Below are 144179 nucleotides of genomic sequence, written 5' to 3' on the forward strand. Positions count from 1 at the left end.
GTCTAACCAGGGTCCTATAAAGCTGCAGCATTATCTCCTGACTCCTAAACTCAATCCCTCGATTAATGAAGGCTAGTACGCCGTACGCCTTCTTGACCGCATCCTCCACCTGCGAGGCTGATTTAAGAGTCCTATGGACCCGGACCCCAAGGTCCTTCTGATCCTCTACACTGCTAAGAATGGTACCCTTCATATTATACTGCTGCTTCATCCCATTGGATCTGCCAAAATGGATCACTACACACTTATCCGGGTTGAAGTCCATCTGCCACTTCTCCGCCCAGTCTTGCATTCTATCTATGTTTCGCTGCAACTTCTGACATCCCTCCAAACTATCCACAACACCACCTACCTTGGTGTTGTCAGCAAACTTACCAACCCATCCCTCCACTTCCTCATCCAGGTCATTTATGAAAATGACAAACAGCAAGGGTCCCAGAACAGATCCCTGGGGCACTCCACTGGTCACTGACCTCCATGCAGAGAAAGACCCCTCCACAGCCACTCTCTGCCTTCTGCAGGCAAGCCAGTTCTGGATCCACAAGGCAACAGCCCCTTGGATCCCATGCCCTCTCACTTTCTCAAGAAGTCTTGCATGGGGGACCTTATCGAACGCCTTGCTGAAGTCCATATAGACCACATCCACCGCTCTTCCTTCGTTAATGTGTTTGGTCACATTTTCAAAGAACTCAACCAGGCTCTGTTAAGATCTGTTTCTTTTGCCTTCAGCTTCTGAGTCTGATCGACTCAAAGTCTGCTTTGTCTGTCAGCAGCACGTGAAGGAGAATTGACTCAATCATATTCCCATTGCAGATGTGTCCGTAACACAGGAGCTGTCGACTGCACATTTCCAGAACAATGCTGGCTTACAACTGACTAGTAAGAAGTCTCACAACACCATATGTATATGTGTCTATATATGCCCTGTTTGTGAACACAACTCTCACTCACCTGATGAAGGGGCAGTGCTCCGAAAACTTGTGGCTTGTGCTACCAAATAAACCTGTTGAAATTTAACCTGGTGTTGCGAGACATCTTACTGTGCCTACCCCAGTCCAACTCCGGCATCTCCACATCATTACAACTGACTAGGCAGCAGGCAATAGTAGAATTAGTCATGAGTAATGAACCAGGGGTGGCACGGTGGCACAGTGGTTAGCACTGCTGCCTCACAGCGCCAGGGACCTAGGTTCGATTCCTCGCTTGGGTCACTATCTGAGTGGAGTTTGCACATTCTCCCCGTGTCCATGTGGGTTTCCTCCGGGTGCTCTGTTTTCCTCCCACAGTTTAAAGGTACGCTGGTTAAGTGCATTCGCCATGCTAAATTGCGCCTTAGTGTCCTGGGATGTGTAGATAAGCAGGGTAAATGTGTGGGGTTGTGGGGATAAGGCTTGGGGTGGGATTGTTGTTGGTGCAGACATGATGAGCTGAATGGCCTCCTTCTGCACTGTAGGGATTCTATCATTAATTAATAATCTGAAGGTAAACAAACATCATGCAATGTTCATGGCAGTTGCCAGAATTTTATCGCCTTGCCCGCCAGGAGAATCGGAGTGGGCGAAGGCCAGACAATGGGAAGGTCTGTTGATCTTGGGCGGGATTTTACGGTTTTGGGGCGAGTGAATCCGTAAAACCCAGTGTGTTTGGGAGGAAGATGGGACAGTAACAAACTAAATTATAGAATTTACGTCAGGCAAACTTCAAAGGCATAAACAGATAAATTGACCATGGCAAACTGGGCTCAGTTATAAATTGGTAAAACTATAAATGGGGAGAAATATTCAAAAATATTGTCCTGTGGGCTATTTTTTCAATGCTAGTAATACATTGTTGTAGACATCCATATCAATGAGCAATACAAAAACATCCTTAATTTAGGATAAGCATTTATTTAAAAGGAATGTTTGGGATGTGAAAATTTCCCAGTTTGTTTCCACAATATTTGTCAGTCAGCAGGCAAAGGATACACGGAAACATGTTACTTACCACTGGGGTGTTAGTTTTTAAGGTAAGTATTGTCAGAGTAAATTACTGGCTCTCTCAGATATTTCACGTTGCCTTATTTAACTAACTCTTTGTTTTCAGATAAAACCTGAGTTGGATATCCTCTGCGGAGCTCAGGCTACAGGCAGTTTGAATGAAGTGACTTGGGGGAGGGTATTAGTAGCACACATCTAGTGGCTGGCATTGATTTCTATGTCATTGCTTCATTGCAAGACTGATGGGAATTTTTTTTTATATAAATGCAATTCCTGTTGAGCTGTGCTGTGTTCACAGACAAACCTCAGTGGGGGCTCCAGTAAAAGGAAAATGATGGCTCCCTATCAGTCTGCAAAAACTTATTGACGCTCAACTGCTGAGCTCGGGTTACAGTCAGGCACAAGCTATTCCAAGAAAAGCAGAAAATCTGCCAAGTTTGTCCTGTGGATATATCTGCTCCTTGACTCCAAACTCTCCTTATTAATTTTGTGGTCGTTAAGGTGAGGATTATTAAGGCTGGAAATGGAACACTCTACTTTGGTTTCCAGTGTCACCATGGGCGGCTCGGCGGCACAGTGGATAGCCCCGTTGCCTCACAGCGCCAGGGACCCGGGTTCAATTCCGGCCTTGGATCACTGTCTGTGTGGAGTTTGCACGTTCTCCCCATGTCTGCGTGGGTTTCCTCCGGGTGCTCCAGTTTCCTCCCACTCTCCGAACATGTGCGGGTTAGGTTGATTGGCCATGTTAAATCGCCCCTTAGTGTCAGGGGGATTAGCAGCGTACATACGTGGGGTTACAGGAATAGGGACCTGGGTGGGATTGTTGTTGGTGCAGACTCGGTGGGCCAAATGGCCTCCTTCTGTACTGTTTGGATTCTATGATTCAGTACTTGCAGAGCAGCATTGAATGAAGAGCAAAACTCCCTCTACACCTTTCCACACCTTTCCATTTATTTTTAATCAACCTCAGAAGATCAAGAAGTTGTACCAATCCAACACCTGATTTTGCTCCATGGCTTTCCTGAATGGGACAGCCATTGTGTCTCATTTGAACCCAAGATGAGATTCTGGTCACATCTCCATGCCATCATTGGGATGGCCAATTTCCCTCTCTGTAACATTGCCCAACTCCACACCTGCCTCGACTAACCTGCGGCTGAGAACCTTGTACATACTTTTGTTACTTATGGGCCCCACTATTCTCAGTGCACTCCTGACTGGCCTCCCACATCTTACCGACTCGAAGCTTGAGGCTGTCCTAAACTGTGCTGCCCATGCCCAAACTCACCAAATCCCACTGGACCATCACCCTGACACTCACTGACCTACACTGGTTCCCAATTAAGCAAGGCCTCAATTTTAAAATTTTCATCCTTTCTTTACAAATGCCCCACAATGGGATCACCTCTCCCTTCCACTGTAACCTTCTCCAGCCCCACAACTATCCAACAAATCTGCTTTCATCTAAATGTGGTCTCTTGAGCATCCACAGTTTAAAAGTTCCACCACTGACAGCTCTGATGACAGCTGCCAAGGCCCTAATCTCTGACACATCTTCCCCACACCTGTCCATCTCTCTACCTTGCTTTTCTCCTTTAAAATGTCTTTGAAATCTATCTTTAAGAATGTTCTTCTTCTTAAGCGAGTGCAGTGGGGATGGTGGGACTGATGTATGAGGAGAGATTGACTAGGTTAGGAATTTTTTTGCTGGAATTCAGATGAATGAGGGGGGATCTCATAGTGACTTATAAATCTCTAACAGGACTAGACAGGGTAGATGCAGGGAGCATATCCCCGATGATGGGGGAGTCCAGAACCAGGAGTCACAGTCTGAGGATTCAGGCTAGACCATTTAGGGCTGAGGTGAGGAGATATTTCTTCACCCAAAGAATGGTGAGCCTGTGGAATTCATTACCACAGGAAGTAGTTGATGCCATAACATTGAATGTATTCAAGAGGCGGCTGGATATAGCACTTGGGGCGAATGGGATCAAATATTGTAGGGAAAAAAACAGGATTAGGATGATCAGTCATGATTGTAATGAATGGCAGGGCAGGCTCGAAGGGCCTCATCCTGCTCCTATCTTCTATGTTTCTATTTTTAACCGAAACTTTGTTCACCAACTTTTATAATCTTCTTCTGAGTCTTGTTTTTTTTTCTTTCATGAGGCCCCAGTGAAATGGCTTGGGATGGATATTAAGTTAAAAGCACTATATAAATACAGATCAGTGCAAAAGTACAAGCTATTATTCTTGGTCTATAGTTGACCAAATGAGATTGTGTACAGATACACTAACTTGGATTTAGCCATTTAGCTTGAGTGCATCAAGCATGATATTTGGGAGCTTTTGTTTACAGATGAAATCATGCTGAACAGAAGTGGAACCAAAGTCCTCACCGGGAGATTAACACGCGATGTGGACGGAGATTTTAAACTAATCTGGTTGGGGAATGGGAAACAGGGTGCAGTGGAACAGAGCAGAGACAGTGTGCATAGAAAGCTAGGAGGGATAAACAGAAAAACAGCATAAAGGCCTTCGTGTAGAAAGAGCAGGAATTAGATGGAGTGCAAAAGCAGAGCAAAGCAGAAGTAAACTAGTATGCGATGTATATGTGCTACTGTGAGGTATGTTACAAGGTTTAAAGTTTATTTATGAGTGTCACAAGTAAGCTTACATTAACAATGCAATGAAGTTACTGTGAAAATCCCCCAGTCGCCACACTCTGGCATCTGTTCGGGTACGCTGAGGGAGAATTTAGTATGGCCAATGCACCTAACCAACATGTCTTTCAGTCTGTGGGAGAAAACTGGAGCACCCGGAAGAAACCCACGGGGAAAATGTGCAGACTCCGCACAGACAGTGACCCAAGCTGGGAATTGAACCCAGGTCCCTGGCGCTGTGAGGCAGCAGTGCTAACCACTGTGCTGCAGGCATAATTTTGATTTGATTGGATTTGATTTATTATTGTCAAATGTATACAGTGAAAAGTATTGTTTCTTGCACGGTATGCAGACAAAGCATACCGTTCATAGAGAAGGAAACAAGAGAGTGCAGAATATAGTGTTACAGTCATAGCTAGGGTGTAGAGAAACATTAACTTAGTGCAAGGTCGGTACATTCGAATGTCTGAAGGCAGCAGGGAAGAAGCTGTTCTTGAGTCGGTTGGTACGTGACCTCAGACTTTTGTGTCTTTTTCCCAACGGATGAAGGTGGAAGAGAGAATGTCCGGGGTACGTGGGCTCCTTGATTGTGCTGGCTGCTTTGCCGAGGCAGCGGGAAGTGTAGACAAAGTCAATGGATGGGAGGCTGGTTTGCGTGATGGATTGGGCTACATTCATGACCTTTTGTGGTTTCTTGCGGTCTTGGCCAAGCTGTGATACAACCAGAAAGAATGCTTTCTAAGGTGCATCTGTAAAAGTTGATGAGAGTCGTAGCTGACATGCCAAAATTCCTTAGTCTTTCTGAGAAAGCGGAGGCATTGGTGGGCTTTCTTAACTGTAGTGTCAGCATGGGAGGACCAGGACAGTCCAAAATTTGAAGCTCAGAATTTGACAATGTTAGATGATGTTAGGAATATAATAGAGATTTGGCTTAAAAATGGCCATGAATGGGAAATAAACATCCTGGCTGCAGACGTTCAGGAAGGATAGGGAAGGGAGAGAAACAATTCAGAAGGAGGGTGGCAGTATTGATCAAGGATAATATCATAGTTCCACAGAAAGACAATATATTAGAGCGTTCAAAGACAGTGGGGTAAATTTTCTAGTCCCAGCTGACACAGGAATAATCGTGGGTGGTACAAATGATTTGATGGACAAGCAAAAGGCCCCTTGACGTCCGATGGATATTTTTGGTCCTGGGGAAGGTAGGACCAAAACATCCTGCCCTGTGTCTATTTGCTTAGAGTTAAGGAATGGAAATGGAACAGTTACATTACCGAGCCCCAAGCAGCGAGGCTTCATTATAGAGCCCCAAGCAGCAAGGAGGAGCTAGAAGAGCAAACCTGTAGCCACATTTCAGAGAAATTTAAAAAAGACGATCAGTAATAGTTAGGAGACGTCAATAATGAACTGGGAAAATAATAATGGAAAACTATACCGAATACAATGGGGCAGGGGGAAATGGTAAAAGTATATCAGAAGGTTGAAGAAAAATGAGAACAGATTGGCAAGTATCAGGAATCCAAAGGTCTTTTATAATCATAGAAATATAAGGATAGTTGAAGTAATGGTGGAGCCAATTAGGGACGAAGAAGGACACAGTGGATGGCATAGTGGCACGGTGGTTGGTGCTCCTGCCTCACACACCAGGGAACCGGATTCCATTCCGGCCTCGGATGACTGTGGAATTTCCACGTTTTCCCCGTGTCTGCGTGGGTTTCCTCCGGGTGCTCCAGTTTCCTCCCACAGTCCAAAGATGGGCGGGATGGGTGGATTGGCCATGCTAAATTACTCCTTAGTGTCAGGGAGATTGGCAGGGTAAATATATGGGGGCTATGGGGATAGGGCCTGGGTGCAGGCTCAATGGGCTGAATGGCCTCCTCCTGCATTTTAGGGATTCTATGAATCTATCGTCTTGGGGAGGTAAAGGGAATGGCTGATCTCTTGAATGAGTAATTGTGCCTTTACGAAAGGTGAAGATGATGTTAATATTATGGGAATGGAAAGGGAGTTGAGCTTTGGATAGAGTGAAAATAGATATAAAGTGTCATTTGGCATTACTCAAACTGAACAAGCTATTGGGTCCTGATGGACCTGAGTGTTGAGAGTAGTGAGGGTGCTCATCACAGAGGTTCTGTTCACACTTTTTCAGTAATCCATCTATGGTCAACAAGTCCTGAGAGGGATTTGAAACTTGATCTCCTGGCCCAGATGTAGGGACACTAGACCTCATTGTGCAAAAGTAACGCATCAGTGAAGAGCACATGGTGTGATCTGAGAAATACCTTCAACGAATCTTCAGCATTAAAGTCTAAGGCTTGAATTTTCACAGTGACAGAGAGCTCCGGGGGCAGGAATGGGGAAGGGTTAAGATTAGCTCATACGTGTTTCTTGGAGGCAGCTGCCCTTTTAAGACAGCAGCTGCCTCTTGTCATGTCTGATTTTCAATAGCCAAGAGTAGAAAACATGGCATGTGCATATTAAACCTGATCGGAGCAGGTCTAAACTTTGTGGCATCCTTTGGAGAGGTGGGGAACTCGTTTGAAGAGATAGCGTACCCCTTTAGATAGGAAACCTTTGGGGGAGGGCAGATACCCTTTGGAGAGGTAAGGTGTCCTTTGCGATTGTTAAATGTGGACATAATTGTGCATAAAAAGTGCAGAAACATATTGCAACTGTCAAGAGAGCCTGCCAAGAGGAACTGTTAAGCGGAACTGTCAAAACCATCCAAGGTATCAAAAACAATTGTCAAGCAGTCAGGGTATGTAAACTCCTTCCCTTTATAAATTATTGAAAACATTTTGTGGAGTGGTGAAGGAAATCAGTGTTTGTTATTTCTTCTGTCTTTTGATATAATGCTGAGGGATACGATTACTGGATTTGTGCTGCATGACTGAATTTACAACCTTTCATTATCTCTTTGGGGTGCCTTCCATTTCAGAATTTAATTAACAGCAATAAGTGGCTACAGACTCTTTGAAGAGGGAATAATGAATTGTAATGCTGATTTTTATAAAGGATTAATCACTTGAATGAAATGTTTCATTGTGTTGTTAAATGAATTTAAATGTCGTGAATGGGTTTTATATGAGGGAACCTCATTTTATTAAATCTCAGTCCAACTCCTGAGGGCTGCCCATGGTGCCTGTTGGGTGAGATGGCATGATAGTGTAAAGGCAGTGGGTAGTGAGTGGAAGGCATGTGTTGGCATGCATTGGCACTAAGTTAGCATGGGGTTATATAGGGTCATGAGTGTTGGATAGAGGGGAATAGTTTGACGTGCAGGGTGCAAGAGGCTATGGGGGTGGATGGAGGGACATATGTTGGCATGAAAGGTACAAGAAACCATTGGAGCTGGATAGACATGTGGTGGCATGGGTTTCCATGGATAAGGCATCGAGAGTATATAGGGTGTGAGGGGGTATCGGGGTGAAGGTTGGAGATTCCTTTTTTGTTTTAATGCTTTACTTAAATCATTGATTATGTGCTGTTGTGCTGAGTCAGGACTTCTGTCCAACCTGCCTCCACACCCGGCAGCCCCTGCTTTCGATACGGGGTCACCTTGCCAATTCCCAGGGTGTCCCACCATCCCCGAGCAATAATCCAAAATGCCAGGTCACTTTCTCCCAGGTCAGGTTTGTGGAGTGGGGAACTGTCCCAGTCATGCTCCAGAGCCGGGAGCAGAAAGCTGGGCCTAAATTGTGATTCTTTCAAAAATCTGGGAACCAACCACAAGACTGAACACAAAGATTTCCCCTGGCAGGTGGCCCTTTAAACAAAGGACATAGACTTAAAATAATTAGCTAAAGAACTCGAGGTGAAATGTGCAGAATTATTTCCCAAGTATGGCATTTAAAATCTGAACGTAATGTCAGAAAGGATGGTCAAAAGAGACAGCACAGGAAATGTCAGAGAACAACTGGACATGTATCTTTGATTTGATTCTGATTTGATTTGATTTATTATTGTCACCTGTATTAGTATACAGTGAAAAGTAGTGTTTCTTATATGCTATACAGACAAAGCATATCTTACATAGAGAAGGAAATGAGGGAGTGCAGAATTTAGTGTTACAGTCATAGCTAGGTTGTAGAGACAGAATCATAGAATCCCTACAGTGCAGAAGGAAACCATTCGACCCTTTGATTCTGCGCCGACAAAAATCCCACCAGGCCCTATCCCTGTAACCCCCAAGTGTTTACCCTGCCAATCGCCCTGACACTAATAGGTAATTTAGCTTGGCCAATCAACTTAACCAGCACATCTTTGAACTGTGGGAGGAAACTGGAGCAGAAACCCATGCAGACATGGGGAGAATGTGCAAACTCCACACGGACAGTGACCCGAAGCTGGAATTGAACCGGGGTCCCTGGCGCTGTGAGGCAGCAGTGCTAACCACTGTGCCACCGTTCCAATACTTAATGTGAGGTAGGTCCATTCAAAAGTCTGATGGCAGCAGGGAAGAAGCTGTTCTTGAGAGTGCCTGAAGAGGACTAATGTGCTGGATTATGAGGGAAGAGTTGCACAGGCGCAATAGGCACACAATCTGTTCCTGTGCAGTAATACAGCAGCTGGGAGAGTGGGAGAGGGGAGGGGTGCGGAGGGAAGGGGTGCGGAGGGGAGGGCTCACATCGTCACAACATCCTCAGGATTACTATTGGCCAGAAACTGAACTGGGCCAGTCATATAAATACTTTTGCTCAATAGCAGATCAGAGGCTGGGAATTCTGTGACGAGTAACTCACCTCCTGGCTCCCCAAAAGCATGTCCACCATCCACAAGGCACAAGTCACGACTGTGATGGAATACTCTCCGCTTGTCTGGGCATGTGCAGCTCCAAAAACACACAAAAAGCTCGACATTATCCAGGACAAAGCAGCCCCGCTTTGTCAACACCCCATCCACCACCAGAAACATTCACTCCCTCCATCGCCAAGGCACAGCGGCAACCATGTGCACATTCTAGAAGAGGAAGGGAAGCTAATTAATTGGCCATTTAACGTCTTCAAGTGTTGTTTGCCTGAAAAGCTTGCTGATCACTCTTGCTGCATGTTCAGTCATTCCTCAAATGCCACAACCCAGATTAACTGCTAAAAAGAAAACCTCCCAGTGCTTCTTGCAGTCCCAATGCGTTTCCCACTTAAGAGGTGCTTTAAGGAGTGCTAGTCACTCACAACATTGGGCCCTCTCTCGATGTGCTCAGTCAATTATCAGCATGGGGAGTCCTGGCTGAAATGCAGAAATCATTTAAAAGTGCAGACAGAACCAATTCAAGAAACTGACTACAGTGCAATGATCGGGTGTAGGTTAATTGCGTGCCACAATCCCCATGACCATTTTGGGGTAAGGTTGAGGGCAGGGGAATGAGCCAATTTCACCCCCCTGATCTTGAAGTGGAGTCCAACATCATGTAAGTTGGCTGGAAGTGTGAAACAGAGTATTACATTTAAACGGTGAATGTAATCTGTTCTTTAACACTCAATTTGACTTTGAAACAATTGATCCACATGTTGTGGCCTCTTGATCTTGGCTGCATTCCATGGTAGGTTTGATTAAAGGCTGGGAAATTTTTATTGCTCTGAATTTTTTGGCTGCCTTCAATCGTGTCTGATGTCTGACCCTTGTTAAAATTGAAAGCTTAGGAACAATTATATCTCTTACCTATTGGGTTAAAATGTATCCCTTGAACTCATCTCAGAGCAGTTTCCAACATTAAACGAAACTCCTCTTTAGGGAAGTGGAAGCATTGCTGCCTAAAGTGAATGAGAGGAGGATTATCCTATTTGGCAGTATCAGAGACTGTCCCAGAGAAACATCAGTGCGGCATTCCTGGCAGGAGGGGCGAACAGCTTACGTAAAAGAATGTTCCCAAAGTGTGTGACCACACAATGTCACTTCTGCCACTGCCTCAGACATTCCCACTTCAGAGCTTGAACATGTAATCTGAGTTAACACTTTTGTGCAGTACTGTAAGAGTGCTGCATTGCCGAAGGTGCTGTCTTTTGAAAGAGACGTTAAACTGCGCCACATAAAATAGGGCAACACGGTGGCACAGTGGTTAGAGCTGCTGCCTTACAGCACCAGGAACCCTGGTTCGATTCTGGCCTCAGGTGACTGTGTGGAGTTTGCATGTACTCCCCATGTCTGCATGGGTTTCCGCCGGGTGCTCCAGTTTTCTCCCACACTCCAAAGATGTGCTGGCTAGGTGGATCTGCCATGATAAATTGTCCCTTAGAGTTCAAAGATGTGCAGGTTAGGGGGAATTAGCAGGATAAACGTGTGGGTTTATGGGTATAAGGCGAGGGGTGGGCCTGTCAGAGAGTCAATGCAGACCCGTTGGGCCAAATGGCCTCCGTCTGCACTGTAGGGATTCTATGGTGAATAACTGTAACTGGAGTTCAGGGAGTAGTTGGAGAGAGTAAAGCAGTTAATGGGTTGAATTTTCCCGCAATTGTCAGTGTTGAGAAAAATGCTGAAAACTAATTCAGCCACCCATGGCTTGTTGACTTCTGAACAAGGGACTACCTCCAGGCTCCTGAAAAAGGAGGTAAGTGGCAACCTTGTGGGAAAATGGCCTTTGATTGGGACCTTAATTGGCTTGAGTGATTCTTTGCCTCCATGTAGAGAGCCACCCAGAGAAGGTTCACTAGGTTAATCCTGGGTACGGAAGGATTTTTCTCACGAGGACAGGTTGAGTAGGTTGGTCCTGTGCACATTAGAGTTCAGAAGAATGGGAAGTGACCTTATTAAGACATACAGGATTCTCAGGGGGCTTGACAGGGTAGATGCTGAGAGGTTGTTTCACCTTGTGGAAGAATCCAGGACAAGAAAGCATCATCTCAGAGGAAGGAATTGTCCATGTAAGACAGAGATGAGAAGGAATTTCTTCTCTCAGAGGGTAGTGTATCTGTGTAATCTGTAGAGGCTGGGTTGTTAAGTATGTTCAAGGCTGAGATAGACAGACTTTTAATCAGTAAGGGAATCGAGGGTTATGGGGATAAGGCAGGAAAGTGGAGTTGAGGATGATCATATCAGATCAGTAATGATTTCATTGAATGGTGGAGCAGACTCGATGGGCAAAACAGCCTGCTTCTGCTCCTATGTCTTATGGTTTAATGGCTGCCAATTTTCATGGCAGCTCCCTCTGGCCTGACGGGGTTGCTCAAGTACTTTACAGATCTTCAAGCTCTTAAGTTTGAGGAAGTTGCAATATAAAGTTGGGCCGAAGGGCCTGTTTCCATGCTGTAAACCTCTGTGACTCTATGATTCTACATGCCAATTCTTTCTTTCGAATCATCAGTACCAAATACAATGCCCCACAAAGTGTTAGCGCTTTACCTACTATATATTTTACTGTTTCCCAAATGCCATGCCCTCTCAGCAATAAAACTGAGACTATAAAAGGGAAGGTGTTAGAAGAAACAAGGACAATACTGGGGGGATCTCGTTTGTGTATGGAGCTTTATTTGTGGCTCAGTGTCACTGGACTTGTAATCCAGAATCCCAGGCTAATGTTCTGGGAACATGGATTCAAATCCCGCCATTGCAGCTGGTGGATTTTGAATTAAACTAGTGCATCTGGACTTAAAAAGCTATTCTCATTAATGGTGACCATGAAACCATTGTCGATTGCCACAAAAACCCATCATGGGCGTCACTAGCTGGCCAGCATTTATTGCCCATCCCTAGTTGCCCGAGGGCAGTTGAGAATCAACCACATTGTTGTGACTCTGGAGTCACATGTCGGCCAGATCGGTTGAGGACGGCAGATTTCCTCCACTGAGGGACATTAGTGACTCAGGTGGGTTTTTCCGCCAATCGGCAATGGTTTCATTGTCATCAGTAGATTCTTAATTCCAGATTTTTTTAATCATTGAATTCAAATTCCACCATCTGCCGTGCTGGGATTTGAACCCGTGTACTCAGAACATTCATTGAGTTCCTGGATTAATATTCTAGTGATATTACCACGAGGTCATCCTTTAGGGAAGTAATCTGCTGTCCTTACCTAGTGTGGCCTACACGTGACTCCAGATGCATAGCAGTATGGTAGATTTTTAACTGCCCTCTGAAATTAACTCCGAAGTCACTGAGTTCAAGGGCAATTAAGAATGGGCAACAAATGCTAACCTTGCCTGTGATTCTCACATGACTCGAAAGAATACTTTTTTTACAAGTCAGATAAATGAGCTGAGTGCATGATGCAATCTATCTGAAATGGGTGGGGAATTGTACTTGGAACAAAAACTGTTTTTGTGTATATATTTGAATATTGACACAGAGATCTTTCACATGTGTCTTGATTGGCCATGAGAAATTGCTGCTTTGTGTCAAAATTAAAGTTTATTTATTAGTCACAAGTAGACTTACATTAACACTGCAATGAAGTTACTGTGAAAATCCCCTAGTCGCCACACTCCGGTGCCTGTACGGGTACACTAAGGGAGAATTTAGCATAGCCAATCAACCAAACCATACATCTTTGTACTGTGGGAGGAAACCGGAGCACCCGGAGGAAACCCACGCAGACAGGGGGAGAATATGCAAACTCCGCACAGACAATGACCCGAGGCCGGAATTGAACCAGGGCCCCTTGAGCTGTGAGGCAGCAGTGCTAACCATTGTGCCACCATGCCGCCCCCTAACCACTGTGCCACCGTGCCGCCCCAGGGGCCTTGCTGTGTCAGCGATCTCGCAGGGATAAAAGGGGACAGGGCCTGGGTGGGATTGTAGTCGGTGCAGGCTCGAGGGGCCAAGTCGCCTCCTTCTGTACTGTAGGGATTCTATGATTCTATGAAGACATCGGAAGAGATTGACTGAAACCATTTCTATCTACGTTACTGAAAGCACGGCACCAACAGATAAAATTCTAATAAGGCAAGAAAAATAAATAACGTACTTACCCTTTTGTGAATACATTTATTTGTTGCACAACCACCGAAGCCTAAGTTGTCACCTGCTTACTCAGAATGGGGGATATTTCAAAGTACTATTGACAGCTCATTCAGACTTTACAATTAGCTTCCATTACTGGCAAGATTACTTTCCTGTAAGATTTCTTGACCCGCTTGAACTGAAATGCTGCACTTGTTGTCTGAGACCTTGACTTGTGCATAAGTAACACTTTGGTCCCTAACAGCCAACATGCCATTACAGAACATGTCTGATCAATGCACTCAGAGCGGTTAGAGTTCAGCAACATTGCAGAATTTCCCAAATATGATGAAACATATTCTGCAAGTGATCGGCATTTAAGGGACAAAAAGAAGTGACATATTTCGGTAATACCAGAGCATTATAGAATCTTACAGTGCAAAAGGAGGCCTTTAGCACCAACTACAAAGCATTCTTCCTGGATTGTATCACAGCTTGGGATGGCTCCTGCTCTGCCCAAGACCGCAAGGAACTACAAAAGTTTGTGAATGTAGCCCAATCCATCACGCAAACCAGCCTCCCATCCATTGACTCTGTCTACACTTCCCACTGCCTCGGCAAAGCAGCCAGCATAATTAAGGACCCCACGCACCCCGGACATTCTCTCTTCCACCTTCTTCCATAGGGAAAAAGATACAAAAGTCTGAGGTCACGTATCAACCAACTCAAGAACAGTTTCTTCCCTGCTGCCATCAGACTTTTGACTGGATTTACTTTGCATTAAGTTGATCTTTCTCTACACCCTAGCTATGACTGTAACACTAAATTCTGCACTCTCTCCTTTCCTTCTCTATGTACGGTATGCTTTGCCTGTATAGTGCGCAAGAAACAATACTTTTCACTGTATGTTAATACATGTGACAATAATAAATCAAATCAAATCAAAATCCCACCCAGGCCCTATCCCCACAACCCCATGCATTTGCCCTAGCTTGACCCCCTGACACTAAGGGGCAATTTAGCATGGCCAATCAACCTAACCCACATATCTTTGGACTGTGGGAGGAAACCTGAGCACCCGGAGGAAACCCGAGAATGTGCAAACTCCACACAGACAGTGACCCAAGCCAGGAATCGAACGTGGGTTCCTGGCGCTGTGAGGCAGCAGTGCTAACCACTGCTACCGTGCCAGCTTAGTATTCATACTGCAAAGAAATTCTGGCAAAATCTTTATCAATTCAGCAACATTTAATTTGGAACTTTCATTTCAAATATACGATTCAAGCATTCCATTACCTGTATCGATCCAGTAATTATGTATGTTTAATGGTAATTCACACAACAGTTTGCAAATACTGTCAGCACGTCAAAAGTCTTTTATCTCTTTTTGCAGTGCAAGCAAAATTTTATTTTAATTAGATATAAACAATGAGTGTAGTACGCCTCCCACGAATTCCTTCAGCTGCAGAAATACTTTCAGTCTGGGCAAATTAAGTCAGAACCAAGTTCCTCCTGCAGAAATAAATTGCAGGTTGTAACAATATTAATATCTTTATTCATCGCTTCCTCATTCTACCAGCTATCTGCATTTTAAAAAGGACTCTATTATAAATTTAAGTCTGTCAAAATCATGTCATACATTTCTGACTCTTATCTAATTGCACTCTGTGGAGAAATGTCTGTGAAATGGGAAGCAGAGAGAATGCCTGAGGATGTATTTGTTAAGTTTCCTAACTATCTGACTGCTACGTGTCTTTCTGCTATTGTCATATTTAACTGAAGAGCCTGATGGTTCGTTGGCAGGGTGTGGACAGTAGCCTAGTCCATACTGTCACCTTTCTAGTGTAAGTTGGGCCTAAGGGCCTGTTTCCATGGCCATGTTTCCAGGGGGAAAAAGGAAGCATTTGTCAAAGCTAGTAGGCTGGAAACACACAAAGCAAGTGTGGAATACAAGGAAAGTAGAAAGAAACTGAAGCAAGGAGTAAGGAGGGCTAAAAGGGGTCGCGAAAAAGCATTGGCCAGCAGGGCTAAGGAAAATCCCAAGGCTTTTTATACATACATAAAGAGCAAGAGGGTAGCCAGGGAGAGGGTTGGCCCACTCAAGGACAAGGGAGGGAATCTATGCCTGGAGCCTGAGGAAGTGGGCGAGGTATTAAATGAGTACTTTGCTTCAGTATTCACCAAAGAGAAGGACTTGGTGGCTGATGAGTCTGGGAAAAGGTGTGTAGATAGTTTGAGTCATGTTGAGATCAAAAAGGAGGAGGTATTGGGGTTCTTGAGAAACATCAAGGTAGACAAGTCCCCAGGGCCTGATGGGATATACCCCAGAATACTGAGAGAGGCAAGGGAGGAAATTGCTGGGGCCTTGAGAGAAATCTTTGTATCCTCACTCCAGGGGAGGCTACAGGGGAGGTCCCAGAGGATTGGAGAATAGTCAATGTTGTTCCTTTGTTTAAGAAGGATAGCAAGAATAATCCAGGTAATTACAGGCCGGTGAGCCTTACGTCAGTGGTAGGGAAATTATTGGAGAGGATTCTTTGAGACAGGATTTATTCCCACTTGGAAATAAGTGGATGTGTTAGCGGGAGGCAACATGGTTTTGTGAAGGGGAGGTCATCTCTCACTAACTTGATCGAGTTTTTCGAGGAAGTGACGAAGATGATTGATGAGGGTAGGGCAGTGGATGTTGTCTACATGCACTTCAATAAGGCCTTTGATAAGGTCCCTCATGGCAGACTGGTGCAGAAGGTGAAGTCGGGATCAGAGGTGAGCTGGCAAGGTGGATACAAAACTGGCTCGATGGCAGTCCAACGCCGGCATCTCCACATTGATCAAAGAAGACAGAGGGTAGCAGTGGAAGGGTGCATTTCTGAATGGATGTCGCAAGTGGCATTCCTCAGGGATCAGTGCTGGGACCTTTGCTGTTTGTAATATATATAAATGATTTGGAGGAAAATGTAACTGGTTTGATTAGTAAGTTTGCGGACGACACAAAGGTTGGTAGATTTGCGGATAGTGATGAGGCCCATCAGAGGATACAGCAGGACATAGATCAGTTGGAAACTTGGACGGAGAGATGGCAGATGGAATTTAATCCGGACAAATGTGGGGTAATGCATTTTGCAAGGTCTCATACAGATAGGAAATATACAGTAAATGGCAGAAATCTTAAGAGTATTGATAGGCAAAGGGATCTGGATGTACAAGTACACAGGTCACTGAAAGTGACAATGCAGGGGGAGAAAGTAGTCAAGAAGGCATACGGCACGCTTGCCTTCATCGGCTGGGGCATTGAGTTTAAAAATTGGCAAGTCATTTTGCAGCTTTATAGAACGTTAGTTCGGCCGCACTTGGAATATAGTGTTCGATTCTGGTCGCCACGCTACCAGAAGGATGTGGAGGCTTTGGAGAGGGTGCAGAAAAGATTTACCAGCATGTTGCCGGCATGGAGGGCATTAGTTATGAGGAGAGATTGGAGAAACTTGGTATGTTCTCACTGGAATGACGGAGGTTGAGGTGCGACCTAATAGAAATCAACAAGATTATGAGGGGCATGGATAGAATGGATAGTCAGAAGCTTTTTCCCAATGTGGAAGAATCAATTACTAGGGGGCATAGGTTTAAAGTGTGAGGGGCAAGGATGTACGAGGCAAGTTTTTTACACAGAGAGTGGTGGGTGCCTGGAACTCGCTGCCGTGGGAGGTAGTGGAAGCAGATACGATAGTGACTTTTAAGGGGCATCTGGACAAATACATGAATAGGATGGGAATGGAGGGATATGGTCCCTGGAAGGGTAGGGGGTTTTAGTTCAGTCGGGTAGCATGGTCGATGCAGGCTTGGAGGGCTGAAGGGCCTGTTCTTGTGCTGTAATTTTCTTTGTTCTTTGTAATTGTGGTGGACCTCAGTTGTGCCTTTGTCCTATATGGACCACCGTTGTGTGTGTTTGTCATACCTGGACACATCCCCTTCCAGTTTGGTTCCTCCCCTCAGCACCTAGTATAAAGGTGGCTGTCTCCTCCCCCTTGTTCAGTCCAGGTCGGTTAATTGTTGGGATCTGCTCCTGATTCTGTTGTGAATAAAAGCCTACACTTATATTGGCATATCGGTAGTCTTTCGCCTTATTGATAGCGCATCAGTAATCCTCGAGGTAAGTTGGAAAATCTCAGCAAGTCTGGCAGCATCTGCGGAGAGTGAATAGAACCAACGTTTCACATCTGGGCGACCCTTTGTCAGAGCTGATGAGGGGATTTTCAAAGTAACTTCATTGCAGTGTTAATTGTATGTCTATTTCTCTCTCCCCCTTTAAAATTCCCCTTCAAGTTGACCTCTTTGGGGATGTGAGGCTGTGTATTAAATTGTAGGCCTGGAATCCCACACATACTCAGAAGGATTACATTTCTCTTCCCCTCCAATAGCAGCCCAAATGTTCAATGTATTGTGTCCAAAACTCCAGTGCTCTACACAAAAAGGTCTATCCATTCAAATAGGGGAAGATCTGCAAACACATTTTTGTTTCTCAACTTGAACTGAACTTCAATGTGACTTTATACTCATGAGATTTGGGACCTTTTTTTTTAGCCTCATCACCAATGTGATAATTCCAGTTCATCAGTTAGGTAAATAACAACTGTAACATTTATTTACGTTTAACTATAAGACAGAAGTTTACAGCATCATGGCTGCCAGTCAGCTTCCAAGAACATTCTGGAACAGAAACCAGAGCTCACCAGGTAATCCTTCACCCTACTCCCTGATTGGTTCCCTGGATTATGTGACCATTACTCTGCAGATGGACCCTTAAAGGGGCAATCACCACAGTAAACTAAAAGAACAGGAGCAAAATGTTGAAGGAGATTGGTTCCAAATAACATGTTGTTCACTGTTAGAAAAGGGAAGGTTGAGGGATGACTGCTTTAAGGCTGTGAAAGAGTTAATAAGGTAGGTGTAGAAATGTTTCCCATTTGTGCAGAGACCAAAAATAAGTACTAATAATAAAGAGAATCACAAATAAATCCACAGGCTGTAAGATCTGGGATTCACTTTAATTTTCATTATAATACTCAATCAATGCTGATTGCAGACAGAGTCAATGGATGTGAGGCTGGTTTGCATGATGGACTGGGCTTCATTCAGAACCCTTTGTAGTTTCTTGTGGTCTTATTCAGTCCAGGAACAATACCAAGCTGTAATATATCCAGAAAAGACGGTTGAAATTTTATTTATTAGTGTCACAAGTAGGTTTACATTAACACTGCAATGAAGTTACTGTGAAAATCCCCTAGTCACCACATTCTGGTGCCTATTCAGATACACTAATGGAGAATTTAGCATAGCCAATACACCAAACCAGCACGTCTTTTGAACTGTGGGAGGAAACCGGAGCACCTGACGGAAACCCACGCAGACACAGGGAGAACATGCAGACTCTGCACAGACAGTGACCCAAACCAGGAATCGTATCCGGGTCCCTAGCGCTGTGAGACAGCAGTGCTAACCATTGTGCCATTGTGCCAACCACTGTGCTACCGTGCCACCAAGTGAGGTCTTATTAAAGTCCTAATTAAACCTGTTAGCGCTGAGAATTTGGTGTTAACTCAGGTTTATCGGGTTTGGTCTAACATAAGATGAATAATCCCAACTCGATTTTCAATTCAGGTCCAAACCAAAGCGGTTGGGAAAATGTTGGAAGAATGCCAACTGTATTTTCACAGATAACTGAAAAAAACGATGTTAGGGTTAGAGAATTATCAATTATTTACAGAGTATGAACCTTGGCTCACAGGTAATTTCTTTTCCTTGAGGCAGAAGATTGTGGCTTCAAGCCTTAATCAAGATGAAATGTTAAACCGAGTAACCAACTGCCCATTCAGGTGGACAAAAGAAATGCATGTCATTACTGAAGAGCAGAGAGGTTTTACCTCGTGTCCTGGCCAAGACTTATCCTTCAACCAATATTACGAGTGAAAAGATTTTCTGATCATTATCGAATTTCTATTTGCGGCACCTTGCTGTGCACAAATTGGCTGCTGATTTTCTGAACATATACAATAGTGACTAGACTCAATAAAAGTTAATTGGCGGTAAACTTGATGTCCCGAAGTTGTAAAAGGTTGCGATATAAAAATGCAAGTTCTTATTCCACCGTACTTTTGCTGGTCAATAATTTTACTTTCAGATAACTCAATAGCTTAATGGGTAAATGTACCTTTCAATGTGGGAGAGAAATGAATAGAATAATTCCAGGGTTCAATCCTTGGTCTGCGTTCCATCAGGCGATTTTTGCTCAGGTGGCAACTGCAACTTTAAAATGGAGTTCAGCTTCTTGGAGTTGAGGAGGTATGGTGATTGTAGTGTTTGTCCCTTTAAGGGCAACACAGCAGAAGGGGGTCATCTGGCTTAAGGGACCAATTGGGACCAAGAGTGGGTAATCATCCTGGGGGAGGGGGGTTGGTAGAGTCCTCACATAGGCAGTAGGAATCTAGAAGATAGAAAACATGTGGGGACTGGGGTAGTCTTAGGGGTGGGGGTGCTGCCAGCCTCTGTACAGTTTTTCTTATGAATAAGTACGTTTTGTCTTCCTGCTGAAGTCCATGAGCATGCCTCATTACATTGGCGATGAGGAAAGAATAGGTTATTGATGACACTGCCTGTGGCCCAACACCTGTGAGGGGAGAGCAGCCTATAGTCATCTGGGACTATGGCGACTTTACCTGATTAACCTGTTATAGACATAACTGACGTCTCTGTGGAAGCAAGTAACAATGAGTTGCCTGTGCCAGAAGAGGCATCCGTTATTGCAGTTCCCGTTCAAAGAACAAAGAACAAAGAACAGTACAGCACAGGAAACAGGCCCTTCGGCCCTCCAAGCCTGTGCTGCTCCTTGGTCCAACTAGACCAATCGTTTGTATCCCTCCATTCCCAGGCTGCTCATGTGACTATCCAGGTAAGTCTTAAACGATGTCAGCGTGCCTGCCTCCACCACCCGACTTGGCAGCGCATTCCAGGCCCCCACCACCCTCTGTGTAAAAAACGTCCCTCTGATGTCTGAGTTATACTTCGCCCCTCTCAGCTTGAGCCCGTGACCCCTCGTGATCGTCACCTCCGACCTGGGAAAAAGCTTCCCACTGTTCACCCTATCTATACCCTTCATAATCTTGTATACCTCTATTAGATCTCCCCTCATTCTCCGTCTTTCCAAGGAGAACAACCCCAGTCTACCCAATCTCTCCTCATAGCTAAGACCCTCCATACCAGGCAACATCCTGGTAAACCTTCTCTGCACTCTCTCCAATGCCTCCACGTCCTTCTGGTAGTGCGGCGACCAGAACTGGACGCAGTACTCCAAATGTGGCCTAACCAGCGGTTCATAATGATCCGTTGGCTCTATTCTGGATGACCCAGGATTATCTCGACTCAAAACGTTGGTCCTATTCTCTCTCCACAGATGCTGTCAGACCTGCTGAGATTTTCCAGCATTTTCTGACTATATTCTGCATCCTATCCGTTCCTTTTCTCCTATGTACTCTATGAACAGTGTGTTTTGTCTGTACGGTGCACAAGAAACACTACTCTTCACTGTATCTCAATACAGTGACAACGTGACAATAATAAATCATATCTATGGCAACCAGCTTCTTTGCTGTTTTGTGAAACCCCTTGCCATGTTTTTTTTTAATATTAAAGTTGCTACATAAATGCAAGTGATTGGTATTGATTACTGAGACTTTATTTATTTATGGCTGTGAATGTTGCTGGCAAGGCCAACATTTATTGCCCAGACTTAAGTGTCCTTGAGAAGGTGTTGGTGAGCTGCCTTCTTGAAGTGTTGTCGCACAGTCCAGGATGTGAAGGGCACACAGCTCTGCTAAGTAGGAAATTCAAACCAAACACGCTGACAGCTTTAGGTGAGGAATGGTCATTTGAGTGAAGTCAGGTTATTTTTTTTTCCCCCAGCAAGAGACAGGCCTTCGGAATAAATTAGGACAACATTGGATTTTCTAAAAGAACTAAATTAAACATAAACTCGGCCTAACAGTCACGGCCAGACCTCGCTGAAATGAATCAATAGAAAGCTAGGGCTGGCTTTTCACCCTGCCATTTTCCTCTCCTCTTTTTATCAACAATAAGCCACATAAAAAGGAATTTCAAACTTCCAATTTTCTGCTCTACTGATGTGTCGAAAAATCAACAAAAGCACAGAACTGTTTTAGAACCATACAATTGAAAGCAGAACAAAATAAGGTGCAATTATCTGCCTCTAAGATTTTGCACTTTACAAAAATGAACAGAGCACAGACCTGTGTCCTGTGTGTTGCCTTGAACTGAATATTTTTTAAAGCCCAATTGAAGAACTATTGTCACGACCAGAGCACTTTTTAAAAAGCAAATAGTTACAAAGAACTGCTATTAATGTTACCCATTAAAAGATCAGGGATCAGTCAACTGATGTGTTGTAATTAGCTTCTGATCCATGCTACATTTTTTTAAATATGTAGGCAATGCTGGTAAGTCTGCATTTATTTTCCATTGCTAGTTGACGAGAGAAGAGGGTGTTTGGTCTTCTCCTTTTGATGGTGGTGCTGCCACAATGGTGCGAGGTGAAGGATTGCAGAATCTAGGCAGAGGTATAATGATGGGATGGTGCTACATGTTCAAATCAAATGGCGTGTGACTTGGAGATAGGTGATGGTATCCTCACAGCGTGATTAAGCTTTTCCTTTCAGCGGTCGAGACTGCAAGGGAAGGAGGTGTCATGAAGTAACCTTGGCAAGTTGCGAGAATTAATCTTGCAGTTTATCGTATCAATGGGGTCATGATCGAGAGACCCTCCGCAGGGGCCACGGTAGCACAGTGGTTAGCACTGCTGCCTCACAGCGCCATGGACCCGGGTTCGATTCCTGGCTTGGGTCGCTGTCTGTGCAGAGTCTGCACACTCTCCCCGTATTTGTGTTTCCTCCGAGTGCTTCGGTTTCCTCCCACAGTCCGAAAGACATTCTGGTTAGGTGCATTGGCAATGCTAGGCATTGGAGTTCCTTGCCAAGCTGTTCCAGTGCAGTTACAGGGCTGGCATCTGCCTGGCAATGTGGAAAATTTTCCAAGTGTATCCTGTACACAAAAAGCAGGAAAAATCCAACTTGACCAATTTCCACATCATCAGCCCACTCTTGACCATCAGTAAAGTGATAGAAAGGGTCATCAACGGTGTGAGCAAGTGGCACTTGCTGAGAAATAATCTGCTCACTGACACTCTGTTTCTATCAAGCCCACTCAGCTCTTGATCTCATTACAGTCTTGGTTCAAACGTGGGCAAAGGGCTGAACTCCAGCGGTCAGTTGAGGGTGACTGCCCTTGACATCAAGATAGCATTTGACTGAGTGTGGCATCAAGCAAAGCTGGAGTCAATGAGAATCAGTAAGAAAACTCTCCAATTGTTGGAGTCATACCTGGCACAAGGGGAGTTCCAGGACATCACTGCAAGAATTCCTAAAGGCCCAACCATCTTCAGCTGCTTCATCAATACAGTCCTCCCATCATAATGTCCGAAGTGGGGATGTTCGCTGATGACTGCACAAAGTCCAGCACCATTCGCAACTCCTCAGATTCTGAAACGGCCCATGTCCAAATGCAGGAAGACCCAGATAATATCCAGGCTTGGGCTGAAAAGTAGTAAGGACATTTGGGCCAGGCAATAGTATCTCCAACAAAAGAGAATCTATCCATTGACATTCAATGGCATTACCATTGTTGAATCCCTCACTATTAAGGTCCTGGGAGATGTCATTGATCAGAAACTCAACTGGACTGGCCTTTAACTAAATGTCATAATTGATCAAATGTAGCCTTGATGTTGAGGGCCGCTAATCTAACTGCTCATCAATTGCTATACCCATGGTGACAATGCGGCTGGGTCAATTCTCAGATATTTTGGAATTCCTTCAACTTTCTTGAAGCCATTCTTTGGAGTAAGTATTCAGGCAGTCAAAGCACAATTGCTTTTGAAAATTAGTCACATTGCCAAAATAAATAGTGAGAGACCTTTTCTTAAAAAATTGAGTTTTGGTTGGAGAATGTTTGGTCAAAGAAGGAAGAGAAAGAGCTTGCAATTATCTGGTGCCTTTCCTGTCCACTGAACATTCCGAAGTGATTCGTAGCCACCTCACAGCAACTCCCAAATGCATGACCTTCACCATTTAGAAGGACAAGTTGATGCATGGGACATCACCACTTCCAAATCAATCACGCACATAACTTGGACATTTATTGACTGTTCTTCCTTATAATGGAGTCAAAATCCTGGAACTCCTTACCCAATAGTAGTGTGGGAGAACCATCATGAACTGTAAAGAATGCCACCTTCTCAAGGGCAATGCTGAAGGAACAATAAATGCTAACTTTGACAGCAGTGTGTGCATCCTAAAAATGATTATTTATTTAATCCTATGTCATGCAAGTTTGAAGAATTTTGTTCAGCACAATGGAAAAACTACATTTTTTTTCTTGATATCCACCTGAGGTGACAATCTTAGTTTAATAGCTAACCCTAATGGTTAAGTTAAATTAAGTTAAGTGAATCAGAAATAAAACTAGAATATATTTCTATTTGGTGGCACAGCAGCACAGTGGTTAGCACTGCTGATTCACAGCGCCAGGGTCCCGGGTTCGAATCCCAGCTTGGGTCACTGTCTGTGTGGAGTTTGCACGTTCTCCCTATGTCTGCGTGGGTTTCCTCCGGGTGCTCTGGTTTCCTCCCACTGTCCAAAGATGTGCGGGTTAGGTGGATTGGCCCTACTAAATTGCCCCTTGGTGTTAGGAAGACTAGCTAGGGTAAATGCATGGGGTTATGGGAATAGGGCCTGGGTGGGATTGTGGTCAGTGCAGACTTGATGGATCGAATGGCCTCCTTCTGCACTGTAGGGATTCTATGCTTCCATCTGATGCCAGCCAGCTCCAGTTTAATGGAGAGAGAGAGATATATGAAGATGAATGTTCCCTTTACCCTAAGCACCCAGAGATATTTGAGTCCCTGGAGCATTTTATTAACCATATAGAAATCATAGAAATTGACATTGCAAAGTCTGCTGTCTTTACCTAAAAAGGCCCACATGTGATCCAGACCCACAGCAATGTGGCTGATTCTTAATTGCCCTCTGAAATTAACTAGTAAGCTACAAGGTTCAGGGACAATTAAAAATAAGCAACAAGTGCCTTGCCTGCAACTCAACTCCCACATTCATGAAAGGAAAAAAGTGCCTTTATGGCTTCTTATCCAGCCCTCCAACCAAGTGGGTGGCACAGTGGCATAGTGATTAGCACTGCTGTCTCACAGCACCAGGGAGCCAGCTACAATTCCCGGCTTGGGTGACTGTCTGTACGGAGTCTGCACGTTCTCCCTGTGTCTGTGTGGGTTTCCTCTGGGTGCTCCAGTTTCCTCCCACAGTCCAAAAAGACATGCTGGTTAGGTGCATTAGCCATGCTAAATTCTCCCTCAGTTTACCCGAACAGGCGCCGGAGTGCGGCAAGTAGGGGATTTTCACAGTAACTTCATAGCAATGTTAATTTGAGCCGATCTGTGACACTAATACATTTTTAAAAAGTCTTCAGGAGTAAGTTGGCACACACTCCAAGATTTCTTTCTTCCTCTATACCTCTCACCGGGCAATTTAATTGGCAAACAAAATTGTAAGAACTTGCAGGTGACCATTACTTAGCAAGTGCTACAACTCATTCACCAAGATGGTGTCCTGTGCTAACTATGGGCGAAACTGCTTTTGTAGCTTGGGGCCCCAGCATGGCCACCTCAGAATCCCTTTTGCCCATTGAAGCATCCAGAGAAATTAATCATAGTCATAGAGTCATAGAGTATAATCTATATAGAATATAGTCATAGTCATAGTGTATAAGATGTTGAGAGGTATTAATCGAATGGATAGTCAGAGGCTTTTTCCCAGGGCTGAAATGGTTGCCACAAGAGGACACAGGTTTAAGGTGCTGGGGAGTAGGTACAGAGGAGATGTCAGGGGTAAGTTTTTCACTCAGAGGGTGGTGGGTGCGTGGAATGGGCTGCCAGCAACGATGGTGGAGGCGGATTCGATAGGGTCTTTTAAGAGACTTTTAGATAAGTAGATGGAACTTAGTAAGATAGAGGATTATAGGTAAGCCTAGTAATCGCTAAGGTAGGGACATGTTCGGCACAACTTTGTGGGCTGAAGGGCCTGTGTTGTGCTGTAGTTTTTCTATGTTTCTATAGAGGTTTACAGCATGAAAACAGGCTCTTCGGCCCAACTTGTCCATGCCGCCCCTTTTTTTAAACCCTTGAAGCTAGTCCCAATTTCCCGCATTTGGCCCATATCCCTCTATACCCATCTTACCCATGTAACTGTCTAAATGCTTTTTAAAAGCTAAAATTGTACTCGCCTCTACTACAACCTCTGGCAGTTTGTTCCAGACACTTACCACCCTCTGTGTGAAAAATTGTCCCTCTGTACCCTTTTGCATCTCACCGCTCTCACCTTAAACCGATGCCCTCTAATTTTAGACTCTCCTACCTTTGGAAAAAGATATTGACTATCTAGCTGATTTATGCCCCTCATTATTTTATAGACCTCTATAAGATCACCCCTCATCCTTCTACGCTCCAGAGAAAAAAGTCCTAGTCTATCCAGCCTGTCCTTATAACCCAGTAACATCCTAGTAAATCTCTTCTGCACTCTTTCTAGTTTAATAATATCCTTTCTATAATGGGGTGACCAGAACTGTACACAGTATTCCAAGTGTGGCCTTACCAATATCTTGTACAACTTCAACAAGACATCCCAACTCCTGCATTCAGTGTTCTGACTGATGAAACCAAGCATGCTGAATGCCTTCTTCACCACTCTGTCCACCTGTGACTCCATTTTCAAGGAGCTAGATCTCTTTGTTCTGTAATTCTTATGGTTTGTACATGTACATGGAATGAAGCCACCCAAATTCATTGAAATGGTATCTCTTTTGTCACATTCGTAGAAACAGAACAAATTAATTCATGGAGATGCGCCAATAGCAAAATCCAGGGTAAAGTTAATAGTTTGACTGAGAAAGTGGCTATATAACTTGTTCAAACATATACTGCACTGTATCTGGATGAATTAAGCATAACTAGAAAAAGCTATTAGGCTCTGATAAGCTCGAACCATTTTCATAGATCAATCTTTGCCTATCTATCAGAGTCCTCAATCCCTTAACCCTCTAGAGATCCAATTGCTTATGTAATAACCTCAAAAATGTCATTGGAATTTTTCCAATATGACTGATGAAAAATAAATGTAAGTATTTCTTTCTGCAGGTTTCACCTCCACAGAACAAACAATCGATTTGAATGATGCTCCCTTGTGACCAATTCACAACTTTATTTTTCTTCCATGAGAACTTTAATCTTAGTTTCTTACTCTTCCTTTATAATTATTAACTTGGATGATTGATCTTTTCACCATCTTGCACAATATGTTTGGATGAGTTTTATCAGCTGCCTTTCTGAGGCGTTTAAATGGAATAAAGTAGTTTATTTATTAGTCACAGTAAGGCTTACATTAACACTGCAATGAAGTTACTGTGAAATTCCCCTAATCGCCACACTCTGGCTCTTGTTTGGGTCAATGCATCTAACCAGCACGTCTTTCATAACGTGGGAGGAAACCGGAGCATCCGGAAAAAACCCACGTAGACATGGGGAGAAGGTGCAAACTCCATACAGACAGTGACCCAAGCTGGGAATCGAACCCGGGTCTCTGGCACTATGGAGCAATAACATGGGCACACACCAGGAACAAATGGTCTGCGATGGACTCTGTGGGCTGACGCTTGACGGAGAGGAACTCAAAGGTTTGGATGTGGGTGGGAGATTGAAACTGGCAAAATTGACATTACATCGGGAAGCTGGTTCCAACCCATCATTTCACTCAGTGACCTGGACTCCATTCCCACAATCTCATTGGGAAAGGCCAGTAGCCACTTCAGATGTGTTAATATCAACTTTGATATGGGGTTTCTACATTCATTTTGAGCTCATATGTTTCCAGGGCTCCCTGGAAGTCACAAGGCAGCAAGGCTTGAATAAAGGGGCAATTTGGGGGTGGAGTGGGGGTGGTGGTGAGTTGTTGGTGAAGCAATCTCAGGGAAATATGCTGTTTATTTTCTTATCATCATTGATGATCTTTGATGAAGTTATGCATGGTCTAGGTGGATAGATAAAGTTGGAAGCAACCTTTTAGTGAACATTACATCAAACTATCTCTCAGCATTATCGATTGTTAAGTGATCTTACCTGCATAACGATGCGGCAACAATAATCTCTCCCTCAATGTCAACAAAACTAAGAAGATTGTCATCGACTTCAGGAAGCATAAAGAAGAACATGACCCTGTTTACATCAATGGGAACCAAGTAGAACGGGTCGAGAGCTTCAAGTTTTTAGGTGTCCAGATCACCAACAACCTGTCCTGGCCGCCCCATGCCGACACTATAGTTAAGAAAGCCCATCAATGCCTCTACCTTCTCAGAAGACGAAGGAAATTTGGCATGTCAGCTACGACTCTCACCAACTTTTATGGATGCACCAAAGAAAACATTCTTTCTGGTTGTATCACAGCTTGGCATGTTTCCTGCTCTGCCCAAGACCGCAAGGAACTACAAAAGGTGGTAAATGTAGCCCAATCCATCACGCAAACCAGTCTCCCATCCATTGACCCTGTCTACACTTCCTGCTGCCTCAGCAAAGCAGCCAGCATAATTAAGGACCTCATGTACCCCGGACATTCTCTCTTCCACCTTCGTCTGCTGGGAAAAAGGTACAAAAGTCCGAGGTCACGTACCAACCGACTCAAAAACAGCTTCTTCCCTGCTGCTGTCAGATTTTTGAGTGGACATCCTTGCATTAAGTTGATCTTTCTCTACACCCTAGCTATGACTGTAGCACTACATTCTGCACGCTCTCGTTTCCTTCTCTCTGAACGGTATGCTTTGTTTGTATAGCATGCAAGAAACAATACTTTTCACTGTATGTTAATACATGTGACAATAATAAATCAAAGCAAAAAATCAAATCAAAATAGAAGCAGGAGTAGGCCATTCAGCCCTTTGAGCATGCTTTCCCATTCACTTTGATCATGGCTGATCATCAAATTCAATACCCTGATCCTTGCCTTCCTCCCATATCCCTTGATCCCTTTAGCCCCAAGAACCATATCTAATTTCTTCTTGAAATCAGACAAAGTTCTGACCTCAACTACATTCAGTGGTAGTGAATTCCACACATTCACCACACTCTGGGTGAAGAAATCTCTCCTCATCTCAGTCCTAAAAGGTTTACCCCTTATCCTCAAACTATGACTCCCTAGTTCTGGACTCCCCCACCATTGGGAACGTTCTATCTGAATCTATCCTGTTTAATCCTGTTTGAATTTTATAATGTTCTATTTCTAGCGAGCTTTTGCTCGTACTCTATTTTCTTCCTCATTAACCTTTTGGTAATTTCTTGCTTTTTAAAAATATTCCATCCAATCTTCTGACCTGCCACTCATCCTTGTGCAATTATGTGCTTTTTCTTTAAGTTTAATACTACGTTTAATATTTTTAGTTAACCAAGGATGATGGGTCCCCTCTGAGAATTTTTATATCTCTTTGGAATATTTCTGTTCAGCATATTCTGCGATGCCCCTTAAAATGCCTGCCATTGCATCTCTATTGACTGACCCGTTCACGAAGTTTCCAGTTCCATTTAGCTAGCTCTGCTTTTGTGAATAAGGGTTTTTGGGAGGGAGTTCCTATTTCATTGTGATGGTTAAAGCTGATGTATGGCAGTGTGTCATATTTAAAACCTTAATTGGTCCCAAGAAGTCTCCTTGTGTTTCCATAACTTTCTGCCATAATTAAATTCTGGATGTCCAGGATAATCATTTTGTTACCTGTGTGGCTCTCTCGATGGCACTATAAGTTGAGCAGGTTATCATTTTTATTGTGGAATTATCCTCCTACTCTGAAAACTTTACAGGAGCCAAGCAAACTGATTCAACAAAAACAAGACCAATCATTCAAATTTTCATTGCACTTTGGTAGCTAGCAAGAGATCAGATGAAGACTAAAAAATAAAGGTTATTTCGACTACAAGAAGCAAATAGAAGGAGGTTACCGCGGGGATACATGTATGTTCCTTTCTCTGGCTTTTCAACTTCGGAAGGTGGCCCTGTTAGCAGTAAAAGCATTCCATTCACTGCCATTTCAATTTATGTGATCAATGGTCCTCTAACTCAGAATAATCCAAAGGAACCTAATTACATGCAATATTTCTACCTCCTAATAGTGGCAGAAAATGCATATCAAATCACTGCACATTTTCACAGTTAATGTCACATGATTCAAACCTGTTCTAATGTGCAGTCTGTATTGAGATTCTGCATCCCCTGCTTATCCTTTCTCTTCTAATTTCTATTTGCTTTATTTTCTCTCTCAATGTTCACTTCCTCAGTATCAGTTAACCACAGGAGTGGCAACTTTCATTTGCTACTGAAACAGCTGCAAACAGCTTAACCCACCATAAATCACCGAATAAACAAATTTATTGGTTGGACTTGATGATTTGATTTGTTTTATTATTGTCACATGTATCAGTATACAGTGAAAAGTATTGTTTCTTGCGCGCTATACAGACAAAGCATACCGTTCATAGAGAAGGAAACGAGAGAGTGCAGAATGTAGTGTTACAGTCATAGCTAGGGTGTAGAGAAAGATCAACTTAATGCGAGGTAGGTCCATTCAAAAGTCTGATGGCAGCAGGGAAGAAGCTGTTCTTGAGTCGGTTGGTACATGTCCTCAGAATTTTGTATCTTTTTCCCGTTGGAAGGAGGTGGAAGAGAGAATGGCCAGGGTGCGTGGGGCCCTTACTTATGCTGGTTAATTGGATGGATATAGTTGATCACTTAAAACAGAGGAAAATATAAAATAAGTTAAAAATTCCAGCTTTCATTCTTCACCAAACATCTCCACAAAGGTAATTGGGATGAATTTTAATCGGTTGTGACTCCTTGATTGCTGTAACTAATTGAATGAAATCTGGTTAAGATTGTAGAATGTTCAGAAATCCCTCAGAGTTATGGTTTATGAGTTGGCACTTTGGAACAGCTACAGAATGGGAAAAGGCCTGTTTTTATTTTAATGGCCATGGAACAGCAGCCTGTCTGTGAATCACACCCCAAGAGATATTAACATTTAAACAATAGCCTGAGACTGAAACATAGAAACATAGAAGATAGGACAAGGCAGAGGCCATTCGGCACTTCGAGCCTGCTCCGCCATTCATTACGACCATGGCTGATCGTCCAACTCAATAGCCTAATCTTGCTTTCTCTCCTTAACCTTTGATCCCATTTATCCCAGGTGTTATATCCAGCTGCCTCTTGAATACATTCAATGTTTTGGCATCAACTACTAACTGTGGTAATGAATTCCACAGGCTCTTTGGGTGAAGAAATTTCTCCTCATCTCCATGTTAAATGGTCTACCCTGAATCCTCAGACTATGACCCCTGGTTCTAGACTCCCCCACCATTGGGAATATTCTCCCTGCATCCACCCTGTCTAGCCCTGTTAGAATTTTATATGGCTCTATGAGATTCCCCCCTCATTCGTCTGTGAAAACAGTCCTAACCTAGTCAATCTCTCCTCATACATCAGTCCCGCCATGCCTGGAATCAGCCTGGCAAACGTGAGTTCAAGCATGGCCTCTCCTGAAGCCCCCGCAGTGGAGCCAACTCCAGATTTGTCGGATAGTCTACAAACCTCATTAACGCCACCACCCCCAAAAAGGCCCAGCAACAGACAGTCCCATCAAACCATTTACATAGCTTACCCACAACATCAGGACAATGGCAAGCAAACACCTAATCAAGTCATCCCGAAAGCAGTTACCACATAATGCAAGACAAAACCAAATCAAGATTGGACAAGCAGATAAGCCATCCTAGCAACTACAATATGGGTGGAAGAACACAAGAATTTAGTTTTTGTTTTTTAAGAAAAGAAAGGGGTGCAGTTCAGTTCCAACAGTCCAGGAAGATTCAAGCTTAACTCCCCAGGTGCATCGAGATCCAGCCTGAGGAACAAGGAGCCGACGTCAGCATTGGAAACCTCACCACTGATGGAACACACCCCAACTGACCTGGAACACAGCTAAGGGCTTCATCGATGTCCGGGATACGGTACCTCCAACCAGCAAAGCCAAGGGGGAAATGAAGCCTCATTTTGAAAGCATCTATCCAGATCCCAGTGATGAGCATAGATCCTGACACCCCAAGCCCCAATCTAGTCAGTCAGGAGAGGGCACAGTAAGAAGTCTCACAACACCAGGCTAAAGTTCAACAGGTTTATTTGGAATCATGAGCTTTTGAAGTGCTGCTCCTTCATCAGATGAGTGGGTCGACTTGAGTGGGTTTGTGATCCGTAGTCCTTTCGGGATTTTGTCTGCTTTCTTGCTACCAACAAGGCTACCATCGATACCACACCCACCCCAGTCCAACACCAGCATCTCCACATCATGGCGACCATTGACACCGCAAGACTTCTTACTGTGCCCACCCCAGTCCAACGCCAACATCTCCACAGTCAGGAGAGGGAAGTGGGAGGCTGATGTTGGGGTTTCTCTTTTGCTTCTGGTACATTGTATTTGCATGTTCCCTTCTTTCTCCCTCACCCAGTTTGTATTATTGTACTGTAAGTTCAGTGACTTCATCTTGTTTAAAATAGACACTAATTTTGCCCTTGCATCACAAGCCTTGCCTGCTTTTTTACTCACACTCTGCTAATAGGTCCCGAGTACAGAACCAGGAGTAGGAGGGCCTCAAAATGCTCAGGGTGTACCACGGGCTAGGAATAAGCCGTGGGAACGCAGACTCTCGTAGCAGAACCCCCTACAAGATCAAGCATCAGATCACCAAGATGCATTGCACTGCCTCATCTTGTCAGCTTGGATTGTTTTTGACCCTTTTATGGGGACATTGAATTGGATTCAATTGTATTTTGAATTTGGACTTTGGAGCAAATAAGGAATGGATTTGGGTTTGCCGTGAAGTTACTGTGAAAATCCCCTAATCGCCACACTCTGGCACCTGTTCGGGTACACTGAGGGAGAGTATAGCATGGCCAATGCACCTAACCAGCACATCTTTCAAATTGTGGGAGGAAACCAGAGCACACTGAGGAAACCCATGCAGACATGGGGAGAATGTGCAGACTCCGCACAGACAGTGACCCAAGCCAGGAATCGAACCTGGTCCGTGGTGTATGAGGCCGCAGTGCTAACCACCATGCCACCGTACCGCCCTTGGTTACTTGTGATCACTTGTGAGATCTTTGGTGTCGAAGCAGGTGGGATGACCGAGTGAATCCCTTACCGCACACACACAGCAGGTGAACAGTCTCTCTCCAGTGTGGATACGTTGGTGTACAGTAAGGTTATACGGTTGTCTGAGCCCAGACCCACAGTGAGAGCACCAGAATGATGTCTCCTCACTGTGAACACGTTGATGGCGCATCAGTTCCCAGGAACTTTTAGAGCACTTCCTGCAGGCTGAGCGTTTAAAAAGGTCTCTCATCGGTGTGAACCTGTTGATGTGTCAGCAAGATGGATGACCAAGTGAATCCCTTCCCACAGAAAGAGCAGGTATTCCCAGTGTGGATGCTCTGTATGAGGGGAGGGGTGGTCGCATGATAAGCAATAGACTGAAAGATATTGAGGTAAATAAACATTGGGAGACATTTATAGAAATTATGACTATTTTTGAACAAAAATATGCTCCATGAGCAAACAGAAACTCACTGGGAATATCTCTACCTCTCGAGGGACCTTAAATATGGAGTTAGATTGAAAGAGATTTATAAGATTATGAAGAATCCTAAGCATAAAGATGAAGAATTGTTTAGAAATCAGCGAAGGGCAATCAAAAATGGAAAAAGAGACAAAATTGAATATGATAATAACTCAGTCAGACTGTAAAAGTAGATTGCAAAGGCTCTTGCAAGTACATTAAAAGCAAGAGAATATTCTCTTTTTGACATAATTGAGTGTTTTTCTGGAATCACTTCAGAGGGCAAGCAAATGTAAACCAGGTAAATGTGCTTCGAGCTTAGTTAGCTGCAAGTGTTTGGTTTTGACAACAATCAGACTGCTTCATGGTCACTTTTACAAATACTGTACCAACGTTAAAAAAATCCAGATTTTTAAAATTGAATTGAATTTCTCAAACTGCTTTCGGTGGAATTTGATCTCACATCACCTGGATTATTAGATCAGCGACACGGTGGCACAATAGTTAGCACCGCTGCCTCACAGTGCCAGAGAACTGGGTTCAATTCCGGACTTGGGTGACTGCGTGGAGTTTGCGCATTCTCCCTGTGCCTGCGTGGGTTTCCTCCAGGTGGTCCGGTTTCCTCCCACCCTCCAAAGATGTGCAGGTTGGGTGAATCGGCCATGCTAAATTGCCCATTAGTGACCAAAGATGTGCAGGATTGATGGATTATCCATGGGAAATGTGTGGAGTTACGGGGATAGGACAAGGGCAGAGGGCCTAAGGGTAGAGATTCAGTGCAAATTTGACAGTCCGCATGGCCTCTTCTGCATTGTAGAGATTCTATGATTATCAGACAAGGCTTCTGTATTGTCAGCCGAGTTACATAATGGCTACACTAATGCACTGGTAATGGGTGCACGTGTTACTGACATAGATGCACTTTTAACTGAGCTCCCAATAAAAGAGTCAGCAATTTGTGCATTTCCTGCAAATGAATCAGAGTTGATTGAAGAATTAATTTTATGCCACATAAAAGAGAGGGGAGTGAGAATCATTAGCCTTAGATTGCATGCATCCAGTTTTATATGTCATCCTTCATTCCAAAGAACATTCAGAGACTCTCTAATATTAGGACATACTTATTGAGCAAGCAGGCTTCTTAAATAAGTTTACCTAGAAGTTAATTATTGAGCTCTTTAGAATTTATGTGGGCCTATTTAATTGCCTGGGGAAGAGTTATGTGTTTTAGATAATGCCTGTTGTCTATTTTTCTCTGCAAAGGTGAAAGTTGCACATTACTCTCCTCTGGATAGTACAGCTTGAATCAAGAATTCATTTCCATTAGAGAACAGGAGGAAGAAAGTGAACCAATTCATAGGGTCAGCTAAAGTAATCATTCACATTGAGATGTAGGAGAGTAAATTAAGTTTACATCAAGCTATCTTAAGGTAATGAAGTTAAATTCAAGTCTGACTGTCACTGAAATCTGGAATGAGTATGAACGTGGGTGGCACAGTGGTTAGCACTGCTGCCTCACAGCACTAGGGACCTTGGTTCGATTCCCGGCTTGCGTCACTGTCTGTGTGCAGTTCGCACATTCTCCCTGTGTCTGCATGGGTTTCCTCCGGGTGCTCCGGTTTCCTCCCACAGTCCAAAGATGATGGCCGTAGATTGGCCATGATAAATTTTCCATTAGTGTCAGGGAGATTAGCAGGGTAAATATATGGGACTATGGGTAATAGGGCCTGGGTGGGTTCATTGTTGGTGCAGGTTCGATGAGCCAAATGGCCTCCTTCTGCACTGTAGGCATTCCAGGAGTTGCCCTGGGATCCTTCAGCATCAACCAGATGCTCAAAATGGTGGTTCTTTAATTCCTTCATCACCATGATTTCCACACGTTCAGGTGGTATAGAGGCAGAGTTATATTCGAAGCAGCATTGAAATTTGTCAGTCCCTTCCTGCCTGGAACAGGGGCAAAGAGGGCTCAGAGCAGTTATCAGGAGGTGAAGGCTATACGGCCAATGATCTCCTGTTGGTTACCAGGATGGCAAATGGGGAAGAGTTTGTCTAAGGGTCTCATGCAAGGGAAAGGGGAGTGCAGTTGTGTGTAGAGGGCTGGCACTTTCCTAGTGCAGCACAGATTCCACGTACAGCAACGTTTTAGAATGAAGTAAAAGGGCATCAGATCAGCATATTGAGAAAACCACAGCAATTTCCTCATTAAGGCCATTTATTGTGCATCCCTAATTGTACTTGAACTGAGTGGCTTGCTGGGCCATTGTGGAGGGCTGTGGGTCTGGAGTCACAGATAAGCCAGACCAGGTAAGGATGGCAAATTTCTTGCCCTAAAGGACATTGGTAAACCAGATGGGTTTTTATAAGCAATGATTTCATGATCATCATCATACTTTTAATTCCAGATTTTTATTAAATTGAAATTTCACTACCTGCCATGGTGGGATTTGAACCCAGTTCACCAGAGCCTTGCTCTGGGTCACTAGTCCAGTGACTATACCACTACACCAACACTTCCTTCTTGCGAGCTTCTGTAAATGTAAAACTTTTTCAAAAAGTGCTTGGCTTCAGTATTTGCAAGTGGATAAATGACAAGGCATGTTGACACCGATCTTTACAGTTATCCACCACAAAGTCAGGAAGCAGAAGTGAGATTAGTGATAATTGCCCGTGGTGAATCAATATTTTAAACAAACAGATAGATTGAAACCTTCTTCAGGGAAAAAAAAAGAACTCCAGGGCCACAATTACTGTTGAATATGGAGTGTATTTTTACGGATGTGGCAAAGATAAGGATTAACTTTCAAATGATTGTATTGTTTGAGTAAGAGATCAACAGTGGAGACAACTTTCCCATTTGCTAACGTATCCCAGAGCTTTAACAGTTATTTATTACTTTGAAAACTCAAAGATATAAGGCACGTGGCAATGTGGCACTGCTGCCTCATGACGCCAGGGTCCCAGGTTCGATTCCAGCCTTGGGTGACTGTTCGTGTGGAGTTTGCACATTCTCCTCCTGTCTGCATGGGCTTCCTCCGGGTGCTCTGGTTTTCTCCCACACTCCAAAAATGTACGGGTTAGGTAGATTGGCTGTGTTAAATTGCCCCTTAGAGTCCCAAGGTGTGTCGGCTAGGGGAATTAACCACAAGAAATGTGTGGGGTTAGGGGGAACGGGGAGAGGGCCAAGAGAGATGGTGCAGAATTGATGGGCTGAAAAGCCTCCTTCTGCTCTGTAGGGATTCTATACATCTATGAAAGATCAGCTTTCAGTTAAATTAAGAACCCCGGGTTAAAGTGAAAACTCAGATACTGAGAACAAAGAGTGGATGCAATAAATTAATACACAAGTTGTCAGATTAGCAGATTTAAAAACCTGAGGTAATCAGTGAGAAGTAGTAAACAATGAGAGAAATTTAAAAATTTGGCTTCGCAAGATAGGAACTGAAATGGGCCATTCAGCCCCTCAAGCCTGTTCCTCCATTCAATGTCATCATGGCTGAGCTATATCTCCACTCCATTTACCCATTAGTAAAGAATTTCAAATGCCAAGAAAGATTGGCGGATGTAAGGTACTCTACAAGTTTGAAGTCCTGTGAAATAATGACTTAGTGACTGAGTGGCATGGCAGCACAGTGGTTAGCACTGCTGCCTCACAGCACCAGGGACCCAGGTTTGATTCCGGCCTTGGGTCACTGTCTGTGTGGAGTTTCCTGTGTCTGCGTGGGTTTCCTCCAGGTGCTCCAGTTTCCTCCCACACTCTAAAGATGTGCGAGTTAGGTTGATTGGCCATGATAAATTGTCCCTTAGAGTCAGGGGGACTACAGGATAAATACGGGGGGTTACGGGGATAGGACCTGGTGGGATTGTTATTGGTGCAGGCTTAAATGGCCTCCTTTTGCATTGTAGATTCTATGAAGTATAGGGTTATAGTGAGGATGTAGTGATGACAAAGAACAAGTCTACTTTTTTTATCGATTCTTGGATAATGTGAGCATCACTGGTAAAACCAGAACTTATTGCCCATCCCTAAGAACTCTGAAAGAGTGGTGGTGAGCCACCTTCTTAAACAGCTCGAGTCCATATGGTGCAGGTACATTCATAGTGCTGTTAGCAAGGGAGTTCCAGGATATTGACCCAGAGGCAATGAAGCAATGGCAATATCATTCCAAATCAGGATGAGGTATGGTTTGGAGGATAACTTACAGGTGGTGGTGTTGTTATGTGTCTGCTGCCCTTCTTCTTCAAGCTGGTAGTGTTCAAAGGTTTGAAAGGTGTTGTTGAAGAAGCCTTGGTGAACTGCTGCATTGTACCTTGTGGTGGTACATATTGCAGTCACGGTGTGACAATGGCAGGGGGAATGAATGTGGATGGGGCACCAAGGAAATGGGCTATTTTGTCCTGGATGGTGTTGAGCTTATTGTGAGCTGTTGGAGCTGCACTCTTCCAGGAAACTATAGAATTTCCATCACTCATGATTTATGCCTTGTAAATAGTAGAAAGACTGAGAAGTCAGGAGGTAAGTTACTCGGCTCTGAATAGCTGATTCTGATCTGCTGTTGTAGTCACAATATTTAAATGCCTGGTCCAGTTAAGGTTCTTGTGAATGACAACATCCAGGATTTTGATGGTGGGGGATTTAGTGATGGCATACTGTTAAATGTCAAAGGGAGGTGATGAAATGCTCTTGATGAATATAGCAATTGGCCGGCACATGTGCAGTACAAGTGTCATCTATCAGTCCAGGCTTGAATGTTGTCCAGGTCTTTTCATTGTATTTTCACTTTTTGTTGTATTTATATTTGTGCATTGTACAATGACAATAAAGTTGAATTGAATTGAATTGAACTCGATACCAGACTCAGTCAAATGCTGCCTTGATGTCAATGGCAATCATCCTCACCTCACTTCTGGAGTTCCGCTCTTTTGTCTATGTTTGGAGAAAGATTGTAATGAGGTCAGGAGCTGGGTATCCCTGTCGGATCCCAAATCTTGTAACTGGAGTTTAGGAATAACCTTTCATAGCAATACTGCTCTTAAATACCAGCAGGATAGAATTTTGTTGCAAGAGTTTGCAGATGAGTTGCTCTGTATAAAATTAGTAGGTAAATCATTGGCAACCTAGACACTTAAGCGATATTATTAATGCAAGATATCATGTAGCTAACCTGAAATACAAAGGCACCATTATGAACGACCGAGGTTAAGAGGATGGAATCAATCGAACGCTGTTTTGTGGTCTATTTATCAGAGGTAAATGTTGTCATTTTGTTTTCATTTATTAATCTCAGGCTATCTGGCAAGTCTGAAATTAATTATCCATCCCAAGTTGCCCTTGAGAAACTTGTACTGGGTCTTCCTCGTGAAATGCTGCAGCACAGGTGATGCAGTGTGGACTATCGACAGTATAAATAACCACAACCTCTGTTAAAATAATGACCTGAGTTTAGTGTTTGATAAAAAATGGTGTTCCATTTCGGTGGTCAGCATTGTTGTGAAGGAATGCGTTTCCGGGTGTTAGCTGTGCCTTGCTTGGTAGCACACTGACCTCTGTGTCGCAAGTTTCGTAGGTTTGAATCTCAGTCCAGGACTGAGCACATAAATCAAAGCTGGCACTGCACTGCAGGAGTGCTGCATTGTCAGAGACATTGGCCGGGATTTTGCGTCCCTAGTTTCCTCAGCTGCAAACGGTGTCGGTGGCGTCGAATCTCACGAGACCCGAAAAGCGAGATTCGTGCCGGCGAGACTTTGCGATGCGATTATGCCCCACCCCTTCCAGTGACACAATCCCGCCACGCAATGAGGGAAACCCTATTTAAATATATCCCAACATCGTTAGCCGGCTTCCCTGCTGTAACACACCACCCCCGCCCCCACCACCACCCACCCTCAACATCCCAGCATTTGGGTTTTCCCTCCCACTAAAGTTGCCTCCACCATGAGCTCCCCGGTGGTGGGAGGGGCGGGCCATTCAAATTACCATCGGCTTTGGTGGGACCGGTAGAATCCATCAGCAGCGAACAGTGAGCTCCTTCCACTGCAGGAAAACACGCCATTGAGGGGGGAGGGGGAGTGTGGAGGGGGGAGTGGGGAGTGTGGAGGGGGGAGGGGGAGTGTGGGGGGTGGCAGAGTGGTGGGGTGGGGGGGGGGGGGGGGATACGGGGGTGGAGTGGGCTGTATAATTCCGGTCCGAGTTTGTAAATGGCTGAGGCCCAAATACTAGACCTTGTTGTACCCCATAAATTATAGGCTGCCAACTGAAAAATGATGTGGAGATGCTGGCGTTGGACTGGGGTAAACACAGTAAGAGTTTTAACAACACCAGGTTAAAGTCCAACAGGTTTATTTGGTAGCAAATACCATTAGCTTTCGGAGCGCTGCTCCTTCATCAGATGCAGTGGAAATCTGCTCTCAAACAGGGCACAGAGACACAAAACCAAGTTACAGAATACTGATTAGAATGCAAATCTCTACAGCCAACCAGTTCTTAAAGATACTGACAATGTGAGTGGAAGGAGCATTAAGCACAGGTTAAAGAGATGTGTATTGTCTCCAGACAGGACAGCCAGCTGATTTTGTGTCTCTGTGCCCTGTTTGAGAGCAGATTTCCACTCCATCTGACGAAGGAGCAGCACTCCGAAAGCTAATGGTATTTGCTACCAAATAAACCTGTTGGACTTTAACCTGGTGTTGTTAAAACTCTAACTCTGTTTTCCAATCCTTAGTCTGCACTCAGTGTATTACTCACCACCAATTCCAGATGAATATACCCACAGTCAAGCAGCAGGACTCAGCCATTCAGCCCATCAAGACTGCTCCACCATTTTATAAGATCATGGCTGATCTGATAGTAACCCGAAATCTGTTTCCCACCTATCCCCAATTACCTATCACCCCCCCCTCCCCCCAACCCCCCCCCCCCATTCCGCCCTCTGCTTACCAAACAACCTGTCCACATCTGCCTTAAAAATATTCAGAGATTTTGGGCCGGATTTTCCATACAACCCCACGTGTGTTTTGTAGCATCAGCCCACCATTGGCTGCTGGTGGTATCTTCTGGTCCTGCCTTTATCAACGGGGCTTCCCATTGAATGCATCCCTTGCCGATGGGAAACCCACAGCTGGTGGTGCATCGGCGGCAAGATCCCGCTGGCACGAATGGCTGAAACATTCCAGCCTCTGCTTTCACCACCTTTTCAGGAAGAAAGTTCCAAAGACTTACAACTCTCTGAGTGAAGAAATGTTGCCTCATCTCCGTTTTAAATGGGTGACTCCTTATTTTTAAACATTTCACAAAAATGTAGGATCTCATTCTATCAGATATTAATTCAGGTTGGAGATCTTTAAAAAGATATAAGTAATTTTCTTTATCTTTCTCCATCCATTTTTATCAACTTCTTCACTTCGCTTTCTGTATTTTACTTTATGTATACGATTTAACAATTAATTAAATATTAATAATTATTTGATAGTGCAGAACTTGAATATTGTTGAAAAAAGAGATGTACTACCAAAGCTTTTCATCTTGCACTCATCAGGACAGGTAAGAAAGATAAACCAACAACAAAGGAAACAACAATTTATACTGCATGCAAAGATAGTGTTGATTGGTTGAGGCATTGCCATGAAGAATGCAGCAAAGAACGCTTAGCAATTAGCTGCCAAGGTTTAGTTTTAAATCCAAACCGGGCAGGTTGATTCTGATTGGTCAAGGTACTGCCATGGGAAATGAATCTGGGAATGCCAGTGCTTCAAGCTTTTGTTTAGTTGGAAAAGGCATGATGCATGGACATATTCTTTCTGCCTGCAACAGACAGGACTCTGTGTGTGAATGAATGTGGCTCCTGGCATGCATAAGTGAGGTAAGAAGTCTCACAACACCAGGTTAAAGTCCAACAGGTTTATCTGGCAGCAAAAACCACTAGCTTTCAGAGTGCTGCTCCTTCATCAGGTAAGTGGGAGTTCTGTTCACAAACAGGGCACATAAAGACACAAACTCAATCTTTATATGCCCTGTTTGTGAACAGAACTCCCACTTACCTGACAAAGGAGCAGTGCTCCGAAAGCTAGTGGCTTTTGCTACCAAATAAGACTTCTTACTGTGTTTAGCCCAGTCCAACGCCGGCATCTCCACATCATGCATAAGTGAGCTACACTTCAAGGCCAACTGATAATCAGAAATTGGTTTCAGTGTAGTTCTTAGCACAATCAGGATCATTTCGCAAGTGTTGCCAAATCATGGAATCGCATCTAATGTTTGCTAAGAAAATAACAATTTATAATATTTTTCTTCTGGTAACATCACTGTCATTTTTCTCATGTACTTGAAAACAGACTGGTGGGGTGTGATTGTTGTAATTTGGATTAAGGGACAGAGTGATTTCAAGGGTCTAAAATAACAGTAAGAAGTTGATGAACCAAATGGAATTTACACAAGGCAATGAAATAAATAGTTTTAAAATGGGTTGTTTTAGCTCAAAGGAGGACACGTACATGACTGTAAGTAAGTGAGGCAAAGAGTTAATAAATTTATATTTTAAATCGAGGTTAAAGCAAAGAAAGGAGTTTGATCATTTCTGGAATAAAGGGCACCTCTGAGAGACTGGATGAAAACAATTGAGGATAGACAGATCACAGGATGAAATGTGATGTGTTAGCTGCTTAGATCTCCCAAAAATCAGCATGGTAGCTTATCAGATCTCCCAGGAAGCAATGTAGACAATGCTAGACCTAAAGGGCAAGTTTCTGTCAGCCTCAAATGACACCCCAAAGGCAAAAGGGGTAAAATTCATGGAATTCTATAGATTTAAAAATCTATAAGGATAGTTGCTTAACAGAAAAGGGAAGGTTAGCTCTGAGTGTAGTTTAAGTTAAGACTTTTTGAAATGGTTTTAAAGTACAATTAATTGTATGAAATCATTCTTGTGTTTAAGTGTATTAAAAAAAAGATTTATTTTAATGCAAAAGCATCACAATTAGTCAGAGGCATCATTTCCTGATTTCAGAACACCTCCTCATAATATACAAATTGCAAATGAAAACATTTTGGCAGCTGTGTCAAGATTCCCTTTGGGGATTATGCAGCATGGTACTTTCCATCAGCCATGCCCTAACATGCTGGGCACTATGGTCTGAATTTTTCAATCATGGGCTGGTTGGTTATGGTCAGTCAGTACTTTGCCTGGTGCGACTGGCCAAAAAGATGTGCTGTTTGATACAATCTGTCAGTCATTAGGACATATGGTCTACATACCTAACATTGTACCAACACTGAAATTCATGAATCACATTAACCAGGGGCCTGTTCTTTGCAGAAAGAAAGAGCATGTCCAAGCATTATGCCTTTTCCAACTGAACAAAAACTTGTGGGATGGCCGCTTCCTGGCTCATTTCCGATGGCAATGCATTCACCAATTAGAGTTGATCTGCTTAGTTTGCTTTTGAAACAAAAGTTTGGCAGTTAACAGTTAACTGTTCTCTGCTACCTTCTCATGTCAACACATCTACCAATCAGAGTCCACTTGCCAACCAATCAGCCCTCTCTTCTCACGCGTAATGAATTGCTTATCCCTTTCCTGTCAGTTTTTCTTAAATAGCTGGCCTGATGATTGCAAGGCAGAAAGCTTTGTCTCTTTTTTCAGCAATTCTAACCTCAACTTCCTGTTTAAGACACTGCTTAACAGAAAAGGAATTCTTCAGTCCTATTGGCTGGAGAGTCTTGCTCTTGCTTGTCCCAATCACACAGGTTCCAGATTGCCAGCAGACAACATCAGGCATGAGAATCCCAATGAGTGAGAGTTGCCTCTCAAATATACTGAAAAGACTGTGGGAAACCATGAGCATAATGAAGAGAGAGTACAATTTATTCGCAACTGACTGCAAAACCTGAGGTGAATGTATACCGAGGGACTTAGAGAGACCAGAGATATTTTTGGAATGGGGAGATTAGTGAACTGTCAATCTAGTGCTGGAGTGAATTTGAATCATTTTGTTTGGATGGAATTCATGCTACTGTTCCCATATTTGGAGGGAAAGTGCTTTTCATGGTTCAAAGGAAAGTTTTGCTGTAAATTTAATGAAAGAGGACTTGTCGTTCAGATCTTGGTCTACTTTTCACATTGTATTTTCCTCTGCTAACTCATGAGCTCCAACGGCACTGCTTGGAGTCAGTGGGCTGGTCAGTATTAAAATTGTGACCAGCCTGAACGAGTACGCCACTACAGTAACTGACTTCATCAGTAAGTGTGTAGAAGACTGTGTGCCAAAGAAGCAAATCCGTGTGTTCCCCAACTGGAAACCATGGATGAACAGAGATATACACTGCTTGCTGAAGTCCAGGTCTGAGGCGTTCAAGTCAGGCGAACCTATCTATACAAGAAAGCCAGATACGATCTAAGGAGATCCATCAAAGATGCCAAATGACAGTACCGGACCAAGCTATTTTCCCAGGCTAGCCACATCGACCCCCACCGACTATGGCAAGATCTGCAAGATATAGCAGGCTACCAGATGGAGGCTTGTAAAATCACCGGCTCCAACGCACCCCTCCCTGATGAGCTCAATGCTTTCTATGCCTGTTTTGAGCAAGAGGTCAGTGAGAGCATAACCTCCACCCTGGAAGCCCTGGATGAACCTGTATCTGGGGTCACCTTTCCAGATGTCTGAGCAGCTTTCTCGAAGGTCAACCCACGGAAAGTGACTGGCCCGGATGGGATACCCGGGCCAGCACTCAGATCCTGCGCAGATCAACTGGCGGGGGTAATCGCAGACACCTTCAACCTCTCTTTACAACAATCTGAGGTCCCTATCTGCTTCAAGAAGATGATCATCATCCCGGTACCTAAGAAAAACCAAGCAGCGTGCCTCAATGACTATCATCTGGTGGCTCTGACATCCATCATTATGAAGTGCTTCGAAAGGTTAGTCATGGCATGAATCAATTCCAGCCTCCCGGATTGCCTGGATCCACTACAGTTTGTCTATCACCGCAACAGGTCCACAGCAAACACCATCTCCCTGGCCCTGCATTCAACCCTGGAACACCTAGATAACAAGGACATCTATGTCAGACTCCTATTTATTGACTACAGCTCAGCCTTCAACACCATTATTCCCATGAAACTCATCTCCAAACTCAGTGGCCTGGGCCTCGGCTCCTCCCTCTGCAACTGGATCCTGAACTTCCTAACTCACAGTCGACAATCAGTAAGGATAGGCAACACTACCTCCTCCACGATCATCCTCAACACCGGTGCCCGACAAGGCTGTGTTCTCAGCCACCTCCTATACTCCTTATACACCTATGACTGTGTGGCCAAATTCCCCTCCAACTCGATTTTCAAGTTTGCTGACGACACCACCATAGTGGGTCGGATTTCAAACAATGACGAGACAGAATACAGGAATGAGATAGAGAATCTGGTGAACTGATGTGGCGACAAAAATCTCTCCCTCAATGTCAACAAAATGAAGGAGATTGTCATCGACTTCAGGAAACATAGAGGAGAACATGCCCCTGTCTACATCATGTGGAGATGCCGGCGTTGGACTGGGGTAAGCACAGTAAGAAGTCTCACAACACCAGGTTAAAGTCCAACAGGTTTATTTGGTCGCAAATACCATAAGCTTTTGGAGCACAGCTCCTTCGGCGAAGGAGCTGTGCTCCGAAAGCTTATGGTATTTGCTACCAAATAAACCTGTCTACATCAACAGGGACGAAGTGGAAAGGGTAGAGAGCTTCTAGTTTTTAGGTGTCCAGATCACCAACAACCTGTCCTGGTCCCCCCATGCTGACACTATAGTTAAGAAAGCCCACCAACGCCTCTACTTTCTCACAAGACTAAGGAAATTTGGCATGTCAGCTACGACTCGAACCAACTTTTACAGATGCACCATAGAAAGCATTCTTTCTGGCTATAATACAGCTTGGTATGGCTCCTGCTCTGCCCAAGACCGCAAGGAACTACAAAATGCCGTGAATGTAGCCCAATCCATCACGCAAACCAGCCTCCCATCCATTGACTCTGTCTACACTTCCCGCTGCCTCGGCAAAGCAGCCAGCATAATTAAGGATCCCACGCACCCCAGACATTCTCTTTTCCACCTTCTTCCATCGGGAAAAATATACAAAAGTCTGAGGTCATGTACCAACTGACTCAAGAACAGCTTCCTCCCTGCTGCCATCAGACTTTTGAATGGACCTACCTCGCATTAAGTTGATCTTTCTCTACACCCGAGCTATGACTGTAACACTACATTCTGCACTCTCTCATTTCCTTCTCTATGAACAGTATGCTCTGTCTTATAGTGCGCAAGAAACAATACTTTTCACTGTCTGCTAATACATGTGACAATAATAAATCAAATCAAATCAAATGGACTTGCCTATAAGAAGTGGTGCTTGATTCTCTTGTTGATCCATTACTGATTCTCCCCTACAGTGTCAGGTAGAAATTTATCCTATTTTGACATAATGATAAAAGAAGGGAGATGTGTGTCCACATCGTGGTTTCATGATTGATCCAATTGTATAATTATCCGATATTTTTCACCCTGTTTTATATTTCAGTGGCTTTTTTACAGATTGAAGGAGAAAATTTTCCAGAAAACCATATTTTGCATCATCAAACATATTTACTTATTGGACTAATTGGCACCACTCATAACGGGCCAACAATGCAGAGGGGCACCCCCGGATGGATATTCGATCGGGTCCCCCCCTGCACAGCTGAGAGACTCGCGAATTTCAAAGACTACGGAAGATCCCTAATCTGCCTAGCAACAGCGCGCAGCTGCATTTTAAACTGGCCAAGGACGATCAAGATCCCTACGAAACGAGACATAGAGTGGGTTATCAAAACCAAGCTATCACTGAAATATTACCAATTCGGCCAAGGCAGACATAAAAATCTGATAAACTAAGATATAAGAATAAAAGATTAGAATGAAATACTCCAGACATCCAACAGGACAGGATGACATTAACACTCAATCTCACAAACAGGAAACACAGACACGAAACAATAAGATCAATTCAGATAAGAGGACACATAGAGAAGATAATGGGAAACGCATTTAGACACCGGGGCAGGACCAAGTAATCCCATTAACACGAACACACACCATACAAATGCTAATCGATGAAACTTCCTAGGGACTTTTTAAACTGACAGACCACTTTATACATATTGTAAAAATGCATAATCAAATGTTCCCGCTCGAATTTGGATCCCTATAAAGATCCAGAGCTGATGTGAAAGGATTGAGATCAACGTGGCCAAGCCACTGTTTCTGAGCTGGCTACGGGGGTCTCCCTGGGATCCCAGTAATTGTACAATAAAGACAAGCTTTGAACCTTGATTTGCGACTCGACTTCTATTCTGCACTGGTAAAGGGATATTTCCCTACAACAAGATCAATGGCCTTTCAGGTAACCTCAGAGGGCAGTAGCAATGAACCATGTACTGTGGAACTGGGGTTATTGTTTTCTTTACTCATTCGTGGGACAAGGGCGTTACTGGTTGGCCCATCCTTAATTGCCCTTGTTCACAGGGCAGTTGAGAGTCAACCACATTGCTGTGGGTCTGGAGTCACATGTCGGCCAGGCCGGGGGAGGACGGCAGATTTCCTTCCCTGAAGGACATTAGTGAACTAGATAGGTTTTTCTGACAATTGAGAATCGTTCCACAGTCATCAGTAGATACTTAATTCAAAATTTTTAAAGTTGAATTCAAATCCCACTTTCTGCCACGGTGGGATTCGAACCCGGTTCCCCAGAACATCAGCAGAGTTTCTGGATTAATAGTCTAGCAATAATACCACTAGGCCATTGTCTCCCCATTATCTGGGCTTTTTAAGGTAGCAGCTTCCCTTCCAAGAACAATAGAATCCCAACAGTGTAGAATTAGGCCATTTGGCCTACCGCGTCTGCACTGACTCTCTGAAAGAGTATCTTACCCAAACCCACTGCCACAACCGTGCACTTACCATGACCAATCCTTCTAACTTTAACATCTTTGGACACTAAGGCTTAATTTAGCATGGCCAATCCACCTAACCTGCTTATCTTTGGACTTCATGGGCGGGATTTTCTTGCCCCAAAACCGGAACATCCCGCCTGAGGTCAATGGACCTTTGCATACCCCTGCCCATTTTGATTCCCGTGGCAGACAGGATGGGAAAATTCTCCTCATATTTTTACGACAGTTCAGGTTTTAATCATCATCTTCTGGTGTTCTCCCTAAAATGAACAGGTATCTTGAGCACAACTTTCCAAACTTGAGTTACTCGTCCAGCACAATAACCACTTGGCTAACAAAACCATGACTGGAAACCAATAACTTATCCAGGGATCATGCTAAATCTCATTCATTTAACTATTCAATCAGCTTATCTATGTGATGCGACAGGTAGACAACTGCTTAATTTACGTTTGCCGTGATTGGACTTCATTAAATTTCAGTTGCCGTTACAGTCACATTTGCTGCTAGAAAAATTACGCCTTTGGGCTAAACCTAGTCATTTAGTGGAATAGTTGCCCATTTACCACTGACCTTAATGGTTCTGTCAGACGAATAAAAAGATCAGGAGCAGAATATGCATGAACACCACTTATGAACATCACTTTTGCAATGATATTTTTTTGTTTGAAATTCAATTCTTTTCCCCATTAACCTGTCTATTTTATAACTCTGTCTTATGAATAATTTATACGAGTATCCAATTTATGGCAACATTTTCTGATCACTATCAGCCAAAGCTATTTAGTGGCTATGTACACTAAATGGCGTCACTTCTGCCTGTAAAGTATTTACAAGCTCGTTGCACTCACGGCTCCTTCGCAGTCGAGCTCGGACATTGCCAGCAGCAACAAATGGAGGTGGTTACCTCACCACCTGACCAACAATCTCCTCCCATTTTTCCCACCCCCAACCTCACCCTGTCAGCAACTGGGATGTTGGCCCGCAATCCTTTCGATGTAGGGACCACCAGCGGGATGTAAAGGATTGGTAAATTCACCTTATGAGCCTTGTCTGCTTGTGTCATTTCCAAACCAATGCTGTCAATGTCATATTAATCCCTGCATTTAGGCTCACTTTACTTCAGATTATAAAACAATTACTAAAGCTCACCGCAATGATACTCACAGACTTCATCAGGGAAACAAAAGACATTTATTAACAAGGAAAACCTGTATAGAGGCGAGGCAGCGACCCCCGTCCCCAACCCCCCCAGCTGCCCTGGAGCAGCCTACCAGTTGCCCTAGTCCCTCTATGTCTTCAACATGTCTTCAGACTGTTTTCTGCCCAAGAGAGGACTGCACACTCTGGTGTAATTATTCACTCTTGGTCCCACAAGCCAGGTGCCTCTCTTCTGCTGGGTTGCCCTTAAAGCACCACAATCACCACATCCCTCCTCCTTTAACTGCTTTATACAACCTACAATGACCAAGTTACTTGGTGCTAAACTCGAATGAAACATTATGCATTATTTAATTGTAAATTGAGTCTTTGAAGGGGTTTTTCTGTTTCTTGTAGAATGATGTAATTCTTTAGTCTGAGATGCGTCCACCAGATTGACATTAACAAGAACTGCAAATAATATGTACCACTTTGGGCACAGAGTTCATTGCTAAGTGCTTCCATGGAGATATCAGTTATGTCTATAACAGGTACTTCGGTGCTTACAGATTCAAAACATTTCTTGACGGCAACACTGACTACTGGAGTGTCTCTCTACTCCTCAAGTGATCCATACGTTTACAAATGCTCCTCCCCTCCATGTCCACTGGGTATGACAGGAACCAAGTCACATAGACAATGGGTTAAATTCTCTACCACACCCTCAGCTGGGACTCTTTAGTCCCGCTGCAGAGCACGGAGATTTAGCAGAGCACCAAATCTCTGTTCTTGCTGGCAGCTGTCGTAGTGCTTTTCACTGCTCTCCTGGGGTCTTTCAGTGTCCTCATGGGGTCTTTCAGTGACCTTCTCAGATCTTTCACTGCCCTCCTTTGGCCGTTTGAAGAGTCCCTTTATCCTCTGCTTTTGTGATGTGCCCATTTTTGTTGGTTTCGCTGGAGACCCAGTCCAAAGGATATTTCTAAAAAACTTTTTTACTCTTCTCATATACAGATGGAGATCTTCTCCTTATTTAAAACTTTGGAACAGCAGTGCCTGCAGTCCTTCAGTGCAGGAATGTTACCCCAACCATACAATCCTCCCTTCCCCCCAGCCTCCGCACCCGCCACTCTTCCCCTATTCAACAACCACATCCTCCCCCCCATCCCCCCAACACAAACAAGCTCCACTCAGATCAGGAGTCTGGCAATCTCAGCCTTTTCCTTTTCCCAGGCTTCTGCAACAAGTTCTCCAGCTCCTTGGGGCATTTGTCCATTTTCTCCAAACACTCTTTTCTTTCTCTCTTTTCTTTCTCTCGTAAAAGAAAAGCTCTGGAAGCCGCCTTTCTTCCTTAAGCTCTAATTCTCCTTAAAAACAAAGACTGGCATTCTCCGACCTTGTCCACAGCTGGGATTTTCATAGAATCCCGACAGTGCAGAAGGAGGCCATTTGGCCCATTGGGTCTGCATCAACAACAATCCCACCCAGGCCCTATTCCAGTAGCCGCACATTGCTAATTCCCTGATACGAGGGTCAATTTAGCATTGCCAATCAACTTAACTTGGACATCTTTGAAGTGTGGGAGGAAACTGGAGCACCTTGAGGAAACCCACGCAGACACAGGGAGAATGTGCAAACTCCACACAGACAGTGACCCGAGGCCGGAATTGAACCCGGATCCCTGGCACTGTGAGGCAGCAGTGCTAACCAATGTGCCATCGCGCTGTCCCATGGTCTCACCACTGTGAATGGAGATTTGGTTGAGCGCAAAATTCTCCATACTCTCTGGCAGTGGTAACAGGATGTACAACATTGGAGAATTCTGGCCAAAATCACAGCTCTTGCTTCTGAGGGTGATTTTGGCTTCATTTGTTTCCTATATATTTCTATATGTTGACTGCACAAACCAAACCAGGCTCGATCTGTATCTGCCCCTCAAGATCTGGCAATATCACAATAACCCACTGGGTCTATTCGTCCAAAGGTAGGCATTTAGCTGAGTATATTTTTTCCTCCCTTCAGATGATACAAACAGGATACTCACACGTTTTGGGCCATAGACAGTGTTCCCATAATCCATCCCATCCTCGTTGCCAATGTAATAATGTGCACTCAAAGACTTCATCAGGAACACAAAAGGTATATTTATTAACAAGAAAATAATGCACAGAGGCTGGCAGCCCCGCAGCTGCCCTGGAGCATCCACCGGCTGTCCTAGTCCCCTACATGTCTTCAGAATGTCTTCTGCCCAAGGGAGGACTCCAACCCCTGGGGCGATTACCCACTGTCAGTCCCAATTGACCCCTCAAGTCAGGTGACCCTCTTCTGTTGTGTTGCCCTTAAAGGGACAATCACCACAATCACTTTATATTTTACTGGATAAATGCACACTTTGCCATGACATTAATGAATATTGATCAGGAAGTTGTAGGATATGATCCCAAATCATTCCTCATTTAGCTGATCTCATCCAAGAACGCCAAATTCCCTTGAATACCACCACAGTTGGTTAACCATCTGGAATATGAGCATGAAATGTGAATAGGATTTAATTTAACTCTGTTGCCCTCTCGTCGACACAGAGTGGTGAATTCATTATTGCCCGGTTGGTAACCTTTGGGAGTAGATTTCCCACCCATTGCATAACTCTCGGCTATTCTCCTATTCCCGTTCCTGGGATTTTAATAAAAATAAAATTTGGCAGGATGGAGGGCTACCTGTTCTACTAAAATTACCACCCAGAGGATGATGGTGAAAATTTAGCTCTCACTATCCAATTGCACGGATGCAAAATGATCACTTGAGTGAGAACAATGAAACTGTGTACCAACGGTGCCTCACAATGCTGTGTTCTCAGCCCCCTTCTCTTCTCCTAAAAACTCATGACTGTGTGGCCAAATTCCCCTCTAACTCAATTTTCAACTTTGCTGATGACATTACCGTAGTGGGTCAGATCTCAAACAATGACGAGACAGAGTACAGGAATGAGATAAAGACTCTGGTGAATTGGTGTGACAACAATAATCTCTCCCTCAATGTCAACAAAATGAAAGAGATTGTCATCGACTTCAGGAAGCGTAAAGGGGAACCTGTCTCTGTCTACATCAATGGGGACGAAGTAGAAATTGTCGACAGCTTCCAGTTTTTAGGTGTCCAGATCATGGTCCCCCCATGCTGACACTATTGTCAAGAAAGTCCACCAATGCCTCTACTTTCTCAGAAGATGAAGGAAATTTGGCATGTCCGCCAAGACTCTCACCAACATTTACAGATGCACCATAGAAAGCATTCTTTCTGGTTGTATCACAGCTTGGTATGGCTCCTGCTCTGCCCAAGATTGCAAGAAACTACAAAGGCTTACGAATGAAGCCCAGTCCATCACGCAAACCAGCCTCCCATCTATTGACTCTGTCTATACTTCCCTCTGCCTCAGAAAATCGGACAGCATAATCAAGGACCCCTCGCACCCTGGACATTCTCTCTTCCATCTTCTTCCGTCAGGAAAAATACAAAAGTCTGAGGTCACGTACCAACTGACTCAAGAACAGCTTTTTCCCTGTATTAAGTTGACCTTTCTCTACACACTAGCTATGACTGTAACACTACATTCTGCACTCTCTCATTTCCTTCTCTATGAACAGTATGCTTTGTCTGTATACCGTGCAAGAAACAATACTTTTCAATTTATACTAAGACATGTGACAATAATAAATCAAACCAAATCAAATCAAACTTGAGTCAACACCTTCGAGAGGGGGCAAGTGAAGCAAACCAGGCCAAAGGGAATATAAAGCAGCTTTGCTATTACCTTCTGATACTTTACAACTCGTACTCAGGCCAATATCTTCCAAGAGATGTTCTTACTCACCACAGAAATATAGCATAAATGCTTTATGTTAGGCTGTACTTTATTTAACATTGCCACTGCAGTCCTGTTTTTAAACAGTATCTATGTGCCTTTTGATTTCCAAACCTCATATATAATTTTTTTGTGAACAGATAGGCAGAAAATACTGTAAAACCCCAGTGTGGAATTCTTAAATCACATGTAAATATAACATCTTTTAAATTAGACGCCGTGCAAAAAATAATTTTAAAAGGGCCAATGAACAACATAGAGGCCAGAACAACATTCTGTTTGGAATGAAACTTGTCCCTCAAAAAGTCGGATGCTTTTATGAAGGGGTTTGCTGTAGCTGGGAGGATTTCAGACAACATTGAAGCATTGTAATTTTAAAAATGTTTTGGATGTCACGCTGTCATTGTACATTTACTGAGCCCCTCACTCTCAACACTCTTGACCAACGCACCCACCTTGCCATCATCATCACCTCCCCACCCACGCTCTGCAGCACCAAAGAACAACAAAGACCTGTTATTAGCAGTCAGTATGGAAATCTTTAAAGACTTGAGTGACAGTGCCACAGCATGCCTGAATGTATCACTGGATCTCAGAGTCAGAAATGTTTGTGATGGAGTCATAGAACAGAAACTATTGCAGATTTCTAACAGCTGATTTCCAACTGCGTTCAACAAGAAATTTACTTATGTATTGCCTTCAATGTAGTAAAATGCTTCAAGCTGCTTTGTAGGAATGCTATCAAACTAAACTTGACGCTTATCAAGAGCAACACTTATCACAAAATGAAATATTAGAGAAGAGGACCAACGGCTTGGTCAAGACAGCTGTTTTAAGGAATGCCTTAAACATAGAAAACAGAAGCAGGAGGAGACCAATCGGCCCTTCGAGCTTGCTCCACCATGCATTTTGGTCATGGCTGATCATCGAATTCAATATCCTGATCCCGCCTTCTCCCCCTTATCTCTTGATCCCTTTAACCCCAAGAGCGATATCTAATTTCTTCTTGAAATCAGACAATATTTTGGCCTCAGCTACTTTCTGTGGTAGTGAATTCCACAGATATAAGACATAAGACATAAGAACTAGGAGCACGAGTAGGCCATCTGGCCCCTCGAGCCTGCTCCGCCATTCAATAAGATCATGGCTGATCTTTTTGTGGACTCAGCTCCACTTACCCACCCGCTCACCATAACCCTTAATTCCTTTACTGTTCAAAAATGTATCTATCCTTGCTTGAAAAACATTCAATGAGGTAGCTTCAATTGCTTCACTGGGCAGGGATTCACAACCTTTTGAAGAAGTTCCTCCTCAATTCAGTCCTAAATCTGCTTCCTCTTATTTTGAGGCTATGCCCCCTAGTTCTAGTTTCACCTACCAGTGGAAACAACTTTCCTGCTTCCATCTTATCTATTCCCTACATAATCTTATATGATTCACCACTCTCTAGAAATTTCTCCTCACCTCAGTCCTAAAATGTGTACCTTGTATCCTCAAACTATGACCCCAAGGTCTTGACTCCCTCACCATCAGGAACATTCTTGCTGAATCTACCTTGTTACAAGTTTCTATGAGATCCCTTCTCACTCTCCGAAACTCCAATGAATATAAAGGAGCACAAGGGGGTACAGAGGCATAGGAAGGGAATTTCAGAGCTTAAGGAGGTAGAGAGATGTAGAGATTGAGGGAAGGAATTCCAGAGCTTGGCAACTGAAAGCATGTTCATTAGCGGTGCAGCGATTAAAATTCCAAGACCTCTCTTGTCCACTATAATAATGAACCACAGCAGTCAAAGCACATTGGAATGATAGCAAATGGCAGAGGCTGATCAGGATGTTGGCAGCGACAGAGAAGTTCAGAGCATTTTAAGTTTGCCCTTGGGTTGAAGTCAGCTGATCCTTTGGCTTCGGCAAGACTTTTCTATGCAAGCTAATGCTGCTTTATCACAATCTGTTAGTCTTTGTAAGAAGTGCAGTCTCCCATTTGCCCTCACTGTCAGTTATTGACTTTAGGATTTGACAAAGGACAATTGTACACAGACATGAGCTTTTAGGCTCAACCACAAATGTTTCATTATCAAAACGAAACACTCCTGATGCCTTAATACAAGAGCATTAAACTAGTGTAATAATGCCACACAACACTTGAAACAATGACTTATTAATAAAAAAAGCCTCCATGAAAAAACACAGACAAAATCTTATGTTCCTGCTCAAACCTCAGCTTAAATCTCCTCAGGATTTAATTGTTACCCTTAAATTATCCTTAAAGCTCAGCCCCAATATTCCTTGGTTGGCCATTCTGGTGCGAGTTGAAGGTCCACAAATCAGGACAAACTTTCCCAATTCTCCTTGGTGACCGCAGCACAAAACTCAACCATCTTGTCTTTTTAATTACAAAATTTTATCAAAAATATCAAAGCATATTTTCTGGAGACATCCTGTTTGGAGGGTCAGTGCTCAGCACCTTTTAATCTCTTTCAACCTGGCTCCTGCCTTGGCCCAGACAAATCCATTCATTGCAATGTTGTTTCCACGACTGAAACAATGGATCACACATCACATCAGGTGTGATGTCTCTGGCTCCCAAGTTGATAAAGTTCATGGAGAAATCATAGAAACATAGAGTGCAGAAAGAGGCCATTCAGCCCATCGAGTCTGCACTGACCACAATCCCACCCAGAACCAATCCCCATAACCCCATGCATTCACCCCAGCCAGTCCCCCTGACACTAAGGGTCAATTCAGCATGGCCAATCCACCTAATCCGCACATCTTTGGACTGCGGGAGGAAACCGGAGCACCCGGAGGAAACCCATGCAGACACAGGAAGAATGTGCAAACTCCACACAGACAGCGACCCAAGCCGGGAATCGAACCTGTGTCCCTGGCTCTGTGTGGTAGCAGTGCTAACCACTGTGCCACCATGCCACCCGTGATAAAGTCCATTCTTCATTAGTTGTTGTTGATGCTTGGTTGTATAATGGTTGAATTGCCTGGGGCCATCATCTCTGATGGTCTCCCAGTTTCTTTCATTAGATTACCTGATGGCCACTGTTTCGTCTTGTAGATGGTATGGTCCCAATGTTTTGATTTCTGTATCGACATCTTTTGAAGATTAACCCCTTACAGTACAGTTGAGATTTGGTCTGTTTGTTTCCAGAGTTTATGTGCATGAAGCTTTTTCAGTTTCATATATGACAAAACTCAGTTGGAGGAGATTCCGATGCTACATCTTCTGGTTTTGTCTCTATTTAATGAGAAGGAGGGGATGTAGACCATCAGTGAATGAGCCATTGTACATTATCCTGAGTTTCAGGGAGAATTTCATCCAGCTTCAGTGAATCAAGTAAAATATATCCATGTTATTAAATTGGATGACCTTGTGACACTACCTTTTTGCTCCGCATTTCAAAACTTAATCAGAGATTAAGTTGTCACAAAGTATTATTTTCAGTTGTAAATAATCCTTTGTCAATTCTGTGCCATCAAGCAGTAACATTAAATTTAATTATGCACATTAGATTTTTTTTCTATGATATTCATCTCAACATGCAACAACAAAATATAACTTAATCTACAGTCCAGTTTCCTGCTTGTGAGACATTTGTGCAAATCATCTGCTATGTTTGTTTTAAAAATGTATTTTAAAATTAATTTGTTGCCTCTAATGCAATTTGGGACATCTTGTAGACAAACACAGCTGCACATTATTTATAGCCCTTTGCTGAAGAACATAGAGATATTATAATTATAAATTGGGAACAATTATTTATTAAAAATTAGTTTAAGTTTATTTATTATTGTCACAAGCTTACATTAGCGTCATAGAGTCAGAGAGGTTTACAGCATGGAAACAGGCCCTTTGGCCCAACTTGTCCATGCCGCTCAGCTTTTACCTCTAAGATAGTCCCAATTGCTCACATTTGGCCAATATCCCTCCATACCCATCTTACTCATGTAACTATTTAAATGCTTTTTAAAAGACAAAGTCCCCTAAGCACCCTATGCTCCAGGGAAGAAAAGTCCCAGTCTATCCAGCCCCTCCTTATAACTCAAACTTCACTGTAATAAAGTTATTGTGAAAATCCCCCAGTTGCAACACTCCAGCGTCTGTTCGGGTACAATGAGGGAAAATCAAGCATGGCCAATGCACTTAACCAGCACATCTCTCAGACTGTGGGAGGAAATCAGAGGACATCGACACAGACACGGGGAGGACATGCAAACTCCACACAGATGATCACCCGAGCCAGGAATCGAACCCGGGTCCATGGCGCTGTGAGGCAGCAGTGCTAACCATTGTGCCAACGTGCCGCTGACAATTATCACTGTCCTGGGTCTATTCTGCTATTTCTCTGTTAATCTGTTTCATTTACTTGCAACAATTTTTACCTGCCATCATCTGAGGGAACTATGTTGCTGATATATGCTGTGATCCCTGTGGAGATTGATAACTTTTAAAATGATATTCAAATCTCCAGTTCATTGCTGACACAAAATCTCAAATTTTACCATTTTTACTGTAAGAAAAGCTGCAATTTTTCAGCCTTGTCACTCTGTTCACTGGGATTTTCTGGTACTACTGATGTGAAAAGAGGTTTTTATGGTTTTGCAAAGGCTCACCAATCCCATCCTGGAACCACTGAAACCTCTGTTCACATTGGTGGAACTGGAAGATCCTGTGGTGTCATGAAGTGCTGGAAAATTCTGGCCGAACAGATTAAACATACCAGTGAATAAACGCTATTTGCGTTGGCAACGTATATTTTAAATTACAGAACAGAACTTTTAACACAACTAAAAAAAAACACCGTGTGGTTTACTTTACACTCTCCTTTAAGTAGATATTCAAATCTCCAAGAATCAGTCCAAAATGATTCATAGCTCCTGAGGGGTTAATGCTGATCTTTTTCTTTCCAAGCTTTTAATTCCAGAGCTCTATTTCAGCTTACGAATTAGCCAGTCAACTTCTCCTTGGTTCAAGTTAGGTAAATCTTCCAGCCTTGTTTCAATTCCCCACAGATTTTTCTTTTTAATCGGAGCATGAGCTCCATGTGTATTTCTCCTGGTGAGCCATAAGGACTTTTGGTTCCTAGCTACTCTTGCTCTTTTTGGACAGACAGATCAACCTGTGATATAGAGTGATATTTTAGGAAAACCTGAAACCTGATATCACAATGGCTTTCTCTTTATTCTTCCCATCTTGAAGCAATGTTGATTAGCTTTCTTTGAGACTCCAAGCCTCTTTCATCTTGGAAATAAATGAGTGGTTTGAAGCAAATTGTTTGCAACTTAACATTTTCAACACTTCTATCAAATTTTGGAGACTCACAGCCTATCCACTGTAAGCGTCCAAGCTTCTGTCATTGTTTCTAAGTGTAAAAAGTTTGCACCTTCTTCCTGATAAAGCAGTCTGAGCTCCCTTTAATTACTAACACCCAGGCTTGCTGTCAGGTAGTCTGTAGAACTGGTCACATGACCCCCAGTCACAAAAAATAACAATCTTATAAATCTCATAATTGTGACAACTCTCTATGTGAACAATACTATTACTGAGCTGCTGATGAAAAATGGTGAGCTGCTACATAGGCAGAGATCCAAAAGCCATGGAGGTTGCAGAGTTACGATAAACTCAGCAAATATAACCTGCAAGTGGAATACTTTAAGGTAAAAGCAAAATACTGCGGATGCTTCAATCTGAAACAAAAACAGAAAATGCTGGAAAATCTCAGGAGGTCTGACATCTGTGGGGAGAGAATAGAGCCAATGTTTCAAGTCTGGCTGATGAAGGGTCATCTAGACTCAAAATATTGGCTCTATTCTCTCCCCACAGATGCTTTTTATTTACATAAGAACATAAGAACTTGGAGCAGGAATAGGTCACCTGGTCCCTCGAGCCTGCTCCGCCATTCAATAAGATCATGGCTGATCTTTTTGTGGACTCAGCTCCACTTACCTGCCCGCTCACCATAAACCTTAATTCCTTTACTGTTCAAAACTTTATCTATCCTTGCCTTAAAAACATTCAGTGAGGTAGCCTCAACTGCTTCACTGGGCAAGGAATTCCACAGATTCACAACCCTTTGTATGAAGAAGTTCCTCCTCAACTCAGTCCTAAATCTTCTCCCCCTTATTTTGAGGCCATGCCCCCTAGTTCTAGTTTCACCTGCCAGTGAAAACAACTTCCCTGCTTCTATCTTATCTATTCCTTTCATAATCTTATATGTTTCGATAAAATCTCCCCTCATTCTTCTGAATTCCAAGGAGAAAATATTTATTTATTAGTGTCACAAGTAGACTTATATCAACAGTGCAATGAAGTTACTGTGAAAATCCCCCAGTCATCACACTCTGGCACCTGTTCAGGCACACTGAGGGAGAATTTAGCACGGCCAATGTACCTAACCAGCACGTCTTTGGGACTGTGGGAGGAAACCAGCACACCCGGAGGTAACCCACACAGACATGGGGAGAACGTGCAGACTCCGCACAGACAATCACCCAAGCTGGAAATTGAACCCGGGTCCCTGGTGCTGTGAGGCAGCAGTGAGCGCATTCCATGACCCCCGCAAGTCCCAAAAGATAACAATCTTATAAATCTCAGAATTATAACATCTGTCTAAGTGAATGGTACTACTACTGAGCTGCTGTTGCAAAATTGAGACCTGGTACATAGGCAGAGATCCAAAAGCTAAAGAGGCTGCAGAGTTATGATAAACTCAGCAAAAGTAACCTAGAAGTGGAATACTTTAAGTTTTTGTTTCTTAAGAAGAAAGGAGAAAATACCACCTCCCTGAACAAGATTTCCAAATCAGCAACAGACCTTGTTCCTTTATCACTGAATGTGTAAGCAGTAAGGACACAGGAGAGAAGGGTAAGAAATGATACTTGCATGGTCCTGACTGAACTCTCACTTTGTGTTTCACAGTCAAGTCAATTAGCTTAATCAATAACAGAACAAAGTCCCTGATAATCCATGACCTTATCTGAGAACAATTATCCGTTGCCTAAGATCCTATCCTGTGATTTTCTTTTCAGAGCCTGACGAGATCTGGTGTAATTGATTTCCACAGAGATGTTTTGGTATTCCAGGTTTGGGGCCAACATGTAAATATCGTTTACACTGAGCCTGATCCTTGCTTTTGCCTTGAATTTGTTTGCATTGTTCACAGGTGACAACCTCAAATATGAGCAGCACTAAGTGAGTTAGTGATCCACACTCAGAAATGTCCTCACACCTTCAGGCAATTCCATTACTGCAGTGAAGGATGGATTGTTTAGTTATGCAGTCTCCGGTATCATGATGTGGAACAGGTTTGAAGGACCTGCTTTGTCTTCTCCTGCCCATCGGCTTCTGCTGTTCATAACCGTTATTAACAATGTTGCAAATTGTGCATTACAGAACCATAGAAATTAACACAATAGGGTGGCACGGTGGCACAGTGGTTAGCACTGCTGCCTCACAGGGACCTGGATTCGATTCCCGTCTTGGATCACTGACTGTGAGGAGTCTGCACATTCTCCCCGTGTCTGTGTGGGATTCCTCCGGGTGCTCCGGTTTCCTCCCACAATCCGAAAGACGTGCTGGTTAGGTTCAGTGGCCATGCTAAATTCTCCCTCAGTGTACCCGAACAGGTGTCGGAGTGTGGCAACTAGGGGATTTTCACAGTAACTTCACTGCAGTATTAATGTAAGCCTACTTGTGACTAATAAATAAACTTTAAAACAATGGTCGTACACTTGCAGTTTTCATGGCAATTTCACCCTTGTTCACATCAGGCTGCTATCCCAATTAACTTTGAACCCAATCTAAACCCAATGCTAGTAATACTAATATAATGGCCAGATTTCACACACCTCCCTCGCCGTTCCCTCGTAGTGCAGCCGACGAGCAACAGATGGCTATTGACTTCGGCAGCACCAGATGACCCCACCAGCTGCCAATGGTGAGCTGTCTCTGCCGCCAATATGATTTAAGATGGCATTGGAGATTGGTGAGTTCTTGTGAGCCATCCCCAGCCTACCCTCCAATTCTATCTTTTACTCTTGTTCTCTACTTTAATCTGATCTTTCTCTGCACCTAGCTGTGACGGTAGTACTCTATTCTGCAACCTCTCCTTTCCTTCTCCCCTATGTGTTCTATGAATGGTGTGTTTTGTCTGTATAGCGCATAAGAAACAATACTTTTCACTGTATTCCAATACAAGTGGCAATAATAAATCAAATCAAATCAAAGGAAAGCCTCCACAGAGTTGGGTATGGAAAATCCCGGCCGTGTCCCTTTGCAGCTCTTTGCTCGAGCTTCATACTTTGATTGTTTTTTGAGTGTCTTGGAGTATCTTTCACCAGCCACTTTGTATTCCCATCAACCCACTTTGCGTAGTTCACATCTGACCAGTTACATTCTGAGGCCGCAATCTAGCAGCTGTGTTAGACGTGGGCACAGATCCCAAAATGGCCACTAACCCCTGTGAGCAGCCAGAAACGGGTTTTACTAATTCACTTATGGGGTGTGGGCACTGCTGGCTGGACCAGCATTTATTGCCCATCCCTAGTTGCCCTTGAGAAGGTGGTGGTGAGCTGCTTTCTTCAGCCACTGCAGTCTCTGAGGTGTAGGTGCACCCACAGTGCTGTTAGAACATAAGAACATAAGAAATTAGAGCAGGAGTACGCCATCTAGCCCCTTGAGCCTGCCCCACCATTCAATAAGATTATGGCTGATCTGAAGTGGATCAGTTCCACTTACCCGCCTGATCCCTATAACCTCTAATTCCCTTACCGATCAGGAATCCATCTATCCGTGATTTAAACATATTCAACGAGGTAGCCTCCACCACTTCAGTGGGCAGAGAATTCCAGAGATTCACCACCCTCTGAGAGAAGAAGTTCCTCCTCAACTCTGTCCTAAACTGACCCCCCTTTATTTTGAGGCTGTGCCCTCTAGTTCTAGCTTCCTTTCTAAGTGGAAAGAATCTCTCCACCTCTACCCTATCCAGCCCCTTCATTATCTTATAGGTCTCTATAAGATCCCCCCTCAGCCTTCTAAATTCCAACGAGTACAAACCCAATCTGCTCAGTCTCTCCTCATAATCAACGCCCCTCATCTCTGGTATCAACCTGGTGAACCTTCTCTGCACTCCCTCCAAGGCCAATATATCCTTCCGCAAATAAGGGGACCAATACTGCACACAGTATTCCAGCTGTGGCCTCACCAATGCCCTGTACAGATGCAGCAAGACATCTCTGCTTTTATATTCTATCCCCCTTGCGATATAGGCCAACATCCCATTTGCCTTCTTGATCACCTGTTGCACCTGCAGACTGTGTTTTTACGTCTCATGCACAAGGACACCCAGGTCCCTTTGCACAGTAGCATGTTGTAATTTTTTTCCATTTAGATAATAATCCAATTTGCTATTATTTCCTCCAAAGTGAATAACCTCGCTTTTGTCAACGTTATACTCCATCTGCCAGATCCTCGCCCACTCACTCAGCCTATCCAAATCTCTCTGCAGACCTTCTACGCCTTCCACACGATTCACTTTTCCACTTATCTTTGTGTCGTCTGCAAACTTTGTTACCCTACACTCAGTCCCCTCCTCAAGATCGTCTATATAAATGGTAAATAGTTGAGGCCCCAGTCCCGATACCTGCGGCACGCCACTAGTTACCATCCGCCAACCAGAAAAGCACCCATTTATTCCAACTTTCTGCTTCCTGTCGGATAGCCAATCCCCAATCCACGCTAACACCCAACCCCCAACTCTGTCTGACCCACGGAGGGAGTTCTCAGATTTTGACCCAGCGACCCTGAAGGAACGGTGATTATAGTTCCGAGTCAGGAAGTTGAGCGACTTGGAGAGTAACCTCCGGGTGGCGGAATTCGCAGATATCTGCTGCTTTTGTCCTTTTAGATGGTAGTGGTCATGTGTTTGGAAGGTGCTGCCAAAGGAACCTTGGTGAGTTCCTACAGTACATCTTGTAGATGGTACACATGGCTGCTACTATTTGTCGATGATGGAGGGATTGAGCGTTTGTGGAAGGGGTAGCAAAAAGCAGGTTGCTTTGCCCTGAATGGTGTTGATATCCTCGGGTGTTGTTGTCCCTGAATTCATCCAGGCAAGTGGAGAGTATTCCTTTACACTCCTGACTTCTGCTTTGTAGATGATGGACAGGCTTTGCGGGGGCCAACGGATGAGTTACTTGCTGCAGGATTCCTAGTCTTTGGTGGTCAGTTCTGAACAATATCTTGAGCCACTGAAAAGGGATCAAAGATTGAGGCTGGAGAAAGGAGACTGCAAAGAGACTCTGGTCAGGATTCCCACCAGTATACGCAAGATAGGGGTTGTGGTCTGGGGTTTTTTTTCCCTGCAATCTGACAGGTGTGGCAGGGATTCTTTGATCCGATGTGGGCAGTGTGTGCCCACTGTTGCCTCTTATCTGCCACACAATCTGTTTTAACCCTTATACGGTGGAGAAATAACCACGTGTAGACGTCTTATTAGTACAACCAATATTTATTTAAACCCACACAATCAATAATCACCCACCCAACCAATAATAAGTTATCTTACAGGAAAATACTAGAATTCAAGTCCAATATATGACCTTAACTTAACTTTGCGTGACTGGCGAGTACCCAGGCAGATATTGGCCTTTATCTGTGCGTTGGTCTCGGTCGTCCTCTGCATAGTCTGGTCCTTTGGTCTGGTCTGGCACTCTGGCTCTGGTCTTCCTTCCTTCTCGGGTGTGGTGGCTCTCCTCGTGCTGGTTGTCGCCGGTGATGTTCTCCGGTGTTGTAGCTCGTTCGTGGGGTCAGAGAGAGAGAGAGAGCGAGAGAGAGAGAGAGAGTGAAAGAAAGAGAGAGAGAGAGAGTGTAAGAAAGAGAGAGAGAGCTTCTTCTGTTGTGCAGCAGCTTTTATCCCTCCTTGGTTTTGTGTCCATTTTGGGCGGTCTCCTGATTCCTGCCAATCAATCGATCAGGGCTTGATCACCCTGATTGATAAGAGTCCAATCAGGTGCTGCCACACTGATCTCTGGGTGTGTACCCAGCGACCATGTCTGTAGGTGCTGGAGGCACATAGGTCACATACCTCCCTCCTAAATAAGGGGTCACGGTGCCCTTACGTCTGGTAAGCAACCCAGGGTGAACAGAAAGTCTCTTTCATCCTGGAGATGAAACATATCCTGTTTATTCACTCATCAGGGTTGCAGCCTGTTTGTCTTTGTCTTTAAACTGCAGCCTGACGTTTTAGTTCTTGCCCAATTGTCCCAGAGTGCTTTGCAAATCGCCATTTTAGATGGCCCGTTTGGCCACAGTCCCCCCCCTTTGATCCTGAACACGAAGCGTGATGGATCACAAACTTAGGACCAGTATCTGTCAGGAATTTCTCAGTCACTCAACAGTCAAGCAAGGTCCAGGCATTGGCATGCCTACAACATATTGACATTCCAGAAGCTACAGATAACAACACTCTACAAATACAAACAACCACATATTCTAAACACCATTATTACAGTAAGTTAATTACCCACAAATACAAACAATCACATATTCTAAACACCATTTTAGGTTCAGAGTTATGCACAGGACAATAATAAATCATTGAGACAGATGCAAAAGGGAAATAGCATTTAAATTTGGATTTTGGAGGGTCATGCACTAAAAGTGCTGAAGAGGTAGGTTTAACTCTCCAAAGTATTTGTTATTTAAAAATGATCCAAATTTGCATAATAAACACTTTTTGTCACAGTTACCATTTTAGATTTAAACTTCCAGTCACAGCTCAAAATTTATCTCCTTCTAGCATGCACATGCTATGTTCTTTTATGACCCAATTAACACAATGTAATCAAAGTACAAGTTAGAGGTAATTCAAATGATTTTCTACCAGTTTAACAAATTATAGAGGAAATTCCTCCATCATTCTGTCTACTTTATCAATTTTATTTATGAATAACATGATTTGCACAAATGGTTTATTTGTTCCTCTTTTAAGCATTTTAACTCCTGTAACCCCAAATAACTAAGTACTAGGAAAAATCCTGTCATCTGTTGTAAAGTCATTGACACTCTCCAGAGCCCTTAACTTTTCAGAAAAATGAACTCCCAACTTATTAGCATTTACATACATTGGACCGAACAAACTTTACATGTGAACATGAGGATTACCACAGATAACATTTACTCAGTATAGGAAAGTCACAAAACAAACAGATATTACTTTGTAAAATTATCTCACGTTCAAATGGTTACATCATAAACTGAGAATATGCTTCAATGCATCCCTCTTTGAAATACAAAACCGATACAGACTCTCTTTCCATTACCCTTTATTTGTCAAAATTAAACTTATTTACCTCTTTAGAATTTAGGCAACTTCCCATTTATAAATTGGTTATTTTTGTGCGCTCAATTTATTCTATCAATTAAATGTCAGAAACTGTAACGCTTAAGCGTAGCCAATCACTTTAATTTGAAAGGTAACAGTGAGAAAATCTGAATGAGCCAAACTCAATTATCACTCGGTTGTGATAACCAATCTTGGAGTCTTGAAGCTGCTTGACTTGTTATTCACGAGCCATCTATTTGAAACAAAACACAAAAAATACACTCGGCTTGGAGCCAAATGAATTAATTTGGTCTCAAAATCTGTCAAATTAAAACAAAAACAAAAATTAAAATTTACAACCTCCAATGTATATAATTGTTTAATTGCCAAATTAGGAACAGAAGATGGTGAAATCTCTGCCAGTCAAAGAAAGCACAAGAAATAAAACACATTCCAATGTGATGATGTCACGATTTTTTCAAGACAAAGGAAAGAGCACACGGTTTCCTCCAAGGTTTAAATCCTTTCTTAACAAAATTTGAACCCAGGATTATTCAAAATTCAAATTGGTTATTTCAAACTTCAATTTATGTACTTTGATTTTCAAATTTCAATTTACTTTCCAAAAAATTGTGTTCAAAGTAACTTCCCACATATATATATCATATGTGTATTTATATCCTATATCTAAGCATAACCATGGCCATTGATTATACTTAAAAGGTCAAAGAATTCCAAAAATTTATTTCAATTTAATCCAATCCAATTTCCAATTTTTATTTAAACTCTGTATCAAATCCACTGTTGTAAAATCACAATTAGGGGAAGAACATCAAAACATTAAAGCAAACAACAACAAAACATCCACACAACCACTTTATTAAACACACACAGACACACATGGAAGCTTCCAACATTCATTCCACAGCACATCCCCTCTTTCATTCAAACTTAACATTTTAAACTGGGATGAAAATAAAACATTTAAAGAAAATACAGAAAATTGATTAAGACAGTCGCCTTCATTTTTCTTTCTTCCAAACTGTAATTAAATTCAAAAACAGAATTAAATTCAAGAAATCTTAAACTTAAATTTGAACAGTTTTAACACTTCCTCAGTCCCTTTGAAGTTAAACCAAAGTGTAAAGCATTGCATTTATTGCCTGTAATAAATATTCCACAAGAACAAAGCAAAGGCTTTAACAACTCCTCTCTCACTCTAATGCAACAACAACCACACACATTCGACAAGCAACCAGACCATACAAACACACTGAAATACAAAAACTACTCAAATTATCAGCTCAACCTTAAATTTTCTCGAATCAATTTTCCATCTTGCCAATTAATTTATAATATTTCCCTGGTAAGTTGAGAGAACATAGTTCCTTTCACTCAAAATTCTGTAACACACACTGCACACTCCCTCCTTTTAAAAATAAACAAAGGACCACTTGGGGTTCTTTGTGATGTTAGTGAGGGTGTAAGCTCCTTACCCCCACATGATCTCTTTTTATGGGGTTCATGGGCATCCTTCTCAATCAATATCTCCTGGTAATTCTGTGCCCTCCTTGCAACTAAAAGTCACAGGATTCACCAGACCAGGGGCAAATTCTAAACTTACTGATGAATTAGGGGCCTCCGGAAAAGGAGGTGGGGGTCTCCAGTCAATGCCACGTGCAAAATGGGCACTCTTTTCCAGATACAATCCACAACCCAATCCATAAACACCATCTCCCTCAGACTCAAGTGTCCCAAATATAGACAACATCCCTATCTGCAATGGCAACTGAGATTTTAATTGATTAATCTCCTGCTGGAACTTGGAATAATCAGATCTTTGATTCTTTTCACTAACTTGATATACTTTAAACTGACTCATAGACAATATATTTACCTCATTGCTTATCTCCTTTCCACAAAACTACTTATTTTCTTCTCTTAACTTCTCAACTAACTCTCATAATTTCTAACTTATCTTTTAACTTCATTTTCTCTGACTTCTCACTCTGTAACTTTTCTAAACTAATAATCACAATAACTTTACTCAATTTCAACGAACATTTTCCTTTATTCCTGTTTCTTTCATTAAAACATCTCTAACTCACAGATCCCAGATCCAAAACTCACTGTAGTATTCTATCCATTTCTCTAGGCGTAGTCCCAGGAGAACAAGAAGTGACTGTAAGGGTACAGTGCCTGTTAATTTACCAATCAGTCCCTCTAAGTCAGTTGGTATCAAGGGTATGATGAACACTCCCTCTCTACTCCAGAGTTAGGTTTGAGCCTTGCCTCATGGTCGACAATAGAGTTCACCCTTCCCCTGGACTAACCTTACTTCAAAATCTCACTTCTAGATTAACTAAGGATCATCCCAATACTTCTGCCCTAGGGATCCCAGTCCCGTCTCAGTATTGGTGCAAGATTCTGCCCATAGGGCCCACCCTTTCTTCTTAATATATTCCCGATTCTTTTCTCCCATATGGGACACTTCTCTGTCTCTATACTGCTTCCTGCCATTCTATATTTACCGACAAGGGGTAGGGAGTTGATTGGACTGCGGGTACGGCTTTGGGCTATGTTCCGGTCCTAATCCCTCTGGGTTCTAATACAAACCTACAGAGTTTACCCTATCCTCCTTGTTAGTAACAATACATGCACAATACACAAATTCCTGAAAACAGTTATTTGTCCAATAAGGAGTTTACACCTGTCGGCTCTGAATTTAAAATAACCGTTCAATATAGATTCTGTGGGGTTTGATATCGGAGCAACAAAGTTACTTCTTATCGAGCCCACCCAGGGATGCCAATGTTGCTTCTTATCTGCCGCACAGTCTGTTTTAACCCTTATACAGTGGACAAATAACCATGAGTAGACGTCTTATTCATACAACCAATATTTATTTAAGACACACAATCAATAATCACCCACCCAACCAACAATAAGTTATCTTACAGGAAAATACTAGAATTCAAGTCCAATACAAGACCTTAACTTAACTTTGCGTGACTGGCAGGTACCCAAGCAGATATTGGCCTTTATCTGTGTGTTGGTCTCGGTCGTCCTCTGCATAGTCTGGTCCTTTGGTCTGGTCTGGCACTCTGGCTCTGGTCTTCCTTCCTTCTCGGGTGTGGTGGCTCTCCTCGTGCTGATTGTCGCTGGTGATGTTCACCGGTGTTGTAGCTCGTTCGTGGGGTCAGAGAGAGAGAGAGAGAAGAGAGCGAGAGAGAGAGAGAGAGCAAAGGACAGTCAGAGAGGGAGAGTGTAAGAAAGAGAGAGAGAGCTTCTTCTGTTGTGCAGCAGCTTTTATCCCTCCTTGGTTTTGTGTCGTTTTTGGGCGGTCTCCTGATTCCTGCCAATCAACCGATCAGGGCTTGATCACCCTGATCAATAAGAGTCCAATCAGGTGCTGCCACACCGATCTCTGGGTGTGTACCCAACGGCCAAGTCTGTAGGGGCTGGAGGCACATAGGTCACATACCTCCCTCCTAAATAAGGGGTCACGGTGCCCTTACGTCTCATAAACAACCCAGGGTGACCAGAAAGTCTCTTTCATCCTGGAGATGAAGCAGATCCTGTTTATTCACTCATCAGGGTTGCAGCCTGTTTGTCTTTGTCTTTAAACTGCAGCCTGTTGTTTTAGTTCTTGCCCAATTGTCCCAGAGTGCTTTGCAAATCGCCATTTTAGATAGCCCGTTTGGCCATGCCACATTGGATCAAGGGGGAGGCCAGATGTTTTACCTGTTTATGCAGGCTAAATTTGTGACATGGTGGCACAGTGGTTAGCACTGCTGCTTCACAGCGCCAGGGATCCAGGTTCAATTCCCAGCTTGGGTCACTGTCTGTGCGGAGTCTGCACGTTCTTCCTGTGTCTGCGTGGGTTTCCTCCGGGTGCTCCGGTTTCGTCCCACAGTCCAAACAATGTGCTGGTTAGGTGCATTGGCCAGGATAAATTCTCCCTCAGTGTACCCGAACAGGTGCCGGAGTGTGGCGACTAGGAAATTTTGACAGTAATTTCAATGTATCGTTAATGTAAGCCTACTTGTGACTTTATTAAATAAACTTTAAACATTAACTTAAACATGCCTTGTCATAAGATTATGGTTGTTTTATAAGAAGTTCCTGCTGATATTCTGGGAGCACTACAATCTGGGGCAGCACAGTGGCACAATGGTTAGCACTGCTGCTTCACAGCGCCAGGGACCCAGTTCAATTCCAGCCTCGGGTGACTGTGTGGAGTTTGCATTTTCTCCCCGTGTCTGCGTGGGTTTCCTCCGGGTGCTCCGATTTTCTCACACACTCCAAAGATATGTTGGTAAGGTTGATTGGTCATGCTAAATTGACCCTTAGTATCAGGGGTACTAGCAGGGTAAATAGATGGGGTTACGGGGATTGGGCCTCGGTGCAGACTTGATGGGCTGAGTGGCCACCTTCTGCATTGTAGGGATTCTATGGATTCTATGGTGCAGCATTGTCCACATCCCCTTCTCCAAACTTGGGCATTAGTCGGGAATACTTCACATCGGAGAATTCCTGCAGTGCAGAACAAGGCTGCTCGGCCCATCTAGTCTGCACCGGCTGGTCCTGAATTCTGTATTGTTGAATTACCAGCAGTTAGGTGAAGACTAGTTCTCCCGAACTGCTTCAATCTCCCTATCCTTTTCTACTTGTAATTCTTTCTTCAATTTCTCCAGCTGGAGTTCTCTTTCTCCCTCTTTCTCCCTTGCCTGAAACTTTCACTCTAGCTTCTGCCCTTCTGGGAAAATGTTGCTGAAGATAAGCTGCTCTGTTTCAGATTCTATCTTCAGCCTGTTCCATCTCTGGGGTGAGGCCAAGGTCCTGAGCCAGCGTCTTTAATACATTGGGCTTCTATGCTTTATGATGTCCATTAAATTCTACCTACTTAGTCGTAGATATTAGCTTTTCTATGGTTAGGGAGCTGTGATAGCCTGGTCCCTTTAAGGGGCATCAGTCACATGCCCTTCCCAAGACCTACTGGAATGGAGAGTGTGAACCTCTGCTATAGAATGTTAGGGCACGGGCAAGAGTGAGTGGAAACTGCAGTGTGACCCTGGGAGTCAGTAAGGCTAGAACTGTATCTATACTGAGCTTGTCTGTATATAGTTATAACTGATGTTCAAAAAATCACCATTGGGATTTAAAGCTTCCTTGTCATATTACCTCATGCTACAAAAGGATGCTAGTTTAATCTTAATTAATTCCTCCTATTGCATGAATTCACTTGTGTCAAAGTCAGCCATCCTTTTTTAAAAATTCATTCATGGGACATGGGCATCGCTGGTTGGCCAGCATTTGTTGCCCATCCCTCCTTGCCTGAGGACAGTTTGAGAGTCAACCGCCTTGCTGTGGATCTGGAGTCACATGTAGGCCAGACCAGGTAAGGAAAGCAGATTTCCTTCCCTGAAGGACATTCGTGAACTAGATGGATTTTTCTGACAATGGCTGCATGGTCATCGGTAGATCCTTAATTCCAGATTTTTAAAATTGAATTCATATTCCACCATCTGCCGTTGTGGGATTCGAACCCAGGTCCCCAGAACATTAGCTGAGTTTCTGGATTAATAGTCTAGTGATCATACCACGAGGCCATCGCTTCCTCAGATGCTTCTGATTGTTAGTATTCACAAAACATGTTGCTGTAATCCCTTTAGTTTTTGTTTCAATATTGTACTAGATCTAATAGCAAATCTTCCCTTGTTGGGCTTTTAACATTTTGGGGTCAAAATATACATATTATAGGAACTACTTTATCCCCTTTACCTACCTCTTCGGTCCAATTAATAACAGGCAGTTGAATTCCTCCATAATTATTATTCCAATATTTTTTTACTTAATTCCTGAATTTGTCTGCATCTTCCTCCACCTCCCTTCCATTATTAGGTGGTCTGTAGACTACACCTGTTAGTGTGATTGTATTCTACATTTTATCTTGTGCAATACCATAGGACATTGACAAGTACTTGCCAATTATTTTTACATGAAAGATTCCAGTGTTATATAATTAAAGCTTCAATTTCACAGCATGAGCCTTCAATTATATTTATTACTGATTAACTGACAGGTTTCATAATTGCCTTGTTTCAAATTCTATTCCTGCCATTCATAATGGCATCAGTAAGGTTAAATCATTGATTCTGAACCTACAGCTGAAAGAATAGTATCAATTGAAATATGAGGACATCATAAAACAAGTGTCAGAATAGCCATATTGCATTTTATTGTGTATGAAATTAATCTAGCTCTGCAACTTGGCAATGAAGGTGCTTGACTCCTTTGAATGCCGAGTATAAACACCTGTCATTCATTGTAAATTGTCATGAATCTGACTAGTAACAGCAGTAACAAAAATTTAACAGGGCAGGGTAGGATGCAATCTGTCCAGCAACAGGTAGAAATCTGCCGAACGACAGCACAAGCCAGCATTCAAAGGGCACAATGATATGTAATTTTCCCAGTAACGAGATTAGCATGCATCTAGATAGAACAAGGTGTAAATCACCCTATTAGTCAGAAACAGCTTACCTAGATGACTGAGAGGTGAGTGGACATATACAAATGCTATTTTCTAGAGTCTAGAAATTTGAGAGATGGTGACAGCCAAATACACAGAATGAAACAGCAAAGAGGAAAAATGGTATAATTGCCAGCATCCTCAAAAGCAGGGAGGCCAGTTCACAGCCCAGGGGTTAGGTCCACAGCTATGTCTTATAGACAAGATAGTGCAGAAATCTTCATGAAGGCAGTTTAAGTATATTCGCTGGACCAGGAAAAGAGGTTTCCCTGGCTTGATCCTCAGCTTTGTAATGTCTGGTAGCTATAAGTTAGATTTGACTTTCAGATTTAATTAATTTGGATTTTGTTTCAGAAGGGGAAGTCTTAAAGAGTTCGGGGATCATAGATATACTTTGCAGCAGGGGTAATTTCAATGTAAACTGTGCATGTTTAGTGATTCATATCGTTAATTCTCTTAGAGTATTGTAGTCCTGTTCGTGTGCCGTTGGCTTTTCTTTAATTTAATAAATAGCCTTTACTAATTGTTATACAATGACTGGACTGGTTATTCTCACCAGGATCTCACGTGACTCCTCATTTCATTCAAAGAAACAAAACTATACACTACCACAAACCGGTGTTCCAAGTTGCGATACCTTCACAGATAACATCAGCATGATTTATGACAAAATGAAGCCTATTGTACGCAAGAACATTGTAGCACTTGATCTTCAACATATTCCAGCTCACCAGAAACTCTCCTAATGAGCCCACAGTCTTCAATCCATTTGAATTAATTTCTGGACATGAGGTACGAGATATGAGGCATTTACCCACCGTAAGCCGCCCCATTAACCAATTTGCTGAAGAAAACTACTGTGATAGTGTGGTCAGAAGTATGCCATAGGGCTTTGAGACATTAGAGTCATAGAGGTCTATGGTACAGAGAAGGCCCTTCAGCCCATCATTTTTGTGCTGGTCAAAAACAACCATTTAACTATTCTAATCCATTTATCAGCACTCACTTTGTATGCCTTGGCATTGCAAGTGCACATCTAAATATTCCTTAAATGTTGTGAGGGTCTCTGCCTCCATCATCCTTTCAGGCAGTGAGTTCCAGACTCCTACCATCGTTGAGGTGAAAATCTTTTACTTCACACCTCCTCTTGCCCCTTACTTTAAATTCATGCCCCCTAATCATTGATCCCTCCACCTGTCTGCTCTATCTATGCCCCTCATAATTTTGTACATCTCAATCATGTCCCCACTCGATCTCCTCTGCTCCAAGGAAGGCAATCCCAGTTTATCGAATCTCTCTTCATAACTAAAATTCTCCAGCTCAGGCAATGTGCTGACAAATCTCCTCTACACCCTTTCCAGTGCTATCACATCCTCCCATAATGTACATTCCACAACTGCACACAATTCTCTCACTATGGCCTAACCAACATTTTATGCAGTTCCATCATAACCTCCCTGCTCTAAAACTCAATGCTTCGGCTAATAATGGCAAGTACATCATATGCCTTCGGAATCACTTTACCCACCTATCCTACTACCTTGAGGGACCAGTGTGCATGCACTTAAAGGTCCCGCTGATCCTTGGTGCTTCCCAGGGTCCTGCCATTCGTCATGTATTCCCTTGCCTTGCTTGTCCTGCACAAGTACATCACCTCACACTGATCCAGATTGAATTCCATTCGCCACTGATCAGCCCACCTGACCAGTCTGCCTATATCCTCCTGTAATCCTCACTATTCATGACCCCACCAATTTTTGTACCATCCACGGACTTACTGATCAACCCTCCTACATTCAAGTCTAAATCATTTATATAAACCTCAAACAGCAAGGGCTCCAACACTGGTCTCTGCAGGACCCCACTGGATGCAGTCTTCCAGTCAGAAAAACATCCTCAGCCATCACCCTTTGCTTCCTGCCACTCAGCCAATTCTGGATCCAATTTGCCAAATTTCCTTGGATTCCATGGACTCTTACGTTCGGTATCACTCTCCAATGTGGGACCTTATTAAAAGTCTTGCTGAAGTCCAAGTAGACTACGTCAAATGCAATGTCCTCATCTACGCACTTAGTCACCTCTTCAAAAAATTCAACCAAGTTGGCCAGACATGACCTGGCCTTAACAAAACCACGCTGACTGTGATTCATCCCTGCCTTTCCAAATTCTGTTTTTCAGAATTGCTTCCAATAGTTTCCCCACCACTGAGGTGACTGACCTATAGTTTCCTGGTTTATCTCTGCCTCCCTTCTTGAATAATGATACCACATTGGCTGTCCTCCAGTCCTCTGGCACCTCTCCTGTAAGGAGTCTCACAACACCAGGTTAAAGTCCAACTGGTTTATTTGGTAGCACAAGCTTTTGGAGCGCTGCTCCTTCATCAGGTGAGTGGGGAGCTATGTTCACAAACAGGGCACATATAGACACAAACTCAACTTACAAGATAATGGTTGGAATGCAAGTCTTTACAGGTAATCGAGTCTTAAAGGTACAGACAATGTGAGTGGAGAGAGGGCCAAGCACAGGTTAAAGAGATGTATATTGTCTCCAGCCAGGACAGTTGGTGAGATTTTGCAAGCCCAGGCAAGTCGTGGGGGTTACAGATAGTGTGACATGAACCCAAGATCACAGTTGAGGCCGTCCTCATGTGTGCGGAACTTGGCTATCAGCTTCTGCTCAGCGATTCTGTGTTGTCGTGTGTCGTGAAGGCCGCCTTGGAGAACGCTTACCCGAAGATCAATGGCTGAATGCCCATGACTGCTGAAGTGTTCCCCGACAGGAAGAGAACACTCCTGCCTGGTGATTGTCGAGCAGTGTTTATTCATCCGTTGTCGTAGCGTCTGCATGGTCTCCCCAAAGAACCATGCCTCGGGACATCCTTTCCTGCAGCATATCAGGTAGACGACATTGGCCAAAGTCGCAAGAGTATATACCATGTACCAGGTGGATGGTGTTCTCACGTGAGATGATGGCATCCATGTCGATGATCTGGCACATCTTGCAGAGGTTGCTGTGGCAGGGTTGCGTGGTATTGTGGTCACTGTTCTCCTGAAGGCTGGGTAGTTTGCTGCGGACAATGGTCCGTTTGAGGTTATGCGGTTGTTTGAAGGCAAGAAGTGGGGGTGTGGGGATGGCCTTGGCGAGATGTTCGTCTTCATCGATGACATGTTGAAAGCTCCGAAGAATGGAAAATTAATGCCAGCACCTCTGCTATTTCCTCCCTTGATTCACTCAACAGCCTGGGATACATTTTATCTGGCCCTGGAGATTAAAGCCATCATGACAAAGGAACCCATACTGCTGCTAGTTGCTGCTCCCGCTAAGAGATCTCATGGTGTGTCACACTTGGCTGTCTTACCCCATTCACGCACATACACTGTCGCTCATCTGTACCTACTTTGTGATGACTGAAATGAGGCACAAATGATCAGATCCTTAGAAGCTGCTAATGATTCCCATTTTCTAATGATTGCAGATGGTATTTGCACTTCCAATTTGGGAATTCCCAGACCTCCATTCCTGATCTGTGAATACAGGATGCCATCCGTTATATTGGAGGGAAGGTGTAGAAATTACTTCACGGCATTTCGGATGAGTTGATTATTAGTCGCAGATAGGCTTACATTAACATTGCAATGAAGTTACTGTGAAAATCCCCCAGTCGCCACATTCCGGCGCCTGTTCGGGTACACTGAAGGAGAATTTAACATGGCCAATCCACCTAACCTGCACATCTTTGGAATGTGGGAGGAAACCAGAACACCTGGAGGAAACCCAGACAGACACGGGGAGAATGTGCAAACTCCACACAGACAGTGACCCAACCGGGAATCGAACCCAGGTCCCTGGTGCTGTGAGGCAGCAGTGCTAACCACTGTGCCAACTATGCCTAGGTCAACACCTCTTTCTGCTGTCCTCCACTGTGATTCTCTGTAGCTTTTCAACTTGGATCAAATAGGTGAAATCGTGGCAATTTATTTTCCAAATGTCGCCCTTGAGCGTTCTTTTCACTTTTGCTACTTAAAATATGATCTTGTGGTCTGTATATGGAATCTTTATCATGCAGCTTAGCATCCATGTTTCAGAGCCTTCTATTTTCTTGCACAGAACTTAGTGTCCAGGTTTCTGAGGCAGACAGGAATGTAACATCTTATGTTTTTCCTTGTTGCAAGCTTGACTTTTCTCATTGTTAACACATCCTTCATCTTCACAAAATTACTTCTAGCTATCTCTATCCTTCTCCAGACTTGGACATCACATCATTTTTTTAAATCATTTGTCTTAAACAGACAAACTTGCACACTTGTTCGAGTGGCACTTCAATCCACTTCAATTTTCATTCTACTTTCTGCTAATGTATTCCTTCTCATTTCCATTGATTCTGTGTTTTCAATGTTTGTACTCAATTTATATTCTAAACCATTAGATTTTACTTGTTCTACAATATATTGTAGGGTCTCTTCGGATTCTGCAAGTGGTGTTGAGTTGTCAGCATGCCGTAAGATTGTCATGTCCTTGTCGCCAATTGTTATCCATTGGAGTGCATCTAATTCTCTAAATATTTGTCCTGTGTACAGATTTTTTTTACTCATTCAAGGGATGTGGGCTTTGCTAGCTGGGCCAGCATTTATCGCCCATTCCTAATTGCCCTTGAGAATGTGGTAGTGAGCTGTCTTCTTGAATCGCTTGAGTCCATGAGGAGTAGGGACACGCACATTGCTGTAAAGGAACAGCAATATATTTCAAAGTCAGGCTGGTGAGCAGTTTGGAAGGGAACTTCCAAGTGGTGGTGTTCCCATGTGCCTGCTGCCCTTGTCCTTCTGGATGGCAACGGTCATGGATTTGGAGGGTGCTTGTACAAGGGTTGCAAATCAAGTGGGCTGTTTTGTCTTGGATGGTGTTGAACCCGTTGAGTGTTGTTGGAGCTGCACTCATTCAGACAAATGGAGAGTATTCCATTACACTCCTGACTTGTGCTTTGTAAATAGTGAATAAGCCTTGCGAAGAGGAACTAGTTCATCACGGCAGGATTCCTAGTTCCTGACCTGTACATGTAGCCACTGTATTTATCGGCCTAGTCTAGTTCAATTATTGGTCAAGGGTAACCCCCCAGGATGCTAATAGTGGGGAAATTCAGCAATGGTAATTTCATTGAATGTCAAGGGGCAATGTGTTAATTCTCTCTTGTTGGAACTAGTTATTGCCTGATAGTTGTGCGGCCTGAATGCTACTTGACATTTGTCAACCCAAGTCATATCTTGCTGCATTTGAACATGGACTTCTTCAGTATTTGAGGAGTCACAGATAGTACGAAACGTTGTGCAATCATCAAGGAACATTCCCACTTCTGACCGTATGATGGAAGGAAGGCCATTGATGAAGCAGTTGATGATGGCTGGGTTCAGGACACCACCCTGAATAACTCCTGCAACGATGTCCTAGAACTGAGGCGATTGACCTCAAACAACAAACATCTTCCTTTGTGCAAGGTAAGACTCCAACCAGCAGAGAGTTTTTCCCCTGAGTCCCACTGATGTCCTTGATGCCCGATTCAGTCAAATGCTGCCTTGATGTAAAAATGGCACAGTGGTTAGCACTGCTGCCTCACCGCGCCAGGGACCCGGGTTCGTTTCTTCCCACATTCCAAAGATGTGCAGGTCAGGTGGATTGGCCATGCTAAATTCTCCCTCAGTGTACCCAAACAGGCGTCGGAGTGTGGTGACTCAGGAAATTTCACAGTAACTTAATTACAGTGTGAATGTAACCCTACTTTTGACTAATAAATAAACTTTAAAACCTGATGTCATGGGCAGTGATTCGCACGTCACTTCTGGAGTTTGGCTCTTTTGTCCACATTTGAAGCAAGACTGTAATGAGGTCAGGAGCTGAGTGACCCTGGTGGAGTCTGAATTGAGGATCTGTGAGCAGAGTATGGCTAAGCAATGACATTGGCAACAGTTCACAACCTTGTCATGCTCCTCTCTTCACTTTAAACATTTAATTCTCCATGCTCTAACCTGATGCTTGCTTTTTGGTCCCAATATAGGCTCTGGATAAATCTCACATCTTTACTGTCAATGTCACATTTGAGCAACACATCTGTTGACTTCTATGACAAACACAATTGAATGCTTTTTCAGAGTCTATGAAGCTTATATATGTTTTAATTTACTTCTAGGTATTTATCAAAGATTGTTTTTGGGTTATATATGCAAGATGTGCTGCAGCAATTCACCAAAGATCCTTAGACAGCACCTTCCAAACCCAAAGTGCAGCAGATAAATAGGATGACCACCACCTGCAACTTCCCCTCCAAGCCACTCACCATCCTGTCTTGGAAATATATCGCCGTTCCTTCGCAGTCGCTGGGTCAAAATCCTGGAATTCCCTTCCTAACGGCATTGTGGGTCAACCCATAGAACATGGACTGCAGCGATTCAAGAAGGCAGCTCACCACCATCTTCCCAAGGTCAACTAGGGATGGGCAATAAATGATGGCCAGCCAGCGACGCCCATGTACCATGAAGGAATTAAAAAATATATATATTTATTCGCTTGTTCCTACTCCAGGTTTCAATCCAGGCTACATTTTACTAATTTCTTTTTCCAATATGTTATTATTTATTCCTATTATGATTTTCAAGATCAGTTTAATAAGATGACTCATTAAGTTTATCATTCTAAATTGATTGCACTGCTTTACTTTAGGTTTTTTAGATAATTAACCAATAATGAATGTCGCAAGATACTTGGGGTGAAATTTTAAGGCCGCACTCACCCCAAGGCCAGAAAATCCACCCAAGGTCAATGGACCTTTGCATTGTCCATGTCCCACCTGCTACGATACTGGTGATGGCAGAATGGGAAAATTCCACCCTTGGTGTTCTTTGGTATATATTTGATCATAAATTTATGTTATCACTTCTAATTTTGTTTCCCCAACATTGTTTAGATGTTCTGTTGTTAATATATCTATGCCTGGAGTTTTTCCTGTATTCATCATTTTTGAAACATTCTTCACCTCTGATATTGTAATATTTGGCCCTTCATCCATAATGTGACAGCTCCCTCAATTTGAAACACCAGACCATTCACTTATGCATTCTGTTCATCTTTTTGCTACTGCATCCTTTTCAAACAACATTTTACCATCTTTGTCTTTTATGTACCCACTATGTGTTGAATGCATGGGAGGAGTGCAGAAGGAGTTTACAAGAATGTTCCAGGGATGAGAAACTTCAGTTATGTGGATCGATTAGAGGGGTCGGGACTTGGTGAGAAGAAAGCTGAGCGGAAATTTGATAGAGATGTTCAAAATCATGAGGGGGCTGGACAGAGTAGATAGGAAGAAACTGCTCCCTCTCGTAAAATGACCAAGAATGAGAGGCACAGGTTTTAAATGATTTGCAAAAGAAGCAAATGTGATGTGAGAAAAAACTTTTGGGCCTGGAATGTGCGACCTGGAAATGTGGTAGAGGCAGCTTCATTCAAGGCATTTGAGAGGCCATGAGGTGATTACTTGAATGTAAACAATGTGCAGGGGTACGGGGAAAAAGGATGGCACCAAGTAATAATGCTGATTTGGAGAGCCAGTGTAGACAGGATGGGCCAAATGGCCTCATTCTGCACTGTAACAATTCTGTGATTCAGTTATCCCCTTCCATCTGTAAGGAGTTCACCTTCTGGTGCTTAACTCTCATTTTTTAAAATTTCTGTCCAGCTCTAATACTGCCTAGGGTCGTAGACTCATAGAGGTTTACAGCATGGAAACAGGTCCATGTTGCTCAGTTTTTACCACTAAGCTAGTCCTAATTGCCCGCATTTGGTCCATATCCCGCAATACCTATGTAACTATCTAAATGCTTTTTAAAAGACAAAATTGCAACCGCCTCTACTACTACCTGTAGTAGGTAGGTAATAAAAGGGTGGCACGGTAGCACAGTGGTTAGCACTGCTGCTTCACAGCTCCAGCGATCTGGGTTCGATTCCCGGCTTGGGTCACTGTCTGTGTGGAGTTTGCACATTCTCCTCGTGTCTGCGTGGGTTTCCTCCGGGTGCTCCGGTTTCCTCTCACAGTCCAAAGATGTGCGGGTTAGGTTGATTGGCCATGCTAAAATTGCCCCTTAGTGCCCTGGGATGCATAGATTAGAGGGATTAGTGGGTAAAATGTGTAGGGATATGGGGGTAGGGCCTGGGTGGGATCGTGGTCGGTGCAGACTCGATGGGCTGAATGGCCTCTTTCTGTACTGTAGGATTTCTATGATTCTACCTCTGGCAGCTTGTTCCAGACACTCACCACCCTCTGTGTGAAAAAATTGCCCCTCTGGACCCTTTTGTATCTCATCCCTCTCACCTTAAACCTATGCCCTCTAATTTTAGACTCCCCTACCTTTGGGAAAAGATATGACTATCTAGCTGATCTTTGCCCCTCATTATTTTATAGACCTCTATAAGGTCACCCCTCAGCCTCCAACGCTTCATGGCACATCTCGTTATATCATTTTTCTTTAGTCTGCATTTATCTTGAGTTTCTTTTCAGGATTATCATGCTTGGATGTATTTCTTTTCTGTTCCCTTCCTGCCATCATTGTTAGTATCTCATCTGTCAACAACTCCTCATCCTGTTTTTCTTTTCCACTTTGATAATATTTCCTTTGCAAATATTCTCTCTGTCATGTTTCCATTTACTTTCTCTTTCGGGTGTTCACACCTCTCCTTGTTCTATACCCTCAGTCCTGAGACTTTAAGAGTGAATGCCTCCCTGATGTTCTCATCTTTCAACATGTTAGGGCCTAAATGATTGCCTTTCTTTCTGTTATTTGATATTTTCAGTTTTATCTTAATTTTAGCCACAAGACGACCATGATCTAAATTTATATCTGCGCTGCCTGGATACATATGACTGTTCATTATACAGTTTCTAATAAGTAATTCCGCCATCACATAATCTAGTCCAAAACTAAAGGGCAAAGGTTTAAGGTGAGAGGAGAAAGATTTAAAAGGGACCTGAGGGGCAACTTTTTCACACAGAGGATTGTGTGTATATGCAATGAGCTGCCAGAGGAGGTGGTAGAGTTGGGTACAATTACCACATTTAAAAGACCTTTGGACAGGTGCATAAATAGAAAAGGTTGAGAGGGATGTGGGCCAAACACAGGTAAGTGGGACTAGTTCAGTTTAGGAAACCTGGTCGACATGGACGAGGTGGGCCGAAGGGCCTGCTCCGTGCTGTATATTTTGATGACTCTATAATCTATTTGGTTGCTGTATACATCGCCCGCATTTCTCCAAGTGCAAAGTCTTCCTTTTGATTGCTGAAAGAAAGTGTTTTCTGCTATCAGACCATCTCCTTGACGAAACTGTTTCTGGCTGTCTCCTCTTCCATTTCTCAATCCAAGGCCACGTTGACTGGCATGTGGTGCTGAAGTTCCTTCACCGACTTTAAAAGTTGAGTCGCCCAATACAGACGCCAAATCAGTTGATGTGATATGGTCATAACATTTTAGGATGGCACCATATGTCTCTATTTCCTGCTCACAGTAAGCTTGTGTCAGGGCATAAACTTGTCCAGTAAGCAGATCAAAAGGCCTTCCTTCCATCTTAATCATGGTCATCCTTTCCGACGTTGGCCAATAACCTTGAACCCAACACTTGCATCTTTTGTTTCCTCACATTCCTACTCCATTCCAATGCTTCTCACCTCTCAGAGAAGTAAAGCACCTGATTCTTCTTTTGCAACTGATTAGATTTGAACCACAGTTTCTCAGTGCTTAGCACTGCTGCCTCACAGTGTCAGGGATCCGAGTTCGATTCCGAGCTTGGGTGACTATCTCTGCGGAGTCTGCACGTTCTCCCCATTCCTGCGTGGGTTTCCTACAGGTGCTCTGGTTTCCACCCACGGTCCAAAGGACGTGCTGGTTATGTGCATTGGCCATGCTAAATTCTCCCTCAGTGTACCTGAACAGGCGCCGGAGTGTGGCGACTAGAGGGTTTTCACAGTAACTTCATTGCGGTGTTAATGTGAGCCTACTTGTGACACTAATAAATTCAAATTAAAAAATCTTTAAACCCTCCTGCTGCCTGTACTCGTAAGCCAATGCAATATCTATCCATCACGTGGATACAATTATCAGTTTTCCTGCCTGAGATAAGGTCCTTATATCCGATGTTCCGATTCTCAAGAAGCTACCTAACTTTAAGTTCCTTTATTAGTCACAAGTAGGCTCACATTAACACTGCACTGAAGTTACTGTGAAAATCCACAGTCGCCACACTCCGGAGCCTGCTCCGGTACGCTGAGGGAGAATTTAGCATAGAAAATGCACCTAACCAGCACGTCTTTCAGACTGTGAGAGGAAACCGGAGCACCTGGAAGAAACCCACGCAGACATAGGGAGAATGTGCAGACTCTGCACAAACAGTGACCCAAGTTGGGAATCGAACCCCGGTCCCTGGCGCTGTGAGGCAAGAGTGCTAACCACTGTGCCACTGTGCCGTCCATTCTTCTATTGAGTTTAGGCCAACTTTGTTGGTTAGTTCATTGGGCAGCGGCTTCCCATTCCCTGCAGGAGAATCCGCAGCGGGAGGCTCAACCTTTTCTTTATCTCCTATTCCTCGACTGTGACTTCCCAGCACTAACTATGCAGATTATTCTGTGTGATAGCCCAGACTTTTCACAGGTGACAGGAAACTGTACAATCTCCACCCCCTCAAACTTCAGTAAACCTTTTAGAACGCAGAATTATTTCTTTAAAAAGTGAAATAAGCATCTGAAAAGAAACTCAACAGTCGAGAAAGAAATATGAGATATTTTGTAAGCCTCCAGCATTTTGAAACATATATTAACAATGGGCACCAAAGGAACCTAATAAACACGGACCATAACACTTTAAACTTCCTAGAAAAAGGTTCCTAGCTCATTCTGATGGAGTATAATCTTATAGCCTTCAATCTAAAGATTACAAATGTTACTGGAAAGAATAATAGGTGGAATTCTCGCAAAAAAATTTTATGTGCCGAACTTGTGTAAAAATTGGAGTAAATCCCATTGGAATCTCCCACACTCTGTGTACTGCAGAGTTCAATTGTGTAAACCACGCTGAAAATCTGTGGGTGGGGCTTATACCCCTGGCTGGCAGCATAGTGCTGAGCGGGCCACTGCACATGCGCCGATCTGTCACAGCTGAGATCGGCACATGCTCAATAGCTCCCGCATTGTCGGCCTCCCATTCGCTGGCCAGCTCGATCGCTGGCCAGCTTGGACTGCACAGAACCTTCAACCGATGCTGTACACTAGATACATCGATGACATTTTCTTCCTTTGGGTTCATGGTGAAGAATCACTGAAACAACTACATGATGGCATCAACAAGTTCCATCCCACCATCAGACTCATCACGGACTACTCTCCAGAATCGGTTGCATTCTTAGACACACGCATCTCCATAAATGGCAGTCACCTCAGTACTTCATTGTACCGCAAACCCACGGATAACCTCACGTTGCTCCACTTCTCCAGCTTCCACCCTATACACATTAACGAAGCCATCCCCTAGGGATCAGCCCTCAGTATTCACAGGATATGCTCAGATAAGGAGGAACGCAACAGGCACCTATAGATGCTGAAAGATGACTTCATTAGAATGGGATGTGGCACGCGACTCATCAATCGACAGTTCCAATGCGCCACAGCAAGAAACTGCACCGACCTCCTCAGAAGATAAACATGACCGACAGAGTACCCCTCGTTGTCCAGTACTTTCCCGGAGTGGAGAAACTACGGCATCTTCTTCAGAGCCTTCAACATGTCATCGATAAAGATGAACGTCTCACCAAGGCCACCCCCATACCCCCCACTACTTGCTTTCAAACACCCGCGCAACCTCAAACAGACCATTGTTGTCCGCAAACTACCCAGTCTTTAGGAGAACACAGTGACCATGACACACACAACCCTGCCACAGCAACCTCTGCAAGATGTGCCGGATCATCGACATGGATGCCACCATCACACATGAGTCCATCCACCAGGTACACGGTACATACTCATGCGACTTGGCCAACGTTGTCTACCTCATACGCTGCAGGAAAGGATGTCCCAAGGCATGGTACATCGGCGAGACCGTGCAGACTCTACAAAAATGGATGAACGGACACTGTGCGACAATCACCAGGCAGCAGTGTTCCCTTCCTGTCGTTGAACACTTCAGCAGTCAAGGGCATTCAGCCTCTGATCTTCGGGTAAGCGTTCTCCAAGGTGACTTTGAATCACACGACAATGTTGAAGCGCCGAGCAAAAACTGATAGCCAAGTTCCGCACACATGACGACCTCAACCGGGATCTTGGGTTCATGTCACGCTATGTGTAACCCCCACATTTGGTCTGGGTTTGTAAAATCCTACTAACTGTCCTGGCTTAAGACAATCACACCTCTTTAACCTGTGATTATCCCACTCTCCACTTGCATTGTCTGTACCTGTAAAGACTTGATTATCTGTTAAGACTCGCATTCCAATTATTATCTTGCAATTGAGTTTGTGTCTATATATGCCCTGTTTGTGAACCCAACTCTCCACTCACCTGGTGAAGGAGCAGCTCCAAAAGCTCGTGCTACCAAATAAACCTGTTGGACTTTAACCTGATGTTGTAAGACTTCTTACTGTGCCCACTCCAGTACAACGCCGGCATCTCCACCACCTGATTAAGAGACTGCTACCTGGAGTATTGAGATGTCACAGATATGTAAATAAACAATCATTTTTTGATCCGTGACGAGCTATGGTAGTATTTATAGAGCGATGAGAAAATGCTAAAGAAACCCCATCTCTGCCCCAAACTCATGATGAAACAGCAGACAGTACTCTAGAGTCGGACTTCCTTTATTTTTGGTACAGATGTCCCACCTTGAATGAACTAAAGCTGCTCCTCGTGTCATGGTATCAGATTTGGGTGGATGTGCTGATGCAGACCACTCAGCCTGGAGGTAAAGGAGTGCCCACGACAAAGACAGAAAATGCTGGATAATCTCAGCAGGTCTAACAGCATCAGTGGAGAGAAAATAAAGCCAACATTTCGAGTCTCGGTGACCCTCCGTCTGAGCAGTAGAGGAATGGTGTCAGGGAATCTGTCCCTCTCCCTCACATTTGTCCAGCTCTCTGGGTCACTTGTCCCATAGAATATTGTCGCAAACCATGCTGATGTTATCTGCAAGGGCATCTCAACTTGAAACATCGGTTTATGGTGGCGTATAGTTTTGTTTTGGAATGGTGTGCCGAGTCCGATGAGAATAATTAGCCCAGTTATTACTAAAGACTATTTATTAAACTAAAGACAAGAACATACACACAATTAGGACTAAACACTCTAAAACACTTAAGTATATGAACTACTGAACATACATGCAGTTTATATAGAAATTACCCCTTGTTCCAAAGTATCTGTGATCTTAAGACTTACCCGTTCCCAAACAACATCCAAATGAAATACGTTAACTCCAGCTCTTAGTTACCATGCAGTACAAGGTGGACAGTCGAGTTTTGGATATGTCTTTTCCTGGTTCAGTGAAGATAGTTAAACTGCCTTTGCGAAAGATCCTGCGCTATCTTGGCTCTAAGATTTCTTAGATGCTACAATGGCCTCTCAGACACTGAGCTATAAAACTGGCCTCTCCAGCTCTTAAATATTAGAATGCCTCCTTGGCTGTTAGATGTTAAACTGGCCTCTCAACTGTGAGGTATTAAACTAGGCCTCCTGCTTCTGCAGGTGCTGGCAATTATACCCTGGTTCCTCTGTGATTTTCCTCTTTGTGTATCTGGGCTGTCTGCATCTCTCACATTCCATGACTCTCAAAGTTAGCATTTGTATACCTCCTCTGATAAACAAAGAACAAAGAACAGTACAGCACAGGAAACAGGCCCTTCGGCCCTACAAGCCTGTGCCGCTCCTTGGTCCAACTAGACCAGTCGTTTGTATCCCTCCATTCCCAGGCTGCTCATGTGACTATCCAGGTAAGTCTTAACCGATGTCAGCGTGTCTGCCTCCACCACCCTACTTGGCAGCGCATTCCAAGCCCCCACCACCCTCTGTGTAAAAAACATCCCTCTAATATCTGAGTTATACTTCGCCCCTCTCACCTTGAGCCCGTGACCCCGCGTGATCGTCACTTCTGATCTGGGAAAAAGCTTCCCAATGTTCACCCTATCTATCCCCTTCATAAGCTTATACACCTCTATTAGATCTCCCCTCATTCTCCGTCTTTCCTGGGAGGACAACCCCAGTTTACCCAATCTCTCCTCATAGCTAAGACCCTCCATACCAGGCAATTATGATCTCTTAGCTGTCTAGGTAAGCTGTTTCCCAATGATGGCTGTTTACACCTAATTCTGTCTGCTAACCTCGTCACTGGGAAAGGCTGCATTTCATAATCTCCTTTGAATGCTGGCTATTGCTTTTACTAGTTAGATCCATGATAACATCTAGTATGCTACTGTTCCCAAGGAATAATCCAGATCTAGACATGTGGCACTTGTGGTAAATTCAATGACTTTGCTGAAGTATTTTGCAAATTGTTCAGCTACAGACTTCCAAAAAGGTACAATTTGAGGCATATACCAAAGTATGTACCAGGTATGTACCAGGTACAAGGTATAACAGGAGATGGTGGTGAAGTTGTAATTTCATCGGACCAGAGGCCCAATCTAACACTCTGATGATACAAGTTCAAATCTCACCACAGCAGCTGGTGGGATTTAAACTTAATCAGTAAAATTGGGAATTGAAAGTTTGTCTCAGTAATGGTGATTGTCATAAAAAAAATCTGGTTCACTAATACCCTGCAGTGAAAGAAATCAGGAGCGGAATTTTCCCGTCCTGCCCACTGTAGGAATCATAGCAGGACAGAAAATTTGGTGGACCATGCAAAGGTCCGTTGATCTCAGGCGGGATTTTCCAGCCTTGGGTCATAGAATCATAGAATCATAGAAACCCTACAGTACAGCAAGAGGCCATTCGGCCCATCGAGTCTGCACCGACCACAAACCCACCCAGGCCCTTCCCCCATATCCCTACATATTTTGCCGGCTAATCCCTCTAATCTACGCATCCCAGGACACTAAGGGGCAATTTTAGTATGGCCAATCAACCGAACCCGCACATCTTTGGACTGTGGTAGGAAACCGGAGCACCCGGAGGAAACCCACGCAGACACGAGGAGAATGTGCAAACTCCACACAGACAGTGACCCGAGCCGGGAATCGAACCCAGGTCCCTGGAGCTGTGAAGCAGCAGTGCTAACCACTGTGCTACCGTGCCGCCCTCCGCGGTCGGAAAATCCTGCCCCAGGCGTTCTTATCTGATCTGACTTGAGACCCATGACAATGTGGTTAACTCTGAAATTACCTAATTTAAAGGCAATTAGAGATGGGCAACGAATGCTGGACTTGCCAACGATGCCCTCATCTCATGAGTGAATAATTGAAGAAAATGTTGTTCAATTTCTTGCCCTCGTCTTTGTGATCGTTGGAAGTGGAAACAGTAACAGCTTTTGTAAATTAAGTGTTTCTGTTGATAATGCAGGCTACAGCTGAATTTTTACAGTTTAAAAAAAACATAAACATTACACACACACACTCCCGTTACTTCCCAAACAAAAAGATCCACCCAACCCTTAGCATATGACTTGCAAATGTCCTCCTGAACCCAAAACATACTGAGTGGATTGGAATGATACAGAGATCAGGAAAGGTATGATCGAGTGAACATTACATTATTCAATAATTTTTCATGGATTTCTGACTGTTGCATAATTTAACCAAAGTGGGCACTAAATTCTCTGACATTTTATTTGGTCGTTTTCAAGCTCACCTCAATCCTGCTTATAACATCCTTATCTTAAATATTACAGCTTGCACTTCAACATTTTTGTTCTTTCACAGTCTGTAATTGTTTTATGATACAAAAAAATCCTGATGGCTTTTATGTGTGCCTGCAATACATTTGATTAAAATAATAATTTTTCATTTTGATGATGCCACCTGGTTGTGACTGAAGTCATATGGCACAGAAGGAGGCCATGTGGCCCATCGATCTTATACTGGCTCACAGTAGAGGCATCCAGCCAGTCTTATCTCCCCGCTTTCTCCCCCGCAGCACCGCAAGCTTATTTCCCTCGAGCGCCTGTAGAGTTTTATTTTGAAATTATTGACTGTCTCCACTCCCACCGTTTATGTTGTATGTTCCAGGTCACCCCCATTCACTGGGTCCAAATGTTCTTCCTCACGTCTCCCCTGCAGCCCACTTTAAGAAACACATCTGCTTCTTTGGAAGCGTGTCTTATTTTGGAAAGCATTGCATGCGAATCCACACTCCTGAATCGGGGTTGTTGCAGAATGCTTTAACCTCTGAGAAAATTGGGACCTCCCAACGCAGGCTTAAAGAAATCTCATTCCAAAAAGATTGGAGAAGTTATCAAAATCAACAAGGCTTTGAACAGTGAAAGTTAAGAGTAGAGCTTAAACACTTACCCCTCATATCCAGGCCCTACATTGGTGCTTAATAGCCCTGACAATATACAAAGGTTGGATTTAAAAAAAACTAATGGGTCACTACTCTCATTTGGGGAGAAGAAAGACAATTTCTGGACTATGGCCATTGCCAAGGTCAAATTCAAGAGATACATTTGTATGTTTTACAGTAAACTCAACCAGCATTCAGTCTTTATGCCTCCACAAACACATTTAAAGAACATTTCAAAGACTACATCATCTATTTTCTTTAAAATAGAAAGTGTGTTTAGCCATATTATTGAGACTCTAGATTCAATTTTATGGATAATATACAGAAGTGATTGGAAGTCAATAATTGTACGATGGTTGTATGATGCATTGAGCTATGTTTTGCTGGAAGTTGGGAGTTTTGCAGTATCTGCGCAAATGCTGGATTGATTCAGAGTCCATAGTAGACTATAAGAGGTAATGTTATTTCCCCAAGATATTTTGACCACCATTAAGAGGATCCTGAAGTTAGAAAGCTAGCAAAGATCATTTTAATGAAATCATGACAATCCTGAAGCTGATTGATGCAAAGACCAACGTGGCTTCGGGCACAATCATATTTGTTGGTGGGGTGAAACTCTGAAATTTAAAAAAAGAATTTGGAGAAGTTATCAAAGTCAATGTCTAATACTAGGGGCATGCACTTAAGGTGAGAGGGGAAAGTTCAAAGGAGATGTGAGGGGCTAGCTTTTTTACACAGATGTCTGGAACAAGCTGCCAGGGGTGGTGGTGGAGGCAGATACGATAGGGACATTAAAGGGGCTTTTAGATAAGTGCATGAATATGCAAGGAGTAGAGGAATATGGACCAAGGGCCGACAGAAGGGATCAGTTTAATTTGGCGTCATGTTCGACACAACATTGTTGGGCCGAAGGGCCTATTCTTGTACTGTCCTATGTTCATCAAGGCTTTGAAAAGTGGAAGCTAAGTGAAGTTTATTAGTCACAAGTAGGCTTACATTAACACTGCAATGAAGTTACTGTGAAATTCTCCTAGTTGCCACATTCTGGCGCCTGTTCGGGTCAATGTACTTAACCAGCACGTCTTTTGGGACTGTGGGAGGCAACCAGACCACCCGGAGGAAACCCACGCAGACACAGGGAGAACACGCAAACTCCACACAGACAGTGATCCAAGCTGGCAATCAAACCCGGGTCCCTGGCGCTGTGAGGCAGCAGTGCTAACCACTGTGCCACCGTGGCGCCGAGCAGAGTTTTCACACTTACCCTTCATATAGAGGCCTTACATTGGTACTTGATAGCCCTGACAATATGCAAAAGTTGGATTTTAAAAAAATGAATGGGTCATTATTCCCATTTGGGGAGAAGAAAGACAATTGCTGATCAAAATAGTATCTCATAACTTTGCAGACTCTAGTCTTTGCTTGCAGTCACTGTTAATGTATTCAGCAATAAGTCCCTGTGACAGCAATACAGTTGAAGAGACAGACAGCAAGAAGGAAAGAGACTAGACTATACAGAGCCAGAATGAGAGGGATTTTATTGAATGAAAGTACAGTACTTGTCATGTAATCTAATATCCTTTTCTACACAAAGTGTTACGGGAACTGAACATCAGTGCTATCTTTCTTTTATGCTGAATGATCCAGGGTTGTACGCTTAGAGTAAACATATTGTGCTTGTTCTCGTCAGCAGTTAGTCTGAGATTTACTACCGCAAAATTTCCCAGCTTATTATTTATGGGAATAAATTTCCCTCTGTTCCTCAGAAATTGACAGGTCTTTTTTTTTCATGTGCTCCTTCATTATTACAATGCTTAACAATGTCACAGAAAAGAGTCTGCTGCCATGATGACCTCAGTAATCTTGAAATTATTAAATATGAAATCTATTCAGGCGTCTTACCTACAGATAAAGGACCTTCCGACTCCTTCAAAAACTATGAATGGCAGAGTTGCCCATATTCCGAACCTAAATAGTTATTGGTCCAAATAAGATCCAGTGAGTGTCATGTGGTTTTGGTGATTTTGAAAGAATCATTGTTATGTGAAGAATTATATATTACTAAAGGGTTGCATGTGGCACAGTGGTTAGCACTGCTGCCTCACAACACCAGGGACCGATGTTCAATTCCGCCCTTGGGTGACTCTCTCTATAGAGTTTGAACATTTTCCCCTACTCTGCGTGGATTTCCTTGGAGTGTTCCGGTTTCTTCCCAGAGTCCAAAGTTTTTTTCATTTTAAATAGGCTTTCATTAACACTGCAATGAAGTTACTGTGAAAATCCCCTCGTCGCCACACTCCGGGTACACTGAGGGAGAATTTAGCATGGCAAGTGCACCTAACATAACACCAGGGACCTGGGTTCCATTCCACCTTTGGGTCACTGTCTTTGTGGAATTTGTATGTTCTCCCCGTGTCTGCATGGGTTTCCTCCGGGTGCCCCAGTTTTCTCCCACAGTCCAAAGATGTACGTGTTAGGCTGACTAGTTGTGCTAACTTGCCCCTTAGCATCAGGGAGATTAGCAGGGGAAATACATGGGGTTACGAGGATAGTTTCTGGGTGGAATTGTTGTCGATGCAGGCCTCCTTCTGTATCGTAGGGATTCTATGATTCTATGTAAGGAATGATATATTACTAAAGTATAAGCATTAAGGTACAAGGCAATAATTTCCTCAAAGTATTTTTGTGAAACTTATAGTTTATTAATGTCAGTTTGAGACAAGAGTTTCAATTGCTACTACATAATTTGCCATCCTTTTTGATTTTGTATGCTATAACTCACATGTCTTAGTTTTCTTATTATTCACATTATTATCCCATAGTGTGTTTGGGATGACACAAATGCTGACATTTGCCAATAGACGTGTGGAGAGGAACATTATGATATACATCTTGTTATCATTCATTTTTAAAAATCTACAGGATAATAATAACGGCTCGCTGTTCAGTGATCCATCTGCAAATCTGTTTAACAGTTCTGATAACACAAACTGAAGAGCAGCATGGTGGTACAATGGTCTGCACTGCTGCCTCAAAGTACCAGGGACCCAGATTAGAATTTAGCCTTTGGGTGCCTCCTGCCTTCAGTCCTAACGATAAGACTCTGCCACCTTGGAAAAATTTCAACCATCATTGCTTACTGTTGTGGATCTGGAGTCACATGTAGGCCAGGCCAGGTAAGGGTGGCAGATTTCCTTCCCTAAAGGACATCAGTGGACCAGGTGGGTCTTCACAGCTGCCATTACTGAGTTCAGATTTATTGATATTAATAACATTTTCACAGAAATTGTAAAAGTTTATCATTTGTTTCTTAAAATCACTTTTTTGTGCCATTTATTCCTAGTTGGAAATAAAGTCCTTTCCTTATCAAAGCTTGTCCCTTTATTTGCTAAAACAAGAAAACTGTGATTGTTGGGAATCTGACATGACTACAGGGACAAAATACTGTGGCCGGAATTTTACCGGCCCGCTTGCCACGGGAATCGGAGTGGGCGAGGGCTGGAGCATGGGAAGGTCCGTTGATCTCGGGTGGGATTTTACGGTTTCGGGCCGAGCCAGGTCATAAAATCCCACCCCACATGTTGAATGGCATTTGAGTTCAGATTTTGGATCTGAGTCTTCTTCAAATCCAGCCAGATTTGGAAAGCAAACCTGTCCTTATCTTTCATCTCTGAATGGCGTTCTGTACGTTACTGATCCTCCTGTTTATTTTTCTCTTAAGCTCTTCTTGAAATGTGGCAGCATTGACATTAATGACCGGGAGGAACTTGCTATCATAGAATCATAGAATCCCTACAGTGCAGAAGGAGGCCATTCGGCTCATCAAGTCTGCACCGATCACAATCCCACCCAGGCCCTATTCCCGTAACCCCTCACATTTACCCTGCTAGTCCCCCTGACACTCGGGTTAATTTAGTATGGTCAATCAACCTAACCCGCACATCTTTGGACTGTGGGAAGAAACTGGAGTACCCAGAGGAAACCCACGCAGACACAGGGAGAATGTGCAAACTCCACACAGTGACCTGAGGCCAAAATTGAACCCATGGTGCTGTGAGGCAGCAGTGCTAACCACTGTGCTGCCCAAATGGCAACAACTTGTCAATCAGGCTCCCTCCTACTTTGATGAGGCAAAGTGGCACCAGAGAAGGAAAAAAAAGGAACCAAATTCCGCTAACTCATGGGACAATCTGCCAAATGTGCCCAAAGATCTGAGGATTGAGAATCAACTTCTTCAGTCACGTGAAGACCCTTGGCAGTAACCTGTGACCCCCAAGTAGACATCACCCTCCAATCGAGTGACACCTGATGACAATGTTTATTTTCCTCAATATTCTTTACCTCCCCTATAGGTGTTGGCTCCCTTGCTCGATCCTAAACTAACCAGGCATTCTCCGGGATTTTGTTCAACTCCTAATATTCATGTGCTATCAGAAGTGGACATCTTGGCAGATCTCATTTGCTCTCGCTAAGCCAGAGGGATCATGAGGCCAGTTGTGGAACTCTTAACTCTCCCCCAGCTCAGCTCAGTCCAAAAAGTACCTCGATTGAACCAGTTACATTATTGGTCCGTCCGACACTACAGTTCATTGGATAAACATTCTTGAACATTTACCAAATGTATTACTTTTCAAATAAAAATTCACAGCAGGAAGGGGAATCATAGATATCATTTACATTCATTCAATTCTTCTTCAATTTTCTAGTGTTACATAGATTGATTATCTCAACCCAAAAATTTGAAATATTTTGAATGATTTGACTATTATCCACCCACGAAATAGGAACTGTAAATGAAACTTGAGAAATAATCGAAGAAATGCAATTGTAATAGTACAGCTTGGTCAACATCTCTCGCAACGCAAACATAGTAACTAATAACGTCAGTACTTTTAATTTGTAATAAATCAAGGGTGACTTGATGAGGCTTCAGATTGCAAAGGCTTTATTGCTGAAGCAATGAACAATGATATATACAAATAGGGTCTGACAGAATAATATGCAACTGTACACTACCCCTCCCTGGGTCCAACTGTCGATCCTTCCCGACCCAGGCTATGCCCTCTCACACTCCATTGGCTCAGCTTCCCACCACGACATTCCATTGGGTCCGGTCCAATCATGCGACCCTCAGGGAACGTCCCCTTAAAGGGACCACGCTACCATATAAGCCATCAGCATTTCATCACTGTAGATGAAGCTGGGACACATGTTATGCGTGGTAAACCAATGCAGCTCTGTGTAGTGTCACGCGAGACATCTTCAGAGGTATTTAAGAGAATTCCCTTCCCTTTCATCTTGGACCATGACCAACACCTATCTAATAAAATAAAAATGAAATACTGCGGATACTGGGCTCTGAAACAAAAACAGAAAATGCTGGTAAATCTCAGCAGTTCTGACAGCATCTGCGGGGAGAGAATAGAGTCAGCACTTCGAGTCCAGATGACCCTTTGTCAGGCCTATCTAATAAAGCTCCACTAACTGGTTAAGTGACCCACCTTTTATCTTTGCTGTATGAGTGGGTTGACCACTTCAATGTGTAACACAAGCTGATGAAATTATCTGCTGCATCCAGTGGCAAAGCAAAGGACCTTAATTTCTGGAAACTTCCTTTAATTTCAGTCACACAGTGGAAGACGTTTATAGGGGATGAGGCTAAGATGGATGACTGTTTTAAAGGGATGAGCCAACAGAATTCGATTTCCCTCACAAAAAAACTAATGTTTAAAAAGCGCCTTTAATGTAATTAATGTTTCAACATGTTTCGCAGTAGAGTAATTAAATAAATCACAACAGCTGAAGCAGGACAGCTGATCGAAGAAGTAGGTTTTAATGTGCGTCTTAAAGGGTGGCGAGAGAAGCAGAGACATTTATTGAGGATATTTGAAGGCACAGCTGCCAAATGGGGAGCTGTTGAGTTCAAGGAGGTGATTGGGAAGGGCAAGACCATGGGGGGCACGGTAGCACAGTGGTGAGCACTGCTGCTTCACAGCTCCAGGGAGTTGGGTTCGATTCCCGGCATGGGTCACTGTCTGTGTGGAGTTTGCACATTCTGCGTGGGTTTCCTCCGGGTGCTCCGGTTTCCTCCCACAGTCCAAAGATGTGCGGGTTAGGTTGATTGGCCATGCTAAAAATCTGCAGTTCAAAAAAAGGTTGCCGTGAACCAATCAGGAGATAGCCGGCAGGCAGCTATGCGACTCAAATTAAACATACAGAAAATGCTGGTATCATAGAATCCATACAGTGCAGAAGGAAGCCAGTCAGCCCCATCTAGTCTGTACTAACCACAATCCCACATAGGCCCAATTCCTGTAATCCCACATATTTACCCTGCTAATCCCCTTGTCACTAGGGTCAATTTAGCATGGCCAATCAATCTAACCCACACACCTTTGGACTGTGGGAGGAAACCGGAACACCTGGAAGAAACCCACGCAGACACGGGGAAGAACGTGCAAACTCCACACAGACAGTGACCCAAGGCCGGAATTGAACCAGATCCCTGGCGTTGTGAGGCAGCAGTGCTAACGTGGGGTTACGGAGATAGGGCCTGGGTGGGATTGTTGACGGTGCAAGCTCAATGGGCTAAATGGCCTCCTTCTGCACTGTAGGGATTCCATGATTCTAGTTTGTGACATAATTAGCACAGGAATAAGCAGAGATACTGGATCATACATTTTTTCTCAAGCATCTAAAGAAACTGTGAAAGCTGGACGTCGAAAACAAAGTTAGAAAAAAAATAAATTACTCCTTTCTGCTCAGGTGTACTCAACAATTCCATGGTACAATTTTGAAGTAAAACAGATGAGTCACCCCTGATGTCCTGGGCAATATTTATCCATTCATCACCATCAATAAATATAGGTTATTGAGTGATAATCTCATTACTATTCATGGGTCCTTGTTGATTGCAAGTTGGTTGCACTGTATCTTATCCACCAGCATGTTCTTCAGAAACATATTGTGATGTTGGTGTTCCTTCAAGAAAGTTTTTTTAAAAATTATGCTCACAGCCTTAGGTGATGTCATTGGTGGGAGGAGAAAATAAACTGTGTGCCGGTCAGGTGACAAGGGTTGCTTTTAGTTTTCTTTTGGCTGCAATGTTAGAAACATAGCTGAAAGAAGTCTCCCTGTCTGTTTTTAATTTTGAAACTTTTACCAGTTAGCTGAAAGCACATCTTGTTTGCCATCCTGCAGTTAAAAAAAATCTATGTTTTGGGGTTTTGGGGAGCTGAAGACTACAAACTGCTCTGAGTTTTCAAGATCATTTGAAATCGGCATTCAACCCAAGGATTCCAGTGATGTGTGAGCTTGCGCCTGTGCAGTGATAAATCTGTTTAAAGCTTTTTGTTTATTGGATTTTGGTTTTAATTGGAATGCCTCAGAGATATTCATTAAGAGTTAGACATTATAGTGGTTGTTTTGTTCCTTGTTTGTAATTGATAAAATTGGTGCTAATTTTCTTATTATCCACGTTAACTATATTTTAAAATAAACTTTGTTTGATAAAAGCTCCCACGTGGATCACTTGAATCATACCTGAAGTGAAGCATCTCATGCTTATTCTCACCAAATTCAAGATGCAAAACTTGTGGTTCAGGCAGGCTTCATAAAACACTTGGAGTTCTAACCTTGAACCATAACAATATCCTCTGCTTCAAAGCATTTTGTGATGTCCGGAGGTCGTGAAAGACACGCTATAAATTGATTTATTCTTTATTGCAAAGTTATTAATTTTTATATACGAAATACCAGAAAACAAATTCAAAAAGTGCTGAGAGAACAGATGTGAATCCCTCTGAAACATTCGCTTGCCGGTCCTGTCTACCTCTGCTGAATGCTAGCCATGCCTTTTTGTTATTATTTTTTCATGTTTTCAATTTTGTACTAACACGCAATTTTCAATTGGCTGAGTGATTTAACCTTTGGTTAGGTGACTTATAAACTTTATGTCTCAAACCATTTCCCTTGTATGATTTTTCTTTTAGTTGACCCTCAGAGTATATTTGGGTTACAATCCAAAGATCCCTTGCATCAGTCACCAAATTTTTAAAAAATGAAATAATTTCTACAATGGTACCATGTTGAAGATGAAAATGACCGTGAATAACACCTCTCAATGGATGACAAGCAAAAGAGGTCCCTCTGTTTTTAATTCAATTTTTCCAACTCTTTTATGTATTTTTTTTCCTGAGAGATAGCATGGACGCCTGATTTTCAATTAGAACATAGAACATAGAACAGTACAGCACAGAACAGGCCCTTCAGCCCACGATGTTGTGCCGAGCTTTATCTGAAACCAAGATCAAGCTATCCCACTCCCTATCATCCTGGTGTGCTCCATGTGCCTATCCAATAACCGCTTAAATGTTCCTAAAGTGTCTGTCTCCACTATCACTGCAGGCAGTCCATTCCACACTCCCTGCTAACATTACCCTGTTTCCAATTCTCTTCCATCTAACACTGCCTGTGTTCCTTCCCAACCTTTGGAGCAAAATCTTACCAAAGAAAATGGCAGAGCATTGGTTCCGGCGTATAAGTGGTTTCCCACCGATGGCACCATTGTGTTTCCAGGCCAAATGTTATGCCTCATTAGCAATAATTTTTATGCCATGCGTTTCACGCTACTCCAACGTTCCCTCTGATTCACCTGCCTCCCACAATGACTTAACTGTTGCAAACACTGGGGAGCTCCATATAAATGGCTCCCAGCAATCCTCAGTACTAGGTCCACAACTGCAGGGGATGGCAGGCAGGCAAGAAGACAGCACCAGGCTTTTCACAGGGGGCCCTCACCAGGATGCTGGTTAGAGTGCAGCAGTGGCGGGACACACTCTACCCCGCTCCAGGAGACGGCCTTCCGGCAGGGTCACCCTCCCGTCTGGGATGCAATGGCAGCCCGAGTCAGTGCAAGCACAGAAGAGGATGGGGCAGCAGTGACGGAAGAAGATAAATGATCTTCATCACTCAGCCAGTGTAAGTGAACCACCCCCAATCTCCCACTCATCCTCGCGCACCCCTCATACCCCCAACTCTTTCTCTCACTCAGCCACCTTGGCCTCTGCCAACAGCAGGCATCAGGTTCCCCACCTACTCTCCGCCCACCTCACAATCACCATGTTCTCCCAATAACTGCAATACTCCTCACACTTCAGCTCCCACTCAAGCCCCACACTTGCCACACCTCATCACCATCTTAAATGTCAACACCCCCACTACACTGTGCCCATCTGTGTCATTGCACGACAAACTCAACATCAACAGGCTTCAGCGGGCACAGCCAGTTGGAGTCGTGCCCAATCTCGGAACCCTCACATGCTTCGAAGAGCAAGTCCTCAGCCTGGCCAGGGAGGAGGAAGAGCATGAGATCCCTTCACACATATGCTGTCCCCTGGACTCACCGGACCCTAGAAGCTCAGAGGGGGACTTCTCCGACCCCACCGTTGAAGAGTTGTCACAGCTGTCAGCCACATCCAGCACCAGTGCAGATACGCACACCTCAGTGGGTCCAGTAAGTAGACTGGCTTCTGGGTCACTCCCGGGTGAGCATCTCGCAGTTAAAGATCCCCAACGGGCAGAGGCAGTGTCATCCCAGGGAACCGGCACTCGGAGGGATGCCAGAGCCCAGGACCCTGCTGCGCTCCAGGCCGATGATGTGCCCCTGGGCCTAGTTGTCCCACAGCCGCTGGAGCTGCAAAGACAGAGTCACGGGTATCAGGATGGGATGACAGCAACCCTCCTTGGAGTGCAAGGTCAATTGAAGGAGTCCAATCGCCATCTATCCAAGGGGATGGTGCCGTCACTGCAGGTCAACACAGCGAGGTTGGCATTTGCAGTGGAGACCTTGATGCAAGATGTACACTCCAGGGCAGGAGTTGTCCACACCATGGCGCAGGACTTTGACTGCATGGTGCAGGCACTGGTGGAAATCCATGAATGTCAGCGACAGAAAATGGTGGGGCTTCCGAATCTCACAGGAACCCTAAGGAAAGACGATTGGCCTGGGCACAGTCCTGGACCGTCCAGCCAGTGTAACCTGGGCATCTCCAGCCCATCTGTCACCCTTTCCCTGTAAGTGACATGCTTCCAGCCCATGACACTGAGGAGGGCAGCAGTCAAACATCCATGTTGCCTCAGAGCAGGCTTGGATCCGCCTGGTCCCAGCCCCCCAGAGTACACTTGCCAAGGTCATCGCAGGCAAGGGGGTGCGGAAATCAGCAGGCTGCCTCAACCTCAGCTACGCACCCTGGGGATTCACCTAGATGCAATGGGAGGGTCAGGAAGATTAAGAAACCATAGGTTTTTAGCAAACAAGGGTGAAGAGAGGCCCAAGTGCAGATAGGTCACCATTTTGTTTTGAAACTCATTAAATTTCATTAAATGTCACTCTGAGGATTCCACAGAGCTCCCACCCTATATGTTCATGCCACCAAGCTTGGAGAACCACTGCGCTCACCCGGTACCTCATCCTGGGGTGGCACGGTAGCACAGTGGTTAACACTGCTGCTTCACAGCTCCAGGGACCTGGGTTCGATTCCCGGCTTGGGTCACTGTCTGTGTGGAGTTTGCACATTCTCCTCGTGTCTGCATGGGTCTCCTCCGGGTGCTCCGGTTTCCACCCACAGTCCAAAGATGTGCGGGTTAGGTTGATTGGCCATGCTAAATTGCCCCTTAGTGTCCTGAATGCGTAGGTTAGAGGGATTAGCGGGTAAATGTGTAGGGATATGGAGGTAAGGCCTGGGTGGGATTGTTGTCGGTGCAGACTTGATGGGCCGAATGGCCTGTTTCTGCACTGTAGGGTTTCTATGATTTCTATCCCTGTGGGGTGTGAGAATGGCAGTGTTATTTCCCTCCCACCCTCTTGCCAGCCCCCACTAAGGAAGGGCAGTCCTTCAGCTGCGATACAGACAGGAACCCAGGATGGAGGACACGGGAAGCGCCGCCTGCATACCAGCCTTTACAATCCTTTTAAAGCAAGAGGCAGCCCCGACATGGAGGGAAGGGGAGGTCGGTAAGGGGAGGTCGGCAACCCGTCTCCCTGAAATGGCGATTCTGGGCATCCCTCTCCCAGCCCAGAGTTGAACTTATCCGTGTCCGCTGAGTCCTCTCCAGTTCCCCATGAGTAGTGCATGACATGGAGGGCTCCGGCTGCCTGAGTGCTCACCTCCGAAACCCTCCTCAGAGGTGAAGGCACCAGGTTCACTTTTATGTAGACCTGTTATAAATTACGCCAGCATGACGTCATGTTGTCGCCCACTGAATATCCGGTGAGGCGGGGGGGGGGGGAAGTCCCGGAGAGAGTGTTCGCTAATGACATGTTAATATATTAAACCGAGCTTTCTGCAGTCCCGTAGTGGTTTCACACCACTCCACCAGCAAGGAGCCACCATTCCCGCACCATTCCTCTTTAACTCAATTCCCTTGCTTCCAAATTCCCTATTCCCTTCCCTCTCAATCTCTTTCAGCATCTGTCCCTCTTTGACTTACACCTGCACTGATCCTATCTCTAAAAAAAGATTCCGCCAACCTCATTGCCTCGGTGGCATTATCCTCAATGTTGTACAACTTGAAGAAAGGGAATCATTTCACATCACAAGGTCAGAATCTATGGTCAATATTAGAGCAAAACTACTGGTTCTTCTGTTATTGATGTGTGAACAGTACAGCAATTTCAGGCAAATGAGAGGTTAAATGTAAATATCCAAACATTCATTTTTGAGTTGCGATGTTCCATCATTAGCATCATAGAAATGGCATCTTGTTCTTTTCCTTTTATTTTTAGGAGCTTGCTGTCATTGACCATTAATTATCCCCTAAACTCACAGCACAAAGTTAAGTTTTGCCATTACAAGGACAAGTGTCCGTTTAATGACTTGCTAAGTATTAACGACTCTTAATCAACCTCCCTGGCATCAAAAATGAACTATCAGAGGTGTGAAATCTCATTCCTTCAGGTTTTGAAATTTGAGTTTGGCAATTGTTACTTTTCTTTCACTATTTTTTTCTGTCTCATGTCCTTTCTCTTTTAACCCATTTCTGTTTTTTTTAATCCAAGTTGGCATTGAATTCACCCAGTTTAATTCACCCTCCTCCTCCTCGGTCCTTCCAAGTTAGTAACATTGCTAACTCACGTTGGTCAAGATACCTTATGGGTTCCCCTGTTCACTCAGGCCCCAGGTGCCCAGTTTCCTTTGATGTTCCATGAAGAGCTTGGCACCTCCAGCACAATTATGGAGAAAAATGTTCTGAGTTGAAGGGGTAAGTCTAGCTAAAGGCAAGTGCTAAAAGCAAAGTACTGGGGATGCTGGAATCTGAAACAAAAACAGAAAATGCTGGAAAATCTCAGCAGGTCTGGCAGCATCTGTGGGGAGAGAACAGAGCCAACTTTTCAAATCTGGATGACCTTTCGTCAGACATTGGTTCTATTCTCTCCCAACAGATGCTGTCAGATCTGCTGAGATTTTCCAACATTTTAAAGTTGAAGTTTATTTATTAGTCACAAGTAAGGCTGCAATGAAGTTACTGTGAAATTCTCCAAGTCACCGCAGTCCAACACCTATTCGGGTCAATTCACCTAACCAGCACGTCTTTCAGACAGTGGGAAGAAACCGGAGCACCCGAAGGAAACCCACGCGGATACGAGGAGAAAGTGCAAACTCCACACCCAAACCAGGAATTGAACCCGGGTCCCTGGTGCTGTGAAGCAGCAGTGCTAACCACTGTGCCACTGTGCTGCCTGTTTTTGTTAAAGGCAAGTGCTGTTCAATTCTGTACTCCAACAAGTTTTGGCGCATTAGCGATTCACAATTATCCCCAAACGTCAATCTACTAAACCAAGAGGGAAATAAATCCACTGTCAATCCTTCTTTTACCAGTTTCTAGGAAGTTTCCAAATGAACTAAACTTGATAGCAAAGTATCTTCGGGCCCTCCTGGTCACCTGCATACCTGGTGCATTTGGAATCTGATAACCATACTTACCCACAACTTATGGATGTCCTCAAACTAAATGATTGAAAAATGCACGCTATTTTATTTGCTTGAGGAGCTCAGCACTGTCTTGTAAAGGAGCTTATCAATATCCATGTTCAGGTGATGAAGGTGCAAGTTGGTTAAAAGCTTTAGTTTAGTTTATTTATTAGTGTCACCAGTAGGCTTACATTAACACTGCAATGAAGTTACCGTGAAAATCCCCTCGTCGCCATGCTCTGGTGCCTGCTCAGGCACGCTATGGGAGAATTTAGCATGGCCAATGCACCTAACCGACACATCTTTCGGACTGTGGGAGGAAACCAGAGCACCCGGCGGAATGCAGACACAGGGAGAATGTGCAAGCTCCACAGAGACAGTGACCCAAGTCGGGAATCGAACTCGGGTCCCTGGCAATGTGAGGTAGCAGTGCTAACCACTGTGCCACCGTGCTGCCCTGTCTCAAGTGTTATTTCGGAAAGGTCACAACCTGAAATGTTGACAAAGAACAAAGAACAATACAGCACAGGAACAGGCCCTTCGGCCCTCCAAGCCCGCGCCGCTCCCTGGTCCAAACTAGACCATTCTTTTGTATCCCTCCATTCCCACTCCGTTCATATGGCTGTCTAGATAAGTCTTAAACGTTCCCAGTGTGTCCGCCTCCACCATCTTGCCTGGCAGCGCATTCCAGGCCCCCACCACCCTCTGTGTAAAATATGTCTGTCTGATATCTGTGTTAAACCTCCCCCCCCCTTCACCTTGAACCTATGACCCCTCGTGAACGTCACCACCGACCTGGGGAAAAGCTTCCCACCGTTCACCCTATCTATGCCTTTCATAATTTTATACACCTCTGTTAAGTCTCTCCTCATCCTCTGTCTTTCCAGGGAGAACAACCCCAGTTTACCCAATCTCTCCTCATAACTAAGCCCCTCCATACCAGGTAACATCCTGGTAAACCTCCTCTGTACTCTCTCCAAAGCCTCCACGTCCTTCTGGTAGTGTGGCGACCAGAACTGGATGCAGTATTCCAGATGCAGCCGAACCAACGTTCTATACATCTGCAACATCAGACCCCAACTTTTATACTCTATGCCCCGTCCTATAAAGGCAAGTATGCCATATGCCTTCTTCACCACCTTCTCCACCTGTGACGTCACTTTCAAGGATCTGTGGACTTGCACACCCAGGTCCCTCTGCGTATCTACACCCTTTATGGTTCTGCCATTTATCATATAGCTCCTCCCTACATTATTTCTACCAAAATGCATCACTTCGCATTCATCAGGATTGAACTCCATCTGCCATTTCTTTGCCCAAATTTCCAGCCTATCTATATCCTTCTGTAGCTTCTGACAATGCTCCTCACTATCTGCAAGTCCTGTCAATTTTGTGTCGTCCGCAAACTTACTGATCACCCCAGTTACACCTTCTTCCAGATCATTTATATAAATCACAAACAGCAGAGGTCCCAATACAGAGCCCTGCGGAACACCACTAGTCACAGGCCTCCAGCCGGAAAAAGACCCTTCCACTACCACCCTCCGCCTTCTGTGACCAAGCCAGTTCTTCACCCATCTAGCCACCTCCCCCTTTATCCCATGAGATCCAACCTTTTTCACCAGCCTACCATGAGGGACTTTGTCAAACGCTTTACTAAAGTCCATATAGACGACATCCACGGTCCCAACCATTTTGGTCACTTCTTCAAAAAACTCCACCAGGTTAGTGAGGCATGACCTCCCTCTCACAAAACCATGCTGACTATCGTTAATGAGTTTATTCCTTTCTAAATGCGCATACATCCTATCTCTAAGAATCTTCTCCAACAACTTCCCCACCACGGACGTCAAGCTCACCGACCTATAATTACCCGGGTTATCCTTCCTACCCTTCTTAAATAACGGGACCACATTAGCTATCCTCCAATCCTCTGGGACCTCACCTGCGTCCAGTGACGAGACAAAGATTTGCGTCAGAGGCCCAGCAATTTCATCTCTCGTCTCCCTGAGCAGCCTTGGATAGATTCCATCAGGCCCTGGGGATTTGTCAGTCTTTAAATTCTCTAACAAACCTAACACTTCCTCCTTTGTAATGGAGATTTTCTCCAACGGTTCAACACTCCCCTCTGAGACACTCCCAGTCAACACATCCCTCTCCTTTGTGAATACCGACGCAAAGTATTCATTTAGGATCTCCCCTACTTCTTTGGGCTCCAAGCATAATTTCCCACTTTTGTCCCTGAGAGGTCCGATTTTTTCCCTGACAACCCTTTTGTTCCTAACGTATGAATAAAATGCCTTGGGATTCTCCTTAATCCTGTCTGCCAAGAACATTTCGTGACCCCTTTTTGCTCTTCTAATTCCCCGTTTGAGTTCTTTCCTACTTTCTTTGTACTCCTCCAGAGCTCCCTCCGTTTTTAGCTGCCTGGACCTAACATACGCCTCTCTTTTCTTTTTGACCAGTCCCTCAATTTCCCTGGTTATCCACGGTTCTCGAATCCTACCCTTCCTATCCTTCTTTTTAACAGGCACATGCCTGTCCTGTAGCCCTAACAACTGTTCCTTAAAAGACTCCCACATGCCAGATGTGGATTTACCTTCAAACAGCCTCTCCCAATCAAGAGCTGCCAATTTCTGCCTAATCCCACTAAAGTTAGCCTTCCCCCAATCCAACACCTTACCCTTGGGACACCACTCATCCTTTTCCATCACTATCCTAAAGCTAACAGAATTGTGGTCACTATTTGCCACATGTTCCCCTACCGAAACTTTGAAGACCTGACCGGGCTCATTCCCCAGTACAAGGTCCAGTATAGCCCCCTCTCTAGTCGGGCTATCTACATATTGTTCCAAAGAACCCTCCTGTACGCATTTTACAAATTCCTCCCCATTCAGAGTCCCTGCTCTCAGCGATTTCCAGTCTATACCAGGGAAATTGAAGTCTCCCATTACAACAACCCTATTTTTCCTGCACCTATCCAGTATCTCCTGACATATCCGTTCTTCCACTTCCCTTGGGCTGTTGGGGGGCCTGTAGTACACCCCCAACATAGGGACTGCACCCTTCCTGTTTCTAAGCTCCACCCAGAGTGACTCGTTACACGGCCCCTCTGAATTGTCCTCCCTCTGCACCGCTGTAATATGCTCTCCAACTAATACTGCTACTCCCCCACCTCTTTTGGCCCCTCCTCTGTCTCGCCTAAAACACTTGTACCCCGGAATATTCAGCTGCCAGTCCTGTCCCTCTTTCAACCAAGTCTCTGTCACCGCAACCACATCCAAATTCCTCGTGAGCATTAAGGCCCTAAGTTCATCTGTCTTACCTGCTACGCTCCTTGCATTGAAGTATAAACACTCCAGACCTCCAGGCCCAGCGAGGTCATCCTCCCCCAGAATGCTCTTCTTCTTTGCCAGCCTTGTCCCAGCCCCAAGCTCGTCCCCAGCCTCTACACTTGTAGACCTAATATTTTGATCCCCTCCCCCCTGCCATACTAGTTTAAACCCCCCCGAACTGCACTAGCAAAACTCCCAGCCAGGATATTCGTGCCCTTCCAACTTAGTTGTGACCCGTCCTTCTTGTACAGGTGCCATCCTCTCCTGAAAACTTCCCATTGATCTAGGAAAATGAAGCCCTCCCTCCTGGACCAGTCCTTTAGCCAAGCATTTGACCTCATTTTCCGCTCTCAGATGCTGCTCATTCTGTTGAGTATTTATGTCATTTTCTGTTTTTATGTTATATTAGTATAGTGTTGGAGTTACAATAGGATAACTAGATGATTCTTGATAAGCAAGGAGGTGAAAGGTTCTTGGGAGAAGGCTTGATTGCGGTTAGAATCAGATCAGCCATGATCTTATTGAATGGCAAAGCAGGTTTAAGTGGCTGAGTGGCCTACTCCTGCTCCTAATTCCTATGTCCATATATTGGAGATGAATTCAATGCCTATACATGCTTTGTCATGTGAATCACCAACAAAATGGTTCCACCAACAGATAGCTTTGAGTTCTGTAACCAAATTCTCCAACAGGTAGATACCCAACCATACTGGGGTGTGAGGGGGTGACACGGTGGCACAGTGGTTAACACTGCTGCCTCACATCACGAGGGACCTGGCATCGATTCCTGGCTTGGGTCACTGTCTGTGCGGAATTTGCACATTCTCCCTGTGACTGCATGGGTTTCTTCCGGGTGCTCTGGTTTCCTCCCACAGCCCAAAATTTGTGCGGGTTAGATGGATTGACCATGTTAAATTGCCCCTTAGTGTCAGGGGGACCAGCTAGGGTAAATGCATAAGGTTATGGGGATAGGGCCTGCATGGGATTGTGGTCGGTGAAGACTTGATGGGCCGAATAGCCTCCTTCTGCACTGTAGGGATTCTATAATTTTATAATGAGGTGGCCACCTACACAAAGCACCAAGATCATTGGTTTCCAAGGTCGTTTAGTGGAACAGTGGAACAAGCTGCCAAAGGAAATTGTCACAGCCCCATCACTAGAATTCTTCAAACCCATCTTCAGATTATTTCCCTTTGATTAAATTTGATTTATTATTGTCACTTCTATTGGGATACAGTGTCAAGTGTTGTTTCTTGCACGCTACCCAGACAAAACATACTGTTCATAGAGTTCATAGGGGAGAAGGAAAGGAGAATATAGTGTTATGGTTATAGCTAGAGTGTAGAGAAAGATCAGTTTAACATATGGTAGGTCCATTCAAAAGTCCAATGGCAGCAGGGAAGAAGCTGTTTTTAAGTTGGTTGGTATGTGATCTCAGACTTTTGTATCATTTTCCCAACAGAAGAAGATGGAAGAGAGTATGTCCGGGGTATGTGGGGTCATTGATTATGCTGGCTGTTTTTCTGAGGCAGCGGGAAGTGTAGACGGAGTCAATGGATGGGAGGCTGTTTTGCGTGATGGACTGTCTCATCATTTCTTTTACTGACATTGAGGGAGAGATTATTGCCGTTGCACCATTTCACCAGGTTCTCTATCTCTTTCCTGTACTCTGTCTCATCATTATTTGAGATCTGACCCACTATCTTTTTGGTTTTCATGATCAGGGCTACATTCTCAGAAAGTCATGTCTGGTTTAACTAGCACAACCCATATCAATGTTGGGGAATATAAGTATTCGCCTGTGATACTCAAACTACATAACTCAACAGCATTATTGTTCTTCTTGCTGCTTCTAGAGATGTCCATTCTACTAATTGGATTGTTAAATGGGAAGAATCCTAGACCTCGGTAACAGGTCTACCTCTTCAATTCTCATTAACGAGGAAGACTGGTTGGTCAATGCTATGCGATGTTTTGGAGTACTCTGAACCTGTATCCTTTGGTCCTTGAATGGTTGAGGGGGAATATTATTACAAAGACCAAGACCCAGATTTTCGCCATGATGAAGATCCTCTCTGTTATGAGGAAAAGGACGGATGAGCCTGGGAGTCCTAAATCTTACTCCCGAACATGGCACTTCCTATTTTTGTGGGTGCAGAGCTACAGCCGGGCTAGGATTCGCATACGGGCGGTTTACTGAAGTGGGATATTGATGGGCCAGGCGTGTTAAACACAAAGGGCGGGATTTTCCAGCCGCGTTTGCCCTTTCTCAGAAGACAAAGGAAATTTGGCATGTCAGCTGTGACTCCCACCAACTTTTCAAGATGTACTGTAGAAAGCGTTCTCTCTGGTTGTATCACAGCTTGGTATGGCTCCTGCTCTGCCCAAGACCACAAAGAACTACAAAATGTTGTGAATGTGGCACAATCCATCACGCAAAGCAGCCTCCCATCCATTGACTCTGTCTACACTTTCCCGCTGCCTCAGCAAAGCAGCCAACATAATTAAGGACCCCACGCATCCTGGACATTCTCTCTTCTATCTTCTTCCATCGGGAAAAAGATACAAAAGTCTGAGGTCACGTACCAACTGACCCAAGAACAACTTCTTCCCTGCTGTTGTCAGACTTTTGAATGGACATACCTTGATCTTTCTCTATACCCTAGCTACGACTGTAACACTACACTCTGCACTCTCTCCTTTCCTTCTCTATGAACGGTATGCTTTGTCTGTGTAGCGTGCAAGAAACAATACTTTTCACTGTATGTTAATACATGTGACAATAATAAATCAAATCAAATCAAATTCAAAGCCGGAAAATCCTGCATGGTGCGTGTTCTGCCTGCTGCAATTCCTGGACAGGAAAATTCCGCCTCGCATGTGAAAATTAGAGCAGGTAAGAGCAGTTCTGAATTTGGTGCATTCGTTTCGAAAACCAGGGTACCCCTTTGCAGAGGCAGGGTACCCCTTTCGGTATGGACGTGTGATATCTTTTGGCAAGGTAAGGTGCCCTCTGAGAGAGTTAAGGCACCTTATGACATTGTTAGAAGTCAACATGATTGTGCATAAAAAGTGCATTAACTCACTGGAATTGACAAGCTGTCAAAGAACTGTCCAGTCATGAAGAAATTCAGTTGCTTGGGAAAATTATACAAGCTGCGGTTTTTTTCTGAGAGCCGAGAGGTTTGAGAGGAGATTTGATCAGATTGTTTATAGATCGTGAGGGGACCTATACAGAGTAGATAGGGAGAAACACTCCTCATTGATAGAAGAGTCATCCCAGAATCTCCACCTCCCCATCATGTGATAAAGGATCAGGGGTGTAAGGGAAGGTGGTGCAGAGGCCATGCACTGCAGAAGAGTCGAAGAACCAATGGAAACTGACTCAAGTAATTGGCAAAATAACCAAAGGAAACATGAGAGAAAGCTTTATCGTACAACGTGTGGTTACGACCTAGATTTCTTATCTTTATTCTTTGATGGGAAGTAGCCTTCACTGACAAGGCCAGTATTTTTCATCCATCCCTAAATGCTCTTGAATTGATTGGCCCACTCAGCCATTTCAGAGGGCAAGTAACCTGAGGCACCCAGGTTCAATTCCAGTTTTGAGTGTCTGTCCCCCTCTGTGTGGGTTCCCTCCGGGTGCTCCAGTTTCCTCCCACAATCCAAAGATGTGCAGGTTAGGTGGATTGGCCATGCTAAATTTCCCATTAGTGTCCCAAGATGTGTAGGTTAGATGGCTTAGCCGTGGGAAACGTGTGGGGTTATGGGGATAGGGCAGGGGTTAGGATCTGGGTAAGATGCTCTGTTGGAGAGTCAGTGCAAACTCAATGGGCCGAATGGTCGCTTTTGCACTATAGGGCTTCTATGATTCTCTGATGAGTTAACCACATTTCTGTGGGTCTGGAGTCACATGTAGGCCAGAATAAGTAAGGGAAGCAGATTTCCTTCCCTCAAGGACATTAGTGAACTAGATGTGTTTTTGCAACAAGTGATGTTGGTTTCATGGTCAATTTACTGAGATTAGCTTTCAATTCCAAATTTTTATTGAATTTAAGTCCCACCAGCTGCCACGGTAGGATTTAAAACTGTGCCCACACAGCATTAGCCTAGGTCTTTAGATAACAAGTCCAAAGGCATTACCACTGCACCACCATCTCCCCTGAACGCATTGTCTGAAAGGGAGGTGCCACCAGATTCAACCTGGGCTTTCAAAAGAAGATCAGATAAGGATTGCATAAAAAGACCTGACATCATCTGAATGGACTGAGCTTTCTGTGCTCTCACCATTCTCTGATTCTTTGGGCTGTAAATTTGCAGCCCTCTGTTGGTATATTTGAAGGATCGGAGGCTTGTAAAATGCAGTGCATGGCCTCTGCACCACCTTCCCTTACACCCCTGACCTGTCTTCCATTTTACAAAGGGCAGTGAAGGCTACGTCATGGCTACCTAAGTGCCTAATCTTGCCCCCAGTGCTATTTTACCCATGGCAAGGGGAAGCACTGGTAGTCCGGTACATTTTACTGGGAAGGCTGATGTCAGGCATGAAGGGAGGTGATCTCCTGTGCCCATCAGAGACATCCTCATCAACATCATGTCCCTCCTTAAACACATGATGGGGAGGTGGAGATTCTGGGATGGCGGGGGGGGGGGGGGGGGGGGGGGGGGTGGGGGGGGTGGGGGGGGGTGGGCTGGGTGGGTGGTGCGGGGCGGGGAGGATGGGTGGGGGGGTTGCGAGTAGCATCGTGAAAGATGACGTTGAAATTATGCATTAGTCAAGTGCAAGACTGGGAGGAGACTGAGGTCATAACTTGGGATGGGCCAAGGTCGCAATTGTTAAGGTCACGATTAGGAAAGGGCCCGCTGGTTAGGCTGCATGCAGGCCAGGCCAGTTGCATTTGGGGCAAAGTGGTCTGTTAAGTGAACCATCAAACAAGTATTTGACCACTTGTGTATGTGAAAGTCCCTAATGTCTGTTTCTGCTGCACGCCACGAACGCCTATTTTGATGCTCACACCCAACTTTAATTTATCAGACACTGAACCATTTAATTCCAGGCTATCATTCATTGTATTGACTGTAAACCACTGACAGGTCTTCAGAACATCTGGAACTCAAACACGGATCATGCACAGACCTTCAAAGATGCTGAACAAGCTGAATGGGAGATACATGACCTGCTTTGTCAGGAATGCAAGAGTAAATAAATGTGCCAATTGTGCCCTTGTGCCAAACAAATACTGGGACCATCAGCCAATGTGTTTAATCAAAGTGAAAGAATCATATACTAAAAGGGCAGCCTGGACAAACTGAAGGTCTGCGTTAACTAAGTGTCTACACCAGTTTTAGTATTCAGCAAAAGAAAACCCTTAATCATTAATTCCAATTTTCATGTGGAATTATTTTTGCAAACTGTTAGCCTTCAGTTTTGAATGTTCCCTTGTTAAAATTAGAAATAGCTATTACTTTGTAATAATGTGATAATTTAGATAATCTTTTTAAAAATCTTTAAAAAATTTTTAAAATCAGAACAAGTATAAAATCAGTGAGCAATTTTTGTTTGCATTGTGTGAAACAATAGCCAACTGCGATTGCAAATAATAACTGTTTAAATAATTCTCAATTATTGCACATGGCATGAAATGTGGTTACTATTCGTAGGATGACAGAGTTCGATTTTTCCGAAGACGTTGACCTTGAAACATTTTAATTTAGAGGGAGATGTGAGCCTTTATTATGGTTCAGTTTGTCGCAAGTGTGTGTGACTGACGCAGGAATATCTCATGAGGCGTAATTCCTTGGCTGAGATTGAATCAGTCCACTGGACTGGGCGCAGTAATAAACATGCTACAGTTGAATAAGCATCTTTGAGGTCAGAATTTTACAACCCCACCCCCCCCCCCCTCCCCCCATTCCCAGGAGTAGGCAGGCATGGGTGAGGGAGGGGGTGTAGAATCAGGTGGCATGGCGAAGGGCACCGTGCCACGTGAGGAGGGGGGGGGTGCAGGGATATCCATGCCATGTGGTGATTTGGCTGCAGGTTTGTTGGGGTTTGGCAGGGCAGTGGTTCGTCCCACTTGGCATCCTGTGTCCAACAAAAGTTAACTCCTCCACCAGCCAACAGTGATTGATATTCTTGCTTGTTCCTCAAATTGGCCGACAGCTCTTAGAGGTGAGACATCCTCCACGATAGGGGTGGAAGATATAACCTTAGCCAACAGCCTGGCAATCATAAAGTCAGGTCATGACTTCTCACTCCTGTAAAGATTGTCTTTCCCCTGACCACCGCCTCCATGAAAAATTCCAACATAAGGTTTGTTTTATTAGTCCATGGGATGTGGGCATCACAATCAAGGCTGGTATTTGTTCCCCATCCTTAATTGCCCTTAGGAAAGAGCTGTTCAGCTAGCTCATTGAACCATTGGAGTCCATGTGATGTAGGTATGAAGGCCCAAGATTTTGACCCAAAGACCATGATGGTTCTGTTGAAGGAGGTGTTATTGCAGCGCATTCTGTAGATGGTGCATATTGCTGCCACAGGGTGCTAGTGAGTGGAACAAATGAACTTCTAAGATGGTGGATAGGGTGCAGATCAATCAAGTTGCTTTGTCCTGAATAGTGCAAAGCTTTTTGAGTGTTGGAGCTGCACCCATCCAAGCAAGTGGGGAGTATTCCAGCACACTCCTGACTTACGCGTTGTCGATGGTGAAAAGGCTTTGGGGAGTCACAAGGTGAGTTACTGGCCTCAGAATTCCCAGCCTCTGATGTGCTCTTGTAGCATCAATACTTATATGGCTGGTCCTGTTCAGTTTCTGGTCAATGGTGACCCCCAAGATGTTGTTATTGGGAGATTCAGTGATGATAATGCCATTGAATGTCAAGGGGAGATGATTGGGTCTCTTGTTGGAGATGGTCGTGTGTGACAATGATGGCATCTGTGTTGTGTGATTTTTTATTTGCCAGGAATGTGGGCTTTGCTGGCTCGGCCAGCATTTATTGCCCATCCGTAAGTGCATTTGAGATGGTGGTGGTGAGCTGCCTTCTTGAACTGCTGCAGTCCACGTGGCGAAGGTTACTCACAATGCCTTTAGGGAGGAAATTCCAGGATGTTGACCCAGTGACACTGAAAGAACGGCTATATATTTCCAAGTCAGGATGGTGAGTGTCTTGGAAGGGAACCTCCAGGTGGTGGTGCTCCCATGTATTTGCTGTCCTTGTCCTTGTGGATGGTGGTGAGTTTGGAATGTTTTGTTTAAGGAGCCTTGGTGAGTTACTGCAGTGCTTCTTGTAGATAGTACACACTTGCTTCTGTGCGTCAGTTCTGGTGGGAGTGAATGTAGGGTGCCAATCAAGCGGGCTGCTTTGTCCTGGATGGTGTTGGACTTCTTGAGTCTTGTTGCAGCTGCACCCATCCAGGCAAGCGGAGAGTATCCCATTACAATCCTGACTTGTGCCTAACCTCTGCGCTGCTCTTATAGTCACAGGATTCAAATGGCTGGTCCAGTTCAATTTCAGGTCAATGGTAACCTCCAGGTTGTTGATAATGAGGAATTCAGTGACGGCAATGCTATTAAATATCAAAGGGGCAATGGTTAAGTTCTCTCCTCCAGGTAATGGTCATTGCCTGGCACTTTTGTGATGTGAATGCTACTTGCTACTTCTCAGCTCAAGCCTAGGTATTGCCCAGGTCTTGTTACGTTTGGACATGGACTGCTTCAGTACCTGAGTAATTGTGAATGGTGCTGACCATTGTGTAATTATCAATGAACATTCACATTTCTAAACTTACAATGAATAGAAGATCATTGATGAAGCAGCTGAAGATGGTTGGGCCTAGGACACCACCCCAAGGAACTCCTGCAGTGATGTCCTGGAACTGAGATGACTGACCTCCAACAACCAGGGAAAACATTAACTTGGGTTCCCAATCATGATTAATCCAGCAGCCTCTGCTCGTTAGTGAGGATGTCATGTGAAAGGAGCAGAGTCTACTGGGATATCCTTCACAGTTAAATGTCAAGTCTCTGTCTGCCTGTTAGGATAGACATTAAGGACTACCTTTTGTAGAAAACTCGGAGAGATCTATTGGTACTAATGTTGATCGCTATCAAACAAGGTGTGGAGATGCTGGCTTTGGACTGGGGTGGGCACAGTATAAAGTCTCACAATACTAACCTGTTGGATTTTAAGTTGGTAGTGTGAGACTTCTTACTATCAAACGACATCTTGGTTTTAAAATTCTCAGCCTTGTTTTAATATCCCTCTATGGTCTTGCTAACCTCTCCTGTCTCACTGCCAATGTCTGTAATCTCCTCCAGTCCCACAACCATCTTTGTACTCCTCTAATTGTGGCCTCTCATGCATCCCAAGTTTCAATAGGTCCACCATTGGTGGCCATGCCTTCAGTTTGCCCTGACCTTAAGCTCTGGATTTCCCTCGTTACACATCTCCGCCTCTCTACATCACTTTCCTCCATTAAGACAACAATTAAAACCTACTTCTTTGACCAAGCTTCGGGCAATCAGAGCTAGTATCTCCTTATGTGGCTCAGTGTGACACTTTTTTCATAATGTTCCCCGAGCTTTGGGAATTCCGTTGTGCTAAAGAGATCAGATAGCGATAAGTTGACATTGTTGTTAGTCCGTCAGCAACCGCCAACCTGAAAGATTCATCCTAGATTGGGTGCAAATTACCTGTCACAGTTGCTTGCTCTAAATCAATGGCTGCACTTGTGAAGCTGCGGAATGCTTCAGGACATTTTGAGGATATTAATGGTGCTATGTTAATACAGCTTCCTTCACTAATCACAAAGGAGAGCAGTTACTTTCATGAGGGATTGATAGAGCCTGAACAAAACCCAGCCTTCATGTTTCAAGACAAATAAATAATGAATAATTCACAATCTTCAATCTGCGTTTCATTCGGTAATCTTAGTTGGAAAATGTAAGAGACCCAGGGTAATTCTCTGGAGACCCGGGTTTGAATCCCACCACGGCAGCTGGTGAAATTTGAACTCAATAAAAAAAATCTGTAGTTAAAAACCAAATGATAATCATGAAACCCTTGTCGATTGTGGAAAAAGCCCATCTGGATCACTCATGTCCTTTAGGGAAGGAAGTCTGCCATCCTTACCTGGTCTGGCCTACATGTGACTCCAGATCCACAGCAATGTGGTTGACCCTTCAACTGCCCTCAGGGTTGGGCAATAAATGCTGGCCCAGCCAGCGACGCCCACATCCATAGAACCATAGAAAATTATCCCATGAATGAATGTGAAAAAAAAGGACCTCAGCATGGTTGGACTAATGAGGATTGAAAAGTAGACATGTGACTGCTGATCACTTTCCAGTAATCCTCATATGGATGATAGGCATTTTTCAAAGATCTCCACCTCGCTCTTACTCCTCAAAGTAGCTGCATTCATAGGAACGTATGTTTTAGCAGCATTAGGCCATTCAGCCCTTTGAACCTGCTCCACCATTCAATAAGATCATTCAGTAAGGCCATGTGCAGATGGTGGCCCGTAACCTCCTGACACCCCAGCATTGGATTTTGGAACTACCTCAAAGATGTGCTGGGGAATCCCTCCGGGAGGTCCCCAGCTAAGGGTTTACCCGGCAATTTTCCAAAAGCGCTAACTTCCCCTGGACTAATATGCTGTGCTGGGAACTATCCAAAAAAGTGATTTGAATCATTAACTGCAGATGGCTCTGCCAGTTATACACAACTACCTATTCCAAAGAAGTTAGAACAAATAAAACCTGTTCCAACTTCAATTTAACCATCATTCCTTAACGTTCAATGGCATTACTATCACTAAATCCTCCACTATCAACATCAGTGCAATTATTTTAAACACCCAGACCGAGCCCCACACTGGATAACACCCACACTCCTGACCCCTGACACCCCTATTAATTCCCCCTCCCGACACTCCAACTACCCTTTGATCCCGAGCCGGATGGGACTGCCCCCTCCCAATCCAACCTGCAGGTCCAACTCTAAGCAACCGCCCAATGGCCCATTCCCCCAACCCAATCTGACAGCCCCACAGAATCCGACCTGAACACCTGACCAACTCCCAGCCATGCAGATCTTTTCCCCTCCTCCTCCAACCCAAGGACCCGACTCTAAGTCCTCCTCCACTGACTCAAACCCTCTGATGTCTTTTGAGCCACCTCTTACCGCTCCCAAATCCTAAAAGATCTGGATAGTACGAGGCATCACGTTTTATAAACAAGAGGTTGCCCATTTATTACTGAAATGAGAAGAAATGTTTTCTCTCAGAGGGTCATGAGTCATAGAATCATAGAATCCCTACAGTGCAGAAAGAGGTCATTCAATCCATCGAGTGCACCAACCCCCCAAAGAGCATCTTACCCACTCCCACACCCTCTGTCCTATTCCTGTAACCCCATGCATTTATCCCACTAATTCCCCCTAAATTACGCACCTTGGGACACTGGGGGAGAATTTAACATGGCCAATCCACCTAGCCTGCACGCCTTTTATTGGGGGAGGAAACCGGAGCATCCGGAGGAAACCCACGCAGACGCGGGGAGCATGCGCAAGCTCCACACAGACAGTCACCCAAGGCTGCAACTGAACCCGGATCCATGGCACTGTGAGGCAGCAGTGCTAACCACTGTGCCAACGTGCTGCCCTTTGGAGTCTTTGGGACTCTCTTTCCCCAAAGCCAGTGGGAGCAAAGTCGTTGAATGTTTTCAAGGCAGGGGTAGGTAGATTCTTGATAAACAAGGTGGTTGGTGAAAGGTTACTGGCAGTAGGTGGGATGTTACAGTCAGATTAGCCATGATCTTGTTGTGTGTCAGCACAAGTTTGAAAGGCTGAGTAGCCTATTCCTGCTCCTCAACTCCCTTGTTTATCAAAAATCTGTCGAACTCTTCCTTGACTAAATTAAATAACCCAGCCTCAATTGTTTTCTGGGGAAGAGAAGGATCCTTTAAGACAAAAATATTCTCTCTGTTCTCTCGCACAACTTCAAGCTAAAGGGATGATCCTTTAAAACAGAGATGAGGAGGAATTTCTTCAGCCAGAGAGCGGTGAATCTGTGGAACTTTTTGCCGCAGAAAGCTGCAGAGGCCAGGTCATTGAGTCTCTTTAACACAGATAGAAATGTTCTTGATTAATAAGGGGGTCAGGGGTTATGGGGAAAAGGCAGGAAAATGGGGATGAGAAAAATATCAGCCTTAATTGAATGGCGGAGCGGACTCGATGGGCTGAGTGGCCTAATTCTGCTCCTATGTCTTATGGTCTTATGGTTTATGTCCATCATTAACGGCGGACCTCTTATTCTTAAACTGTGCCCCCTGCTTCTTATCTGTACTACAAGTGCAAACATCCTCCTGGTATCTACACTACTAGCTCCCTTCAGGATCTTATACATTTCAATAAGATCATCCTTATTCTTCCAAACTCCAATGGGTATAGGCCCAACCTGTTCGACCTTTCCTCAAACTTTCCTCAAAAGTTAACTCCTATTTATGCTTGTGTTGCGGTGAGAGACTGCTGAATGAAAACTTTGCAACTTCTCCAAAGGAAAAAATAACAGTCTGAAAACCCTAGACATTTCTCAAACACATACTTCATTCCAGTAGACAGTATTAAAAGTGTGGAGTTATGCCCTCTTTTCTTAGCCATTCTCTTGTAGTTGCTGTATCAGTTGGCTGGTCTTTTGAACAATTGTTTGGGTTTTTGGATGAACTGTCTGAACTCTGTCAAGCAAAGTGTCAGCACTGCTGCCTCACAGCGCCAGGGACCCGGGTTCGATTCCCGGCTTGAGTCACTGTGCGGAGTATGCACGTTCTTCCTGTGTCTGCGTGGGTCTCCTCCCTTAGTCCGAAAGACGTGCTGGTCAGGGGCATTGACCATGCTAAATTCTCCCTCAGTGTAACCGAACAGATACCAGAGTGTGGCGACTGGGGGATTTTCACAGTAACTTGATTGCAGTGTTAATGTAAACCTATTTGTGACACCAATAAACAAACTTTATTTGAATCTCATTTTTAAAATGGGCGTTGGTTGATTTTCTTTCTCTGCTGTGCCTTATGAATGTGAAGGCATTAATGCATTTCAATGAAAGCATTGGAGTAAACGCCAAAAATATGTAACATATATAAGAAAGTGCGACGTCATGAAGGGAATTGAAAATAAGGGTGTGAGTTTTAAAATCACAGTATGGTTGGACCAATCTAGGTCAATGAGTCAGTGATGAGTGAGGGTGAATTGGTCACTGTTAAGATAGAGGCAACAGAACTTTGGATGAAGGCACGTTGGTCTTTCTCTACAGCTTAGATATAACTGTAAGACTGTACTCTGCACCCTCTCCTTTCCTTTTCCCCTATGTACTCTATGAGTGGTATGCTTTGTCTGTAAAGCGGCAAGAAACAATACTTTTTGATTTGATTTTGATTTTTAAAAATTTGATTTTGATTTTCCCAATACATCTGACAATATAAATCAAATCAAATCAAACGCTTAGGTAAAACCAAGCAGGAGATCATGGGAATAGTCTAAAGTCTAGAATCAGCAAAGGTACGGGTGAAGGGTTTCACTCGTAGTCGAGCTGAGACACAGAGATGTGATGTTGTGGTGGTGGAAGGATACGGTTTTGGTGATAGAGCAGATATGTGGTTGGAAGCTCATTTCAGAGTCAAAACGATGACAACTGGTCCAGTTCAGTCTCAGCAATGACTAGGGAGAGGGATGAATTCAATGACAAGGAAATTGAGTTTATATGTTCCTTTCTTTGAAGCTTGTATTCATCTTGACATGAAGTCATTGTCTACAGCACAACCTTTCAGCTCAATATAACTGATACGGAATTTCACCACTATCTCTCAAAATTTATACTTGTACCCTCGGCAGCTTTCAAATTGGCCTTTATTCAAGTGAAAGTGAGGAAATTTGTGTTCCACAAGATAGCATACAGACTTGCTGAGTGATAGATGGCAGGCACAATTACACCTTTGCTTATCTTACAGGTAATTTGCATATATCAATCACAAGCATACTTTTGTTCTGAAGTCATTGATATCCAAATACAACTGATGACGTCATTTATGGTAGGTGAATAGAGTTAACTAGTTAAAGCCTCCATATGCTTGTCTAATTATAAGATTAATTACTAATGGGGTAGGCCTACTATCTCCAATATTGTTGTAGCAAAGACATTTCTTCCAATAGTTTATTTTCTTTGAGATCCACCTGGATGCCAGACTCGAAATGTTGGCTCTATTCTCTCCCCACCGATGCTGCTGAGATTTTCCAACATCTCTTTTTGGTTCAGATTCCAGCAACCGCAGTATTTTGCTTTTATCCTAGTTGTCACCATCATTTGATTACACACGTACTTCTTCAATGGCACATTAACAGTACATACTGTGTTAAGACTTCCTCTTGTACTTGAGAAATGAGTGATTAACTGAATAATTTCATTGCCTGGAACACAACTGAGAAAGAACTCGACATAATATAATTCTGAAATTACTTCAAATTATCAGTAAGGCATAACTGAGAGAGGCCATCGCCGTGTTGGGTGTATTTTGGATTAAAAAGATTTAAAACCACTTGGTTCACAATTAGTCCAACACATCTAACCTTTGGCTAAACAAATTAAATGCTTGAGAAGATTTTGAAAAATGTTCTCAATCACTGGAACTAAACGTTGAGGTCTGAGTGTTGCCATGGAAACAGAATATATTTTTCCTGGAAGTTATGTTCCCAGCTACAATGTAAGTGTCTCCCAGCAATAGTTGGTTATGATGGCGTGACGGCATAACTTATTGTGCATTTTTCTTAATTAAGCGTTCATTTCCCTTTTGTTTCAGCCACGAGTAGCAATCTTGCCTCTCAGTCAGAAGATTGCGACATGAAATTCCATCCCAGGAATTGAGCAGAAAAATCACAGCCTGTCATGCCTTCATCCTTCAAACAACCACACAACCTCAAACAGACCATTGTCCGCAGCAAACTACCCAGCCTTCAGGAGAACAGTGACCATGACACCACACAACCCTGCCACAGCAACCTCTGCAAGACGTGCCGGATCATCGACACGGATGCCATCATCTCACGTGAGAACACCATCTACCAGGTACACGGTACATACTCTTGCAACTCGGCCAATGTTGTCTACCTGATACGCTGCAGGAAAGGATGTCCCGAGGCATGGTACATTGGGGAAACCATGCAGACGCTACGACAACGGATGAATGAACACCGCTCGACAATCACCAGGCAAGACTGTTCTCTTCCTGTGGGGGAGCACTTCAGCAGTCACGGGCATTCAGCCTTGGATCTTCAGGTAAACGTTCTCCAAGGTGGCCTTCACGACACACGACAGCGCAGAGTCGCTGAGCAGAAACTGATAGCCAAGTTCCGCACACATGAGGACGGCCTAAACTGGGATGTTGGATTTATGTCACATTATCAGTAACCCCCACAGCTTTCCCCCTGATCTTGCATAATCTCACTAGCTGTTCTGTCTGGAGACAATACACATCTCTTTCACCTGTGTTTAATGTTCCCTCCACCCACATTATCTGTACCTTTTAAGACCTGGCTGGCTGTAGAGATTTGCATTCTAATTAGTATTCTGTAACTTGATTTCTGTGTCTGTGCACTGTTGGAGAACAGATAACCACTCCATCTGACGAAGGAGCAGCACGCTCCGAAAGCTTATGGTATTTGCTACCAAATAAACCTGTTGGACTTTAACCTGGTGTTGTGAGACTTCTTACTGTGCATGCCTTCATCAGCCAGGGCATCGAATATAAAAGTTGGTGAATTATATTACAGTTTTCTAAAATGGTGGTTCAGCCACATTTGGAATACTCTGCCCAATTCTGGCCGCCTCACCATAGAAGGACGTGGAGGCTTTGGAGGGAGTACAGAGAAGGTTTACCTTCTGTTCCTGTGTACAGCCTGTTCCTGTGCTGTACTGTTCTTTGTTCTTTGATTCTCCATTGCAGCACTGATAGAGGATGACAAGTTGCCTGATATGGAGGGTATTATCTGTGTGGAGAGATTGAATAAACTGGGATTGTTCTCCCTGGAAAGACAGAGGCTGAAGGGCAACTTGATAGAAGTTTATAAAATTATGAGAGGCATAGGTAAGGTGAAGAGTTGGAAGCTTTTTCCCAGGGCAGAAATGACAATCACAAGGGGGAACAAGTTCAAGGTAAGGGAGGAAATGTTCAGTAGAAATGTGCTGGGGAAGTTGTAAACACAGAATGTGGTGGGGGCCTGGAATGCACTGCCAAGTGAGGTGATTGAGGCAACACATTAGCGACATTTTAAGACTTATCTGGATAGACACATGAATAGGCAGGGAATAGAGGGATATAGGTGGTTGGTCTAAATAGAACAAAATGGTTGGCGCAGGCTTGGTGGGCCGAAGGGCCTGTTCCTGTGCTGCACTGTTCTTTGTTCTTTGATTCTCCATTGCAGCACTGATAGAGGATTGCACTGATGGACATCACATCTTTTAGATGATATATCAAACTGAGATCCACATGGCTCCCTTAGGTGGATGCAAGTGATCCCAAGACATCATTTTGAAGAAGAGAAAGGGCGTTACCCCAGTGTCCTGGTCAATACATATCCCTTAATTAACATCACAAACAACTGAATGTCCAATTATTGTCATGATGTGGAGATGCCGGCATTGGACTGGGGTGGGCACAGTAAGAAGTCTCACAACACCAGGCTAAAGTCCAACAGGTTTATTTGGAATCACGAGCTTCCAGAGCACTGCTCCTTCGTCAGGTGAGTGACTCACCTGATGAAGGAGCAGCACTCTGAAAGCTCGTGGTTCCAAATAAACCTGTTGGACATTAACCTGGTGTTGTGAGACTTCTTACTATTATTGTCACGTTAGTCTTTGCGGAAGCTTGCTGTGCACAAATTGGCTGCCACACTTCCCATGGTACAACAGTAACTACATGTTGGAAGTATTTCATTGGCTGTGAAACACTTTGGGGTCTCCTGTTATCCTTGAACGTGTTTTATAAAGGTGTCTTCCTTCATTTCTTTCAATCTGTTCAGCTGAGGAATAAACACCGACCCTATCATTCTTTGAGAAACTGCCGTGCGATTTTTCTTTTATTCATTCGTGTGAATGCTGACAAGACTTGCATTTATTGCCCATTCCTCGGAGTACATAGTGAGGAGGTGAATTCCTTAATTGCTGTTGTCTGTCTGGTGAAGGTTCTCCGACAAGTGCTCTCAGGTTGGAAGTTCTAGAATGATAGTTCAGTCATGATGAACAATGGTGTGTGATTTGGAGGAGGTGATATTCCCAGGCGACTGCTGCTCATGTTCTTCTGGGTGACAGGGGTTGTAGGTTTTGGAGGTGCTGTTAAAGAAACCAAAGCAAATTGCAGCAACCATTAAATAGTCATTGGTTTAGTGTCTCATTCAAAAGATATTGCAAAGTCAATTTTGCAAAGAATGCTTGAAAGAGATTAAAATCTAGAAATCATATTATCGAATCATAGAATCCTGACAGTGCCAAAGGAGGCCATTCAGTCCATCGAGCCTGCACTGATAACAATCCTACCCAGACCCTATCTCCGTAACCCCACATATTTACGTTGCTAATCCCCCTTACACTAAGTGTCAATTTACCATGGCCAATCCACCTAACCTGCACATCTTTGGATAAATTCAATGATATATTCAGAACATCCAGATGAAAAGTGTGGTGATTGTCCCTTTAAGGGAAACACAGCAGGGTAAGGGTCACCTGGCTTGACTGACCAATTGGGACTCAGAGTGGGGAATCACCCCAGGGGGAGGAGTTCTCTTAGAGAGGAAGCACTGAGAACTAGTTGTAGACATCCCACTGCTCTTGTAGATCCTTGTAAATAAATAATTTGTTGTTCACTAATTAAGTCCCTGAAAGTGCACCGTAACAAAAAGGGATGGAAACAATAAAATGTCTGGGGAGATACCTCAGGAAGTTACCTATTTTTGGATTCAGTTTATTGCTAAATTTACAGAAAGGGTGTTGTCTTGTGATCTGATCATTTTGACAAATGAGACTGATTACACAGCGCATGAATCATGGGTGAGATATTTATCGGACGTCCACCATACATCAATCGCAAAATTGGCATGCGTGCCAGTGATTCAGACTGATCAAACACTTGTCACTGCAGTCATCTTGTGTCAAGATGAGTTGATCTTGATCAATTAAATGTGGCCAAGTCAAATGGAACTCCGACTGAAGCCTTCTTTTGTGAAATCTGAAGTTGAAACTGTTGCACGTGGATAGCAGCTCCCGCAATCTCTGAAACAGAAAGGCTGGGAAAGGCACTTCACTGAAGCCACTGAAGGGGCAGCTTGGTGGCATAATGGGTTAGCACTGCTGCCTCACGGTGCCAGGGAACCGGGTTCGATTCCTGGTTTGGGTCGCTGTCTGTGTGGAGTTTGCACATTCTCCCCGTGTCTGCGTGGGTTTCCTCCAGATGTTCTGGTTTCTCCCACAGTCCGAAAGACGTGCTGGTTAGGTGAATTGACTCGAACAGGCACTGGAGTGTGGCGACTAGGGGAATTTCCACAGCAACTTCATTGCAGTGTTAATGTCAGCCTTACTTGTGACTAATAAATAAACTTTTGTAACCCTCGCACAAAACATTAACCCGACTCTCTCTCTCTGCTATTAACTAACCTGCTGTAAACCTTCCAACATTTTTAACCTTTGGGGAGCATTTAAGGCCCTGCCCTGTGGCAAATTTGGTGATGGGAGGCATTTAGTCAGGTGGGAGGTTAGCGAGTGAGGACCCTTTGCCCCCTGCCTCCCATCTCTGCCCCGATTAAGCCTATGTCAGGAAGACTGGTGTGGGGCCTTCTCACCCCACCACAAATTGAAGATCTGAAGTTTACAATTAATATCTATAGAAGGAAGTCATTGCACTGCCACAGTATTCACTTCGGCGGGGGACCCGCCATTTAAGAAGTTTGCAAAGCCATCCCTGGTGTGTTTGCTTGTGGGTTCCCAGAGGAGAAGTCCAGAGGAGGAGGTAGCACAGTGGTTAGCACCGCTGCCTCACAGCTCCAGGGACACAGGTTCAATTCCGGCCTTGGCTCACTGTCTGTGTGCAGTTTGCACATTCTCCCCGTGTCTGAGTGGGTTTCCTCTAGGTGCTCCGGTTTCCTCCCACTCTCCAAAGATGTTCAGGTTAGGTGGATTAGCAGGGTAAATATGTGGGGTTTGAGTCAGTGCAGACTCGATGGGCTGAACAGCCTCCTTCTGCACTGCAGGAATTCTATGATTCTATGATTGTCAGGCACTCGGGGACTAATCGATGGACCTGGCAAATTGGGAAGGAGGAGGGTTCTGCTGAGAGTGGAACCCCTGCCCTGGTTACCAAGCCCCTTACCCCTTCTCCCCTTACCCATGATTCCTGACTTGCCTTCAGCCATCACTCAGCTGCGCTCAAGTCCCTGGCGATCCTGGGCCTTGGGTGGGTGTCATTCCAGCAGCCGCCTCCCTGGTGACACTGCCAAGCAATGAAAAGCAACTGGCTGGCAGCTGTTGGCAAGTAGGACTTGGCCCAATTCTGCCAAGGTAAGTGCCTGGCTTTCACTAAATTTCTCTTTGTGAGGCTCTGACTGGTTCTCCAGCCATTTGGCTAAACTCCCATTTCTTTCTGTTAGATACTGCCCAGTGTTTTCAGTTCCATTGTTTGCTGTGTTTTAATGACAGTCCTGACTTTAACACAAAACAAAGAATTTGACAGATTATTACCACCAGCCTCTGCCCTGAAGCAAAGCCGGAGTTCCCCACAATAGCTGTGCTACAGCCATAATGATCTGCGAGTGGGCTGAAGTGGGGCATCGTGGGTCACTGGGGAGGAAGTCCTACTCCCAAGAGCTGCGGGCCAATCAGAATGGCTGGAAGCTCCATCAGACCCAGAAGTGCCAAAAGTATGTTAGTCAGCGCTGCTGGGATTGTAAGCAGGCCCAAGAAGAAAACCCAATAGTGTATGGAACCAGGCAAGACCTTGGTTCTTGGCCAGGGTAGTTTTGGGCAGTTTAAGATGGGATGCAGCGGTGGACGGGGGGGTCGGGGGGGGGGGGGGGGGGTGGGGGGGGTGGTGAGTGTATTATGTTTTAGGGAGTGGATGAGTAGAAAGAAAGGGGGTGACCATCTTGGGGAGACTGCCCCCCTCCAACGGGCAGCCCCTGGAAACAGTATTCCCTCCTCCTTCCTGTCCTGTGCAAACTATTGTTTTTTAAATGTGGTCTGTTCACACCCGGCCAATTGCCCATGCCAACAATTTCACAGCAGGAGCAGCATGTTATTGGGGTTAATTGCCTTGTTACCAAGCCCAATTGACTCCTAATAATTTATTGAAACATGGCAGGCAAGCTGCTGATTTTGGCATCCCGTCCACCCTTATATTTGAGGGTTAGCTCGGGGTTTGGTGGGGAGGAGGTGTGATGGGCACTTGCCCTATTAAGTGTCTCCTTGCTGAAAACACGTCCGGCAGGGGCCATGTAAAATAATGCCCATCATTTCAGGTATAATTTCGTTCTAACACATGAGTGGTTCTCCATCATACATGGCCATGTATATACTTATTCATTCTGAATCTGCACTTGGCTAGCAGAGAGGGTGCTTACTTCCAACCTGCTGCAACATCTGAGTCTCCAAATATAATTGATGCTCTTGGGAGTCCCTGGCTTATGAACGACCAAAATGGTTTGTTTGGGATGGCAGCAGACACACTTAGAGACATGTTTGGGAACACATGGAGGCAAAGTCAAGGGAGCACATGCACCTAAAATGAATTATCTGCCCGAACCTTTCAGCAACACCTGCCCCACACATAGCAGAGGCTGCAGATGGCAGATTTCGCTCATCAGTCACTTTAGAACCTGTCAAACCAGAATGGAGGCAATCATTCACAAGAGACTGACTAAGAAGGAGAATTCATGCAAAATCTTAAAGAACAACTGTAGGCTGTTCACAGAGCAGCCCAAAGATGAGCATGTTAGGTGGATTGGCCATGCTAAATTGCCCCTTAGTTTCCAAAGATGTGCAGGTTCGGTGATTTGGCCATGCTAAATTGCTCTTCAGTGTCCAAAGATGTGTGGATTCAATGGATTATCCATAGTGGATGAGTGAGGTTATAAAGATAGGGTGGGGGAGAGACCCTGGCTAAGATACTCTGTCAGAGAGTCAGTGCATACTCAATGGGCCAAATGGCCTCCTTCTGCACTGTAGGGATTCAATGGGATTCTATGGATTATTTATTGGCAGGAATTGTAAAGTCCAGGGTTTGAAACTAATTTGTACATTTGGTCCCTGCACATGTTCAAGATGGGAAGAAAATAAATAGTTTACTGTCAAATAAAATGATGAGGTATTTCCAAGTGTGTCACAGTTCACAATGGACAAATCTGCTTGATGCATAAGTGGATAAATAATTACAATAAATAATGGTTAACATCTTTGCATAAGTAAGCTCCAATTATTCTGCAGTAGAGAGCTCGCGTATGCTCCTGATCGGTCACCTTTCTGTGTTTTAAGCTGAATCAGTTGGGACCTCACAAGGGTTTGCATAACTCACCACGCACATCACTTTCCTCTGGAGTGTACTCATGGGAGTGAGTTGAACAGAAGTATCACACAGCACAATTTCTCTTGTTAAAGGCAAGTGCAGGCACAATTAATGTTCCTTTATTATTGGGGGACATGCAAGATGGTTATTTTGACTGGAATGTTACCTTCCTGCCCGCCACGGGAATCAGAGCGAGTGAGGGGCGGACCATGAAAAGATCCATTGACCTTGGGTGGGATTTTCCAGTTTCAGGCTCTGCAAGGCCAGAAAATCCCGCCCTTTAAGTTTTTATTTATTCGTGTCACAAGTAGGCTTTCATTAACATTGCAATGAAGTTGCTGTGAAAATCTCCTAGTCGCCACACTCTGAGGGAGAATTTAGCACGGCCAATGCACCGAATCAGCACGTCTTTCGGACTGTGGGAGAAAACCGGAGCACCCGGAGGAAACCCACACAGACACAGGGAAGAATGTGCAGACTCCGCACAGACAGTGACCCAAGCCCAGAATCAAACCCAGGTCCCTGGCACTGTGAGGCAGCAGTGCTAACCACTGCGCCAACGTGCCGCCCATAGTTGTGACATTGAACTAGTGACTCGGAGGTCATGAGTTAAAATCCCACCGAGATGAGTGGTGAAAGTGGATTGATTGAATTTGGCAATTGTGAGCTGGCATCAGCAAGAAGCTATTTCAAAGATATAAAGCTGCAGCTGATCAAATAATGGTCCTACTTTGGAGAGCACCTGTCACCTCCCCCCCCCCCCCCCCCCCCCCCCCACCCCCCACCTGGTGTGACGACATGGTTTATTCTTAACATCCTCAAGACAGCTAGGGATGGGCAATAAATACTGAATTGTCAGTGGTGCACACAAACTATATTAAAAAACCTTTACCACGAGAGATGACTTCAATCAACGTACTTTATGAAATTACGTGAGAAAAACATTATATTACAGCAAAAAATAATAATTTACCAATTTTGAGGTGAATAGCAAAGTTACTGACTTGTATGTGGCAAGCATTGATAACTCACTTTGTCACTGGCCTTTTGCTGCTTCACTTTCTTCTCTCTTATTGAATAAGTGCCTATTCAGTCTATCGTAACTCCTCTCTTCCCGTAGAGAACTTTCTGTCACTTAGGAGTTGATTCTCGGTTGCATTTCCCAGGAATAGATTCATAGAGATACAGAACGGGCTCTTTGGCCCAACCGGTCCATGCCAACCATCTCAGCTGGTCCCAATAAACCTGCATTTGGCCCATATCCCTCTAATCCTTTCCCATCCATGCACTCAACCAAATGCTTTTTAAATGTTGCTATTGTACCTGCCTCAACCACTTTCTCTGGCAGCTCATTCCATCTATGCACCACCCTCTGCATGAAGAAGTTGCCCCTCAGGTGCCTTTTAAATCTTTCTCCTTTCACCTTAAATCTAATCCCTCTAGTTTACAATTCCCCTCCCCTGGGAGAAAGACTATGTGCGTTCATCCTATCTATGTCCCCCATGATTTTATACACCTTAATAAGGTCACCCCTCATTCTCCTACATTCCAAGGAATAGCTTTATGTGGTTAAATATATATTTATATGCCATTGAAATTTCCAATCATGGTTAACAGATGTGACTCTGCCCTCATCTAGCTTAAAGTGCACACAAATACATAATTCAACACGTGTCACTGGATAGCATTCACAAACAGGACCTTGCCTCAAGATGTTGCGTTCAATTGTAGCTTCCCTATTCTAATCCTGGTTAAGGTCAATTTACTCATAACCAAAGCTAGGATCAAATTTGTTACGTATGTTGGGACATGCCCCTTTAAGTGAACAGGTCAAGTTGACCCAGGACTCGAGCTCCACCCCAAGTGGAGCTTGCCTAGTCAGTCTCATGCTGACTGTGCGAGGATAAAGATGTGTTAGTAAACTGTTCCAGTTAGTTTACTACCACTGTCCTTGTGACCTATTATTAGTCTCAATATCAGATCTCAAGCATAATAAAGTTAATTTCCACCGTGGCCACTTTTACAGAATGAGTAAGCAGTTGGATGTTGAATGCGGGAAACACTGGTCATTCCAAATGTTAGGAGGTGAGGGAAATTTAATTTAGAACAGATATTGGGAAAAACTGTTACATCTGAAGAATGATAAATGCTGCCAATAACCTACAAAGCAAGATAAGAGGGACAAACATTGGGTGATTCAAACAAATGCTGAAACCATGTTCGAGGAGTTCACATCCAAGAGGGATGAGCCACAAGTAGTTTTCTTCCAGCCTCACTTTTTCTACGTTCCAGTACAATGACCAAGGGACCACTGTATTTGATTTTAAACTGTGGTGTCAGGTTACGTAATTTAACCAATACAATTGGTTGAGACAATCTCTCTGATGGATGTAATGAACCAGTGAAATAATTTCCTGTCTTACTTATAACACAATAAAAGCAAATTCATGATTTGGTCTCCATTTGTTATGAAGAGTTCTTCACTCTCTGTCTAGCAGAGTAAGGAAGGAATGGGGGTGGGGGAGGGGATCTTTGAAAAGCATCAGTGCAGAGCATTGCAATTTCATAGACTCTCTCTGACCTTAATGCCACATGTACTAACAATGAAAGGCATATAGCTGGACCTGTCTTCACTCACAGTACATGCCTGCCTTTTCAAAATGTTAAAAAGGATTCTAGAGGGAGATACCTTTCTGCTGAGGGAGGGGCATAATGGTAAGAATAGAGCCAAGCCCATTTTGTGGGTAAAATTAGGAAGGGTATTAGCATCTGGAATTCTCTTGCTAATAAGGCTGTGGATACTGGGGTAATTGGTTCTTTCAGACTCAGTTTAATTGGCTTTTTTTCTGAATCAAGGGATAGGAAGCTCAGGCAGGTATTGGAGTTGAGTTGCAGATCAACCATAATCAAAATTGGGCAGCACCATGGCACAGTGGTTAGCACTGCTGCCTTGCAGTGCTAGGGACCTGGGTTTGATTCCAGCCATGGGTACTATCTGTGCGGGGGACTCCTTTTATGTTATTCTATATGACCCATTCCTATGAAAAAGCTGTCAGTCTCAGTGCTGTGGAATTTTCAATTGACCCAGCATCAGTAGCTTCCTGGCAGGCGAGAGTTCCACATTTCCACTAACCTTTCTGGGAAGAAATAGCTGAACTGTCTGGCTCTAATTTTTACCGTTATGTTCCCTTGTTCTGAACTCTCCCCAGCAGAGGGAATAGTTTCTCTCTGCCGAGTCGATCAAATCCTTTCGTAATCTTCAATGCTTCAATTAGATCAGCCTTTGATCGTCTACATTCAGAGGAATGCAAGCCTGGTGAGGGTGTAAGAAGTGGGTCAGGGACATACTTTGCCATTTCCCCATTCATTTGTGTATATATTCAATTTTCCATGGAAATGATGTTGGGCACTGGAGACACAGAGAAGCTCCTTTTGTTTGGCAGGGCATTTAGGTTTTAAAAGTACTGGCAAATCTTGTGTTGTTTTTACATTTAACTTTTTTGAACTTTCTTGGATGTTGAAGATATACCTTGGAGTCTGCTTCTACCTGATTTGCGGATTACACCCTGACTCAGGAACTATGGGCATTCTCTTAAGGAATAATTGAACTTTTATTTCTTATGCAGGTAGGAGTGTTCGTTCTGTAATCTCCCCCAATCCTATAGCTCTCCAAGAACTCTGTGTTCTTCCAATTTTGGCCTCTTGTGCATTACCAATTCCCTTTGCCCATGTATTGTCAGTCTTCAGCTCCCTATCATGTGCAGTTCTGGCCGCCACATTCTAGGAAGGATGTGATTGCACTGGAGGGAGATTCACCGGGATGCTGCCTGGAATGGAACATTTAAGTTATGAGGAGAGGTTTGGGTAGGCCTGGGTTATTTTTGTTGGAGCAGAGAAGACTGAGGGACAACCTGATCGAGGTGTATAAGATTATGAGGGGCATGGACAGAATGGATAAGGAGCAGCTGTTTCCCTTAGTTGAAGGGTCAGTTGCAAGGGGACATAGGCTCAAGGTGAGGGATAGGAGGTTTAGGGGGGATGTGAGGAAATACTTTTAATCTAGAAGGTGGTGACGGTCTGGAATGTGCTGCCTGGGAGGGTGGTAGAGGCATATTGCCTCACATCCTTTAAAAAGTACCTGGATGAGCACTTGGCACATCCTGACATCCAGGGCTATGGGTCAAGTGCTGGCAGATATGATTAGGTGAGAGTTCAGGTGTTTCTAATGTGTTGGTGTGGACTCAGTGGGCTTTATGATTATATAACTCTGCCTTGGAGACAAGCTCTCGAATACCCTACCTTTGACACTTTGCTCCTCTATTTCTGCCTCTTTGGGGCGGCTCAAAACCTACCCGCTTAGCCAAGAGTTCACTCACTTGTTCTAATATCTCCTATGTGCCTCAGTGTTAAATTTTGTCTTGAATGTTCTTGCGAATAATTTTGGGGTATTTTACTGTATTAAATGGACAATGTAAATGCGGATTGCCTTTGACTGTCCACAATAACAACAGCCACTCATGATTTTTTAAAAAATATTCTCATGGGATGTAAGCACTGTTGGCAAGGCCAACATATATTCCCATCTATACTACCTTCAGAACATGGCAGTGAGCCATCTGTTTCAAACCATTGAAGTTCATGTGCTGTTAGCAGGGTTTTTGGCAAGGTGGCAATTAGACTCAGGAAACCAATGTCACAGTACAAAAGGTAAAAATTTATTAAAGACCAGTGATCAATGGGAGAAGTCATCTTGATGGTCACAGATACAGAATACGTGGACCTCTCAGACAAGTTATGAAGTATCAGTACAAACAGAATGGTTATACATTTTCCTTATCAGATATCTCACCCTTCATTAGTTTAAAATTCACTTCATTTGGTTTACACACATCAAAATAAATCTCTGTCAAGTACCTCAGCCAACTGCTTTGTACCTGCCAGCATGATGGTATTTTGTTTGTCCATAAAACCCACATGTCAACTCCCTTCTTGGCTAAAGCTACTTTCCTGTTGCCTGGTTACGGTAGACACTACCATAAAGGTCAAAGTGGATGTTCCCACCGGCTCACTGCCAAACTGAATAGAAATGTGCGCCTGCATCCAGGGACATATCTATTCTCTGTCTGGGCAGTGACTGAACCTATTCATAATTGTTGTAAAATATGTTCCCTCATAAGAATATTCCAGATATGAGTTCTGCTAACTAATGGGTTCCCAGGCCTTTGGCTCTCAACAATTTACCTTTCCCATCACACCATTCAGTAACTTGCTTTGGCCAAAGTGAACAATATAAATGCATTTAAAATACATTTAAATATAAAATACAAAATACATTTAAAATATCAGCATACATATTTTAAAATCATGGTTACTTGTTTAATTCTCTTACTGCATTTACATGAGTGTAAGTTATCATTTAACTCTTTACTGTTAGCTCTGCCAATGCCTGTATACTGTCTAAAAACTAAGAAAAATGTAAAATAATCACTTTCAGGGAGGGAGTTCAAGGATTTTGACCCAGCAATATTGAAGGATGGTGTGTGCCTTGGAGGTAGTAGAGATTGCAGGAGCTAAGGGTAGAAGGAGCCCTGATGAGATGCTGCAGTGAACTCAGGACCAGAGACAGAAATCATGGGCCCTGGCGCTTCTACTGTTTCCTGGCCCTTTATCCATCCCCTCCTCCCACCTCTTAGTCCTTTCCCTCAATCATGCATAATATTTTCCCCCTTCCAAATTTACTGATCAATTCACCAAGCAATCACAGAAAGATCCTCGTAAAATAATAATGTACATTGTTGGCATCTCATTACAGCTAGCATCCAATATATATGCAACATGGGTCATTAATATTCAGAGAAACAATATCATGCAATGTTAGTTTGTGTGCACATTGTAGGTGATTCCACCATGATTTTTAACAACCCAGAAAATACAAATTTTACTTTAGCAGCATTCTGAAATATCGTTAATTTGATAGAAAATTATCCCATTAGCTCTTTATAACACTGTGCAGATAATAACACTGATTTTAGTGACTGCCGCCATCCTCATTAACATTATCTGCACTTTGCACCAAATATACATGATGGACAGTAAATTCATATTTAGGGGAAAGATTCAATACTTGCAACCCTGATAAACTGCACAAGAGCTTTTCATTCCGTAGTAGTGGAAGAATTTCTCCTGATATTATTCAACATAATTATTTCATACAAGGGGTGCAACTGGATTCTACTTTATTAGTATTCTCACAAGGGAGAAGGATCAAAGAACTCCTGAGCAACAAAGTGGACTTATGAACAACATAAGTCTTTACTGTCAGTGAGAAGCTTTGGAGCCCTCAGGTGTCTTCGTATAACACAACTTTTATATCACAAGAAGTCAGAGGCAATTGGTTCTCCATTGTATCTATGTTTTCCTGATAAGCAAGTATGAAGACTCAACTGATAGAAGCTTGTCACTACAATATATTTTCAATATCTGCTATGTAACATAACTTTATCATGACATTTCAATACCTCAAAAACTCATCAAAGCATAAAGATAGAGTGGGATAAAAGGTAAGTAGAGAAAAGGACAAGATTGGAGTCAATATAAAAGACTCTTTAGAATTATTTGCAGTATAAAATAGGTTACCGATTCAATTTGAGCCCATCACACACTCCTGTCACAACAATTTCATCCCACAAAGCCTGCTCACAGTAAACTTCCATTAGCAATAAAATAAGCAGAACTCCAGCCATGATTCCACTCTCTGTTTGTAAGATAATAATAGGTGACAAAGGCCAACTAGCCCAGTTTATCTCATCCATCCAGAATGACAGACAAACATTCGTATTGGGAGCAGGAGTAAGACATTCAACTATCTGAGCTTGCTCTGCCATTTAAAAACATTGTCTACATTGTACCAGTGACCACAAGACAAAAGTATTGCATTGGCTGTAAAGTGATTTGATCCATCCTGAAAGGTACTGTACACATGTAGGTTTTGCCTTTCTTTCATTGTACCCACACAAAGCAAGTTGAGTGACGAGCGATGGTGAAATTGAAGGCCCAACACTGATCGTCTACGGACAATTAATCACAGAGAAATGAACTGATGTTTGGAAAGTAGCTACAAAAAAATCACTTAATTCACTAAACAGTTCAACTCTGCAGCTAATGTAACCTTACCATGCTGACGTCACTGGTACCGACCCCATAATATACCAAAGATGGAATCTACGTCCTTTTATATTAGAGCAAAGAACAAAGGTTAATGACCCTAGACCAGAATTTGTCAATCAGATACAATAAACAGTAAAAAAAATGTAGATTGAATTGTGAATCTGAACTTTTCATAGAATGATACATGGTACAAAAAAATTCAGCACAGCCTTAACGCCCAGAAGCTGTCATACAGGTTGTACATTGTGAATATACAGCCTACCTGGGGTTAACCTCAGTTGGAGCAGAGATTTGTAAAAGCTTTCTTTCATCAATCATCTAGTGACAAATAGGGATTGAATTCCCGAATTTCCCAGAATAATAATATGGATGACAGAAATTTACACTCTGTTTTTGCATCACTCCTAATTTTTAGTTTATTCAGGTGAGGCCCAAGATGCTAAAGCCTCTGGTACGTCAACACACCATATCATCAGGATTGTGACTACCTACTTTAGTACATAATACAAATTTAACTACTATTTCTATGTTAATTTAAATTCAAAACATGACTTTGAGAAGTGTACAGTATATAATTTTGGGATACCAAACCTTAACAGCTACCCCCAGCACATTCCCCCATGCCCTCTCATCTTCCATCCCATGCATCCGTCAACTCCCAACGCAATCCCCCCACCCCAATCAACCCCCACCAATGCCCCTCTCCCACACCCCACCATTTCTCCTATTCCCCCCAACACTTGTCAAAAAACCCCACTTCCCTCTCCTGGGCCTCGGGTGCACTTTGTAAATGGCACACACTGCTGCCACTTTGCACCGGGTGGTAGAGGAAGTGAGTGTTTAAGATGGTGGATGGAATGAAAATCAAGTGGGCTGCTTTGCCCTGGACTGCATCGAGCTTCTTGAGTGTGGTTGGAGCTGCACTCATGCAGGCAAGTGGAGAAATTACTGCCGGAATTCTACAGCCCCGCCTACCATGGAATCGGAGCAGACGAGGGGCGGATAACAGAAATGTCCGTTGACCTCGGGTGGGATATTCCGGTCTCGCTCGAGTGAGGCTGTAAAATCCTGCCCCAAATCACACTCCTGATTTGTGCCTTGTTGATGGTGGACAGGCTTTGAGGAGTCAGGGGATGAGTTACTTGCCATTGAATTGCGATGTGGTTGACTCTCAACTGGCCTCGGGCAACTAGGGATGGACAATAAATGCTGGCCAGTCAGCGATGCCCGTGTCCCACGAATTAATAAAAAATAATTTCCAGCCTCTAACCTATTCTTGGAGCTACAATTTTATCCGGCACGTCCAGTTAAATTTCTGGTCAATAATAACCCCCAGGAAGTTGATAGTGGAGGGAGTCAGTGGTGATAATGTAACTGAACATAATGAGGAAATGCTTGGGCTGTCACTTGTTGGAGATGGTTATTGTCTGAAGTTAGTGTAGCATGAATGTGAAAGGCAAGAGAGGGCTGGATCTTGGGAAATGGAGGCAACCCTTTGTGAACTAAGCCAATGATAGTTGTACAGTTGACTAGGGGCAAGCAGAGAAATGAGACCACAAGGTCCATGTATTGCCAAGGTTATCATCAAGCTGACCAGGCTTCAGTCTGCCAGACCTCTGTGGAGCAGTCATAGAAGGGGCTTAAAGCTCCGAAAGCTTGTGGCTTTTGCGACCAAATAAACCTGTTGGACTTTAACCTGGTGTTGTTAAACTTCTTACTGAGCAGTCATAGAGTCCTAGGGCGGGATTTTATGACCTTGTTCGTCCCGAAACCGTAAAATCCCACCCGAGGTCAACGGACCTTTCCATTGTCCACCCATCACCCACTACGATTCCCATGGTGGGTGGGGCGATAAAATTCCGGCCATAAAACCATACAGCAATACAACACGGAAACAGGCCCTTCAGCCCAACTGGTCCATGCCGACCATGGTGCCCTCCCAATTGTCTGCGTTTGGCAAAGTCCTTAAGGATGGTGGGCCTTTGCATTTGAAGGCTAACGTCGTGAAGGTCTATTTCCAGATGATAGCTGATGGTTAAAAAAAAGGGTGACTGCACCGAAGGAGCCTGTCGCTGAAAACTGATCAACCAACCATGCTTAATTTTCTTTAATTTAGCATGCCCGTGGCCATTGTGCACGATAACTGTACCTGGCCTGATTTCATTTGAAGTGAGAGGCACTTTAGAAAAATAGATGAATTAAATTTGCAATTGTCAGTAAAGCAGAATGACATTGAAAAGAAACCAATGAGGCAGCAAATGGCAGGACATATAAACGATGCAGTGAATGGAACATGGCTGCTGTTCAGGCTACGTTCTCATCAAAAGAGTGAATTCCACAAAGTTTTGACTGAAAGGTGACTTTCAACACAGCATTCAGGTTAATTCTTTCCTTGATCACCTCTATTACCTCGCACTAAAGTATCCTAGCAACCTCTGCAATATGGGGCATGACAGAATATGTTTCGGTGGAAAAAAAAATGGAACTTTCTTTCATGCTAAGACACCTTTATAAGGTCATAGCTTTATAATTACAAATGCCTGTCAGTGTGAGAAATAATTGCAATTCCTCTTCACTTGTCCTTCTTTTCTTTTGACAAAAAAAAACTAATTCATCCAAGAAAATTTATAAGAACATTAATTCTGAGGGCGCTGGTTATGAATTCAATCCATCCAGAAATCTCTATCCTTCTGACTTGGATACATTCCCTTCCTTTGCCATTGGCAGTCATGCTTTCAGCCATCCATTCCCCAATCCCTGGAGTTCTCTTGCTAAGTATCCTCATCAACTCCCTCCTTCTTTAAAACCCCCATCAAAGCTAATCTCATTCATCACTTTCGCAACCCACTCCTCTCAATATCTTCTTCTAGCATCTGTGAAGGACCCTGCAACAGTTTTTCTGCCCTAAAGAAGTGACATAAATGCAAGATGTTGTTGTTGTATTAAAGCAGCCTCCTCCTCCTCCTTCAGGTATTATGCATTAAAAGGGCATTGGTGACCATGGACTTCCATTGGATCGATCCATGATTACGCTGGACTAAGTATTTTAGTGATTAGCTGTTGCCGTCAGCAGTATGGCTGACCAGTGTGAGAATGGATGTTTTTTTTAAAATTTGTTTTCTGTAAAAAAGACTGTAGGCGGAATTTGCCCACCTTGCCCGCTGCAGGAATTGTAGTGGGCGGGCCAGAACCATGGAAAGTTCCTTTGAGCTAGGGCAGGATTTTCCGGTCTTGGGTGAGTGCGGCCGGAAAGTCCCATCCCTTGTGTGTGTGTGTGTGTGTGTGTGAATTAATTAGTAAAGTGGGAAGTTTAATGGAGAACAATTATCTGGAATAACTGAAGGAAAGGAAATAGTGGTGCTAGATGCATATATTTGTAATAATGCTACGGTCAAGTGACCTTATAACCAAAGAGGTAAAGTTTGGAAATTTGCATCAGAAGATAGATCAGACCCAGTTTTCTTTTTCAGCTGTTAAATTTCAATGGGGGATTAAAGGTTATTACAGCTTGCAAATGTTTCATAAATGAACAAGCGAAGGTTATTAAATTTTATTTGACCCCAGAAGTGAGGGCAATAGTAAAAACATGGGAGATTTTTATATTTTGGAAAAGTTAAGTTCAATGAAGTGCTGGAATTGAAGATGAAAGAGACAAAATGATATGCAACAAGAGTTGTTGTGTTGATTTGGGTTGTCTGTGTGAGGAAGGCCTCCTGGAAATAGCTTTGGACTGGGAGAAGGTGAAGTTAGAATCAGCCATCTGGTCAAGCCAGGGAAGACTGTGAAAAGCAGACTTGTTCTGAAGTTCTTAGATTTCCACAGCAGAGTGGAAGTAAGCTTGAAAGTTTGTGAGGTATACTATTATTTGAGTGACAACACTTTTGCCTTGGATGACGTTACTGAATTTTCATAGTTAATATTTATAAAGGAGTGCTACTTTAAAGCTGTTAACTTGTTGGTCTCACCAAACAGGGAGTCTTTTGAAGGAGAGCGTCTTGTAAGACTACATTTAACAGTGTAACTGTAATCTTGTGTGCTTAAGTTTTCTTTTATTCTTATTAATAAACCTTTTACTTTTAATCTTTAAAATACCAAGGTGTTACTGAATTTCTTGCTGCTGAGTTTAGTGCGTTTTCTTCTCATTTTCACGATACAACAATAAGCCAAGCTTTCCTCTGGGATTTGGTTTTGCTCAGCAATTGACATCTGTTGCAGTCATAACACCAGGAAACTCTCCCACTCTTACCACATGTTATCAGGCATGTTGGAAGAGTTTTCCAGCTGATAGTCGACCTATTTTGCCATGCAATGAATACACCTTCCATGGCTTTCAAATCCTGAAGTTGGATGTGAATCTGGAATTTCTGGCCCAAAGGTAGGGATGCTACTATTGTGCCACAAGACATCATTAAAGCAGCCATGCATCTATTGTAGAGAGGCAATGACACAGAATTTTGATTTTGCATACTTAGTAACAGGGGTATTTGTCCAAAAATAAGTTTTAAAGTTTTAAAATGTCTTTATTGGTGTCACAAGTAGGCTTACATTAACACTGCAATGAAGTTACTGTGAAATTCCTCAAGTCGCAACATTCCGGCGCCTGTTTGGGTAAAATGAGGGAGAATTTAGCATGACCAATGCACCTAACCAGCATGTCTTTTGGACTGTGGGAGGAAACCGGAGCACCTGGAGGAAACCCATGCAGACACGGGGAGAAGTTGCAGACTCCACACAGACAGCGACCCAAGCCAAAATCGAACCCGGGTCGCTGGCGCTGTGAGGCAGCGGTGCTAATCACTGTGCCAAAATAAAGCAGCGATCTCTCTTTCCCAGGAACCAGTCACAGGCAATGATCTCTTTTGCTCAACATTCATTGTTGTCCGATTATGCCTTTGTGAAGTGCCTTAGGTCTCTTTTTCTGCATTAGAGATCAAGGATAATTGCAAAGTTGTTGATAAAGCCGCCTTTGGCAGCCATTTCTTGTTCGCCCTGCATCATGCATCCACCTTTTATGTTTGCTGATTTAGAAGAGAAACCTTTGCAATAAAATTCTACCTTCCTAATGCTCTCGGCTCCAACGTTATTGCTTGGACATATCTGAGCTTTAAATTAAGTTAAAGCATTGCAATGGTTAGCAACTTTCATTTTTCATTCAGTATATTTTCAGTCTCCACTGCATTGTGGAATCCTTCAGGATTGCATTGCAGCTTGAGTGAGCCCTGCGCAATGTTTTCAGAGGGCATCAGACATTTTAAAGGAGGTTTTGTTGCAAAATACAAGCTTCAAATGGAACAGAGTGGAGAATCAGTGAGGAGATTTGACAGAGTTCTTCTGTGGGGCGGCACAGTGGCACAGTGGTTAGCACTGCTGCCTCGCAGCGCCAGGGACCCGGGTTCAATTCCCGGCTTGAGTCACTATCTCTGTGGAGTATGCACGTTCTCCCTGTGTCTGCGTGGGTTTCCTCCGGGTGCTCCTGTTTCCTCCCATAGTCCAAAGATATGCAGGTTAGGTGGATTGGCCATGCTAAATTGGCGATGCCCTTCTCAAGGGCAACTGGGGATGGGCAATAAATGCTGGCCAGCCACTGACGCCCATGTCCCATTAATGAATTAAAACAAAATTGCCCCTTAGTGTTGGGGGACCAGCTTGGGTAAATGCATGGGGTTATGGGGATGGGATTGTGTTCAGTGCAGACTCGATGGGCTGAATGGCCTCCTGTAGGATTCTAATGAAAATATTACCAGAGGCTTTGTTTACGAAAATAAGAAAACGTTTCCGTTGGCAGGAGAATCCGTAACCAAAGGACATGGATTTAAGAGCGGACAAATTATATCTTTATGAAGTGAGTTGCTATGCTGTGATAAATAAATAACTTTCATAGGAATATAAAGTGGTAAAGGAAATATTTTCAAGTCAATCGAGAAAGAGCAAGGCAGTGCGACTTTTTGTAAGAGCAATATGATGAGTCAAATATTTTCTTTCTGTGCTGCAATATTCTCAATTCTCTAAGAGTGAATAAATTTCACTCTGGTAGGAATGTTCAGTATTATTATTCAGTATTATTGCCCGTACCCATATTCCATTCTTTCTGCGGTACTGGAGTTCCAACTAGTTCAGTGTGGCTTCCATTAATTTTCTCGTGACTTGTTTTAATGTATTTCAATTATAGGAGTCGAAGTGGCTTGGTTTGATTTGATTTCTTATTGTTACATGTGTTCGGATTCAGTGAAAAGTATTGTTTTTTGCACTATACAGACAAAACATACCGCTCGTAGAGAGGGTGCAGAATACAGTATTGTTGTTACAAATAGGTGGTGGAGAAAGATCAGCTTAAGGTACGTCCATTCAAAAGTCTGATGGCAGCCGGGAAGAAGCTGTCCTTGAGTTGGTTGGTTCATGTTCTCAGACTTATGTATCTTTTTCCCGACAGAAGAAGGTGGAAGAGAGAATGTCCGGGGTGCGTGGGGGTCCTTGATTATGCTGGCTGCTTTCCCGGGGCAGCGGGAAGTGTAGACAGAGTCAATAGATGGAAGGCTGGAGTAAGAAGGAGTTCTCAGTACTTCCCGCAGGGAATCATTCACAGAAAGAAAAAGGTCAACAACTGCATGAGTTAGCAATGCTGCCTCTGGTTTTTGAAAGGAAGTTGATTTGTAGAAGCTAACTGTCAAATATAACGTCCCTAACCAAACCCATTTCGATTGAGTTACACAATTGGCTGTGTCTCATAGCATGAGGGGGTCATAGAAGTGGGAATTGGTTATGGCATCTTCTCGGGCCTATAATTGTCCAACAGCATAAACTTCAAATGAAGCTTGAAGCTTGCCCAAAATTTGTCCTCAAGCCTTCTAACTTTAGTCCTGTGGACTGTCAACACGTCCTGTACTTCCAAAGGCAACTCACCCATTTTCAATTCACTTGACTTGAAGGAAATAGCCTGAGGTTAACTCCCAGAGTGGGGAACAGAGCATACTGGCAATGCTTGGGGAGTGGAGGGAGCTACTGAAAGGACTATGGAGTGACCAGGGCACTCCCGATGTGTAGGCTTTTAAAATGTTTTAAGCTTAAGCTGACCAATTCATTGCAACCATTTCTTATTACGCGGCACGGTAGCACAGTGGTTAGCACTGCTGCTTCACAGCTCCAGGGTCCCGGGTTCGATTCCCGGCTCGGGTCACTGTCTGTGTGGAGTTTGCACATTCTCCTCGTGTCTGCGTGGGTTTCCTCCGGGTGCTCCGGTTTCCTCCCACAGTCCAAAGATGTGCGGGTTAGGTTGATTGGCCAGGTTAAAAATTGCCCCTTAGAGTCCTGGGATGTGTAGGTTAGAGGGATTAGTGGGTAAATATGTGGGGTAGGGCCTGGGTGGGATTGTGGTCGGTGCAGACTCGATGGGCCGAATGGCCTCCTTCTGCACTGTAGGGTTTCTATGATTCTATGATTAGACCTTGGCAGCCAGTGAAGAGTTTTGAATGGACCACTGCAGGCACCTGGGGTCGAATGGATGCTGAGGTAGCTACCCTGAACATCTAAAAAATCAGCAGAATGCATTCTGCCTTACCCAGAACACACACATATGCACACACACACACACACACACACACAAATGAGGCTTGGGCGGTTCCACTGCTAAAATCATCATCATTGCATATATTCCCAATCTGAAAGATGGGTACACACATACAAAATTCTATCCCTGGGCATCTTCAGATTCCAAAACCACATCCACATTGAAGAATTGAGGAAAAAAGCACCATGGAACCAATGAGAAGTATGTTAAATTCCAAGAAGAAGATGCAACATGTTATTTGTTGGCATATGGAACTACATAGAACTGAGTGCTGGAAGATTATCGATTTGTCATCAGATTGTTTTTTATTTTTACTCTTGTGCTCCAGTGCAGCCTCTAACTTGCAGATTCAAATACGCAAGTCAAGAGTTTAACAAATAACAATAATACACCAACGATTATCTCCCTCTGATGGATTCAAATGCAATTACAAATCATTACTCAAAACATTTTATAGGATCATAGAGTCCCTACGCTGTTGTGGGGTGAATTGAGATGGCCGGAACTGTCTTTAACTACACTCAGCACAAAACTCAGGAGGCAGATATCTCTGTATAAAAGTGTAACATTTAAAACAAAAACACAACAAGCAGCTGCTCGGAGATCACCAAAAGGGTGAAGCAGCTCTGGAATAGAGTGGCAGAACCTCTCCTCTCCGATGAATCTAACGTGTACAATCAAAAACAACCTACCGCATGGTAGGTTGTTGCATAAGGTTAAATCTCATGGGATCCAGGGTGAGGTATCTAAATGGATACAAAATTGGCTTCTTGACAGAAATGATGTGAAGATGCCGGCGTTGGACTGGGGTAAACACAGTAAGAAGTTTAACAACACCAGGTTAAAGTCCAACAGGTTTATTTGGTAGCAAAAGCCACACAAGCTTTCGAGGCTCTGAGCCCCTTCTTCAGGTGAGTGGGAATTCCCACTCACCTGAAGAAGGGGCTCAGAGCCTCGAAAGCTTGTGTGGCTTTTGCTACCAAATAAACCTGTTGGACTTTAACCTGGTGTTGTTAAACTTCTTCTTGACAGAAGCCAGAGGGTGGTTGCAGAGAGTTGTTTTTCAAACTGGAGGCCTGTGACCAGCGGTGTGCCTCAGGGATCAGCGCTGGGTCCACTGTTAGCTGTCATTTATATTAATAATTTGGATGAAAATATAGGAGGCATGGTTAGTAAGTTTGCAGATGACACTAAGATTGGTGGCATAGTGGACAGTGAAGAAAGTTATCTCCAATTGCAACGGGATCTTGATCAACTGGGCCAGTGGGCTGACGAATGGCAGATTTAGACAGTTTAATTTAGACAAATGCGAGGTGATGCATTTTGGTAGATTGAACCAGGGCAGGACTTATTCAGTTAATGGTAGGGCGTTGGGGAGAGTTACAGAACAAAGAGATCTAGGGGTACATGTTCACAGCTCCTTGAAAGTGGAGTCACAGGTGGACAGAGTGGTGAAGAAGGCATTCCAATCAGCTTCATCGGTCAGAACATTGAATACAGGAGTTGGAATGTCTTGTTGAAATTGTACAAGACATTGGTAAGGCTACACTTGGAAATACTGTGTGCAATTCTGGTCACCCTATTATAGAAAGGATATTATTAAACTAGAAAGAATGCAGAAAAGATTTACTAGGATGCTACCGGGACTTGATGGACTGAGTTATAAGGAGAGGCTGGATAGACTGGGACTTTTTTCTCTGGAGCGTAGGAGGCTGAGGGGTGATCTTACAGAGGTCTATAAAATAATGAGGGGCACAGATCAGCTAGATAGTCATTATCTTTTCCCAAAGGTTGGGGAGTCTAAAACTAGAGAGATACAAAAGTGTCCAGAGAGGCAATTTTTTCACACAGAGGTTGGTGAGTGTCTGGAACAAGCTGCCAGAGGTAGTAGTAGAGGCGGGTACAATTTTGTCTTTTAAAAAACATTTAGATAGTTACATGGGTATAAAGGGATACGCGCAGACATGGGGAGAACATGCAAGCTCCACACAGACAGTGACCCAAGGCCGGAATTGAACTTGGGTCCCTAGCCCTGTGAGACAGCAGTGCTAACCATTGTGCCACCGGTAAATACAATGGCCAATGCTGTTCATAATTAAGACACCAAGAGAACACACCAATTTTTCTGGATCCATGAAATCTTTAACTTCCACCTGCAAGAGTCAATAAAGCTTTGACAAAGAGTGATCTGAACTCGAAACGTTAGCTTTTTTCTCTCCTTACAGATGTTGGAGACCTGCTGAGAGTTTCCAGCATTTTCTCTTTTGGATTGAGAGGTAAGAGTCTTACCACTGAACCAAGGCTGACATCTGTAGACATGAACTGTTGTGATGTGTCTTTGAGTAATAGTGGTACGATCAAAGATAGAGTACTACCCCTGGGATGATGGAGTAACATCATAACAGACTCTACAGAGAAGAGTCTGGGGAGAGATAGCGTCGAGGCATCACCCATTCATGGCAATACCATGGTGATGTACACTTTTTAAAAATTCATTTGTGGAACATGGGCATCGTTGGCTGGCCAGCATTTTATTGCCCATCTCTAGTTGCCCTTGAGGAGGTGGAGGTGAGCTGCTTTCTTGAATTGCTGCAGTCCACATGCTGTGGGTTGACCCACAATGCCATTAAGTAGAGAATTCCAGGATTTTGTCACAGCGACTGTGAAGGAATGACGATATATTTCCAATCCAGGCTGGTGAGTGGCTTGGAGGGAAACTTGCAGGTGCAGGCGTTCCCATGTATCTGCTGCCTTTTTCTTTTTGGAGTACTATGTATTATACACTATGGTACATAGCAATGGGTTACGAATAAACAATTTAAGTTCAACTGTAGAAGTCTCCAGATCTTTTAGTCAGGTACCAAATGAACCAATACAGCATGGTGGCAGCTCATGAATGGACCCAGAACTTTGAAGCAGCTGAAGAAAGAACATGGATTCTCAAAGCTAAAGAAACTGAATAGACTGAAGATTGACCTGAGAGAAACATGCCTAAAGAGAAGTTGAAGACATAGTTGGAGATCACCTAAAAAGACAATGAAGATACAGCTGGAATGCACCTAAATAAATAGCTCTCCTACAGATGTAGAGACTGAAAGACTCAACCAGATGTGATCAAAGGCAGACGCTGGAATTCTACCATCTTGCCCGCCACGGAATCGGAGCAGGCGACGGGCGGACAATGGAAATGCCTCTTGACCTCAGGTGGGATTTTCCAGTCTCGCTTGAGCGAGGCTGTAAAATCCCGCCCAGAATGAAAAAATCTGACCAGATCACAAAATAAATGCATGGAAGAATTCAAGAGAAGTGAAAAAAGAAGGATCCATTGCACAGATGAAAAGCCAGACCTGCGTGAGAGCAGAGTTGAGTCATAGTCAAATCACAGGAAGGGTGAGTGGAAAGCGGAACTTCCTTTTTAAAATAGGCTGCTGACAGGATCAGCACATCCAAAGTGCAGCGAAAAGAAAGCTGCAGCAGCAGGCTGGCAGCTGGCACCACGACACGTGGTGGCTGAGCTTAAAGAATATAAGAGCATAGATAAGGTAGATAGTCAACATCTTTTCCCAAAGGTAGGGGAGTCTAAAACTAGAGGGCATAGGTTTAAGGTGAGAGGGGAGAGATACAAAAGGGTCCAGAGGGGCAACGTTTTGGCACAGAGGGTGGTGAGTATCTGGAACGATCTGCCAGAGGTAGTAGTAGAAGCGAGTACAATTTTGTCTTTTAAAAAGCATTTAGATCGTTACATGGGTATGATGGGTATAGAGGGATATGGGCCAAATGCGGGCAATTGGGACCAGCTTAGTGGTAAAAAACAGGTGGCATGAAGAAGTTGGGCCAAAGGGTCTGTTTCCATGCTGTAAACCTCTAAGAGCTTTAGAAATGGCCACCAGAGTTAATAGTTAAGCTTCCAGTGGCATCCCGGGCTTGAAGGAGCAAGCAGCTGGATCAAACAATTTGATTTGAAGATTTCCTGCCGGGAAAATTATTTGAAACACTCTGGCCATTTGCACCCTGCCGCTGCTGCCAATGAGATTGGAGAATTTGGTGCTCGCCACAGCAGGAGCGGAGATTCCTGACTGCAGGCAAGGTCGGAGAATCCATCCCCACAGCCTACGGGTGGGAATGGGAGACTGCCAAAACTAACAAAGCACGAGAAGTACAGAGCGTGAGAAAGAATTGAAGAGAAAATAAAACTAGAGAGGTACCCAGCTGTTTTTGAATAAAATAGAAGTGGATAGAAAATTAAAATCACCAGGCCAATTTTGGTTCAAGCAAGGGCTAAACCGGACCCAAGTTTGGGAGTCTTGGAGTAGAAATTCTCCGATTACAGGAGCACATCAGGATTAAGTAAGAAATCAGAAGAGATAAAGGTTAGAAAGCTTTTACACTTGCTTGGAATATGTGCAGCTGAAGGAACAAAGTGTAGATGAATCCTCAACCACATTTGATGAGATATAGAGGAGGGAAAAGACATCCCAGCCCTGAGGTAACTACCTGAGGGCACTAGAGAGGAACAGACCTTTGTGCAAGTCCAAGGAATCTATCATTTTGGGAAGCCAGGGACAGAGGTCCCAGGTGGTTTCCTTTTCAAAGACACAGACATGTTTCCAGAGCTGTACCAGCAGCTGGTAGTGATAGACAATTAAAAGGCCCTGAGGTAGTCAGAGCAAGAGAAAGCAAAAATAAAATCAGAAAAAAGTATCAAAGCTGAACTGGAAGATTTGAAGCACAATATTCAAGTTCAATATATACCTTTGAAAATGCACAATAATCAGAGTCGTCAATGAACCAAGTTGTTTCAGACCTTAACAACGGTATTTCAGAGATAATACAGAGGTACCTGGGGA

The sequence above is a fragment of the Mustelus asterias genome, chromosome 14 (assembly GCF_964213995.1).
Source record: "Mustelus asterias chromosome 14, sMusAst1.hap1.1, whole genome shotgun sequence".
In the NCBI taxonomy this organism is placed as follows: domain Eukaryota; kingdom Metazoa; phylum Chordata; class Chondrichthyes; order Carcharhiniformes; family Triakidae; genus Mustelus; species Mustelus asterias.